General features: G+C 31.2%; 1 protein-coding gene across 2 annotated transcripts; it reads right to left on the bottom strand.

Moving 5' to 3' along the window:
* Positions 1-30,379: 30,379 nt before the first annotated feature.
* Positions 30,380-126,005, bottom strand: LOC112596945 (zinc finger protein 2 homolog). 2 transcript variants are annotated; one of them, XM_025342832.1, is made up of 8 exons: positions 125,259-126,005; positions 92,665-92,806; positions 92,231-92,386; positions 82,687-82,998; positions 81,761-81,930; positions 67,591-67,756; positions 35,965-36,048; positions 30,380-31,344 (listed from the first exon to the last, which is right to left on the bottom strand). In XM_025342832.1, exons 1-8 carry the CDS (start codon positions 125,469-125,471, stop codon positions 31,094-31,096), a joined length of 1,494 nt encoding a protein of 497 aa, XP_025198617.1. In that variant the 5' UTR covers positions 125,472-126,005; the 3' UTR covers positions 30,380-31,093. The 2 variants fall into 2 exon arrangements, with proteins under 2 accessions (XP_025198617.1, XP_025198618.1); XM_025342833.1 differs by having other exon boundaries at positions 31,255-31,344; positions 67,587-67,756.
* Positions 126,006-129,179: the final 3,174 nt, after the last annotated feature.

Here is a 129,179-nt window from a genome sequence, read left to right as displayed (position 1 = left end):
TCGATTAAAATGTTTTTTATGCCAAGTCCAATTCAGCGTAATATATTATTCGACCGACCATATTTATATTATTACATATTCATTTTATTTACGTAGATACTAATAATTACAATATTAGATAAACCATATTTATTTAGATTACCTATATTCGGCATAATAACATTTTGAATAGTTTTTTTATATTTTACTGATATACCAAACTCCCTTATTTTTTAAATTTATATTCGAGGCTATTTCATTTTTTTACTTACAAAAAAATTACTAGAAATCGGAATTAGTAATTGTAGCCTGCAGGTTTCCAATAAAAATTTTAAATGTTATAATTGTTTTACTTTCAGTAGATATCATAGAAAATTCGATTTTATGGGCGTTGTATGCGTAAAGTGTTACTAACGAGTAATGAGAAACAGCTTACATGGTAATACACTAATACATATCATAATTCATAATAATTATAAGTATATACGTTTTAAATATTTTCAAATTCGTTATTGTTTATTTGCAATAGAGTAATAAGCAAAAACCTGTACATAGCTAATAAAAAATGTTTTAGCGGAAGTAGAAGCATATTGAGTGATAAAGTTCAAAATTATTATTAATTCAATGAATATATAATCACACTGATGAGATTATTATTTTACTTACTACATTCAACATTTTTGTTAACAGTAATAGAATTTTAAAATCTATATCTAAACACATGATATACTATTTTTGTGTATATTAAGTATTAATAACAATAAAATAATATCGATCATTTCTTTATCGAGATGCATAAATAAAGTGAAATACTCGAATAACACGTTATTGTTAATTTGCCTATCCATATCGCCGTGTATTGAAAATTGTATCATCAAAAGTGAATTATATACAGTAAAACCTGTCCTGTGCGGATTTGCACGGGACCAATAAAAATTTCCATTTTAAGCAGGTTTCCATGTAACTGAATAAAAAGGATAATTCCGTACTATAGATTTACAATATTCTACATGATTAAGATTCAAGGTTATAACATTTTCCGGCCGATAATAAAAAATAAAATGTTGAAAATTAATAAATATCATAGGATACAATAAATTTTAATTTTTAGTAAATACTTACATGAAATGTATTAATTAGACATTTCAAAATAATGATAAATTTCAATTCGAAAATTTGAAGAACATAATATTTAGTAAGTATTAATCAAATAATAACATAATAAAATAAAGTAAGCAGATTAAAATACAATTAAAAATTCCAAAATTCGTGTAAAGTTTTTGTCCAGTTTTTTCTTTAACAATTGACACCTTTTTTCTATAACTTTCATTTTTTCATTTAAGCTCAAGCAAATCTTTGAAGACATTGTGAGAACGAGTAAGATGAGACAAATAAAGACAGAAAAACTACGACTATACGGTGTGACAATAATGAGCACTGGTGATATAGATTCAATATACAATTTAGTTATATTTATCGACGCGCATTAATATTGTATTAATATTAATAACCATTTTATGCCATACTCGCTATTATCGCGCATATTTCGCCCAATTATTGCTCAGGGCCTTCGGCGTTTTACACAATATATATATATATATATATAGTATATTATGTGCGCAGCTGGTGTTACAATTGTTTAATATAGTATATAATACACCGCTATGATATTATTCGTCTGCGCGGTGAACGATTTACGTTTTTTCTTTCAATTCAAACTGAATCGTGACGCGAGTCGTAAACGTTTCGGAAATGATATGCGTGCCGTTGCAGATGTGCCGATCAAGCAATAATAATATGTAAAACGCACGTTTATATACATTGTGATGGATATATTATGGATGTATATTATATAATGTCGTGTCCGTGGTGATTATATTATTATACGTATTATATCGTATCAAACTATTAAAGCTTTATACACTATTACTTTTCTTGCTATATATCGTAACCGAATTCTTCGATATTTAAATTGAATAAACGTCAACGGCTGCGACGAACGTGAAATATTGTTTTTACAAATGTCAATGTATTATGATTTGCGCATGGCATAATATGACACGTGTGTGGTGTACGATTTCACTATATATTCAGGATAATCAACTAAACACATAAGCCACCTCTAAACTTTATACGTTTGATAATAAAATATTATTCGAATTCTGATTTTTGGATTTTTTGCGCAGTATACGCAATTTAAGAAGTTTTCTGGGCTTATATTAAGTTCTTTTTACAATCGAGAACTGCACAAATAATAGCCCGTTTGGGCGACTATTATTTGACCAAATAATTTTATACTACCACAAGACACGCATTAACAGATAAAAAAATCTAAGTGATTCAAAATATAGTCTTTGTGTGTACTTAACCGAAAAATTGAAAAATCTATTATCAAAGAATAAATAGGATTGAGTATGATAGGTAGATCACCTTGTATATAAAATATAAATATACTGTATTGTATATTAGAGGGTTTAAAATGTTACGAACAATTGTTCATGAAAACTCAAAATCCTGTAGAAAACAATTAAAAGAGTATATGTACTAGATTAATTTTTAAGTTATAACATTGTATGCAGGATAACTAAAAATGTTAAACACCCAGAGATAATAATAAAATACGCTCAATTTTATTGCCATAAATGCAATGTAACTTAAATATTACACTATAATATTATATATAGTTACCTTTAAAAAACGAGTTTATATCGCATTTTATTTTTGCTTTAGCGATCATATTTTCATACCTACTTAGTAGTTAATATTAAAACTGAAAATATTATGAAAACAACAATTACAAATTCTTCACACGCACCGCGGAGTATCTATGTGTTAATATTTGTAAATTTCTATCATTTACATTGTGGTAATATTGTTTAGGTTTTTTAATCTAAATATTTATAAATAATTTAATTAATTAAAATTATCAACATCTAATTTTTTAAAAATTAAAATGCAAAATTTGATCCTCAATATATTTTTATTGTTTAAAATGTTTGACATGTCACTATAATCATTCTGTATATTCTCATTGTTAGGAATTTATTTTATAAACATTGAGTACATACATATCAAAATATACTTTTAAGATATAGATACTTCCTTTAAATATATATTTTATGTGTAGTGTGTATGATATATCATGTACACTATAAGTTTATAGAATGTAACATAACAATAAAATTTATACACATCAGTTCTTATGACGTTTTTTTAACAAAATATTATGTTATTGTTGTAAATGGTTCTTAATATAGACAATTCTTCAAATTTTTAATCAAATATTAAATAACTAATGATAAAGTCGCATTAAAATTTAAAATATTAAAATAGTAAAAACTACATTGCAATTTTATATTTTATGACATTATAGATTAGAATGGGGTTTTTAATGATTTGATTGAAGTGGTTGGATATAACATATATATTTTACGAATTGTTAAATCAAAATTTGGTTGTCATTTAATGTTTTTATTTGCTCATTAATTAACTTCTCTTTTTAGTTGGTTTTCTTGGATTTGGATTTTTGTTTTTTATATACGTTTCAAACAAGGTTTTTTATTTTATCAACAAAAATACATTTGGATTGACGGAATAAAATATACTAAATTAAGTTTTCCATTATATAGTTCGTAACAATTTTGTAGTTGATTCTGAAACAGATGAAAATCTCACCTAAACTTTTAGTTGAAAATTACTGTCGTCAGATTTTAATAATGTACTGTGACATTTACAACCCATGTGTAGGTATGAGAACCAATTTGAAATTTCGTACAGTTGTAGGTATACTTGTATGATGACAAATAATTTTTATCGCGAACCAATTCCATATTTCACCATATAACACAATGTAGGTAAGTGATTTCTAAGAGGCCCTTATACGCTTGCCTTGCCCATACGACTGTAACAATTTATACAAGCGGCATTTATCCTTTTTGCGTGTCTTCATCCTGTAGCTGCAGTATACGCGCACACTCCAATCTCGCAGAAGTACAAAATCAGACCTAACCATTTATTATAATGTAATATTTTAATACGAAAATAATATCGCACGTACATATTAATATGTTATACGACACGATACGAAACCATAATGCAGAAATTCACGGACTGGGTTTTGTTTCAAAGTTCCACGCTGCAGATAATTATATAATTATTTTAATACATACCATGGTCGTTTCTGCCACTACCGCGCGTATGTTACTGTTACTCTCGCAGTCAACTCATGTAGATACTTGTTTTACGATATTATACCTTTCGGGAACCGATAACTTTCGAGCAGAAATCGTAGTTTTCTAAAGCGCAATACGACGAAATCGAAGAATAATAATGTATACAATTATTATATACAGTGTTAGGAACAGATAAAAAAATAATCATCTGGATAAAGATAAAGATAACAACACTACATTTTATCTAAGATACAGATAAAAGATGAACAAATCAAATTCATCTGTCGAAAAGATAAAAGATAAATATATTTTAGCTAGATAAATAACAGATAATTATACAAATATTAAAATAACTAATTTTAAAAATTATATATACTGTCATATGAGTACATGCCTGTATAATATGTTTATTTTATTCTTAATCAATTACACGTTGTGTATTAGCAAATATTAACTTCAACACAACATAGGGGAGTAACAAAGATATAAATAAAAATTATTTGAAGAAATCAAGAAATAATAAATGACATTAAATAATATTAGAATGCTTCGTAAAATACACGCACAAAAATATATTAATAGCATCTTACATATTTCCTAATTCCTTGTCAGACTTATCAATATTATCGTGAATATCGTGTATATAAATAAATCAATGTGAATTATATATATATATAATTTATTACTTAATAATATTCTTTATTAAATATATTATATTAATTTCAGATGAACGCATAGCGAATACGGAAAAAATAGTCTGGTTTATCTTTATTTTTCAACAAATAATATTATATTCAATGGAATTTTGTTTGGTGGACGGCGGTGGTTATAACCATTGATATATAATATCGTATACATTATTATATGTATATTATATAATATATTATGTATAATCAATGTTATAACTTATCATCCGTTTCTATTATAATTTTGAAATATTTACAAAATTCTGGGAAATAACGCCGGTCGCGAGGCGCGACATACAAGTAACTACTACGGTAATATAGGATAATGGCCATGATAGATGTCGCGGATTCTTTTTTTTGAACTAATAAAAAAAAAAAATATATAGGATATTTATATAAATGGATTAGGTAGTATATTTTATATATATTTATAACCGTGAACACAATATTGATATTTGATTATTAATAAATAACTATATGATAAGTAATATTACTTTAATAAGTATTAAATAGGAATAATTTATAGTATTTTCAGAATAACATATTTTTAGCCCAGGATGTTATTTTACGTACAAATTGTGCCTGAGACAATGAGAAAAAATATAAAACTTTTTCAAAAAAATGTAGCTAATTTTCAAAAAAAAATTTATCTTATAAATTTATCCAGATAAGTGAAACTTTTAGCTAAAATAAATACTTAGATGACTTATAATTATTCATCTCGATAAGATAAAAGATAAAAAAATAATTATCTAAATAATTTATCTAGATAAATTTATCTAGATAAGTCCTAACACTGATTATATAGCGAAATTTGCGTACGTCACGGTGTATACTATTTCCGAGAAACCAAAAGATACTGTACAATCGCGCGTGACATTTCGTTTTATTCGAACGTAGAAATCAGATAGTCGGCGGATTGTATACAGCATAATATTATATGTTTTATTTTAGTTAATCAAACGAGAGGTGCAAAATTATTAGCTGCGCGACGACTGAACTATATATATATATAATATATATATATATGCGTACCTAATTTATATGCTTTTTTTATACACACACGCCTGTACACATGTATAGCTTAAAGGCACGCCCGTTTATGCACATCATTTGAAACTCGAGTGTTTTTGGCGGCCCATATAAAATAATACGATAGAACAGCATAAAATAATGACACTACGCGCGTGTGCACCGAATGCGTTATGATAATATGTACCTACCTACGTTATAAAGTAGCCGTTCTTTTATTTAAGTACTTATAGCTATGCGTGAAACCGATCGAAATCGAGGAAAATACCTAATCCGCGTTCGGACGCGCAGTCGTTCAATATACGCGCGTAAATTATTTTTACCATTTATTTTATCGTTTGAGTGGGCTTATTATTATTATTATTAATGCTATATTTCAGTTTATTGCACACCTAATGTTATCATCGCAGGACGTATCGAGATTCGGGTTTTATGCGTTGGACGGCAAAAAAAAAAATAAACGATTTTCTGTTTGCATTTTATATGCAGCGATCGGGGTTTTTCCTCTCACTCGCTCTTTTGTTTTATACATATATATTGTCTGTGTATAATGCAAGTAGGTACCTAAACTATATTATTATTATTATAGTCTCTGGCGGTTCCGCCGCGAGTTTGGTTCGCATCGTACATAATATACACCTAAATCGATTCATATGTACAATATAGGTAATGGCCAATGGGCAGTTATAATAAATAATAATATTATGTATAATTTTGCACGTTGCTGTAGAAAAACGGAAAACGACGGACAGCAGTGACCGTATGTACGTGTATTTGTGTGACACAAATTACAATGGCGGTTTTCCGAGAAACGGGGAAAATTCCATAAAACCGTTCGGCAGCACTAAGTGTTTATTTACACACAGCAGCAGCATCACCATTGTTATTGGAACTAGTCCATTACACATAATTATATAGATGAGCTATATTAATATGATATAGTTAGGTAGCTAAAATGCGAGCGTAGAACATAATTTTTCATTATATTATTTACATTATAAATGATTCAGTGGTCTGAAAGTGGAGAAGTAAGTATATAACAAATATCCCAGTACGTAAGAGTTATCCATTATCTACCTTTTTCCACCAAAAAAATAAATAAAAACACCTCCTAAAAGTATAAAATATTACCATACACGAGAGTTATTGTCTCTTTTCCATGTCAGCGTATAAGTGACAACTTACCACGCATTATTATTACTTACATTACTATGTTTAAACTAAACAAAATTATATCTTCAAGTTTTCTATTATTTCCCCCGTTTTTCTTCTTTTAATAACATCACTGCATAATATTATATCACTAATTCCTATTTCAATAGCTATAGTTAAATCAGCCGATGCTACATATCTATATAGACGTCTGTTTTCGGAACCAACTCGAGAGATAAATTTTTATATTTCGGTAAAATTGTCATTTGATCTGATCAGCCAAGTCAAACCTCTAAAATTTCAATTAAAAATAATTGAAAATACATACCTATAGTCCCAATATTTTTTATGAAACGCCAATTGATCATGAAAAAATTCATAAAATTTCAAAAGTTTTCAAATTATTATGTGATTTAAATTTCATAAACACTTTTTTTTTATATCTAAGAATTAAAAAATAAATATATGACCCCTCACAAGTTTTAATATCTATTTATAAATATACTACCGGAAACATATATATTAATATTTTAAAAGCGTTTTTTTATTTTTAAAGATATTGGATACTCACTAGAACAATACACTAAGACGGCTATTAACAGGTCTTATTAACGCTCAGCATATTTCTCGACAAGAAAAGTTTATTTATTTATTGGTAAAATTAACTTTTTTGAATATAAAGCATTCGCTTTTTTTAATAGGTAACTTTCAGAACAGGTTTTGAAATTCATATGAAACTTTTTCCACCGACAAATAAAAGTTACATCAAGCTGCCAGAAATATATTTTTCCGGCACTTTCATAGTAAAAATTATGATTTTCGAAATTTGTTTTTGCGGATTTAAAGCACTCGTTCAAATAGAACGGTAGTCCCACAAGCCCACCGCGTATACTGTTTAGGTATAATCATCGGGTTATGCGTATAACTATTTGCATTTTTTGACGGTCGGTAACTGTTTTTTATACCGATATATAAGGGCCTTTGCCAGGAGCGTTGGATTTATACGATCGATAAATCAGTGTAAATCTTTGATGGGCAATGATAATAATAATATTAAAACATAATAATATATAGGTGTGTGCGGCTCTCACGAAAAGGTACCCGAACATAAAATATGAAATGTGTATACGGATTTCGTTACATAATTTATGAATGGCTCCCGTCGATATTCTACATAATAGGTATATACATACAACATAAGTGTACACATAAGATATAAATATTATTATAATAATAAACCGACTTTAATTAAGTCCGCCTCGTAATAACGAACGAACGGGCGCGCGCGCGCGCACTGCAGACACACACGCACGCAGACTAATATATTTTATATCGTTGGCCCACACGATAAATTACACGGTTTGCTCGTATACATTATAATCGATACAATAATACTTAATAATATCATAAACTCGGTAGCAGCTATTATTATTATAATATAATATAATGGATACGACGCACGTAGGAACGCCGCCGCAAGAACACGAGCAAGTTTAGACGAAAATCGTGTGTGCGCGCTTGAACCGAGAACGGCGAGAGGAGAGGAGTAGGAGGAGAGTGGCAGGGAGGAGGAGACGACGATGACTACTCCGACGAAGAGTTACGCGCGAGCACCAGAAACCGCTCGACCCCCTCGGGGACGACGTGTGCTCGCGCGTGTGTGTGGTGCGCAGGCTGTCGGGCAGCGGATATACGCGGGAGAATCGTATACAGACGCGCGCGCGATTATTAAACAGTAGCCCGAAATCGTCGGGTCGCGCCGTCGGCGGAAACGTCGGCCACGTATAATAATAATAATAATAATAATAATGATATGAGTAATGTCTAATAAATATGCGGACGCGAGTGAATTATAATTTACGCACTCACGTCCGGTCGTAGTCGTCGTCGTAGTCGTCGTCGTCTTCGTCGTCGTCGTCGTTTGGGCGCTAATAATAATGTTTTTTAATAGAAATAACGTAAAAAAAAAAAATAAAAAAATGATAATAATAATATATTATAGGTGCGCATTATACAATATGTATATATATATATATATATGACCGCAGCTGGGTCGTTATACATGTATAATAATAATATATCATGTATACACATAATGTAGTCGCGGCCACAGATGTTCGTGTTTTGGACGAGTTTTCCAGCGTCCGCAGTACTGTCCGGTGCGCCGTAGCTATATAATATGTATACAACGAACGACGATATTATTATTACGAGCACCTATGTGCGTACTGTGTATCGACCCTCAGGTGTATATATATATATTATATAGATTATATTCATGATATTTTACTTATACTTACATGATAATATGATATACGCGTACAGAAATAATACGTCTACGATGATAGTAATATCGTGTAACACGCGCGCGAGGTCGTCCGCGGTCGGCCAATTTATATTATACATATTATTATTGGTATACCTACCTGGTATACTCGGTATATACACTTACAGACGACTGTATGATATTATCATACACGTGCACATATTATTTTATGTACAATATATAATATTATTAATGTTTCTACAACCCGAAGCGAAATCCGGTGGTGACTACTGACTTGGAATTTTTGGAGCCGGTAGGCTGTTTTTTTTTTATTCACTCCCTCAGCTCCCGCTTTTTCCTAACACTTACGGTTGTTCTTTCCACTGTATTGAATATTTGCACATATTTTATCATATTTTTATATTTTAATAAATTGTAAACACATAACAATAATAAGTGTTGGTATATATTTTCATTTGGTACTATTTTTAAATGAACAGTCTGCAAGAAATCCAAAATAAAAAGGTACCTACCTCTGAAAAATCACCTACTTATTGTTATTTCCTCATTACCTTAATTTAATAATATATTATAATTCTAATAACAATAATTAAAAATATCATAATGGGTGTATTGTCATTGTAATGATGGGTGTTTACTATTAAACATATCTCGAGACTATAGTTAATTCTAGTATAAAAACTTTTTAACACTTATAACTAATATATTTTTTAGGCAGTCTTGTGGAATATTATAGTTACCTAATATGTGTTTTTATAAAACTACGTTTACATTCGTCATTCGATTATTTAATAATAATAATTAAATATACTTATGGTGAATGAAAAATAAAATATAGTTAACTCAATAATATTATTTAGTAGTAAACGTGATTTCTATACAACTTAATTATTCTGTGGACACTTTTTGTGTTTCCATGTGACCATGTGTAATCAAAATAATTATATGTTTTGATAATATGATCACGTATGTATACCTAGTACCTACACATAATATAACATAAACTATGCGTACTTATACTTGTAAAAGAAACATATAGCGTATAAAAATTAAAATAGTAACATACGTATTACGTACGCATATATACTAAAAATATATATATATAATACATAATACATTAGTAGGTACCTACTATCTATTATATTGACCAGTGAGTGACTATATAATAATATTATAATATTATACTGCGTAATCAATATCGTTTTATTTATCATTTAATAATGTTGACCAAACCAAAGAAAAACATATTATACGTCTTGGTTTTACTGTATATATAACGTGCGTTCATAATGTTTAATATCATATTAAATTATATATATGTATACAATAATATATATTTTATATTAACTCTTTTAAATATTATGTCGTATGTGCTTAATAGTTTAACAGCTAAGTTAGGTCAAAAAAAGGTTTGCATATATATTTTATACACGAATTAAATAATTTAAATAGATTCACTCATAAAAATAAAATACCTCTAAGTGTGTTTATAGGTATGTACCTACCTATATTAATAGATAATATAGTAAAAAATATTTATTATAATACGGGTGCAACAATAAAATGTAATAATATGTGTATAATAGTATGGATATAGTATTAAAATTTATAGTGATTTGGTCTGGTCTCGTTCATTGAATTAACGTTGTGATTATGATAACGCTTATGAGCAAATCTTGGTTTATAAAAAGTAAATTAAAAACCACTTACCGGCTGGTTCCTTCTTACCATAATATCGCGATTTGGTCACTAGCGAGGACATATTATATTACGGGTTTCCGCACAGATTACCTATAGACTGTAACCAATAACATTTAAAGGTGCTGATATCAGTGATATCTGTTGTACTCATATATTACTGTTAAGTATGCTATAATTTAACGTTATAAAAAATACAAGTAGTAAAATATCGACAAAAATACACTGGCCGCGATAGTTGTAAAACAGGTTAATAGAATGCACATTAAAACTTTTAGAATTTTGGTATTCAATTCCGTTTAAAAATATGGTAATAATAAATTGAGTGAAAAACTTATCGAATTGTCATAGTTGTAAGATATTTTAAAATGGATACTGAAACTAAATACGATTTCGTTTCTAAAAAGTAAAAAAAAAAAAAATTATTTACCTTTCTATAAAATTGTCATCAAATGTTCTTCAATAGGCTGATCAGACCTATAACAATTTGGACAGTTTTTTTATGTATGATTAACAAATTTGGAATTCAGCAAAATTAATCAAATACATTTGCCCAATCTGAACTTTTCAAAACATATCGTTCTGTTTTATTATTAAATGGTACCTATATTATTCAATTAAAAACACCGCTAAGTCTACAATTTATGATTATTAATTATATCTTACCATAATAATTCATCATAAAAGTTTTTATTCATAATTAACTTCCAACACTAACCCTTTAATAATAATATGTCCTCTCTTTCTACTTTTATAATCCCCTTGTCTGGCTAAAATACTACTCGAATTTCGATTTATTAAGCTAATAAACAAACAATCAAGAGAAGTATTATTATAGGAATATGCTGTAATTCAATTAAAAGTATTTTAAATACATTTTGTGCTTAAAATGTATTCTGAAGATGCATTGCATTTTTGAAAATATATAAAATAAATAATAATTGATAACAACTGATAATTAAAATGATAACGTTTGCATTTTGTTAATCAACGAAATATTAACAATACACTAGAAATCGCTATTATTAGGAACACGGATAATTGATACAATCGCGTTATTGAAACAATGTCTCGGGACGGATCGGCCGTATACATTAGAACATTGAAAATAAATCGGATTATTGAAACATCACATCGTTTATTTGAAACAATTAGGCATAGGTCAGTTGACATATACACCGATTATCCGGCGATAACCAATGTATTTTTAATCTTATCTTTGCTGTCGTTACGTTTATTTTTACTGTACCTACTTTATCGTAAGAATGCTCTTTCTGTACGTACCGGTCGTACCATTTGTAGTTTAGCTTCGGCGTGCGTACGTAAAGGTGATTAGTGTATCGTTTTACTAAAAATCTAAAAACGTCTAAACGCTAAGATTTAAGCCGATTTTAGTGCGGCCAATCGTGGTTTGAAACTCATTGGACTGATTTTCTAGCCCAATACTCACCCCTTACCCTTTGATATTTTCAATGCGGACGAGACTGGGCTTTATTTTAGAGCTCTACCTGAATACACATACCCACTCAAAATAAGCGACAAAGCCAAAGGGGCAATACTACTCGTATGAAAATATGGTCATGACTCGTGGAGTTACTCGACGCAAAAAAACAAACTTCGATTGATCAATATTTTAAATAATATCGTAAAATATATACATTTGTACATACTTTTTTAAATTATATAATATAGGTACATACATACATATTTTTTTCGCGTATTATTTATTTTTTTTTTTAATCGCTTATTAAAAACAATCGGTTAATTAACACATTTCACCTTGGTCCCAAAGTGTTTCTAATAAGCGGCTTTTACTGTATTTGTATTCGATACGTTCCTACTTTCTAATTTAATACGTAATACAAGTATACGTTAAGTATTTTTATATATTATAAACTATGAAGTATTATCTACCATGTGCTGTTGTCAAACCAGATTTTGCATAGACATTTAATAGAAATTTTGATTTAGGAAAAAAAAATAGATACTTGTTTGCCAAAACGACTAAAACCACATAATAATAATAATATAATAATAATACAACATCTCTTCACACTTAAAAAAGCTTGGCTTAAAGCCTGAAGATTTGTTATCTCAAATACTAAATGATACGATCCATTTACAAAACATTGCGATTCTGTCGAAAAATTCATCATTTAAAACTGTGTATAAAATTTGGTGATTGTAAATTCCGCTGGTAACCTAACCTAACTTAAGCATCTACCATTGAATGAAATTGACTATATATAATCAAAATACTAAATGTTTTCAACTACCTGAACTACCTATGTCTTATCATAGTTGTCAAATTTAGAAAAAATATTTTTTATATCTAAACTAATTTTTATTTAATTGCCCGCATTAAAAATTTACAAATGTATTAGTTGTACAGTATATGGTTTTATTTTATCGGAGCGGAGTTACTTTGATTTTTTAGATCTTAACTTATTCATGGAATTTACATGTTATAAATGTAATTCTAAAATTCAACCACTTGAAGATTAAAATAAACAATAAAGAAAAAAATGTTTTAAATAAAATTTCAGTCTTGAGTATTAATAATTAATACTAGAGACTGCAATTTTAAATTATAAATTTTTTACAACTTAAGATTTAAAAGGCTTAGTAAATATGATATATAAATCGTGACTTATTATTTTTTATTACTATTTAAATAATTCAATATATTTAACTATTCTTTATAATTTAAGAGTATTAAATTTATACAATTTTGTAATTTTGTTTTAATTATAAATTTATGTTCTTTTTGTAGAAACTTTGAATTTTAGATTTTTTAAAAATAATTAGTTCATTTATTTTTATTTTTTTCCTCAGCACCACTTAACTTTATGCGCTTTCAATACATACTGATTGAAAAAGAAACGCTATAAGAAAGTATAAAGCCTATTTGATTTTTAGTCAATCGGATTTGAAGAGACTACGCGCGACTATGAGACAATAGCGTAATAAAAATAATTGATTGGTACTGTACAAATAAATTATTTAAAATTATTAATAAAACCACACTGGTAATATAAGTTACAATAAGCATGATTATGTTTGAGTGTGTACTACTATAAACAGTATAAACACATTGTGTACAATTGATACTCGAAAATAATACGAACGAAAATAGAAGTCTGTCGGTCTGAGTGCTATGATATGGTTTTTTCAACAATAAGCTGAAAACTCACTGTCGTATAACATTGCGAAAGGTGGTATGATATACTATATTATATTACTACTATTATTTGTTGTGACAACTTTTCAATAATTAATAAGTCTTCTTAAAAATTATTGTACATTAGAAAATTACAAATCTTTTATTTTTGTTGTTAAAAAATTTTTCCGTCCCTAAAAAATTACCACCTAAAGCAACTGCCTTCTTTTTTCTGTATAGACACCTGTATTTACAGATTGGGATTATTCATCGTTTGCGTTTGTGTCTTCTGTATTTAGAGGCTCAGGTTTAAAAATTTAAAATGCTTATGATAATAAGTAATAACGTGCATGACTTATTAAAAGTTGCAGATTACAATAATTTTTGCGAGACCATAAAAACATTGATTGATGACAGATGAGTGATGAAACAATTATTGATGATGCTGTGTATACATTACGAATTTATCATACTCATATGATACGAACACATTATTACATGAGTTAATGATATTAAAAAAGTTAGTTGGTTATGGGCTTTTATATTTAAATAACTAAAAATTGTGTAACTTGGACTATCTAGTGATATATATGTAGGTAGGTATTATTTTTTAAATAATTATTTATAGTATGATTATTGCACGAAACGGTGTGTATAAAATACACATATCAATCAAAATGACAGACAACCAGATAATAAAATATAAAATTATATTGTACAGACCGACGTGATTCATGTATTAAAATGACATATGTATAACATTCGTATATGCGAAATCATTTTTAATTTTTTGTTCAATTCCTATAGTTTTCGTGCAGCCATTCAATTGTTGAAACGTCCTTCCGTATCGCCTTCATCACACGTCATTTCAACAGTTAATAACATAATAGGTTTTTCATCGTTATTGTTTAATGGGACTGCGGACAGTTTGCCCGAAAAAAAAATTAATCATGAAAACTATCTAGCAAAACGAAACTGTTTTATTTTTTTTTTATTATTATTTAGTTTCAAGTGTCGGTGTTGGAAATTAGCTATTATTATAGTGGTCGTTACATTTAAGTACTATGAACTTATTCGTATTATCGTATTATATTGAAGGGCATGTATTACATTCGCGAAGACTCATAATCATGTAAAATATTGTATAATCATCGTGATGCACCCTATATATAATATTTTAATACATATTATACACGTAGGTATATAGTATGCAGCGTATACGCCCGATGGACATAATAATATTATAATATGCATAATGTAATAAAGTTTTTATAAGTTGTACACGAAACATATAGTAAACCAGTTTTAATACGCCGTTGCTGTGTATAATATTGTATATATTACTAGTTTAATAATATGGGTATAATATAATTATATTCGTTTCTTAGACCTTCGAGAGCAACTACTGCCTATAATCTATATTCTATATTAAAATAGAGAATCGCGGAGAAAAACACGTGCCTAATATTCTGCAGATGCAATACATGCATTATAATATAAAATTACCAGTCGTGTGGTACAATTACTTCGGTTCATAAAAAACGTTAAACAAAATTCACGGGGAAAACACTACCTAATAATTTACTGATGAATTTACTTAAGCCATGCACGTACGTTTTGTACATAGTATATCTACATAATATATACAGTGCATATATATTATTGTAATAATACACAGACAGATTCTTTTTACCACGAGCATATTTCAATTTGTTCAGTTTAGGCGATGCGTTTCGATGCAATTCTGATATTTTGTATTGCATTCATTTTTTTCAGAGTTATTGTTATACGATTCACGATGTAACCGAAAATTGTTACTCTATCAAGTTTTGAAGATAATTTTGAGTTTTTAACAATTCTAAAGCGAATTTTTTTAGTGAAAATATTGACGAGCTGTAACGATTGTCGTCTATCGACATCGTACATTATTCCTTAAGTAGGGCACACGTTATTAAAATGCTGAGTGTGAGGAATGGCAAGCGGGGCCGACTGCTGACCTAAGGCTTTTAGGCAGCAGTTTAAGGTATATAATGACGAATACGTGTAGTGTAGGAGAGGGTGTGCGAGGAGTGTGTGTGCGACACCAGGAGCAGACAAGACGACCAGAAGACTCCTCAACGATCCGTGCAGCCATCCACCATCCACACTCACGGCTTGTCAATCTACCCGGATCGGTAACCTTCATTCTATTATATAAATCTTAAATTATCTGTTAAATATACGTTACATTTTATACAATTGTGCTTTACTTAAATAAGGTAACCCTGATCTAGTATATTAATATTACACACCGAGGTCGAGTCCCCGAGACCTCGTTAATCAAAACATAACTTTATAGGCAAGACGCGAGAGCGTCGCGCAAACACCCATGTGAAGAGGGGACGTTACAGAGCTATAGTAAATATTGAATATTAATCGAATATTTTATTTTATTAATAACAGTGTAAAGTTTAGATGAATAAGAGACAAGAGTATAGAAAAGAAATATCCCGTAAAATATACGGTATTGACAGTAAAGTGACATGATCAAAACTTTATTTATGGGTGGGCTAAATTTTTTAATATAATAGTGATCCGATTTAAAACAGACTATATAGGCTCAGACAAAACTTAGTGGGTATAGCTCACATAGTTCGCCCTCTAATTGCGTCTTTGTAATGCACTACCCCGATCATTATATCTACAAATTTCTTATTAATTATAAAAAAAAAAAATAGAGTTTTCATAAAAACATGTGTTTCAGATTACTCGCTTCCATATTTGATGTATTATTGTCGATTAACACAAGATAAAAATAAATAACAACAAAAATATAAAATGTAAACATTGTGAGCACTTAATAGAAAATTTCATAAATAAAGAAAATACTTATAACAATAACATACGTATACTCCAATTGTTAAAAAAGTTTCTATAGGTATATTTTATTAATTATTTTTGCTTGTTTAATATCATGTTAAAATGATATGAGTAAAAACATTGTGTAGTAAAAAATAAATATAAATAAGATCATTTATTTTTTTATCATGAATATCAACAATGAATAACAGAATCGAAAATAAAGTTAAACAATTGATGTGATTTTATATAAAAAAAGATTTGACTATAAACTTATTATAATATTGCATTTAATATTTTGTATTTTACTTACTGTTATATCATAACAAACATAATATAACTGTTATAGTTTAAAATATTAGTGGGAGTTTTTTTTTAATTGAAATAAATTTAAAAACAATTTTAAAACATATAAAAACATTTGGATTATACATAAGAGAAAATTATTCCCCAAAATCGGAAATATTCTATTCAAGTCTTCGTGCATAAAAAAATAAAAGAATAGTTTATAAAATATCAATGATATAGTATCGTAAGTATAATTATTATATATTATCATACTGTGGAATAAATTCTCAAACTTGCATTACTTTCAAAAATTCAAAAGTGATATTAAAACATAATTAAATTGTCAACGACTATCAAAAATGATAAATTATGTTATAGTTTGAAGTATAACACGTCTAGATTTTATTAAAAGTATGTAAAATTTTTAAGCCCCTTAAAAATCATTTTTTTTTTTTGTCTAGGTACTAGTAACATAATTTTAATAACATAATTCAATTCAATACTAAAATCCAATAAATAATTTAACACATCATTAAATGAGTTTTTCGAAATTATAAAACATGAATATTAATTCACGCGTATATATATAAATATTTTTACAAAATATTTATTTTATTAAAAAGTAAATAGTTTTTGACGGAATATATATTTAGACGCTTACCTACTATTAATTAAATTATAATTATAGTAGGTGTACTATAAAATAGAATATTTTATTATTATTAGCTATTTTTCTAATGTTAGGACAAACAGAATTTTTATTTAAGTCTTGAACGAGACAACATATTAGATAAAATTTGTCTGATGGCATTTTTTATATTTAAAAAATAAAAAATAAAATATTGGTAACATTTAAATACTTAATAGTTAATATGTCTGTTTGTGATTATGCAATATTCAATACTTACCTATTATTACATATTTATGTTACAATGTGATTTTTCAATTGATATTCGTACGAATAAATTAATTTTACTGGTAGGTAGTATAATATTAATTATTTTGACATGATTTATAATTTATCAGTCTACTGATGCAACCAAACATGATTGTATGGAACTCTGTCCTATCACAGGTAGTTCGGCCATAAGGGGCAAAACATTGTTTTATTATACTATATTTTAGAACATATGGACGACCACTCAGTCGAATGATTCAAACTATTATAATGTATGAACTATTATGATTATTGAAGTTATTATCCTTAGAGTGATCAATAAAAAATTATTATGTCGTATATACTTATTCTAAAACATTAAAAATATTGTGATCGACTGTCAAAAGTCTACTATGTAGATTTTATTTTTTCAAGTACAACAATAATTATTATCATATTTCAAATTATAGAACTAAACATTGTAATTTTAAGTAATTTATTATGATTTTATAAATATCACTATTTTGTGCTTAAGCTTAAAAGCTTTAAGGTATAAAATATTGACTACATTTTTATCTAATTAAATCAATAGAGTTGTACTTATAGTATAAACATAAATCATCGATTTTAGAATTTACTCGTTTAAAAGTTAAAAATTAATATCGAATAATTTGTGTCAGGTGGTGGGGTGTTAAACGAAAAGATTCTGTTATTAATAATAGTGGAAATAATAATTTTAAATCGATTATCGAGTCATTTTACGCACAGTATGTAAAACCCAAATGTGATACTAGGAGGATGTCGAAACTAAAAGCATCATTGTTTTTTCATTCTGACCTATATACGGCGGAAAATGTGTGTTCAGTTGATTTTGATTCAATTTTGTGTAATTAGCTTTAATATTAAAGTGGAGATTTTTTGAAGATTATTTCATGAGTAAAATGCTTGTATAAACATACTATACATCAACTGTACCTAGAGTTATTTGATTTTCAGTCACAATAACAAAATAAAAATTGGTTTTGCGTAAAATTCTAGATTATTTTGAAAAGTCTTACCCAAAAATATATATAAGTTAAAAATCAAAATATTTCTTCAACTATAAAACGTATAAAAACAATCAAAAAAACAAAATTGTAATATCAACACATTCGTTGTTTCAGATTTTTAGAATCTAAAAAAAAAATGTTCAATTAAGTAAATTTAATTAACTAAGTATATACTCATATTGTAATATAGTAGTTGAGACTTTGTAGGTTTTGTCGTTTAAAGGTAAGAATATTATCAATGGAACCTAACAGGATTTTATTGAAATTTAATTTAAAAGTTAGTTATAACTGAGTAAAATATCACTACTTTAAAATGCTCTTGACTTGCTTAAAGATTAAAATATCAATAAATAAAGCATAGGTATGGAAATATATAGATAATATTATTTTTTGAAGTTTTATAAATTAGGTCAATTCACTATAATATTAAAACTAACAACACAAAATTAGATCAGCTGAACACATTTTTTTATATTGTGCAGTGGACCAAAAAAATATATAAATATGTTGATTTTCTCTTGAATATTATTTTACTTTATCAGTAGTCCTCTTTCTTATGGTATGGCACATACTATAATAATTTAATATATTGTTATACCAATTTAGCAATACCTTAGTATTATAAAATAAATATTAATTTGAATACGATTGAAGGCTTAACGGCACATGACTACACGAGTGCATACATTTAATAATGTATAATATTAACTTCCTTTATAAAGTTACTCTATACAGATAAAAGTATTAATATTAGCAATTGGTAAATCTAATCACCGTTACCCCCAATAATTTGGTCTAGTCATCTTAGTTCGATGCCACTAACTCTTTATTTATTAACTCAATTATTACTGTATAATTGATATAAATTATATGAAATATCAAAAATATACTGCAAAATTGATTTATTTGTTGCAAAAATTAAACGTGAAAAATATTAAATGAAAAATCAATGGTAATTATTTCGTTAACCGTATTTAATATAATTAATAAAAATACATTGGTTATACCTAATTATTGTGTGTTCCAATTTTTATTTTGAACATCTATAAATCATCAAATAATATTTATATATATACATAAATAGGGACTTGAGTATCACAATATTTATCACGTACCACAGTTTAGACAGGTGTTTACCGTTGTTTTAACAATGTAGATTTCATCACGTCGAACTGACGACTTCGGCTATGTGCTAATATATTATGTTATGTGTAAATGTTACAATAATATTATCACAATAGACGTATTTGGTCGTATTTTGAATTTAAACTCATAAATAGGTATATAATATAGCATACCTGTGCATTTAGTATAACTATTATGAACTGAATATTACATATTATATTAGCATAATAGCATAAATTAGGAAAAGTGACTCGGGAGTTTAGCTTTTTTCCCAAAAATAAAAGTAAAAAATTATGCCTTTTTACGGTCAAGCAAACATGGAAAATGAGACGATTTACTAGGTACTTAAATTTATTAAATTTACTTTTTATACGATTTATTAACGTATCCATATTATTAACGAGCAATATTTCCGCTGGGTCGTACATTTTAAAAAACGTTAATTATTTCTTTTTTAAAATGATTTTTTACGCGAAATCTGAATAATCATTTATACTTAACTGCGCGACCAATAAAACCACTTGTATACGTAAAACCAGGATTTCATTTATCACTTTTATTACTATAATTTGTTGTGTTAAAATTAAAAAAAAAACATTCCAATAAAAAATCAACGAGACACACATTAAACAAACAAGTTTGAAAATTAAATGAATTACTAACAACGATATAAATATCCATTATATTATTCAATTTTTGGCCGAAGATTTTAAAAGATTTCCCATGTATATAATATTATATAGGTATGTATTTATGCTTTTTAAATGTGTTTACGACTCTACGTTCGATTTATAATCTAAGGATTAAGATGGTGCGCTGCTTTATGGATATTATGTTATTATATCGTTTGTACATTATGCATTCGCCGATAGGTTTTTAAACGCTTTATTTGTCCTTAACTACTTGCTTGTTTAAATTCCTACCGTTTGAGACGTATTATATACATGATATTATAATATTTTGATAAGATGATTCTTTTAAAGGTAAACACTCGTTTTATAAGAAGGTATTAGGTAATGTTTATAATAATTTGAAATAATTATAAAATATAATATCTGAAAAAGTTTTTTCTTACTATATTTTTATAATATTATTATTATTTTTATATTTTTTAAAGCCAACATAAATTTTTACATCGTTTTCTGAAGTTAAATGTTTTTTTGAAAATATAAACATTTTTTTGAAAAAATTGTATTTTTGACGAGTAATTAATCATTGTTAGTATTAATAGGTATTTAAAATATAAATATGTTATGTGTAGTGGCTCAATAATTAGGAGTTAAGGGTAATCTGCAAAATATTAGTCCACTATACTTAATCCATCTAAACTCATAAGTCATTACATTAAGTACTCGTATAATTATCTACTTGTTCAAAATCCAATTTTCATTTATTTTATTTATTTAAAAGTATATATTCTGTCATTTAAAAAAAAAAAATAGAAAACTTAAATAATGATTTTTTTCATAAATGTCGGTTTGCTATGACCTTGAATAATGTAAAATTTTTTTTAAAAACGTTATTAATTTTTGAGAAAATTAGTATTTACTGTTTACCTTGAAAAAAATATCACCTTGTGTATATAATATGTACAGGATAATTCCCATGTGGGACGCTTACTGTCTATATTTCGTGCAGGATAGTGGCGATAAAAACTTGACTGTCACCCCGCTGGTAAAATAATGATCATATTACACGTAGAGGATCAATCACCTCCTAAATAGTACATATTTTATAATATCATATTATAGGATATAATATCAGTATGACACGATAGTAGCTGTATATAGGCGACACTCGTTATTTCAAAATATTTATTGCGTTCAAAAAGTTTTATTTTAAATCATTTTTTTCAGCATACGTTATCTGTGCATCAATAATTCGAAAATGTTTATGATTTTCAAATGAAGTACGCATTGCTAAATATTAATAATCAAGTCAAATATTTTAAACCAGAGGTAAAAATATCGGTTTGATTTTTTTCCAATTCACCTAATGCAGTGTTATAGCTTACAGCAGTTGAAAAACGTTAAAAAATTACAATTTCATACACCGATTAAACTTATTTTTATTCAGTGAAATATATCATGTCTATATGGATTGGATCTTAAACAGGTCATATTGCGTACATATAATATACTAAAAAGAGGTTGACTCGATGAGGTATTGAAAACGATTTATTATATTTTCGATAGGTATCATAAAAGTATTTTAAGAACCAATATTTTACATTTTTTTTTTTTATTAAACGACCACAGCAAATTATTAAAAAATAATCAAGTAGTTTATTCATTTTTTTTTTTCATTGGTCATTTCCCAGACGACGCACGGAATGACGGTACGCGGGACACAAATACGGTGACACACCCTAAATATTTATAGTCGAAGACGTATCAGTATTTATCTACTGCACAACAGTAAATTATAATTATTTATAATCATGATGTGTTTGGCGAGACTTTATAGTTTACAAATAAACAGTTCCAATAAGGCGATGAATAAGCCATACGCTTATGCCTATTACATAATATATATTGTAAATCGTAATATAGTTCTGTAAAATATAATAATGTATAACACCAATACGATGTCATCGACCGACTAATATATATATATATATATTATATATTAAATTAAGGCTATTTAAAAGTTCGTAAACCGGTTCGACAGGAATCGGTAAGCATAAGCTTTAAAATAAAAAAAAAAACAATATACATATTATATTATGTATAATATTTCATATTATACTTTTATAAACTGCATTTAATAAAAATTAACGGTCTTCACTGGGATATACATAATATAAACGGTGTATAGCATCTATAAAATTGGAATTATAAGAATTCCTCGTGTGTTTTATTTTATGCTAAGAGCACTGCAATTAATACCTTTATTCATAATGCGAATTGAGTAATATTGTTATTTATTACTATTTCGGATATTATTTTCATCGACTAAACTTTTCGTTTAAACAAACTAGGTAGTGGCTTAAAATGATATTTTATGATAGTGAAATAAAAAACAAAATACTAATCTGCTGATCTTGCCATAAATGAGTTGTCGATACTCCTTTTAATAGAGTCATAACACTTTGAGCCCTCTATAAAAATTTGTATAAAATAGCGCGTGTTTAGTAACGATAATAAATTATTATTATTATTTTTATATTTTTTAAACAATAACTGTTAATATGAAATAAATATGTAATATTATATATGTAATTTGAAAAATGTAATGTAATTGCTATGATTGTTAATTTCGAGATGATGAGTAAACAATGAAAACTGAAGTCTGAAGAGATGGTTATCCTATTATAATTTAATTAATTTATAAACTATATAATATTAAGAACAATAATAATTGCGTCAGTACTTTTAAAGATGTTTTTTTAACGTTTTGATTTTGAATAAAGTTATTACAAAAATACTGATTTGATTTAATTATACTATATTACCTACCTATGTAAAAAATCAAAAATTTAAATAACAGCTGTTTTTAGTAGTAGTTTCCATACTATATTAAGTTTTTAGGTATCAATAAGCATTTGAAAACGATAAGTAACTGTTTTTAATAAGATTATTAGTAGACTATAGACCTATACTGTATTAGAAAAATATCTTTGATTAATCGATGGTTAAAATGTATAAAGATTATAATTGAAATATAATATTGATGAATTTTAATATATATTCATTGAAGAAATCTAACCTAACTCATGATTGATGCTATAAGATAAATATAATTTTATTTAAACCATTATTCGTGATTTATTATTTATTATGATATATATATTTATATTATATTGACCAGTATTTTACAAGTAATAACAAATTTGATTAAAAAAATATTATTATTTGAAAATGTCAATGAATTTACATTAAATCATAGTTCTTAATGAAATAGTAAAGATGAATAATCTTAGATTGTAAACCATTGTTATCATTTAACTATAAGTAGTTTTTATTATTTTATCAATCTCAATTATTTTATTAATATACCTTATTTAGATAAAATGTAAAGAAATTAAATTTTTGATCTTTAATTTTTACTCATAAATCCCAAACACCTGTTAGAAGATCATAATTCCTCCCCACTACCAAATATAAATCCTTTCAAATCTAACCAAAGAGGCTTTGTTTTCCGTTAACACATATTTTTTCAAAAAGTACATTGAGGAACGTTGCATTTTATCTTGTAAAATATCGTCTCAACTGCACTTTTGGACGAAAAAAAGAGTACGATTTCATTCAACACATAATATTATCGTATAAATTATATTATATTATGTGTACGCACGCAATAAAAGCAGGTTAAACGTCAGTTGTAAAAATGCGAAATCGGAATACCATCGTCATTCCATTACCATTAAAATAATAATTATAATCGCGCCGATTAATAATTGATCGCATTAATTATTATTATAACAGTATAGGTACAGCATTCCGAAAACCGCTGCAGTAGACTATCGCATGGTCCGATTGCTTTAATAAAAACAAACCGTCCCACAAAATATACTATATTATAATTTACAACAATCATATCAAACATGACGTGTGGCGATTAGCACACATAATATTATAGAATGAGCATTGAGCTTAATAAATCGTAAAAAAAATGATTTTCGTCCGATCCAAACTACTGCGCCTTATCGATATAAAGTGTTATTTTATATGCACCACACGCTTTAAATATTGTTACGATCGGATTTGCGGATAATTAAGGCGTTATAAATTGCGTTTTATTTTATTATAATATTTAATATTATTTATCAGCGTTCACCGTTACATCGTTTCTTGATGAAATATGATTCGCTGTCGGCGTCCGGACCGGTACCTCAACACGTCGATTTTTTTAAACACATACGTATATGTATATCACGTACAGAATAATATACATAGAATGTTATATTTAGTTAGGTAACAATATAAAATACATGATTGGTATAATAAAAAATTAAAATATTTCAATTTTAACTCGCGCCAAATAATTATCCGTTTTAAAACCTATTGAGCTCAAGACAACTTACCATAGCTATAATCAATAGATATAGTTATAATAATATTAATACGTTTGTATATCCTGCAAAATTGTTGTACGTGACGTATACTAAATATAATTCATATTATTATAATTATAAAAATGCGTTACAGCAAAATAATATTAGATAGCATCAAAACGTATTCTATAATTTTAGTTAAAAATCACCAATAACGTACAATAACATAATATTATCTGTAATTATTTCTAAAAACAATGTTTTTGTAAGAATAGTTAACAAACACTATTATTAATTATTAATTATTTGACTAAACAAGGAATATTTATATATTTAGTCAAATAATTATGTTTAAAGACGAATTTGAATATCACCTAGAAACTATTTAGTATCGTAATATTAAATTGTTATAGTTATTCAACTAAAAGCATTTTTCAGGTAATCATATGACACAATTCTTTACTAACGAACATGGTCCACAATCTTATGGAAATAGATATGTTTAAATTTTAAGACGTATTATAAAATATCAAACGTCATATTTCATAACAATATAACAATGCTTTTATAAGGCATAATAATAATAAAAAAAAAGATAATAATAATAATATAAAACTTACTTGTTAGCAAGTACACGTTATATAATTATTGAAATTAAATACGCCGATAATTTTTGTTACACTTAATGTGTTATAAACAAGCATATTATATTTAAAATTAAGGACGTTGAATGTTAAAGGTTGATGACATGACAACCTTAGTCGCTGTCAGTCAATAACAGTCTATCTTTTTAAAATATATAAGACTGATTGTCTTGCATAAAAGTATTGAGTAGGTATATTGATTCAACATTCTACCACGATTTTAATACATACTAATATTGGTCATTAAAACGTTAATTATTAAAAAAAAAAAAAAAACTATTAAATGTTTGTTGGTATTATTTTTTTCGGGATGAGGGAGAAAAACCGGTGCCAGAAACAACGGGTTATTATAGTGTTCAAATAATACTGCATGTTTTGGCAGTATTAGATATGTAGTACCTACTTATTATTTATGTTATCAAAACTAATGTGTTTAAAAAATGGTCTGTCCAAATTAAAAAGCAGGTCATATAAATATTATCCACTCGAATGAAATGTGTTATTCGGACAAATTTTTATTTGATGGCATAATAAATTCAACAATTAATGATTACTGTAAAATAACTTACAAGCCAGAACCTACAATTTATATGAATATAAATTAAAAAATAAATGTACGATTCAAATTATAAGCTACAAATCACAGATTTCACAATGGTATTTTGAATTTTCGTACCTGATTTAAATCCACTTGCTTAATATGTTTTTCGTTTTATTTCGTGTAGATCGTTCAAGTTTGCTTTAGAAATCTGCGCAGACCTATAAAATATTATTATGAATTAGGTACTAACTGTTCAATTGTGCTTGGGTGATTTCGTTTTTATTCTTTATTGGAAATATAATATTTAATGTAACTTCTGTTAAAGATATTTTGTGTTCAGTATTAATACCTTAATAATTTGTTTTTTGCCACGTTAAAAATTTGTTGCAAACTTTTTTATAGCAGTTACAAATTAATTGCAAACAAATATATAATATTGTGATTATTTACAACAAACACATTATAACTATGTAGTAAAAATTATTTTCCTAAATTCTATATCAAAATCATGTTATATTAGATAAAATTCGCTGACGGGCCCGGTGTATAAGTGAGTTGATTTCCGAGACTTACTTTATGTATGAGTTGATTCCTAGGTCATTATTAGGTATGTATGAGTTGATTCCCGGATCATTTAGAGGTATGTACGAGTTGATTACTAATTGTTGTACATCAATGTAAAATGCAGGACCAATGGGATTATAAAATCTAAGAAAAACCAAGAAAAGCAATTTTTTTAAGAGAAGTATATATTGTCGCGGTATACCTAATGGTAATCAGTGGCGGATCTAGGATTTTTTATGGCGTGTGCTATTTTATTAATAATAGTTCTAAAGTACTTATTAAGTATAATTTGGGGAGGGGGAATTAATAATTTGGTATTTAAACAGTGAGAAAACGGAGTCTTGCGATGTGCATGTATTTTAGATTTATTACATAATTAAGCAATATAAAAATTACGTATAAACAATTTAACAAATATTGTTTTTTGATAATTAAGTACATAACAATGTAATGTGATGTAATGTAATTTTTTGTTCTGGTAATCCGTATCAAAAATTCGCCACTCGGCTAATTATTAATAATTTTTAATAAAAATACGCAGAACAGTAGATGTTTCTGCTACAAAGTACCCCCCCTCCCCTTAAATCCGCCACTGCTGGAAATCTCATAATCAGATACCAATTTTTAAAAACAATGTGTTATGAATTTTTACCAAATTACTAAATTTTTTTTAATAAATAATAAATATAATATGAAAAAACTAAAAATAACATTTTTGAAAAATTTGTTAGTTAACTTCTTCATGGTGTTTTTTGGCCCTCGGGTTACGCTAGAAGGCTGAATATTTGAATAAATATTGAAAAAAATATATAATGACCCTGGGAATCATCTTCCACAATTGTATTGTACATTATGGTTTTTAATATTTTCTTATTGACATTTGAAATTTACGTAATAAGAAGCGCGCGCGCGCACACACACATTCACTAATAAATTAATTTTATGGAAATCACATTTACGACAGAATGATATTAAAAATATTTTAATTTGATTTCAAAATATATTTAAAAAATAATCTTACTAAAAATAAAATAGAATAAAAAATAGAATCCTAAAATAAATAAAATTATACTTTCACACAAATGTGCGCTTAAATATTAATATATTATTGGTTATATTTTGTTATCGTTTTTATTATACTGTATATTGTAGTCTTGTCATTCGTCAGGCAATCGTATATATACGTGCGCACTTTTAAAATATTTGTTTTCTTTTTTTTCTGCGAATACGGATGCTAAAAGCTTTTTGACAGACGGTCAACAGAAAAACCAAGATTGTGAAATAACCTGTAAATTGTAGTAAAGTGTATTTTTTTAGCCTATTGCAAAACGTAGCTTTTTCATCAGAAGGTTTGAATCATATAAAAAATAATTCCAATTTTGAAACTTTTGTTTTGTAGTTTATATATATATATATATATATTTTTTTTTTTTTGGTAATTTTTTTTTTGATATTGTATAATACATCCAATTCACAGCCCTCGTATAACCATAATAATCACACACGTTCGCTAAAAATCATCTGTTCAGCCCGATGTAGCGCTACATTGTATGCGCAGAGAATTTAAAGCTCAAGATATAGAGAAAATTATATTAGTTTTAAATCGTTTTTATTTTATTTTTTAATGTTTTAATCGTACCCGTACGATCACAATTTGTGTTCTCCTCTGATCGAAATCCTTATTTCTTTTTTTTAAACGAATGCTCTTCTTCTTGGCGTTTTCCAAGGTGGTGTTTGTTTCAAAATATAATACAGAAATAATATGTTAAATTGAATAATTAGATTGTTTTACAATTATGTATTTTATAGTCAAAACAATATTTTATAGCAGACGATAATGTGCTGTAGTATCAAATTCAAAATTTGAAATAAATGGTAAATAAAAGTCGCATATTTCTCGATAAAATCCCCCCAGAACGCACGTAGAAGAAAACGTTATTTGTGTCGTCTCAAGAGGAAATTTATGTAAAATGTAATATATATATATATATATATATGTGTGTGTTATATTATACATGCTATTGATGAATCATAATAAGCTCTCAATAATATCATTATAATACTCTCCTAAGTATGCCGACATCATTGACGCGCACGCGCAGGTAATTCGACGACCGCGTAAAAAATATAATCAGCGACAGATCGGATTCAAATTTCAAAACTGATACGGAAACAAAACACGAAATCTGGTAATATTATTTATTATACGTTATAATGTAATACATAATATTATATGTATACGTGACGAGTATATTACATTAGTGTATACCTATAGGTACTTACTGTCGTATAGTCTGGTCGGTTGTGTATCTACCTGGTGGCTATAATATTGTCATAGGTATGGGTATATTATACATATTTATGATGATGTGCATGGATCGTCGCTCACATCTCGGGGTTTGGATACAATTTTGAAATATGACCTTTGCTGTATAAAAAATACATTTTGGTAAATTTAATTCGGTAGAATATCGGTTTGCCCGCTGAATTCCAACATCGACTTGATTTCATATATATTTATATATATTATATGATACATAATACATGTATGTAGGTGCGTTTTTTATTATTTTACTGACAACTGAAAACATAAAAATACTTAACAGGACGCAAGTGGATAATAGGTAAGTACCTAACGACTAAAAATCACGCAATGTTAAAAAATAAAAATGTATATAATATATTATATTATAAATGTATTGTAAGACATACACTTATTAAGTATAAAGATTTTACACGTGAATAATAAATATTATTTTCAATTTTTTTTTTCATTTAAAAACACAGATTCTTTATATGAATAATACTAAAAACTTAACTCAGTAGTATATATATATATATTATTATTATTATTAATATAATATATGATATGATATTTACAACAAATAAAATATACATTGTATATAATTATAGTGAATAATAATCATGAAAAAAAAAAAAAATTATAAATGATGATAATAATAAAGTGACTAGAATTAAAAATACTACAATATACATAATAATATAATATTTAATATTATACACACAAAGTGCGACTCCGCAGAAATACGCGTGCTTCGAACGTATTCGCTGCAACACTTATACAAATAATATACATCAATCGTTTAATATTATAACAATATAATACATAATGGATCGATCACGGTCAAAAGATCACCACCACACCTGTACCAGAGTAGTAAGAGTTTATTGTACGTATACCGCGATTGCGACAAGAGAAAAATAAAACGAAGACGTATTATAAACGTCAATTCTTTAAAATATACAAACCAATAATGAGATATTAACTATAGTAATAATATAATGACGATAAGTAATAATAGTAAATAGTAATAATCTTATTTTTTATTTTAATAATATAAACGCCCGCTCTGTTAGCCTGGCGTGTTATAACATTCAAATAATATTATATTATACAAAACACGCATACATACATATAAATATATAATATAATATGGATGCATAATACAAAAATACGCGATAGCAGATTAATTAACGACGAGTAAACGATACGAAAAATAAAAATACGCGCCGACACATTAATTACGTTTGTTTTACGACATTGTTACTCCGAAGACTCGTAAAATGTTTTTCTTTCTTATAATAATAATAATAATAATAATAATATTATGTTCGACTTGGTCGTAAAACCACGAAAATCGATAAAAGCCTAAGTGCTCTGTTGCGTATTGTACGTTTTGTTTGTTTTCCCGTCGTTGAGCGCACGCGTTATTTATGACGATATTATTGATATTATTTACCCATAATATGATTATATCGTCGTCGCCGTTGCCGCCGCTTTCGTCGTCGACGAAGGTGCGTTACACGCGTAAACAAGTATATATATATATATATATATATATATAAATATAGGTTTACCGTATCGGTATTTTTTTTAAAATTTTAATTAATAATATATTAACGTGTTTTAAGGGTGCGCGCGCTCATGGAGACGGTAGCCCGAGACCCGCACCTCCCACGTCGTAACGCCGGCACCGCAGCCGTTCACATGCCGCCCCTACTGCTACAGTCGTCAGCGGATCCCATCGACGAACAGTCTTCAGAATCGCCCCCGTATGACCGTTCCTCGTCCTGCGGTGAACTCCCCACGGCGGCCGATGTAGCGTCGACGGCGGCGTCGGCCGAGGACTGATGCGATGACGGAGCGCACTCGGGACACGCGCCGCCGTGACCCTTATCCGTTTCCGGTGCCATGTACACCTTACCGCATTTGTTGCATTCCTCTTGGGTTTCACCTGCGGAAAACGAACAAATTAAAAATATATTAATATACGGTCGAGATATTGTTAGGATAACGTCATTATTATATTACACGAGTATTATGCTGTCGTTATTAATAGTTGGTGTGGTATGAGCATGTTATATACTATTATCTTTATAAGCATAGTGGTTTATAGCAAGGAATTGGGGTTCGATAGGACTGAAACACTTAAAAACTTCGTAAAGCGTATGCATATTATAATATCACAAAATATAAGTACACATATTATTTTAACGTTATAAACGTTTTAACATGTCCATATTTATCTTAAAAGATTCGTTGCGAATCACGATTATGATGTATCATATTATATATGACTGGGATAAAAGTTGGATGATTAATAGATAACTTAAGCTATACGTGTCAACGGTTCTCAATCTTTTTAAATTTCATAGTATTATTCACAGGTTTTGAAAATTTTTAACGTACTGCTAGAAAGTATATATTATGTATAATAATAATAATAATAATATTCTAATTTTTTTTCCTTAAAATCGAATAACACATAAGAGCTTTTCACGTACCACTGGTTGAGAACTATTAATATATATATACACATATAATATGTGGTTGAGTATATGTTTATATACAAAGAAAGCTTATTTTAAAGTTTAAATTTATTATTTACGACGAATAACCAATTAATAATTTTGAATGACCGTATTAGGAATTATTGAAATTTTTGGGGTTTTGATGTACAATAAACTAAATATGTGATTTAAGTATTTAATTAAACAAATCAAATAAAATTAATTTTTGGCCTGAGAGCCATTATTGGTAACCCTTATTACATTATGTGTTGTTTTTAAACGGTATGTTATTTGTAGTGGTTATTGTTTGATGTATAAGGAAATAGTAAAACATCTTCAACTTTGATCTGCAAAAAAATTTTTAAAACAATAACTCGCAATTTTATTTTTCAGACTTATTAAGAAAACATATTTGAAATTTCAAGCTCCGATCATTAATGCGATATGATCATTGATCAAGGTACAATCTGAAATATTCAAATCTCGGGTAATCTGGTCTGTATAATAATAAATCATATAACGTATATAATATTTTCTGACCAATTTTACTTAGTCGATTTATGTAGGTATCAGAGATTTTTAGAAAACATTTTTAGATATCGTATACTGCAGTTTTACCAAACGACAGTCTAATGGTTATGTATAGGGCCTTTGTTGTGATCCTCGGCTATTATATAAAATAAATATATCATTATATGTATAGTGCATTATATATATTATATTATTATAAGGGTTTAAGTGTTTTTTATAGGTCGCCAATTATCCGTCGTCGTTTGTTCGCTTATATACCTAAAGGGGGTAATTCGGTGGGCGTAAGTGCGTGTATAATTGGACGACCAAATGTACGCCGGTGTCTATTAATTTGGGTAGTATTATTACTATTATTTTAGATGTAATAAAATATAGGCGCCACAGATAAATGCGAGGACAATTTTCGCGGCGAGCACATGAGACCGGTTCATGGAAAAGGTAATACCCTTAACACGGATTTCGCCAATAACGGTGTATAAATAAGCCTTGAAACACCCCGTTTGTAGGCAATAACGTGCGTGGTATATATCGTTTCGGCGGCGTTTCACGATAGCTCTTAGACTTAGCTGCACGTAAATGCGCGTAACGTGTGTTTACGTGAGGGCAAACGACGCCCACACGCTGTATATTATATAATAATAATAATATATCGTTTTCGTGAAAGTGTGTACACAGTATATGAATGGCGGCATCGTGACGGTGGGAAAAAATAGAAAAAAAAATTCGTTTTAAGAAAAATATTAAACGACATAATGGATTTGAGTTTCATGACGGTGACGCAGATAGTGCAGGCGGTTATCAAAAAATAAATAAATAAATAAGTCCTAAAAATATCAAAAACCTATATGAACAAAAACTAATAACTAACAATATCGATTATGACGCACATTTTCTTTAGTAGGTTGGACTAAATATACATTGTATACGAACTTCCTGTCTGACCTTTTTGTTATAACATTTTTCCTTCAGTTTTCTTATCCATTGATTGTTAAAAAAACAAAGTCATACTTTATACTTGTTAAAACATTTTATCTATTTTCACTCTAAAACACTCAAATTGTCCATGATTAATCTAATCAAATAAATCCCAATTCAACGAATATTGCACGTATTACTTAAAATCACGAATTTGTGGAAATCAAACGATAATTCATGTAATCACCTGTAAATTTGAATACTTAAATATGATATTATTTGACTGAAATTGCAGTATGAAGATTAAAATTATAACTATAGATATCCATTGTAATATTGATAAGTATAATATAAATTTTGATTAAATCATTGGCGGTAATGAATGATACGCGCACTATATAGTAATCATTTTATTGATACGGTGTATAATATTAGGTACATAACGTGTATAGAAAATTTTATGCGGTCGGTCTGATAATCTACATAAATCATAATAAATTGATATGCAGTGCGTATGTGTAAGCGACCCGGACCTGTGTATGTGTATATTTCCCGTCGGCTTTAATATTCCGTTTTAATAAATATATTTGCGTGCAATTGCCACTCGGATTTCTCGCCACATTCTATACGCGGATCGTTTCCCGTACTCGCCAGTAATGGGTGCGCGGGTATAATGATAATACTATCAACGCCGTCATCATACATCCTACTGTCCGCGCCCGTCTCTTCCGCTTTATCTTCGTCGATCGCGATCGTAAGTCGATTGAAAATCAAAAAGCAATTTTCGGTCGCTGCCAAGACTCGATCTCCCTAGTATATTATACCTACAGGTGTATGATAATAATTATATATTCTGCAGCCAATAAAAGTATAAATAGACACGAGAAAAAAAATCATAAAACTATTACACATAAGTCTTAGAACTTTCCTAACGCTCGTTTATTACAGTCGATATTCGTTGGAAACATCGTTGTTTCTATATAATATAAATATATAACATACACTATTATAGTTTCTATACTGACTGAAAAGATAAACGTGTATATTACGTACGATGTATATAATTATAGGCAGGTTGAGCTGGCGTAAAAACTTCATGCAGGCGCATGATACCGGGTTTTTAACTGCGTGAACGAGATACGAGTATAATATAATCATTTATAACACACAGGGTGATTTTTTTTTTTAAATTTAAAGAGATAGATTTCTCATTTTCTCAATGTGAAATAATAAAACCATATGCAATATAATAAATCATATCATCCGAGAATTCGTTACTTGAGATTTTTATGTAGAAACCATTGTATTTACATTATTGTATACAAACGGCGCAGCCCTTATAACGTAAATAGTGGCGTAAATTGTAAAAAACATTTTCTATTTAAAACCGAATCGACTACTGACGTCCTTGTTTAAAACTTATTGCATTTAACTTATATTACTTGGTCGACATTAATGTAATACATTTTTTCAAGTTGTTATAAAGTAGCTAAATCATTTAACTATTCTTGCCCCTTTATCGTTTTAAAAATATTCTAAGACTAATTATCGTTCACAGTTCACAACTTACTGTGTTAGTTGGTATCGTTAAGAACATTTTTAATGACTATTCATTATTAATAGAAAACCATTTTGAATATCATTCAGCCAGGTACTGAAGTATTGCTATATTTCCGATTAAAAATTCCTAATTTCGTCTTCAAGTCATGTGTATCACCGACAAATTATTTACTTAGTTGTACCTATTTAGTGATTAATATGAGAAAGTGACTTGTACGATAATTGCAATTGTTTATAGTAAAAAACTTGTCATACATATTTAATAAACAAATATAGGCTTTTAAAATAGAAATGATACATATTTTTATGATTTTTTAGTTAAGCAAGTACTACATTTATACCAATCGCACCACCGAATTTACGCCACTACGTACGAAAAAATAATAATTATAATAACATATCACACGACTATTCATTATATTATTGTGAGACGACGTTATAATAATAATTATAAAATAATAATACCATAACTATATAATAGGACTCACAGCTATACTTCTGCACTCAACTTTATTGTATAGCTGATAGTTATAATATAGGTACCGCGTATTTACGTTACACGCGTGTGGTTATTGGGTCGCGGAAATTACACGTTATATCCCGCGCGCGGCAGAAGACGGCGTCGATCCCTATTTCTATATTATTATATAATAAATATATATTGTTACCGGCTCTAATGAATCGGTCGATAATCTTGGTTGCAGATATGGGTACACGCGTGTATATATGGGTAAGTATACTATGAGTACCTCAGGGTTGATATGTGTATACACTATACAATATATAATAACAAATTTTGATTGTGTCGAGACACACATAGTGAGAAAAAATAGGTAATAAACAGAGAAATAAGTGGAGAAAGGACAATCACTTCTGTGCAACGGATCACGGACCCTGCTGAAACTCAAACCACTACCATTCCGTATAAAACTCGAATGTTATAACAAATTTAAAGAACACATACGTAACAGACTCACAAATGATGATGGCAACCGTAAATTATAAATCGACGAGCTCAAGTTATGATATGGTTATTATTACAAATAATATGTACTCACTCTCGTGGGTCTTCATGTGCGCTCTCAGGTTGCAGGCGAGAGCGAATTTCTTTTGGCATAGTTCGCAAGCATGCGGTTTGTCCCCTGAAACAAACAAAAAATACAATCGTTAATATACCTATAATTTTCAATATAATATTATATATTATTTACGGGTTCATATTTGTCTATGGTTAGCTAACTACTTTATGAATAATCTACAGACTGTACTTATCACCATGTCAATAAAAAATAATTGATAATATTACGTGATGAGTATTTTATGCTATATATATTACAGCTAGCGAAACTTTAATCCGGATTAAAATGTATTATAATATTATACCGTCGTCGATTCGTCTTATCCCGATCGGAATAATCACGATTCCATGTCGAGAGAAACCTACAGTGGTGAACCATAATAAGCACATGTAATAGACTTCTCTCTCTTTTGGTACATATACGTGCATATTATATTATAGTATATGTCGTAAATAAATAAAAAAAAAAAAACGTGTATTTGAATGAAGGTTATGGACTTGAGACTACTGAATTAATTGGTACCAAATTTAGCACAAAAATTCCTTAATTATCGGAGAATATTTATAATTTAATTTTTCAATTCATATAGATCGTTAAATGACAGCTCACTTATGAATATCGTTCTTGCTTACGAAAATCGAATATTTTTTTATTTTATTACATATAAAATATTGTCATTGATTATACTACTGTTCGAGCGCTTGACTCATAGACTCAAAAACTACTCTATTAATTTTAACAAGAATTTCAGACATTTTTCTTAGATATCTCAGGAAGATTTAGCGTATAGCTGTGAACTGCGTCAAATTAATTCATAAAGCTAACCGGTATGCTGATTCGCTTGTAATCTAAGGTATACATTAAAACTAAGATATACATAGATATAGCATGATATTTTATATTTCTAATTTTTGCTCAAACGAATTTTACTACTAGTATATAATATATATATAACACAAAGTTTTGTCGATGGGTGTCACGTTGCTAGAATACTTATATATGAAGCACAAAGAGATAGTGTGTATAAGCGAGAGAAAAATAAATCTGTTTTACAATTTTGTCATCGTGCTTGACTACGTGATCGTCTCAGTGAAAGGGTATATTACAATAATAATAACAATTAATAATATTATTATTTGCGATCGGGTTGGTTCGCTGTCACCGTCGCCACCGCTGCCGCCCGGGTCGTTTCAAGAGGATTTTAATTAGACATCGCATTGTTCAATTCAAACGTCACGCTGCCGCGTTGCCGTATAATAAGGCGAAGAAATTTCTGCGCTCCGCCCCCAGCAGTATATCGTCGTCGTTTTGAATGGCACTAGTCGCAGCCTCTACCGCTGTGTCATTACAAAGTGCCCACTACCAATACACATAATACAATATATACGCTCTTATACATATTGTCAGTGTATTTACGTATGGGTATTGGGTATAGACACAAACACCATCATATCTTACCCGCAAGACCGTCTGGCCGGTTGTCTCCTTTTTGCACACGTTAAATTCGATTTTTCAATAAACGTCCGTCGTCAACGGGTATTTATAACGTGGACTACCAGCGCAGTCGATTGCAGTATATTTTCTAACAACATTGCTACTGGTATATAGATACGTGCGTGTAATGATAATAACGATCGTCATCCGCTTGTGCGGTTGGTCACACATTGTCCGTCCAACAATATTACAGAATATAATACTATACAATATCATAATACAAAATATGATACCTGAAGTAGAGTATTCACGAGCGGTGTGGGTGATATGAAGATTTTCTGAACAGAACACCTTCGTGCGAAATTTATTTAAATAAGAAATTAAATTATTAATAAATAAATCACTCGGTTCATGTGAACACGCAGATCATCAGCCTTATACTCATATTCATAGCATAGAGAGGTGTATAATTAATGGTAATAATGAGCAATAATACGTATGTGTGCGTGAGTATTCTATATATCCGTTTTGTCTTCGTATATATTCGTCATCATTATGTATACATATCATATTATAGGCGTTATCCAGCGCGTCTACGTTGTAAGACTCATAACCGCATTACTGTCATCTGGTTGCAGCAAACGATCGTGTTTTCTTCATTTTGATTTTTCACCTATACTTTGTATGCTTTATTATAATGATTTATGTTCATCCGTCGATCACATCATCATCGTCATCGTACACATGACCAGTATATTTTTCGAGTGTCGACCGCTAACGCGGAAACCGTCGAAGCGCTAATATCAAGTTTTTTTTTTAATATCAATAATATTATTTCCACACGCGCAATATTATTTTAATAATAATAATAATATATGCATGTAATATAATATGTACGCTGCCGTTGTTTACCGGCTGATAGTAATAATAATAACGATAATAACCTGACGTTTCATTACGTGTACACGGCTACTATATTATATAGGTACATGTTAAAAAAAGAAGATAGACTATATTATATTATTATAATAAATATTATGCATATGTATGTGTGTGTGTGTGTTTGTGTGTGTAATAGCTATTGCCTATATGTATATATATATATTATATAAATGTATAAGGAATATAAACAAGAACAGGTCGGGTCGCTCGGGTCGGAGCGTATACGTATAGCTAAATTACGACGGTAATTATTATTCCGAGGGGAGAACGGGTTTGACCAACCTCCCACCACAACCCCTTCATCTCACCCATGGGTCCGACGACTTCGTCCAGCCCCTCGTGTGCCGCGGACGCCTTCGAATCACGCGCGTGCATAATTTGTAGCAGCAGTAGCCGCAGCAGTCAGCCCGCTACTATATTATCTTCTGCAGATATCAAGCGAGGTACCACGGTAGCCGCGCGTGGGACGTCTTCCGTTAAGGTGTGTGTGTGTGCGTGTGTGTGTGAGTGTGTGGTGTGGTAAGGCGCCGCTGCGTAAACAGGACGATAAATCCAAACAAAGAGCGTTTCTCCGTCTTAAAGGTTTTCCACGCTTAACATATTATTATGTTATATTAAAATAAAGTTAGTGTAGTCGACGGGCACAATTCCGACGACGGACATTGGTTTCGATTGGTAATGTCGATTTGCGCAAATTAATCGTATCGGTTTCGGTCGGGTTAAGCTCTTGGAAGTCGTACCCAATCAACAGACGTCAGACACATTCACCACACTAAGTTAATATATTATGATCGCACGACTGTGTACGTGTTTTTTGATATTCTGTTAGGTCTCCTCAGAGACTGAAGTACGCGCATGTTATACGTGGATTCGTAATTAACATTTAATCGGAACCTATAAAATTTATTAATAATAAACGGAATAGTGTAGAAAAAAAACATATGACGAGGTCAATACACGGGTAATGCCCATTACACGATATTAATTTAACAATAATAATAAGTCATCGGACGTTAGATCTTTGTCGGGACGCATGCGAGCGGCAGGTGTCACGAAAAGCGAAGAGACACCTGCTGCAACAGCAGTCGTCTTGGAGAGAAACGCGACTTTTTAGAAGCATTCGACAAAAAATCCCACTGTTTATTATAAGTTGCAGTGGCAGTTTATCGTACGCGTATTAGATTTTATAATACATGGCAATAGGTAAGAAAACGAACTTTTGAATCTCGCAAACAACAGATTTTTTCCAAAACTTTTATACGAACTGCTGGTGCGGCGTACCTATAAGTACGCGCTCACGAAGTGCATACAGGAGGATATCCACGCAAGTAGAGTTTGAATTACTTCGAACGACGAGGGAAAAATTCCGACGGGTGGCAGCATCAGCGGTGCAGGATGAACGATATTTAAATATATAATAATTACCCGGCGACGAGAACGGGTCGTGTGTCACGCGTAAATCAGCCCCGGCCAATAATAATCTACCGACTAGCGTGTACGACGGCGACGTTAAAATACACATACGTACCTATATTATTATGCCTCTCTCATCGCTATTTATCTTTCTCTCTCTCTCTCTCTCTCTTTCTTTCGCTGTATATAATATATTATATGGGACGCAGGGCAGATGTAAGCGGTAGATAAGTGAATGGTGCACGACCGTGTTTATGTTAATGAACCGACGGCAATTACAAGTTAATTTACTCGCGGGGCTCCTGCTCGATTGATAAATATATACATATAATAATAGCTCTGTATACGACGCGTCGCATATACATACGTCTATTATATTCTCTTCTATCCATTTTGTCCAAGCACCGCTGTTACGGTTACGCGACGAGACTACCGCGCAGTGTACACCCCGACCCGGACCGCGTGGACACGATGAGGAGAGACACATACCGCGCGCGCAGTAAGATATTATAATACATTATATGTTACTTTTCTATTATTATTATTCGCCCCCGTTTTTTGTTTAAATATATAATCATACGTATTATTTTACATAGCCGTTTAATAATATAATAATAATAATTATTATTATTATTATATGTTTCGTGCGCGAAAGATACTCGATACCGATACGCACACGTTATAAATTATGCACATGTACACATAATATTATTATATATAATTGTATAAATTTATTATAGGCACGCCATTGTTGTTGTTATTGTTATTATTTTGTCTCGGTGTAGTTATATGTATAGATTACGATTTTTTAAGTACGTACGTGTATAGGACCCATTTGGTTCTCCTAGCCCCTCATCTAATCAAGCAATACTAACCTAAATAGCATTAACAATTGTAATTATGTACGATATTTATGATCGGTAATTTTTTATAGTGTTCAAATTCAGGCTCAAAAAGCACTAGAAAAAAAAAAAAAAAAAACAGAATTTATATCATATAGTTACCCGCCAGTGTAATAATAAATAGTATCAATAATCTATATGCATTTTTTTCATGAGTACAAAAATATTTGAAAAATTTATTCATTATAATAAAAATATATTAAATAAAAAATAGGTGTCTCGTGTTTACGTATTATGTGGATGTGTCGGTTAGATGATAAGATTTTAGTATTTAATGTATTGGTCTGTATAAATAAGTGACTATTAACACAAAAGCAACATTTGCATGATTCGTGTAACATTATAATTGCATTAATATTAATATAGCATCGTCGTTGTAGTCTGTTGGTTAGGATGCTTCACAAGTCACAACATCCCCTAAAACACCTGTACGAGATAATATAATAGGATTTCGAAAACTCCGAAAATGATTATATAATACAAACATACTGTTTAGAAACAAACTGGTATATTATGCTTGTATTAAAATACAAGCCGGTACGCAGACGACGGCGATCAGTATCGACTACGAAGCAATTTTACGTGTATATACGGTTACGCGTCGGCGATGACGAATACCAAAATCGTTGTGACAAAGACGGAACACGTCGACCGCGTGCCCGGGACACATGACAAATGACTGTGGTCAATTCGGACGAAGGAGAGTATAAATTGAAAAAAAAATACCCGCCGCTATTTCTGTATAATACTTATAATGTTATATGGAGTTATACGCATTTCGAGACACAGAAACGAGAAGAATTAACCGGTCTAGACGTTGTAACGTTATATTATTATCGCGCGAGCGCGTGTGTGTTTGTGTTTTTTATATACTATACAGTCTCAAAATTAATTTGGACACACCGGGAAAGGTCACACGCGCGGCTTATGGAATTCTAAAGTGCCCTTGAGACGTTGTTTTTTGGGGCTGTACGACGCGTCTGCATCTTCTGTCTATATACGCACATACCTATTGGTATAACGACGACGAAATTAAGTGCATAGTGCATCACACACGAGAATTTGTTTTCAGCGATCGGCTTTTCGCAAAAATCACACAAAATTCTAATACTTTGGTATATTATTATAAGTGAGCTATGCTTTCTGTTATCTATTATTATAAAAATTTTCCTGATAAGAACTTCTTTACGATTCGTTTTATCGTAGTACAACGCGATACTTATTCATATGTTTATTATTTATTATTATTTTACTGCAGGTATAGTCTAAACGCGCGCACGCACACACACACATTTAAAATGCGTGTATATATGGAATGTTTATGCGATCACTGTTTGGTAGATCGAATATTGTACGTAATAATATAATATAATACATAATATATTATTATGCATTTTATACGAGGTGACAATTGTATCAGATAAAACTAACCTTTCTACATATATGTATACATATGGGCCTCCTGGAGGTCGCCTCAAGGTATCTATATATTATAATATACATATATATATTTAATTTCTCGCTGCCGCCAAGAGGTCTAAATAATGTCTCAGGTCCTAAACACGTCACCGTGAATTAATCACAATCGAGAAAATAATAATAATATATCATATTATTGTAATATTGTATAGTCGCAGAAATCATGGCTATAATATAATAGCTTGTTGCTCAGTCGCAAGTCGCAACCGTACGCGCGCGTACAATTTTATCAGATCTAATTTGTCACCCAGTGCAGCGACTCGGATGATGATAATAACACACTATATAATAAACACTATTACTTTATTATATACTTACCTATAATATACCAATACGTCGCCATTATGCACAGCAGCGAGTATATTGCATATTTATATATAATTTATAATTAAATACATTATGAATCATATAGTCAGTTTGTCACCAGTTTGTATATTATAGAGCTTATATAATATAAATAATATAAGTACATATTATACATTAAAATCATTATAAAAAGCTTTTTTAGACAAAAGTCGCTGCTGTACATCAGACTCGTCATAAATTATGTATCTTGTTTCCTTCTTATTTCGAGTTGTAATTATAATCGTTATCACTTATCATCATTATATTATTATTATTATTATTATTATTATACTGTAATTATATCGTGCATGCGTTCCTGAACATATTTCGATCTACTTTCGCATCTATCAAGAACGATTTTTTAGAATTTTATCATCGTCATTATTATTATTATTATATGAGTATTTGTAGGTATTCGCATAATTTAAATCATCGCGTTAGGGGTCGGCCAGCAGTAGGACGTCAATATAACAATAATACGTCCATCTGATAAGTCAACGATCTCGACGTCAATTATTGCACGGGGTGCGCGCTTGCGCAAGCTGCATATGACGTAGGTAAAATACAGAAATTGGCTTTTTGTTTGTCTCCTCTAATTGCGCGCGAAAACGGTATATTATTCGCGTAGTTCAATTGCGTTTCCCTGTATTCTGCGCGCCATCACCAGATTTTGATCGAAGTCTGTGGAAATCTCCTAGGAAAATAATTGACAGTCATCGATGCGTCAATCTTTGCCACTGCCCTATCAATCAACCAGCATACGACAGAAACGAAATCGCAACGGACCGCGAATGAAATTTATCGACACCGATATCTACTTTACGTAGTCCGAGTTTCCTGCTAGTTTTTCTACACCACATCGAACGTATGATACGTTATGCGCAGGTAGACGTAATAATATAGCGTAGGTAGTAGCGTACCCAAAAAAGCAAAGAATATATTTAATATTTTATTTAAATGCTGTAATATTGTATTTAAATATCATAGTAAATTATCATACCGACTTAACGATCGAAGTTGGATTGCCGGGCACGCGACGAAACCGTATCATGCGATATAATATTATGTTTATAATAAGCTCCCGGAAAAACTGGTTTCAACAGCATTCATACATACATAATAATAATAATAATAATAATAATAATACCTACAAAGGTGCGTTTTAATCGAATATCTCACTCGATATATGGTGTCGCGTGTACCTACTGACATCGCCAGGTTGTATCGGTTACTATCGCTCGTGTTCCACCTCATCACCATACTACCAACAAACCACTCGAAAATCGATTCCTCTAAGATCCATATAATATGTAAATTATATATCCGAATTCAAATCATATTACCTATTTTATAAAAATAAGTAGCGTGGTATATACCTATTACCTACTCATATTATCGTATTATTGTAACCCTGCACCTGCATCAACAGGTTTGGACTGTGTAGTGGTTTTTTTATCACTTATATAATAATATAATACGTTATTTATATGAAATGAATGATATACCTAAAAAATTATTATTTATTAGCTATTATCGATATTATTAACAAGAAAGAGTATTATGCAACATCTAACTTAAATAATAACAACAATTAATCGTGTTTCATATTAGAAAAGTAAAGTATGAGATGTCACAGGAAAAAAAATATAATGATTGAACAAAAAAACTTAAAACTATATGTAGTGATTATAATAATAGAAGTAAAGAAAATTATTTACGAGGGATTGTGCATAATTTTCAACTATAAGTTTGATTTTTTTATTAGGTACTATTATTTTAATTGAAAATAATCTACATGATACGAAATAATAAAATGTAATAGTGAGTTTATATACAGTTGGATCATGAATAATATTATTTGTATAAGATTATGATAGTTGTTAATCAAATGAAATATGACTCGTATAAGATTTCAAACAATTTTTTTTTTTACCAAATATAATGAAGACTTGCCTATCATGCGTTAGAATGATGTATTAACAAATAATTTTCTGAATACAACGCGTATTTTTTGAACGATTTTTACTATTTTCAAACTCAACAAAGACGATTAACGTGCTACAAACAAAAAATAAAATGTATACATAAATCACGCCTGACGATCATTATTTATGAACCGGATTTTTACCATCTCCGTTTAGCGTGGTATATGTAGGTACCTATTATAATAGCCATAGTAATATCGTAATACTCACCATCGTCAATAATTATTATCAGTCGCGTAGAGAGAGCGTTGTTGAAAACGAAAAATTAAAAATTACTTATTAGTTATATTGTCTTAAGAGTCGGCAACGATGATGTGTCGGCTGCAATTGACCACCCGCCGCCGACGACTTATTACAACTCGGTAATCGGTATATACTTTTGTGGGATCCCGTGGGTAACCAATCCAGCCATTTATCATCGGAACGTTGTAGTAATTGGGCCACAACGACAAGAAATATTGTGTTAATAATAATAATAATAATATTGTGCACCATACGCGGACACTTTAGACATGAAGCCAATTATTATAATACGCGGCAATGACAAATCACTCTCTGCAGATGTCTGCGCCCGCGTACGTGTACAGATTAATAAAAACATTGATTTGAAGAATAAAATGATGATCTATACGAAAATGATCGCCACGTCAAAATAAATATCATACCCGAAAAAGTTGTAGCTAATTCGTTTTTAAAAGTGATAATGTATACAATATGCCCGCGTATACGGCATAATATAATTTTCTGAGTTCTTTGTGTATCAGTCTGTCAAATATATTATAATATGTTAAAACGATTCGATGAGAAAATAATATATCGTTTTCAGTATGCGTTATGATATGGGTGTGTGAGTTTATTATTCTCTAAACACTAAACTGAAGCTGCCATTTATTATATAAAATATGTTATACTATGTAGATCGATTGCGATTTAAATATAAACTATTAGGTGGTTCGTGTAATTTAATTCCGAGCGCTGTATCTATGAAGTGTATTGGCCGGAAAACTACTGTTTATTATGTAGTAATGCATTAACAATACAGCAGCTATTTCCACCCCCAAAAAAGTAGCTTGATATTGCTAATATTTTTTTGTAGTACACTATTTTTAATGCTATTGTTTAAATGCAGTATTTTTTAATTTTCTTTACTAATTCACTTAATAAGCATTTATTCATTGTATGTAAAAGGTGATTTTTTGTCAGACGACAGTTTTTTTTTCATACTCTCATACGTACATGTCGTGTATTTTTGTAAACAAACTAAAAATGTTTTATTAAAAATTGGTAATAGGTACCTAACCTTATCATGGGGGGAGATGTGACTATAGTTAAGGAATTACAAACAATCATGGATGCAACTTAAAAAAAAAGTTGATTTCTGTATAAAAATTATATAACGAATAAATAAAACAGAAAAATCTTTTAATTTTTTAGTATTATATTTCTCATTTGTGACACAACACAAAAATACACTAGCCGGTAATAGTAAATATCTATAGCGTTCTATAATATTTCGTTATATCGTACATTGTGTATACACTATACAGTATACCTAATGAATAGCGATGCTATGTTAATCGCTACAATTAACATGTTACTTCCGATTGCTATGATAATATAATAAAAATATGTGCAATATTAAAATAACATGACAAACAGATCATTGTCGACCACAACAGCGTATAATATTTCTTGAATGTTTAACAATAAGTAATACGTGGATATGACAACCCGTAAGTACGTATATAGTGTAGAAAACGAAATATTATAAATTTAATGTAGAAACGTATCTGTATGGTTATTTGGTCTTTTAAAAATCTGTTTTTGCCATCTATGTACAGTTTCTTCAATCGATAAAATAATAATAATATTACTATTACAACATCAAAATAATATATACGCGTGCCGGAGTAAATAACGCACTCGGATGACCGACTTTTGCGCTGCCGCACCGTCGAAGTACAATTGCTATAAAATATAAAACAATACATGTGTATTACTATAGTTGTAACAATGACGTATGTACGGGTATCTCTGGTTGATGCGATAACAATCGACGTATGTCGTATGGCGAAATAATAATACCTGTAATTGCGTTGTTTATATTTCTGAATTAATTTCGATAACTAAAAAAAAAAAAAAAAAAAAAAATGAACCGAACGCGAACGATCTATATAATTCATTACCCATGTATTTATAATATATATATGTGTACGATTCGATCGTCATATATTGTTCCTGGGCATTCCGCAGGTGACGGTTGATCTGTGGCGGGTTGAAGAGGGGTGTGCGAGGGCGGTAAAACACACGGCTATAACATAATATATTACGTTGCTCATATATACCCGACACGACTATCGCGCACCGGTTCGACGGTTCATGAACCAAAAATTCGAATAATATTTCATTCGCAGTCGTCGATTGCATCTAGCTGTACCTATTATAATAATATACACGTATTAACGATAACTATACAACATTATACGGAGTGATTCATTTAACAAGCCACACATATTATTGTGGAAAAAAATAAATGTCTTTACAAAGTTATTAATGTGATTACCATAGTATTGTTTCAGACGGAAATATCTTGTTTTATTTAAAGAATTTTAATGGCAATGTATTGTGTTGGATTTTATAAACGTTATCATCAGAGTACTTTTTTCGGACGGTTTTTGGTTTAATGTTTAATAGAAGAATATGCATAAGTGTACTTCGATAAGCTGCAGTGGACAAATTATACTCTGTGGATAACAGACTAAACTTTAACTAGTGTCAGTTGAATAAGATCACTCCGTATACATGAGAAGAGAGAAAATCTTACCTACCAAATCACATATTATATAACAATTCCACTATATAACTATATATATAATTTTGTATGTGTGCGTGGGGTGTACACGCATCAGCGACATTGATGATAATTATAAAGATATCGCTGACGATCCTAACGTAGACAATAATCGAAAAAGAAATACGTTTCACCGCTGAGCTAATAAGCCACGTGCAGCAGCCCTGCGTTTATCTGGGATCGAGATCGAAACTACATTGCACCGCCAAACCCGCCAAATCCAAACGGCGCGCCGGTTGAATTTATTTTATCGGGCGCCCCCACAATATACTCCGCCACTGTCCGGTATCACGCGTGCATGGCGCCTCCCCGCGAGTACGCAGCCTTCTTCGGTATACCCAAATGCATAATCACGACTGTTCATAATAATATTATACAATATCATTACGCACGCGTTTTAACTCAGGTATACCGTACGTTAACATGGTATATTACTACTGGTCACGAACTCGTATTATTCTAATAGAGTAGGTATGAGTTGGTATATTTCGATCTTTGATTCTGCTGGTTTTCTACTACCACGTGTGCAGCGTATAATGTTTAGGTATTTATATACATAAGCCGTTCTTATTAATACGACGCTCTTCGTGAATGATGGCCACGGTAGCATCGGCGTTTAATATAGTAGGACAAGGGGGAAAGAATCTTTTGGGCCTATTTGGCTTGTATTATACACAGTGGTTTTCGAATTTTTTTTATTAATTACTCGATTTTAACCATGTTAGTATGGACAAAAAAAAAAAAACACTATACTATACATTAAAATTTTGCGAACTCTATAAAAATATTAAAAAAAGAAATTTGATATTATGGTTTTTCCATCAATTTATTTAAATTATGAATTATAATTTATAATACTTGCAATGATGTTTCCATAGAAAACGCTGCGTTTCTAAATTTTATATCACTATTTAATGGATTATGATTAGTCAACTACCCTCCTACCTAAAAAAAAACTTTAGAAAATTATAATACTACAGTAGTTTAAAAATATGATTTAAGTACAATAAAAAGGATGGAATGTAATTGTGTCACTAATTATTAGCTCACCTAGAAGTCGTAGTTATGAATAAAATATTTAATTTAGAGATCGCACTATAATTGTATATTTGATTTGGTACATTGTGCGTTTACACTCTTGTATTTGAACAGAATTTATAAATGATATAATTTTATTTTTCATTTTTTGTATGTCTATTTGAATTTGCTTTAACAGATTTTTTTTCCAGCTTATTTAATAACTATATAATTGATTTTTATTGATAATATTGTGTCCCCATCATACCATATTAACCGTAAATAAAATATAAGCCATCTACCCACTATATTAAACATTCAGTAGGAATATACAGTTAAACATTTATATAATTTATGGGTAGTTACAATATCATTGCAGAGTATACGCAATAATTTGAATTACAATATTTTTTGCATAATATTATACGCCACGATGAATGTATAGTATCGTTGCGCATACCTATGCATAAGAATATTAATATCCACCCTGTGAACTACTGCGAAGCTCGACAATTTCGTCATTGATGAAAACCATAATTGAAATATTACGACGACGGTATTAATGTAGTATGCGATAGTAATGACATATTATACATAATAATAATAACAACAATGAGGAGGCTAATACGTTATTATAATATATTGCCTATTCGGGAGAGTGTGATGTGTATAAATACGGCCACGCAGTTTTACGGTCATGATTTGCAGCCAGTTTAACGCATGCTTGTGTCGGTTATTATAATTAGCCAGGTTTGTTGTATTTTTAAAATAACGCGACCAATCTCGAAGCAAATTCTCTGCCATCAAAGCAATGTTTATCAACAGGTTTAAAAACAATATAACGATATAATTATTATATGAGTATAATCATATTACCAATACGTAATATTGTAATTTGTAACAATACTAGTTTATACTTATCGAGCGCCGAATTCTTTATACCTATGTAGTATATAAATACTACATACAATATTAATTATTATTATATACATACTGGCTCGTTAGTCATCTAGCATAACACACACTGCAATTATCTCAGTGGTGCAGTGTATGTGTATATGTACTACGGTACCTATATACTAAAACTCAATTATGATAATCTTGCAATGAGAAGAGGCGAGAGCAATCAAGATGATATTGTGTCATAATTTATTTTAAGAAAAATATCCACGATGGTTATACATTTAAAATTACGGATTTATTTTTTTTTAGCAGTATAATAGTAATAATAGTAATATCTTACTAAAAGTGTAATACTTTGTTTATTTGATATGATTAGAAATATCAGTAGTAATTCATTTTAAGTTAATCTTAAAATTTTAAATTTAGAGTAAAAATAAGTTTTTTATTTTTGATCATTGCCTCTTAATATGCTTCTAATCCAATCAAATTCGTATCTGTAAGCTTGTTTTAAATTTTGTTAATATTTTGATAATAAGTAAGGCTTAAATGCCGTAAACTTAAGTCGGTTTTAGAATGCACCTATGCAACAATACTCGAAAGTCGAAAGAATGATCCGTTTTTTGTTATGTTGTAGCAGACACACGTTTTAGTTAATTAATGATAATATTATAATGTGTGCATTAAGATAACTTCAGCGAAACGTTAGAAAAAGCAATGAGAGGCTTCAAACTTTTTATCAATGAAAATATAAACGTGTACACTATTTTTTTTTTTAGTGAAACCGAACATGTATATCTTATAAATAATAATTGTAATGTATATTATTGTTGGAATACGAGCACGCGCGTGTACAATAGTTACCTATTCACTCGATGCGATATTATTACGATTTGCTACAAGCGTACAGTTTTGTTTTTACAACCCGAGCAGGTGATATTGTTATTAAATATACGTATTATAAGATGTACGACCCGCGCTGTATTACGTATCTACGAGTATAGATCGTTAAAATGGGGAAAAAAATGTTAATCCATTCAACCGAGTACGCGTACCCACACTACCCATAAATAAATATATATATAATAATATTACACATAATATCTGAAACTGCATCGGATAGAGACTGAGATAGAGAGACGACACACCGGTGCTCCGGCGGCCGCCTATGTATAATAGCCAGCGGTGAACATGTAATATGTATATATATACGTCTGCATGTAAGTACCGAGAAAAACGAGATATAAATAATGGCGACGGTGGCGGAGTAAAAACTAATAATATCCAGGAGACGGGGCAAAAAAAGAAAAAAAAGAAGGACCGTATATAATTGTGGACGGACGCATTTTTAACTAGCGGTTCGGGGTCGCACAAGATACCGCATATGTACTGTATACTCGTATATATTGCAGCGGGGTGAGAGAGAGATACTAATCTAGGTTGCACTTGCCATCGCCAACCAGAGGCACCTGTCCCGGCGCGTCGCAATCGTCTTTACCTATACGATATATTATTATTATTATTCACCTGTCCCGGTCGATTTAAAATAAAAATGCTATTAAGACGGCGGCGGTGCGGCGGTTCAGGCACGCGACCGCTTCGCAGTTTGCAGCTGATACTACGGTAACGCGGCGAAGGAGCGCGACAAGGGCCATAATTTTCCAAATTTTAATGAGGCCAGTTCGCGCGTACATATTATATTATACAAGCGACTGTATACTATGCGTTTAACCGAGGGAACACAAATGTCTTCCAGCGAATTCGTTAAGTTAATCATGATAAATCGCCACTATTAAAATATTATCAAAGTAACTAACTTTTTTCTAATCTCATCTCTACTGACGTTATCATAAAACATAATATCAAATACTGATGGTACACTGGAAAAATCTCGATAACCCGTCTGCACATTATAAATTATAGTGTAGGTACCTACGTATTGTGGACGCCACCCCGGTGGTAGGGTTAGATACACACTGTCTTCTATTGTATACTATTCGGAGTTACGTATTGTTTATTTTGGATCCGAACGCCAATATTCATTGTTCATACAATATATTAAACCGTACCAGTAAAACCTATATAAAAACTGTCATAATGTCAAAATATTTCAAAATTCAATTTGTTTTTACTATTTATATTTATACCCCCCGCCTAGTGGTCTCTGCAAGGTTGAACGATAGTACCAACAATTTCAAATGGATTCCAATTTCGTATTAAATTTACTATAAGAGTTTTTAATACTTGAATGGTAAATATATAAAATTATAACATCGAATTTGTGTGTTTTATTTCAAATTTATGATTAAAATGTTATCAAAGATAGTTTAATGGGATTATTTCAATGTTTTAATAATGTAAATAAAATTTATTATTTAAAAACTCTAAAAATATACTTGAAATAATTTTTTTTTTTTTTGATAATATTATACAATACTCTTATTATATTTGGTAAATACCTATTTTGTAAAAAAAAAAAAATTGATTGGCCAACGTTAAATTTATTATTAATTAAATTTATGGGGAAAAAATCGTGTGATTTAATTTGATATAAAAATGTAAAAACAATATTTTTTTTATCATATTCCCAGAAATAAATGAAAAAAAAATGAAAAAGAAATGTTCTTAATATTTGGTTATCAGAATAATAAATGCGCATACAATATATTTGTAGCTTTGAAAGCATTATGTCAGGTATTTTCAAAAAAAAAAAATAATAATAATGCAAATGCGTTGATGAAATCCGAGCCCTAAATTTTATAGTCAAGTAACGCCTATACACAATATACAGTAGCCGGTCTCCGGGATCTCTCACACTCCCACCCCCTGCATATAGCGGTCGTTCGAAACCGCAGACAGAGTATAATATCGAAACATGATATCTGACCTAGAATGCGATTCGTTGACATTGCTGAACGATAATCGTATACGACTATCGCACAACTATAGTCAGTAATGCACGGCAGCCTGATTCGATTACTTGTGTCGGCAGCCACGAACTCACGACGAAAGCGTGCAGTGGAAGAGGAGACCGTATCGTTATAATATCTAATAATATCTGGTATCGACATGTCAACTGGTTTACCGGACCCGGAGGCTTTACGGTCAATCGTTGGCGCGCGTGTTAAAGTCGTTCTGAAATTCCTTACCGGACGACGCGAGCACCCGTGACTGTAATAATATGTACTTTGCCATTTAATGATCAGTATATTACAGTATTACACACGTATAGTATAATGTTTTATTATTAATATTATTCGTTTTAATCGAATGCATATTATAAGACAGTGATCTTACCCGGCAATGTTTGACGTTTACGACGCGGTTCCCATGAGCCGCTAGCTAGTATGGATCACATGCGATCGCGCAACAGTAATATTATAATATAACGTTCAAATATCAAAGACGGGCAGATAAAAAGAGAGAAATAGAGAAGGAGAGAGAGTGCGCCGACTGTCTAAAGGGTCGGTCAAAAAGACGGCGTGTATATACTATATAGCGACCGGTCCTGCATTGACGCATACCTATATATTATGATGGTTATGACCGGCGTAATGGCGGCCGTAAAATATTGAATTTATACTACCGATGAAAACATCAAGTCGTTTTATGGTCCGCGACCAGATCCTTGTTTCGACGCTATATTGTGACCTCTTCATCGGCGAAACGTTTTCCGAAATTTATGTATATATATATTATACCGTTACGTCAATGTATATTATATCCGTGTCCGAGAGGATAACGAATTATAATAGCTGGTATTATGACTGCCACGAAAAACTTAACATATAATATGTTTATATACAATATAGGTAGGTAACCATAAACGTTAATTTATCTGTGTTTATTATAATAGATGTGTGTACCTATATATAAGTTTATATAAATGTATATTGACCGGAACTATCGCCGTATTATTTCGACCGGAATAAAGACGGGCCATGAACCATTTTATCAACAGAAAATATTGATTTATATATATATATATATCCGGTTCGTTAAGTTAATTTATCTAAGTTCATCGAAATGAGTTATTTTGCAACACGCAAGGTGCAGTACGTGTGCAAGTATCTACCAATATAAATACATTTGATCCGAGATAGATAATATCTGGTAAATTATAATATGTTGTAATACAGTATTTGGGTATAATATATTTTTAAAAAAATTCTTCAATAAGCGAAGGCAAAAAAACGATCGTTTTATTTTTCGATAGAGAACGGGTCGTTGAATCTTGTCTGAACTAACACGAGTCTGAGTACACGATGTCTCTCGATGCGCGTAAAAATGTAATGTTACCGTGGTTACCTATGACAATATGATCAACCACAATATTATCACGTATCACAGACAAGCACTTGAACATAATATTATATTGCATTCCATAATGTGTCCTGCAGGACAACGAAGGAGTTCAGTGGCAAGTGACGATGACCGCGACGTTCCCACGTGAATCGCACACATACGCACTTGGACATAATGCAGGTGTACGCGAGTACCGCTGGCGTTAAAAAAAGATCAATCTATGATATTGGTTTTTTAAATTTTTTATACACTCGCGACAAACCGACGGTACAGCTTAATATCAATAATAATTACAACAAATAATAATACATATTATAATATATGGTTATAGCAATATGTATCTACGTATAACGTGATGGGAGTGAGACGAAGTACGATACGCGTCCTAAGGGCGTCTAGAGATGATCGCACAATAATAATATATTGTTGTTTTATAATTATTATTATATTATATTGTCGTCTTCAAACGTGTTTGTCTGCAGACGATATAGTATACAGTATATAATAACGATATATAATGACGATAATATTCGGATGATCCGCCGAGGCGACGACGTGCTACTAGTACAGTCAGTGTTTTTCATATACATTATTACTATTACTATTACTATTACTATTATTGTTATACAATCGTTCCGGTCTTGGCGCCGGCTAAAACGGTAAGCAACGTGCCGCTGGCGGCGGCGAAATAACGAAATATATACACATACATATATTATTATATACGCGCATAGAACGCTCACACGGAGGCAACACCGTCATATCAATGCCTCCGTCGTCGTAGTATAATAATGCTCGGGGGGGCACTAGTTGATATGTATGTGAGTGCGTGTGCGTATACACACACACACACACACACATAAACTCATCATAAGGTACAATACACACGGCACCGTGGTTTATTATTTTATTATAAAAAGGTGGCGGCGCGTTCAATTATTATTATATTATTACAAGACGCGGTCCGTATAGTCTTATGGCCGTGGCTAATACACATCATCACGTCATAGTGCTCGCATATATAAACCCGTGCACACGATATACAGGTATAAATAATATTATAGATCCACGATGATGATGATTACGACGATGATGATAATATAACAACGACAAAAAGAACTACTTACTACCCGAAGCGAAAAAATCCGGTTACTTATACCAATGCGCGTACATAATACATGTATACATCTCCCCTTAAGACACGACTGTCGATTATGTGATGAGTCTCCCACACGCGCATTAGTTGTGCGATGTATGTATAACATAAGTACATAATATTATACATAATATTATTATTATATACGACAGAGTCCGTGTAATAATAAAATAACAGGAGCGCCCAGCGTAGAAACGCGTTTTTTGACCTAGGCATAATGCGTATTGCAGCGGTGCACCTTACAGTGATTCCCCGACCAATATATAGATTTATCGTATCATATTATAACATTCACGCTGCACCGGTGCAGCGGGTACGGAACATCCATTAGCTACTGCTTTATATATATTATATATATATATACCACATTGTATAATATTATGATTATTATTAGATACACGCGATTTCACCCTCTACAGAGTCACTCGAGCTATATTATAAGATACTTATAACGAAAAAAAAAAAAATTATTACTACCTGTTGGTGGGTGTACCAGTACAAATTTCGTGAAAAATTTCTTAGTCTCAGTGGGTTATTATATATATTATATAATATATAATATAATTGTGTTTCGTGTCGGCAACATCTGCCACGGTGATCTGTTTGTTCCAGAAATTACGGTATTGTCGAAATGTCGGATTCTATACATAAAATAATACTATACGCAAGTATGTGTGTGTGTTTGGTGAAAAATAACATCCGACGTTTTATTTTTTGAATGAAATGTAGCGGACAGGCAGCCGCCGCCGCCGCCACCGCCACCGTGATCCACTAACACCCCGAAATAATAATGATTTCTTCTTTTCTTTATAGACGTTATAATTTGTTTTACCCGGACGAATAAAACAACAATGCGATGTGGCGGCCACCGTCGTCCCGTGACGATTGATTGGCGTGACGAATCAACCGCTTGCGTCGTCGTCGTCGATCAGTGTCAAAAGTGGTAAAATCATCTGATTTCCCAACAAATGATAACAAAACAACATGCAAGTAGGTCGCGTGCATGTAGCAGTATCGTGTTATTATCAAAATACCTACCATATAATAAAATTAAAGACAGAAATAAATAATACCTAAGGTCTAAAGCAGGACTATAGTTTTAATTATTACATTTATTTTTACACGGGCGCTTTGTATGATGATATACAATTTATATTATATGGAGCATTTATGGCGAATTTAACGAAAATGGCGCTGCGATGACGTTATTGTAATATTATAGATACATTAAAATATAATGTAGGACGGTCGATAACGATTATGAAAATAAACTTGGTAAATTTTATAACACAAACTCATACATGCGTATGTGTAAGAAAAAAATGAAAAAAAAAAAGTTATATAAAACGAGTTTTTTTCCTTGTCTTCATTTTTCCCCTTCGTAATTATTTATGCGCGTCTCACGGGAATAGTATATATGGTTTTATGTACCTGTATACGCGAGTAGTAGTAAAAAAAAATAAAAAAAAAATACTAAAACGAATAATAAAAAAAACTTGCACGGCGATGACACGACCAATAAAAAAAAATATGGATATTCGATTTGTATTTATTTAATTAATTTGGTGTGAAAATATGAAAGCGACGGCGCCTATACACGTTGATTTTCCCACGAAAACGTTTATTATATAATAATATTATATCTACTACGACTAAACACACATAAACTCGAAAAAAATATATCATATACACATAGTGATACGGAACTGCTAATGCGCGCGTATGTATCATATTATAATATTATGGAAATGTGTTCGGTACGATTTACGGTTGTGTTTGATGTATGTTACACTGTATTTACTAATACGTGTATTATATATAAGTACAATATTTAAAATTTAGTAGGAATATAAATAATTTATAAAATATATATAATATATAATTCATATATATACATATATATATATATATATATAATTATGTATGCATGTTGCATTTGCTTATAATATATTATTATTATACAGTATATTCGTATAAACTAATAATATTATTAATATATATTATATTATTATCATATAGAGTATATTCATATAAACATCCATACAGGCATGTACAGTGGCGAACGGACGAGTTTCAAGTTCAGTGATATTACGGAAGGTGACGGTTGGACTTGCACGCGTACGTAAGGTAGCAGCATGGTTCTGACTAGTGGGAAATAATAATATTATAACTTGCAAACCGGTTGTAAATCATCGTCACCACCAACTGGCTAATATCGCTTAGTATATTAAATATTAAAATGTATTGCTTGAGCTTTTGTTTATATCATTATTATAATTATAATAAAATTGCTGTGCACTGTAGTTATTATTATTATTATTATTATTATAAATATTATGTAATATACATATTTATATTTATATAAAATGCGCGTACGGTATGAGGTAATATGAATGGTAAGAAATAATAATGTTAAATTATAAATTATTTTATTTTATTATTATAATGCTAAGGGGAGAAAAAGATTTTGTTCATACCAGTGGACCAATTTTTGGAAATCGCTCAAATGCCAATTAAATATATGATTACAAAATAAGTTATAATCAATTATAAGCAACATATTTATAATACTTTTTTCATAGTGTTATGTTATAAATACTTTTTTAAATGTTTATAAAATATCTGATTTAAATTAATAGTTATGATTTTTGGCACTCTACATGCTATGCATACTAGTATACCTACTAATGATGCTACGACAAAAGTTTATATATATTATTATATAAGGTATTATATAATAATATATGTATTATAGACACATAAGTTAATTGTATTTTTACATCTTACACGTCTTGAATATTTTTGATGTGTACAACTTTTTAAGAATCTATCGTTCTGTGTATTATATACTTGATAACTTTATCACAAGCATAAAATTATTACAGGTATATTTACATGTTCTAAATCACTATAAAGATAAAGATTCTGTGAAAAAGTTCCTATTTTCCGAAATAGGTTATACACTATATGAAAAAAATCCTGAAATGTTCAGAGAGGAAATTCAAGCTTTCTCCATTACCACTTTGTAGAATATATAAGAATACATATTATAATATAGAAAATATGCGTAACAAGCCTTCGGTCTGTTACCAACTGTTTTTTTCTTCTCATACTTCGTTCAATGAAACGATAATTTTTTAATGGTATGCTCGTTTTTAATCATCTTATTCGTATACATTCATATTCCGATTTAAGATTACGAGAAATTCGTGGGATATTACACATAGACTCTCTCACACGTCACATACGCGGTTTCGTTTTTAATTGAGACGTTTATACGATATATTTTAATATGCGTGTGTGTATAACAAGAATTGGTCATTCTAAAGGGTAAAAAGACCGATCGAAACCTAAATCTGTTCATCTAGAAAGCATACAAATCGGTTTAAATAAATACATATAGCTCGCATATGGACGCATAATTTAAGCATATTAAATATAGTATGGTCTTTTCTAGATTGTGGGCTACTTATAATATTATCATTTATAATGCTACGTGATTAGAATTAAATATTTAGTAAAATAATAAATTTGCGCTTATGATGCGAGTCGTTAAAAAGATAATTTATTTTTTGGCATTTATGGATTGTATTGGGGTTTAATAATTTTATTTAAGTACTATTGTAGTTGCCGTCATCATAATCTACGCAAACGGCATTATCGTAGACTTTATACGAAAATAATAATATCGTCTTACGATAATTTATTTTATTTTTGCTTGGATCCTTATTGGTTTAAGTAAATCTTTCTAATTATTACAGACAAACTTGCCTGGTAAGCATGTACCTCATATACCTAGGTTGGCCAATATTATTATTTCATACAATCGTGTATGTTCACGCTAAATATACATATATTATAAATTACTATTATCTATGAACAATAAAATACCGAAGTAATAAAAAACTACAAATTTTTAGAAAAAAGCTTAAAAACTATACGTTAAAAAAACATTGTGTAAAAAAAAATATGACGTTACATATTGGTTATTGACTTACTACATGTATACACTTGATTAAATTAATATTTTAAATTACGTATAATATACATATACTCACGTCGTATTTAAAATTTAAATATATAATAGGTACCTACGTCGACAATGCATGCAAAAATGATAAATAAAGATTAATTTTGTGTTTAAAAATTAATGGAGTAAAAATATGATATCATTGTTTTCTACATTCGTACGCATAAACCTGCAGTAATATAGCTCGTACGACGATGGATTAACTATAATATAATATAACATAATACATAATATTGTGATACAGGCACTGGGTTGCAGTGCGGTGTTTAGAGTCGCGGAGGTGTTGGCGAGATTAATGATCTTGTAGACACCTTTTTGCTCGGTGTTTTTATTATTCTTTTTTCTTACATTACTTCAAGGAACGTTTAGAAGAAATTACACGATTTACGGTAGGAGTGGCACCTCTGCAGGGGGGATCAAGTACATTGTTGACGGCGGCGGGATGCGGTCGCGTTCTCGTCAAATATAAGCGCATTGCAACCGACAACGGTTGTGTTTTTCTTCTTCATGTTTTTTTTTTAATCAAAGAACATCATTAAGTAAATTGAAACAGAAAACTTGGTATAATAATATAATATTAAGTGCATATATATATCGTTATATTTAGGGTGGCGCAATCGAATCGAAAGTCACGGACGAAATATAATATTTATAATAAATTATATAATAATATAACATGTATATGATACGGTTATTTGTCCCGACTAGTAAGAATTGTATATCATTGACGGTCTTATCCACAGGGGGCGAAGAATACTAAATAACGTTTGAGATTAAAACAAAATTGAAGTCCTACTCACATTTACTCAAACGCATCGTTTGCCATAATCGGTTGTAAAAAACTAAAAATATTACTAACGTAAGATCTAATGATCGCCGTAGTTATACCTATAAAATAATATGTGTATAATATATTAGATATACGCTTATAATAATTATTAGTCGCATATATTTTTATTTAACTGTACTCTATAACGGATAAACTACAGAATGGTAAAACACGTCATATAAAAAGTATATTTTAATAAAATAATATTATGTATATATAGTATTTGAAGATTGAAATAATATTTGTCAAATCATGAAAACTGTATTTTGAATTACTTTGATTTCACTGTGAATTTTAATATTTTGATAAACATATCATTGGCTAGCGAAATCAAGTATTAAAATTTTGTAGTAATGTTATATACTATATAATATATATATATATATATATAATTATTATAATTTAATAAAATTAATTTCATATTAATGATTATTGATTACAGTATAATTTTATTATTACATGAATGCGCGTGCAGGCAAATTTCGTCACTTATCATATACTATAATAGTCGTAGACAATATAAATATACTCATATATTTATATACCTACGTAGTTGTATGGCATAGAAATTATTTAGTATCAATATAATTAAACAGTAATAAAAGCCAATCGATTCCATTAAAATATCTAACATAAATATTATAATTGTTCTAGTAACAACGTTCTACTTTTCAAATAGGTCTCCGAGGAATTAAGAGGACAATAAATTTAATTAAATTGTCGTTTTAACTATTAAAACAATATATTATAGTGTTTTTAGTGAGTATTTTACATTTTTGTTTTATTAATTACGAAACTGGTTGGGTTTTATAGCCTTGTTGCAGTAATACTCGTAAGCAAATAAATTGTTTTATCCAAGAAAACGGGTAAAATACAACAGTTAACAGCTTAATTTATTTAGTACGGATATAAATGCGCGCGTCTCGCAAACGGTTGTGGAAGTCTTCATTTTATGAGATGAATCAGTGAGACTGGTTATATAATATATATACGTACTATGACGTGTATTCTCGTAGAACAAATAAGTAGAATAAGTAAGCACGGCATAAAAATCGGCCGGTTATTCGCATAATAGATAACCGTTGTGGAAATTTTACGACAAGCCTAAAGCCTATTCACGAATACTTCGATAAATTAAAGAAGAAAATACCAGAAATATATACAAAATATAAACGGGAGTGTGAGTATTTGCAGTAATATTAATAATCAAATTATTAAAGAAATAAAAAAAAAAAATTCAAATAATAAACATTCATCAACTCTAATAGGCTTAAGCTTCATAGTTCATCATCAAGAAAAATAGCAGTGGTAAAGGCTCCAATATAACACAACCATATTATGACGTATAGTATATAATAATATATTAATATATATATAAAGCATATTGAAATTCGATTTCAAAATGTAAACGAGACCGAACGAGATAAAAATATATTCTTCGTCCAAGTTCAAGAACGGGTTTGAACGCAAAACGCCAAAGCTATTACGTGCACTTTGTATAGCGTGCAGCAATCGAGTAATATACGTATGTTTATACACACTACACAAGTATAAACGTTACCGGCGTGCCCTCGAAAGCTGACACGCGCCTGTTTGCACTACGCCAGTGTCAAGGTCTAAATTTCCGCATATAAAATATAGGTAGGTAAGTGGTACGCAACGCTTGTACCTACAGTAACAGTATAACTATACGTATAGTTATATAAACAATGTGTTTATAACGTCGGCGGTGGTAGCCGGAGGGCAGTTATGTTATAGAAAAAAAAAAAATTGCGTTGGTTGAAAAAAAATATCAATACAATTAAAGATATAAACGTAAACGTAAGCGCATCAAGTGTTACAATACCTACCTAAGTAACTTACCTGTTAGCAATTATTATATTTATATACAGATATCGAATGAAGTGATGTTGAGTTTATAAGCACATTTATGTATTTAATAATACAACACGCGTATATTACTTACGTAACATTTATAAGTTATACTTATGAATTATGTAGATCTAATAATAATATACAATATAATTGTTGGCGCACTACGTTGCATTCCGACTTGCTTGTCAACCACACGGGCTGCAGGCACGCGCCCATAATATGATAATAATAATATAACGTAATCCAATAAATAATAAGAAGAAATAAAAACAATAACACCTGTTGTAAAAAGGTCGCAATGTTTCAAACCAATCGGACGTATTTTATTATTGTACATGCGTATAATGAATACATAAATTATTTAGGTAATTTATACTACGTGCAGAAAACGCGCCTATTATTCTATAAAGCCTACGTATATGGATTATTTTATTTATCGAATCTATTATGATGTGATATATATATTCTATATACATAATTTATAAGCCACACATTTTTTTTTTATATCAATACTGCTGTGATTAAGAAATAATAATATGAAGTAATAACCTAATAGCATTTAAAGCAGCAGCTATCTTAGATAACAGTAGGTACAAGCTTGTCTGTTTATTATAAAAACAAATAGTATAACTTATATAAATAAGTACAACGAAACCGATTTGAGACGGGTGTTAACTCTATTAAAACATATAGTAATGGTAATTTAACTTAATTTAATTAATACCACAGGTTTATGATAAACCACAATGTTTGTTCAAAAAAAATTTTTAATTTTCTATGGGGATGGATGTAACAGTTGTGTAAATTTAATCATGATAGTATACTAATATAAACATAATATAATATTATAATTTGAAAAATATAAAAATTAATTAGATTGTGAATTTTTAATGATCATATTGAAATGAAAAAATTTTTTCCGCTACCAACAATATTATTGAAGTTTATAATATATTTTCCAACTTGGAAACGTAACATAATATGTGATATGTTATGATTAAATACAGTTTAAAAACGTTGTTCTTATTTATGGGTGTATGAATAACTCATATAATACTTATTATAAAAGCTTTATAGTCATCAGTCTCAAGGGCATCAGAATAATTTTTAATAAATCGCGTTCAATTATAAACAGTTGATTATTTACGTACATATTTTAATATACGTTCATAAATTTATATATATTTGCTGCAATACCTATTACATGAATAGTTTTATCTGACAATAGTGCATCGTTGCAAAATCATCATTGATTATTTATTAACGTTTAACTAGTTTTCTTAAAAAAAATGTCCCGCTTGCCTCGAGATTACTTAACAAGTGAATATACTATAAAATATAACACACATGAAACTTTTTGCCTGGTGATTTAATGGTATGATGTCATTTACGATTGAAAATGACACAGCACATCACTGTGGTCTATACCAGTGGCGCAACCAAGGGGGGGGGTCCCCGGGTCCGGACCCCCCCCTTGAACCATGTCGTATCTTTCTAAAATAATAAAAATGTTTGACAAAATTGAATAATTGATCCGATTCAGTACCGAGTACAGCTGCTGTGATATTGTGATAATAAAAACGCCTTATAGTTGATAAGAACAAATTACGTGTAAGCTCGTATCGAGAAGTCACCGTTGCAAAAGATTACCATATAACTTTTCTGAGTATTACCATACAGTCACGCACGGATAATAGATATCTATTATCCGTGACAGTCACGCGCTTGCATTGATAATAATTGGTGTTATCGTGTACTATTTGTTTTTACTGTTAACAAATCGTTTGTCGTTTTTCGTAGTTTTCAGTTTTTTTTTTGGCATTTACATAGGTATAGTTACTTTTACTAATATTATAAAATACTTATAAATTTAATATGAGTAAACGGAGCATAATTGATTATTTTAAAACATCAAATGTACCGGCTAAAGTCTGTAGGGGAGAAGAACCACTAGAAGTCCAAACTTCAGAAATACATTCGGATCTAGACACTTCAAATGTACATAGTATTTTTGACATACAGCTAATGGTTGGTAAAAAATTTACTGATGCTGAAAAACTTCAACATCTAGAAAATCTATGGACACCAGGTAAGAACTCAGTATTTCCTTCTACGCAGCATGGCAAAAAACAATTAAAATTTCAATTTGTATGGTTAGAAAATTGGAAATGGCTAGCTTATAGTAAAATTGAAGACGGTGCTTACTGCAAATATTGTGTGCTTTTTTCCAAATATAGAGGTGGAAAGGGTAGTCAGCTATTAGGCCAGCTTTGCACCGAAGCATTTAACAAATGGAAACACGCTTTAGAAAAATTTTCTACGCACGAAAAAACTAACTACCATCAAAATAGTGTAATAGATTTTCAACAAATTTCGTCAATTGTTACAGGAAAAACAGATTCTGTTTACCATCAATTAAACAAAACTGAAAAAATCCAGAAAGAAAATAATCGAAAAATAATAATCCCTGTTATTAATTCGGTAATATTGTGTGGTAGGCAAGGCATAGCTCTAAGAGGTCACCGCGATTCTGGACCACTTAATATAGATGAACCATTAATAAATGAAGGCAATTTTAGGTCATTATTAAGATTTTTTCTTAAGGCTACTACTTTATCTGGTGATGAAAGTTTTAAGTTAGCTAGAGAAAATTGCAGTAAAAATGCTCAATATATCAGCTGGAAAATTCAAAATGAAATAGTTCATATTTGTTTTGATATTATTACATCGAAAATTGTAAAAAAAATAAATGATAGTACGTTTTTTTCAATAATAGCCGATGAAACGGCTGATATATCAGGTGTTGAACAATTCGCTTTATGTGCTCGTTATTATGACGTGAACGAAAAAAAAATGTGTGAGAGTTTTTTAAAATTTGTTCCAGTGGATGATGTTAGTGGTCAAAGCTTAGCAAATCATATTATTACTGAGTTAAAAGGCTTAAATATTGAAATCAAAAATCTACGGGGTCAAGGTTATGACGGTGCCGCAAGTATGAGTGGGAAATTAAATGGTGTCGCAGCTTTAATTAGAAAAGAATATCCGAGTGCATTGTATATACATTGTAGTGCTCATAATCTCAATCTGTCAGTATCATATGCTTGCAATATTCAAGGAATAAGAAACACTATGGGTACTGTAGAAGCATGTTATAACTTCTTAAATACTCCGAAACGACAAAATTTTTTTAATATACATCTGGCTGAGTTGAAAAAAAAAGAAACTTCTTTAAATAAACAAAAACTTAAAAGGCTTTGCCCAACTAGGTGGGTTGAACGTTATAATTCAATAGAAACGTTCAATGAATTTTTCCCTGCAATTATTTATTGCTTGGAAGAAATGATTACATGGAAAGATATTGATACATCGAGTAAAGCTAATCAACTGCTTTTAGCATTGCAATCTTCTGAATTTAATGTAGCTCTCAGTATTCTCAACCACATTTTTCAGTATACGCAGTCTCTTTGCAAATATTTACAAAGTAAAAATATTGATTTGGTGGTAGCTGTTAATCATATTAATCTAGTAAAAAATCAATTAAGTTGTATAAGGGAAAACGCCACTACTGAATTTAACAAATTATTTATTGATATTAATAAAAGATTAAACGATTTTGAACTTACTATTGAAATGCCTAGATTAGCTAAGCGTCAAAAATACCGAAATAATATTCCGACAAAAGATCCCGAAGAATATTTTAGAATCATTTTATTTTTACCGTTTCTTGATTCGTTTGTACAACAATTAAACGATCGTTTTGTTAATCATCAAAACATAATATCTGGATTTCAAATGTTAGTTAAAAGCTCAGAGTTTGATGAAGAAAAACTAAAAGAGCTTGTTGAGTTTTATGCTAACGATGTTGATGATTTTGATCGAGTGAAATCAGAAACTATTTTATGGAATCGTTATTTGACTGACAGTAATATACAATATAATAGTATAATTCAAATACTTAATGAATGCAATCCAGATTTATTCCCAAATATATATAAACTATTACAAATACTTATCACACTTCCTATTACTTCATGTGAGGCGGAGAGATCATTTTCCACGCTTAAAAGGATCAAGAGTTACTTAAGAAATTCCACATCGGAAAGAAGACTTAATGGATTAGCTGCCCTCAATATCCACTACGAAGTCAGTGTAACACCAGAGGAAGTAATAAGTCATTTAAGCTCTACAAAACATCGTTTAGATTTCATCTTATAATTATAAATATTATACTTATATTATACTTTTATTATTATACTTCATTTTATACCGTAATTTTATTGTTACAGAAGTATAGGTACACATTGTACATAACTTTATTTTTTATGTTTATAATAATTAAATTTGCATGCTACTTTAAAATAATTATATTTTTGGACCCCCCCCTTAAAAAAATCCTGGTTGCGCCACTGGTCTATACAATACCTATTAAAGCCAAACCACCCCAAACTACTAACCTTATATTTTAAGTGACAACGCAAGTAAGGTACGCAGCTAGATTGAGCGTATTATAATTATTACTGTAGTGATGCAAAAATCGTACGTCGCAATGCGGTAGATAGTAAACCCTTCAAACCGGTAGAGTCAATAATAAATTAATAATAATAATAATAATAATAATATAAATATGACCAACATACGTGTTATAATACCATCCAAGTCCGTTAGCCGATACCATGCACATTTGAAAGTGTATCTCTCGCACACTCTTTTACTCTTTCCCTCTCTCTCACCCTTTACCTCTTTTATCTCTACCCCTGGTATCTAGGGAAACTCCGCGTCAATGGTTCATATTTTAAGTACCTATAGTGTATATAATATATATATTTATTATATGAACAGGTACTGTAGTTCGAGCTACTGTTGCCGTCGCCGTAATAATAATATAAAAACGACGGTGGTGGCGGCGTGGACCAGGTCTCGTATCACTTCGGGGCAGCCCTGAAGCACAAACACACTCATACATACACATACACACACACACACATATATATATATATATATATATATATATTTATACACATGTACAAAATATCTATCTACCTACCGTCTATACCTGTCTACCTAATACCTTCCCACTTCGACGTTATATTTGTATATATAGTGTTATATACATATGGAGAAGTCTTTACTTTTGTCGAGGCCGCGCGTGTGTGTATGTGCGATGGGAGGCGAAAACACGAATTCCATTAACGCGCGGGATTAAAGAGATATAAAAATAAAAAACATTGGATCCCCGAAATCCCGTCCATCCGGCGACGACGACGGAGACGATCACCTACCTGGACAACGTAGAATGGTATATATAGTTACGTTATAAGTATATACTATATATGCGTGTAGCGACCGTCAGTCGACGAGAAGTAAAAAAAAAAAAAAATAATAATGATCGTAATAAAAATACCAATTGCCCTCGGCATACGATCCTCTGGGCTCTGACATAATGAAAATATTCTATACAACTAGTATGTACAGGGGGCAATATTCGTCCTAATGTTAGTATAGGTGCATATTATTAATATATTATACCTGACGACGATGACGACTATCTCATAAAAGCGTTAGGTTAAATAAAGGCATAATATTACAAGTTTGCTTTATATTTTCAGGATCACAACAAATGCATTACAATAATAGCGGTTTTAACTCTTCAAGAGTATAGTGTTATAATCTCATTTTGTTAAAAGTCAATAATAAGAATAAAAAAAAAAGGACAATCTAATATTTTAACGAATCAATATGCAATGTATAATATTTAAGATGATTGTCTTAATGAATTTAAATGAATAGTCTGTACAAATTAAAATAGTTTTTTTTTTTTTTAATTATTGAAATATTTACCAAGAAATCATTGAATGGCTCGCATTAAAGTATTATCTCCTTATAAAACCTGGGTGCGCCAAAACGCTTTTTTATGCAGATAGTATAGATATTATATTTATGAGTTTTATATTAATATTTAATTCTGTTATAGGTCAATTAAGTATCATTATTATTGATTTCAATAATCACTTCGGTGAATAATATATGTGGGAAATGAAATGTTTATACTTTTTACGCATAAAATAAACATATAATTACCACTAGATAATAATATATAAAATATATTAAAACGTGTAATAAAATCAAACTACAACTCACTTACCGGTGTGCAGGAACAAGTGATTTTTCAGATTTGTGTGTTTGCTGAAACCTCTGTTACAAATGTGACATTTGAAAGGCCACGATCCGTTGTGAACGTACATGTGAGATTTCAGATCGCCAGGCGTCGGGAACGATTTGGCACATAATGTGCATTTGTGTGGTTTCTCCTGCAAACAAATACACAACGTTAAAATAATAATATTAATATTATATGATAACATATCGATTTAACTTGTCACATGACGTATACACAATTATTATCTATTTTTCTCCTTCAAAGGTTATATTATTATATAGCTTAGATATGTAGTCCGTTGGACAGTGTTGCGGTATCTTTTACGAATGATATTAATTGAGTTTTCAACGAAGACGTTAAATAAAAAATAACCGTTTTTACCGTTTAGGTCATAAAACCAATCGCCGCCACTGCGACGACTACTACCTATATATATTATTATTATTATACTGGTATATATATATATATTGCGCGATTCATTATTTTAACATAGACGTCGATTTCGAATCGTAAACACCAGCCACCGGACTTTGGGTTGGTTATATTATAATAATAATGTCTTGGGTGTACCTAATTGTAATTGACCCGTAAAAAAAACACGACGATAAAAAATTAAAACGATTAACGATATAGTATTTTAATACAAATATGTGATTCACGAGGAAAGATTACTATACGTATAGTAATACGACTTGAATGCGTCCACGGGCGCTGGTCATTTCAGAGTTTGGACAATAATAATAAATAATATAATATTACTTTTACACACACCTATCGTATAAAAACAATAACGGCGGTCGCGGTTTATCTGCGGCGTCATAACGTTCGTTATAATATAGTATTATATTTTACACAGGTAGGTACGGTTTGTTCCGAAATGATTTATTTTACTGTCTCACAAGTAAAATAATTTTTTTAAATATGTGAAGGTACTATAATACAGTTGGGTATACATCGTTCTGCACTTTTGTATGTCTCATATAGAGTCATATTATTACAGTCAATCGCGCTTAAAACGTACACCACTATAATATTGCCGCAACGTTATATTATCATAATATTACACGATTCGCGACGTCTATTGGTCTATTGATATAAATAATTATGCTAGATTAAACTCTCAAACAGTCATGAGGAGGTTTCGTTTACCCACGAGCTGTAAAAATTTAAAAAAAGTGGTAGTTTTATATACACTCTAATTATTATTTAAAGACATCTATTCACTAAAGTAATTATTATATTTTTTTATTAAATATAATGATCGAATTTAAGTGTTTACGAAAATAATGGACTCATCTGTAAAATGTAACAACATACGCGCACTTATTTTAAATAATGCTTAGGACTGTGAATCGATCGCTTCTAGTATATACATTTAAGGGTTAAGCAATGTGAAAACAGGGTTAAGCAATGTGAAAACAGTTCGGCCCTCATGTAATGATTTTCAATGAAAAAAAAAAAAAAAAGTATATACATTTAATACGTAATGAACGCGATTCAAAAGAAAAGTAAGGGCTTCTAGATTAATAATTACAAACTATTTTAGAAGATTCAGTTTTCAATGAATAATGACACGATGGACACACGAGGTGTGATTCTAGTGCGTCTTTGTCCGTATATTATATCCTGGATACTAACGATCTTTTTATAGTAGCTCGCGCGAACCGTTGCGTACACAAAACACGCGCGCGTGCACACACCACGATGCGAAATTATTGCTGTATAATTATTTATGTGTTCTCTCAAACTACTGGCCATTAGGTACGTAATACATAATTGTTGAACAAATGTATTTAATTTTTTCTTCCACCGGGCACCTGTTCACTGGTCGTTGTATTGATATTATGTATAGGTACTAGTTATAATATCATAAACACACGGCTGGAGGATAAAATGAAATTTCGATCATAGCCTGCAGCATAAAATCCGTACTTATAATAGATTTAAGCACACGCGTGATTCCTGCGATTATTACAATATTAAATTATACCATGCATAGACAGTTTTCGATGATAAGCATAAAACAAACGAACATAAACAGACGAAAACTCCAATATAATTTAAATGGCGTATTATTATTTACATATTATATGCACACAGCTTGGAAGACGGCAAATATATAATAAATTGTCCTCGTAATAATCTTGTATATTACTACTATTATATTAGGTACCAATTTCGCTGATTGTCGGGAAGTGCTCGCGTATACGAAGGCGAGGAAAAATTCATTTTAGTTGTCGAAGCTTGTGGGGGGGAGAAGTATAGCTAAGTCGGCACCTGTTCGGCGCACGCCAAGGTCGCGCGAGAGGTCCGCACGACACGGACCCGATGGCTGTAACAGCTACAGCAGCAGCAGAAGCAACCGCCACTATTGCTGCACCGGTCATCCGGCCTAGGGGAGTCTGGAGCGCGAAACGTTATAGGCACTTGCGTGTTTCCATCACCGTGTACCGGTTTCCGTGCACGTCACGCAGAGCGTATATTATATTATATTTATATTACACTGACGCCCGTGTTATTATACATAATATATATTTACAAATATACGTATATGCATGCGTTGTACACACTTAATATAATAATCATAACGAGAAAACGAAAAGAAAATAATATAATTATTATTGTTTTTTATAATTTTCTTATGTGTTTTATTATTATTTCGATGTCACTGCGATTACGGTACATCTGTTACCCAGGAAAATCGCTCTGAACGTGATTTTAACAACAGATTTATTATATAACGTATTATAATATTATAGATATATATATATTATTCGTCAAACGGAAGTTATTCATATTTTATCTATCACTGTTTCATTTTAACTTGCGCGCTCACGTCAGCCAAGTCCAATCTCAAATAATCGGACGTTTCGATCACTATACCAATACCAATATATAGGTATATTTATTAAATTACTGCATACACGTTTCCCCACTATTTCGTGCAGCACGCGATCTACGTTTGTATATTAAGAATGTATATACGACGAATAAAACACGACTGTGTGTTTATATCCTATACAGTTCGCGTGAACCACCCGACCAAACCGGCTGCCGCCCATTGACGACGACGATGGGTATCGTCAGGCTACCGGAGGTTTAAGTAAATTATACATCATATATGTATGTATACAGGAGGTACCTATATATATATGGCTTGATGTTATATTATACGTATTATACGAATGAGGGAAAAAAAACAATCTTTCGATTGATTCGGGGTCTGAATGGTACACGGCGAGGTATATACCGTGCAATAAATTATATAAATTACCCATGTATAACATATATATATATTCATGAACATACTACGCAGAGAGACAGAACCGTGCATGCAAAGATATTGTAGCTACAGCCATCGTTAAAGTCTCCGGGTCTAGTTTTTTGATATTTTTTTACCCAACAAAACAATGACGCGTTTTTTTCCTCTTTTTTATTAATGAGGAATACCCAATACCAAGTATAGGTACCACTAATATCGATTGTTTTGCAACGATACGAGTCATCGAGTCGATGGTCCAATATAACCAGGATTTTATCATTGCTGAGAAAAATAACGTAATCAAGTCTTTATATTATAGATATATAAATTTATGACTACATATATACATTATATACACAAATATATTTCGGTACTCTTTGTACGTAGATATGTGTACATGATAACGATGTAGCTGCCTGCTACTTGTTTAATTAATATATAAAATAACGACGCACGTGTTATACTTTCCATGTTATATTATCGGCGATCGTTCACGTTGTATTTGTAACGAACAATTTCAATGATTGTACAGTTTAACGTCCTGCTTAAATAGGTAAATAATATTAACAATCGCGTCTTTTTGCTGCCAAGTTATTACCTATATAATATATAGGTACACTATACAGTCAAAAACGACACCAATTATTTTTTACACGAAACTATATACAATAGCAACAAAATATGTGCGTTTTATTGTTGTATACTCTTATATTATATACGCGTATAACTGCAATATTGTTTAATTATATTGTAAACATTTTAATAACAGTATTTCATCGCACCACAGTGACGACGTAGGGAAATAATTTACTATGCTATCATAGATATATTTATAATATTATACACAGCTTCTGTGTGTTTGCTGCATTGGTGCGCGTGTATGATACGCACGTAGTTATTTAAAAGCATTTTTAATACATTCGGATAGACATGCATCGTCTTCGTCATTATTATCATTATCATTATCCATATGGGACGCATGTAATTTTATTGAAACAGACGTAACTTGAGGAAATTGGGTGTGGAGTGATGGCTGGGCACATTTGGTCCTAATGGATGTCTGACCCAAATACTGTATGACGGGACTCCGCGTGTATTATATTATTATTGTACGTATAGGTATATATTGTAGCAATCCCGGTCGCCTTCAAGCATAACGAACTACCGCTAGTTAATGAAGAAAACGCGCGGGGACGAAACGTTATAGCTGAATATAATACGTTCGTACAACAATATATATATATATATATAATTATTATTATATAAGAGGTAAACACGACGTTCATATCAATAAAGTACTATACCGACGACGACTGTCGGAACGAATCGTAAGGGTACGCCACCTGTCCGCCGCCACCGACTCTCCCGTCCGCGGAACACAAGGTGAATACCTGAATTACTATATATATATATGCATATGTAGGCACTGTAATAATAATTTAATAATTGTGACTTGCCCGGTAATTATTCGATCAATATAATATATATGTAGGTAGTACTGTATAACCATATGTATATATTTGTGAGTTTGATGGTATATATATATATAAGGGTGTGAGCTGCGCACAAAAGGCGAACAATGCATGCATATTATATAGTAATAATAATGTTTTCTTTTCATATATGGGGTGGACGGGGAACTAGGAGGGAGTTACAAAGAAACCGTACAGACCGCGCGTCTTTCTCAAATAATAATAATAATCATAATCATATTGAAAACGACTTCTGCGAGAACCCTTCGCGAGACCATTGTTCCCATTGTAAAACGATCAATACGACGACGGGCACTGCAACACCAAATGGGAGCTGATCCGACATGTTTTCACTATTAGGCCGCTGTACAATAATGATCATAATAATAATCAATTCTGATCGGCCGCGCGAGTCTTCGTGGCGTATCTATATATGGTGAACGTGTAATGTATAATATTATATAATATTATTGTAATAACAATATAATGTAATATGTACACAGCAGATTCCTTCCGCCGCCGCAAAAATATGATACTTTTAACACAGCACAGATTATGACGTGTAAATGACACGATGTCCGTGGACAAATTCTTAATTGTCCAAATAATAATTTTACCTGTTAGGTATCAATATACTGATTATTAAATGTACAATTTTATTACACGACACGATAATAAAATAATGTGGATGAACTGTAGCGTCTGAACACGTCCCGCGTCGTTTCTTGAATCTTTGTGGACACCATTATGTATAATATTATTATTTATTTTTACGTTTTTATATGCATATTTATTATATTTTTTGTATATTATATTGATCACTGCTGCGTCGATTTGTTTTATCAAACGCATTTTACGATAGCATAATTTTTATTTTATCGGGTGGCGGATATTTTTAATTCGAATTTGTGGTAAATCTCGTGTTACAAAATCTTCGATGAGGGTAGGAAAAGAGAGGAGAAAAAAAACTGGTCGCTTGCTGTTTTCACAGCAAAATAATATATTATACTCATGCGTTTACTATGTACAGTCTCTAATCGTTGTCGTCGTCGCCGTCAGCCACGCGTTTGATTAAAAATATCAAACGCCGCGTAAACGATTCGAAGTGGCTGGGAAAAAAATGTAAATTATTTTAAACCGTGATCGGTCATTCCTGTCGTGCGAACAAGATTACATGAGAATATATTATTATTTAATTTGATAAATATGGTAGGTGGGTGTCTACTGTATAATATATAGGCAGATATATATAATATATTAAGTATAATAATGTATATTAGGATGGAACGATAATGTTTTCATGTGATATTGGCAAAATAATATACACATTGCGCACAACAGACGAATACTGAACGATTTAGAGGAATAAAAATGCGCTGTATACTGGATTTTATTCATCGGCTGCAAACGGGTTTTTTTTTATTTTTAACGAGATCGAAACATCGCAGCCGGTGTTTTTTTCTCGAATACATTATTATTTGGAAGAATATAATTATATTCTTCTTAATATATATATATATGTGTATACAAATATAACGATATATTAGGCATGATGAAATGTGTCTAATGTTCATAGGTTTCCAATATTATATTATATTATACTACACACCATGCTATGTTTTCTGTATCTACTACCTATAACTATATTATTATACTCATATAAATCGGCAATCCGTTTGCGTGCGCATCTAGTCGTCGCCACCGTCGATCGCCGCGCCTGCAGAGGGTGGGGGTGTTGTGAGAATTGTTTCTCGGACCGTGTCCAAGAAGTATGTGTTTTTTTCACGGGGTTCCGGTCTGTCAGAAACCCTTTTTTATTGTTGGAGGGAAGTAGAAGAATAAGATAATAACGATTGTTACGATCCGCCGCCAGCGCCCCGACCAAGACGTATACGCACACACACACATACAGACACGTATACACAAGAGAACACCATATGGTTTTGTGAAATAGGAAATTGCTCTTCAAACGCCCAGCACATATACATAGGAGTGCACACGATACACAGTCATTTCCTTAAAAAAATAACACGCACGTGATGTAATTGCTTTTTTTCTCTGGTATTGTTGCGCGACAGTTGGCCGACAAAAAAATAAAGAAATAATAATACGAACTTACAACAATATTGCTCCGAGGTGCACCTGACAAAAATATGCGTGTCAGCTAGGTATGATATTATGTTTAATATATATATATAATACTGGCAGCTACGTTATAATATAGTATTGTCGGTTAAAATTGTTCGATTTCAGATATACCACTCTTGGAGTAGTATGAAAAGACAGTAATATTTAATGTTTAATCAAATTTTATTGCCGTAGGTACGAGACATCTGCTGCTATATGTAAACATGTCTAAATTCGCAAAATTGATATTTTTTATTAAACAGTTTGTTTATAAAGTAATAAAGTAATAAAAACCACAATAGAACTAATAGAATATCGGAAGGAATAAAAAAATGCACATTGTTTTAATATACTGTTAATAAATATAATAAATTTATAATATATTGATCTGGTTTCCGGGAATGTATTTTTATTGTTAATACTGCGCGTATATGACCTATCTACCTATATTTTAAAGAATCGGGAGCCCAGACGTTTTAATCTGAATTTGATAGTGATAACGTTTCAAGTTTGATAAATTTAACTAAGAGTTTAATAAATTATAAGAATTTGTTTTAATATTAATATATATTATGTACTGTATAGTTATAAATTATAATAAAATTACGTATAAATGTATAATAATGATATATATATATAAATTATACACATACATATATTGATTATATAAAGACGGTTCGACTATCAATTGTTGTGTTTATAATTAATTATTATAATATTTATTCAACTAATAAATAATATAAATTCTTTTATAATATTTTATATTTACTTAATTGATATATGCGATATTTAATATAAAGATTCGGGTGAACTACCGTGGAGAGACATTAAACTGTGACTTGTGAGACTTTAAACGGTAGCCAAATAGTTGCTTTGTTGTGTGTTCGCACAATGCAATTTATTGTAAAAAGTAATGTGTGTTATCAGTAGATATATAAATACGAATATTTAGTACGTTCAACGTTGGGAATAGAGACGAATGACGAGAATTTAACAATTTCAATTTCGTACTTTTCGACGACGTCGCATTGTGTTTCCTACAGTACCGTCAACGGACATACTATATTATAAAGATCGTATTATATTATTATACAAATATAATAAAGATATAACCGTATATTATTTTTATTATTATCAGCGAATATATTATTAGAAATTATAGAGCCCCATAGAGATGCTACTACATCAACGCCGGAAACGTTTTGTTACTACGTCTTATTCCTACCTCCACCGCCACCATCGTAAGCATATGCGTATTAAGTACCTACCTAGTACCTACATATAGTTTTATACGCACACAACCGCAGTCCGACGCAGCAGCCGACGATTGTTGTTCGAATAGAATAAATAATATAATAATAATAATAATATAATCGTTTTCAATTCAATCGGTTTCGTCTGTCGAGCGCGCGCGCCCGCGTTTAAGTGGCACGCGCTCCGCCCGCCGCCGCGCCGTCAAATTACGATTTCCTCCGGACCGCAAGCCGGTCATTAGTGTTTTTTTTCTGACGGCCTCCGCACGTATCTATTGTACATGTATAAATATATATATATATATATATATTATACATGAATACTTTAGTTATACACTTCTTCCTCTTTCTTAATGGACCCGTCTGCAACACTCGACACGATGACGACACTGCACACACGATAAACGACGATGATTTTGCAACTTTTTGTCTCTCAAAAACGCCTCTTGTTTAGGCCTTCTTGCTGCCTCTGTTCAGGCGTCGTTCGGGCACCAAGTCGGACGAGGGTAGATTTACTACAATGCGTTTTTACAGCGCGCACTGATGGCTACCGTGTGCAGAGTATTCTCATATCTATATATACAGGAAGTCATATGGTCTTGTTTTCTTTTTCCGTGCATCTTACGTACAAGTTGTATATATATATTGCTATGTGTGTTATGCATGTATATTATGTATTTCGGTTCGCTGGTTTTCGATAACGACCTCTACATTGTATCTACAATTGTACGTGTGTTGTACACATTAATTATATATGTAGGTATACGAGTATGTACACTATGGATAGGCAACCACGGGGGTCAGGAAAACGTATAGTTATTACTTATTATTATCTGATCGTCGGTGGTGCACAGAATGATGTCGTTCTTCAGTTAGCTATATAATGTGGAGGACGTACTATATTATAAAATACACAACCCTTCAGCCGTCACGGATGTCGACTTGGAACTCTTGAATCGTACATCCTTCACCCACGCCCGCAATATTAGCGCCAGAAAGACGTCCGGTTATAGTTTCCGGAAATTAAATCGATTATTACCGCTATAAACCTTTATGATAATCACACGATAAGACAATACACACAAATAATACGAGCGTATTTGTAGTCACGGTCAAATTTAATAAATTCTACAGCTTTGACAACGACCCCGCGGTTACGATATAGTAATATTTTTTTCTTGTTATATGCTATTTCGCTCCGTTTCAAACGAATAGTGTTTTGAAATGATTGTTTACCATAGATACCGCTGTACTGAGAATTTCCTCGGCCCCTCCGGTCACACTGAATTTCCGCGCCGTCGATCTTGTCGTACGATTGTATAATATACGATCGCCTGACTCGTATTATATAGGTACATACGTTTTCCATAATGCACCTGTATATGACATTTACCGTGATCGTATTACTCGTGGTTCAATTTTTTTCTTCTTTGCGCCGATTGTCGCTTATCCGCATCTGGCTATAATGTACGCGGTTATGTGTACAACGTGCAATAGCAGTAATAACGGTTATAGTAGATGTGGTGCTTCGTACATAATATTACCTATTTATTATTACTATTATTATTATTATTGATATTTATTGTTATTGAATCGGTGGATAGTGACCACGGTATTGCGTTTTAGACTGAAGGAGATGGTTGCACACATAATATAATATACGCATACAGTGTATAGCCAATATATAGCTCATAAATACCGAAGAAACGGTCGTGTGCTGGTCATCAGCTGCCCTCCCCGCCATGAGCGAAATACAACCGTAGTTTGCACCTGAATATAATATACGATGGAGATACGTGACGACGATAAGACGCGATACGGTCCGGATAACATCGTACGCGTATATATGCGTGTATATTGTATATGTACATGTAAATGTGTATGTGTATAAAACTATAAATATAAATACCCGCGAAGTTCCCACGGCGAATAACAGTCATCGCTGCCGGGCGAGTGCGGTGTAGTAGATACCTGTTGTGGCTGGAGAAGAAACGCCACAGCTGCACTGTACACCACACGGGATGATCATATTTTTATAGCTGCGATTAAGGTGCGCACGCTGAACGACCGTCCGGTGCTCTGACCATGAGCGACACGAATGTACAACACGTCGCGACAATCGATTTTCATAAAGCGCATTACAACATAATAACAACACATCAATCGCGATTCGTCTATCCATGCCATCCATGGTATAAATTTACTGTTATTTTGGTTTCTTTAAGCAAGCCCAACACAGTTTTATGCTTTGGACTTAATTAATTATCTTGATTTTTTAAATTTCTATGTCAAAAATTTATTTTTAAGTACTTATTGCTTTATTGCCCTTATTGGCTAGTTGTGACATTCGAAAACTGTTCTATGACAACACATAATATTAAATTTTTACTAACTTTCTTCTATAGAAGATTTATTATAAGCAGTTAGTTTTTTTTTGTTATTTGAAGTATTGCAGTGATATGCTGAAGTTGGAAGTTGAACAATTGAATTTGGCTTCTACAAAATTGCTCTACTTCATTGTAGATACTAAACTTAACCAGACGTATGTCTTTGTTAACTACGTATTGGGTCTGTAATGATTTATTATTGCAAATTTATACCCTATCATCACTGTGACAGTCTAGCGCAATGTCCTTCGACGGTTTTTTTTTCATGCGTATACAGACTTACCCATCGCGCAATCATTGCGGCGATTTCAATAATATCATAATAATTAACACAATTTTTTCACAGCACCAATTGCAATAATAATACATCGTCGTGTCATAGTTATTATTGTTGACGTAGAGTCGTGTGGCGTGCCGTTCGCATTATATTTTATCGCTGCGTGTTGCGTGTCGAAGGCGCATTTATATATTATATAATATATTGTGTACAATAATATAATGTACCGATTCCGTCGACACATCTGCCGCCGTCGTCTTCGAGTCCGATGTTTTTTCCCGACTTATACATATTGTAAGTTGATTTTAACAATAATAATTTATGGACCATGAGACCGGAATTTTTGGAGTCGTTTTAGCTAGTAACCATTACTACAGTATAATAATATACAGATTTATGGAATTTTACGTTTTCGATTGTCACGTTATAGCCTATAGTTAGTTTGACGCGTACAATATCATATAAATGCTCTGTTCGATTTTCAACAATTCTAAATCGAGACTCATTTTTACATCACTCTCCGGGATAATATTATTATATATTGCACATGTAAAACGTGACGATGAGCTGGAGACATGGCGCACTACATTTAAAAAAAATAATATGTTTTGCCAAAAAATTATTTTGATTTATTTTTTTCTAATATTTTTATTAATCCTATAATAGTTATTAATTTGTTTATTGCAGTTTTTTATTGAACGATTTTTATAGCCCATGTTTTCTTGTTAGCGTGAATGGATTAGAGATGAACGATGGTGGTATCTGTTTGACGGATTTTACATGTTTTAATTATTCCAATCGATCCGTCTTTATTTTATTTTGTTTTTTTTTCACTTTGGTTGATGCATAATAAATAGCCAATGAGATGTTTATTCGTTCTGCCTGAAAGTTTGAGAATATGTGTTTCTGAAGAATACATATGTTCGTTGTTTCTTTAAACAAGTTAAAATATAGTGGGTAATTGTGTTGAGTTGATAATATTTTTATTTAAGAGGATTGAGGATATGATAAGGAGTGTTATATTGTTTCAATCATTTTTATGTTTGATAAAAATTATATTATTAAAAATAAATTATCTTTTCAACGTTCCTACTTTTAGTGTTTTTATGTAGTGTAATACTTCGATAATTAAACATATAAGTATTGCATCGAAGCGTATATCACCACTATTATAACTGTAACAACTGTGCTTTAGTTGTAAATCGATCTTGCGGTTTATTCATTCCTAAATTAGGTAGCTTCACGGAATGAATGTAAGCTTAAACTATGTATACTATCCAAATACAATTAATGTTTACGGAGCTCTTAAGTTAGATAGTAATTATTTGAATTAATACATGTATATGTGTAGAACTTATTTCAATTAAGGTTGTAGAGCATGCATATCCTTTCTTCTACTTTTATTCTCTTAGTTTAGAGATCTTCGTTATTTTCAAATAAATAATTAAAAATAAATAACGATTTCATTCCACAATAACGATTTAACACGTAAAACTATAAACCATAAATGTGACGATGTCGTCACTTTATATCTATATTACATTCTATCATACTTATATTATACCAACAATTTCAAAAAAAATAATCACACATCAGGCGATCTTACGCGTGGTCATGTTTAATGATTAAATTTATATATATACCTACATTGTACATAGTATAATATACAGTATACACACATGAAGAGAATTGCAACCGATCCCGCGATGAGCGGTTGTGTGTATGAGTGCAGCAACTAAATAATATACGTCCTATCGACGTCAACCGGTTATACGAGATGAATTTTGGTTCCAAATCTTAACTATAATATAACTAAATGCACAGTATAATAATATATATCTAATAATATAAAGGTTCGAGTCACGTTGAAACCACTTTTTCCTTCGTGTTTACGACAAAATTGATCGAAATATTAAAAACCATTCTGGTTTATTATACTAATATATACTATTTTTTTTTAAATTGCGAGCACATAATAATAATAATAATAATAATAGTAATAATAATAAAAAGAAAAACATGAAATTAAACCACCAGTATCCGGACACCATCTCGACGCGCGGAGATCTGGGCACAAATAAGTAGCTCGGTGTTACGTGTTCCACACGATTTTAATTTTAATTCCGTGTATAATAATTATTTGAGTTTGAAAAAAATCTATATAAACTAACCAATCCGCCGCGCGCAGAGATAATAATAATCTGTATGCCCCATAGACTGGTTCAGACGTATTATTAAAGACCCATAATCTTGCGTGAGTCTTAGAACATTAAAACCGTCGTATATGTATAAAATACAGTATACACACACACATATATATATATACGTATGGCCAACCGAAGCGGTGTGGATCCTGTCTTTAGCCCTCTCTTGTATTACAGTCACGATGGTTTAGTTGTTAACCGGCCGACGGTTTATGGGTATGTTAATAATATTAATAATACGATTATTATTATACGTGTACCCGAAGAGACTCTTAAAAACGTAGTAGTGTAACTCGATTCTACCGTGAGCCACTGTTCGAGTATAATGATTGATTATCGCATTTTTATCAATATTTTTATTCGTGTTAGTAACAGGTATATAATAATACATAAAAATATATAATATTCTATGATATGTAAAAAAAATGATCACATAATTATACTGTTATACGTGTTTAAAATGTATACATATACATATTAATTGTATCTACACGTTGTTTCGTACATTTATTCATTCGGAAGCATATCTTGTATTATAATATTGAAATGTATAATAAACAATATAAATACAATATTTTGATTGAAAGATATCAAAATTGCTTGCATTTTAAAATTAAATTTTTTGTTATGGGAATTTGTATAATTTATACAAGAATTCAATACATAATATTTAATTTGTTAATCAAATATTCATATTTGAAGGAAGAGGGGAGAAGAAAATTGTTATCAATTACAGCTAAAAGTCAAATTAAAATAAAATATGTACTGGAAATAATGACTATATGCTGTAATAAACGATTTCAATAGGTGTATAATATTTGAAGAAAAAATCTGTCGTGAACAATTTCGTGTGTTGGATCGTATATGAGACGTCATTATAATAAGAGGTCAACGGTCTGGTTTTATTGGCCTTCTATAGTGACCGAACTGGGTAATTTATGCTCTACTGCAGACTATACATACATACGTATAATATGCATATAATATTACTATTTAATATCATTCGTACCTAATAAACATCGTTAAGCGAACATTGAAAAAGAAATGTTGTATTTCAATGAACAATTTGTTTTATTATTATTTTCCGCGGATTCCGATAATTTTATGTGGATAAAATATAAATAAATAAATATTTTTTAATTAAAATTAAAAAAAAACACTTAATTGGTTTACCTTGATATGAGTCATTCGATGATAATAGAGATTAGAACTAGCAGTGAATCGTTTTCCACAGACTCCGCACTGGTGTGGTTTTTCGCCGCTGTGGATTCGCCGGTGAGTGTTTAAAGAGCTCGATGTTGAGAAACCTTTGTTGCACACTGCACACACATGCGGCTTTTCACCTGCGTGAGAAAATTTTGGTTATAAAACGACGGTATTATTATGTTATAGGAAATGATTTTTATACTATATTTAGGTATAATATTTTATACGGGGTGTTATTTCAGCGCGTAAATGTCGGTCAACAGGATCCGCGTGATGGTAGATTTTTATCCGAGTGGCGGCCCATGGGAATTAAATATGAGAGTGGGATGAGTGTAATAATAAAAAAAATTGAAATAATAAGAAGAAAAACACCGTCATCCGGTCTCAAGAAATAGCCACTCAGAGAGTCTGTAGTGCGACCGTTTATTATCATAATAGTCGATGTTAATGAACCAGTCGTACCATATTATTGTATATACGGGCGTAGCTGCTGCAATAAGCTTTTGGTGGCAGCCTTTTGCTTTTTTGCAATCGAAAGCGAAATTATCATCAAATCACATTTTATCATATGCGTTAGGACGTTAAATGCACATTAATAATGATATGTTCATGTAATATACTTTGTTTATATTGTCTTTAGAAAATAATATGAATGTCATATCTCCCTACAACAGTGATCAAATATACGTTTAATATAATAATACGTATAAATATATGTATTATTTAAAATACAAAGAAATCCAAGTAATATAGAATTAAATTTAGCAGCTGAAAGATTTTTCGGAGCGTCATAGTCAGAACATGAAACCTTAGTAAATAATTAAAAAATTACAAAAATCGTATTTAGATTAATTAAATCCAACGGCGGTACATAATGATTTCTATAAACGTACCAGTGTGCGTACGCATGTGCCTCTTGAGCAATGACGGTCGGTCAAAAGCTTTGCGGCAGACTTCACACGGAAGAAGAGTGCGCTCGCCGCGGAATGGTCTCGGTTTTACTGGAGTTGTGTTACACACAATCATGTTCACGTTGTGGTCCAGCGATGCTGTGTCACCAGACAAAGAGTTGGCCGAAGATGATTCGCCGGATAATGATTTGCGTTCGTCCGTGTCCAGTCCGCTGGGTGGGGAAGATGCTGATGACGCGGAAGACGTGCCGAACGCCCGAGAGAGTAACGACATGGATAGATCCAACGGTGAATCTGGAAAAATTGAATGGTATAATATTATATTTTACATTAATAATCTAAAAACGTTGATGATATATTGAAAATATTATACAGGAATTGGTATTATAAGTATTTCAAGTGACTAGTATGTATTGTAAAAGGCACAAATAAGAGAAAAGTTGAGTTTTTAAAATTTCAGTTTTTGATTGCTTATGAAAGTATAATATTGTTTTTATGACTGCACAATTCATTTATGGATAGGTTACACGTGGATGACTCATAAACACCTTAAACTTTTATCAACAGATCTAAACCTGATCAATTTCAAACTTGCGGTAAAACTATCACGGTTGAACACCTAATATACCTATGCCGTAAATTCACCGACATCAGATATAAGCTCAGTATAGAAGATAACCTGGAAGAAGCTCTAAGTCCACAGCAAATCAACATAGAAAAAATAATTAATTTTTTAAAATTAATTAAACTTTACCTACTAATATAAACTAGATATATGTCAATCTCATTATTCTGTATCATTATTATTATATTATATATATATTATTATTAATTCTTAATACTTGTGTTAAAAAATATTAATGTTTGTAGCCAATAACCATTGTTTTTGCGGCTTTCTTCTAATAAAAAAAAATCATGCTTACACATGAATCGCCTATATTTTAAGACAGAGAAATAAACGTCAATATATTATATAAAAAAGCGTGTACCTACATTTTTTAAATGTTGGTTTTACTTTCTCCAGCAATAAAATCTTTAAAAATACACTTTGTGCTTGAATTTATTAGATCAGATTCGATGTGCATCATTATTAAAATATATTATTATAGGCGCGATACGATTGTACGCAGTCCTTATCAGTGGTACCTTTTTAGGCATACGATTGCGCACATTTTAATATTTTTACTTTTAAGAACGTTGCTAAGTATATAGACTCATAGTAAATCCGTACACGATATTTAAGTCGATTATAGTAAATTATTTTTACTTATTATTGTCGATACCAGACAAACTTTCTATCACTAAGAGTACTTTATTGGTTACATTTTAAATCATACTAAAAAAATCATACTGTTAAATTTTATATTTATTTTTAAATTATATTATAGTATTTGTATCTGTATTTTAATATTAAAAATAATTATGATATAACTTAATTTTTGTTTATTAAAAAATTTGGCAACTTCGCGCCCAATTCACGCGCAATCGTACGCCTTAGAAAATTTAAAATCATGTTCTTTGATATTCTGGCGCTGCGCGCAATTGTATACCCAAAAAGGTAAATCGCAAGCAATCGTACTTCACGGATTATTATTATAGGTATGTATCTATAAGCAATATAGATTATAATTTATAAATATAGTATAGGTACATTGTCTGTAATTGCGGCGATGTGAATATTATTGTACTACGGTCGGTCGATTATATTATTATTATACTGTGTGGATCAGAGCAAAAACTACCGTCGCCTTGTCTGTCGTTATAGTTCCAATTAAAACAATAATCTTGCCAAGTCGATCTTCTATATTCTGTTGCTTACTATTATTAATCTATACACATTATATAGGTACGTACAGCGTACGAGAGTCAATTTATATTCGTATTTGGTTGGAAACGATTCGTGTCGCGTCTTGTACGAGTAGATACGCGATTCGATATATGCGCTTTCACGTCGTCGTTGAATTTACGTCCGCGTCGGTCGGAGGAGTATATTTTTCCGATATATATATAGATGGGTTAGTTCTCCATGACAAAATCAGACCATAGATTCAGAAGACAATTTGTCGGTTATTTCCCGTTTTGAATATAGGCGCGTACGTTATTCCACCTTATGATACAATAAAATTATGTAAGGCAACTGTTGCATCCAACGATCGTAATGTGAGTATATTATATAGAAGAGATTAGGTTAAATATCCGCACTCTATCAAATCATCTGTTGTTCCCGAAAACTATATTTATACTGCTACGATAACGGACCTGTCCAGTGTCCATCACGAATTGCGTATACACGTTCATCGAATTAATGACATTTCCAGTCCACTTCCCACAAAACATACCTTCGTATGCACAGTTACCAGATTTGCAGTGGTCTAAGAGATGGACTCACGACTGTCGTCGAACAATGTATTTATAGAAGCATTGGATACAACTACAAATATTTCAGTTCAATACATATTATTTAACATGATCGACCGTCGATTATTGTACTAGCCTATCAATATTTAATAGTACCTACCTATATATGAAAGTAACGATAAAATGTATATTATATTATAATAATGACACATCGTTGTACTCGAACAATCTTGCCATATAGTGATTTATATGCACATCGTACATGACGCATTTATTCGTGTGCGATTATATTATATTATTATTTTTTTATAATATTTCATTTTTCACGTTATTTTATATTTTTCCGAATCACTCGTGGAAAATGCACGTAATGTAGCAGCAGAGCACCCATAAAAAAGTAGAACAAAAAAAACCCCGTCCATGCTCCTAGATCAGGAAGTGGGTACTATAATATTAATATATATGAATATTTATAACTACATCGTATATATATATATATATATATACTACAATATTAATATTATCATCTTATGATGGGCGTGCGTAGATTGAATGGTTCATTGGAGATGCATTCTTTCCACACAATCTCTTACAAAACCTTACCAACAACAAATAAAAATTGATATTTTTTTTCTCAAAAGACAACTTACACAAAAATGTATTTTTGTCTTTTTAAGATTTTGTTCTCTCATAGCATGATGAGAAAAAAACATTTTTAGTAAATCTTCATTTATTCTTCAGAAATTTAGTAAGTGATGGCAATTTAGGCGATTCGTTGATTTTCTTAGATGAAATGTAGCACTCTTATGTATCCCGTAAAATATATTATATTTTATAAGAAAATACGCAGCGCGATTTTCCTCCGTCTCGGCTCGCGTGACGACCACTGCACATATAATACACCTGTAGGTACATGTGCATATATCTATATCCCCGCTCACATACACACACACACATATATAAATGCAAGTATATTGAAGAGACGGACGCAAATCAAGTCCGTGTCACCATCAAAAGGAAACGCGGGGTTCGGGGGATGAGAAGAGCCGAGGACAATACCCGCGCCCGATGACGATCGGGCGGTGGCAACCAAACAATAGAAGGACGTGCCGCTACCGTTTGGAAGTGAGTACCGCCTCAGCCACGAAGTAAAGGTACGTAGGTACGCAAGTACGCGTATACAGGTATATACGTATAATAGTGTCTACCACACACACATACATATATATATATATATAATATAACACTCGCGTATATATATTGTCACCGCCGTACAATCACCAATAGCCACCAGAACAATGGACAAACTGTACGCATTATTATACAACGATATTGGTCTTTGGACATGTACGTATATGTGTTCGAGTGTAAGCGTGTGTGTGCGTTCGGACGTATTCAGACTTGGTTTTTTTCCTACTTCATAATATAATATTATATACTATGCCTACGCTCTCACGATGTATACGTGTATATCATTCGGGATTCCGCGTAGTTACATGTATTTTTGATTTTGATTTTTCACTCTGTCTCTGTCATCTCGCTCACACGTTTTACGAGCGCCGGAGTCCTGATAGTAATGTAATAATTGTATTTTGATTTATGCAGTGTATGGACTGTACATGCCAATGACTAGATGCAGAGGCCAGTCGTTATCGTTGTATAGTCGTATAGGTACCATTTTACACTGTTGTAAGTACACCTATTGGCTATTGCTAATTACGAACAATATTATAATATTTATGCACATGACATTATCAAGAAATCCTGACGTAACAGGTATTGCGCTGTCCGGAGAATTATATTTAAATTATTTAATTTGTATAATATAATTATTAATATATAATTTAATGGTAATAAAATATAATAGCATGTATCGAGCTGATAAATGCATTATTATACTACAATAACGTTGCAATATCGCATTTATTTTTTTTTTTATTCACACGCAGCTCGAGGCCGTTTTACGTGGTATTAATTTATTCAAGTAGCCGTAAACAGGACGACGAACATATTGACGTATCGTTGTAATATTATAATACAACATATTGTATGGTACCGACGTATAAGGCTAGGGACAAGGTCACTCCGTGTCAATCTCTGGGCCCACGCCGCACCGCCTCGAAAATGTCCCCGAGTGACCTCGCTTATTTAAAACAATTGTTTTATTATTGTCGCATCACATTACGCGAAATCATCTGGATTATTTAATACTTAAAAATTTATATTAAACCAAAATCGAAAATTGAAAATTTACGAGAAACTTTCGGTGATTGCTCTCATTTTAATATTGTGTGCAGAGGTATTCACAAAGATAGAATAATGATCTTTTCAAACAATTAAAGCAAACAAAGATGTAAATTGATTTAAAAAAAGTAGTAGTATTCATTGTTACTATGGTGATTTACCTATCTAATAAAAAACGTACGTGGAACGCCAACCTCATTAAATTTTATACAAATAATTAAACGATGTAATAAGCTTTTTTCGAAGATGAGTAACAGTCATAATAATATATTTGTTAATATCACAGAGATATCGACGATATAAATAAAAAAAAAGAAAGTGAGAGAGGTATAATACTATAATACAGTATATACATAAAATCAATAAAGAATTTAGAATAGTACCTATTACATAATATAAGTAACCCAAGTAAAAAAAATTATTAAAAAAACAATAACAAGAATAATCAAAAATAGATAACGTAATATAGTGGACAGAACAAATAATCATAGACTTGTATAAATTTCCAAAAATAGCTGTTCTGGAAAGACTCAAAGACCTATGTATAATAAACAAAGTAGGAATAATTTAATATAATATTTTGATTAAGACGATCAAAACTATATAATTATTGAGGTTCGTTTTAACTTTTAAATCATACAATTTTCGTTAGATAGGAAAAAAAATCGCTCAAAACCGTTGATATAATGAACCGAGTATAATATGTTGCATATTTATTAATTATTTCATCAACCACAGTATACGGATAGACGTAATTAACGAAATTATTTCATAACATTGTAAGCGCGTATCATCGACATACCATAATAGACATGGAGGCGTATGCATAGACATGTGTTTATTATACAATTTTATAATATGGTATATCGCGTCAAATAATGTGATATATATTATCCATTATAACATGTTATACAGGATAGTCGATCTAAAAACGGTTTCTTATAATATTGACGATCGCCGAAGGCGATTCGCCGCGGCTGTATATAATATACTACTATTATTTCGTGTGTTTGTCGACGTATATATATATATATATATATGTAGTATTTCACAACTTCTCGCATCTCGAGTTAGCTATTATAATATTATAGTTTGTCGGCCGTTTTTCCGCCAGTCTCGCGGACACGAGCATGAACCCCTCTCCGCCCGTCACCAAATGTAATTAGCCGGTCGAACCGTTCGGGAGCCAAGACGGCCGTCGATGTAGTGTGTGAATGAGGGGAATGCTGGATGAGTAGGTGTTGGGAGGAAAATCGTAATGCATTGTTGATGCGAACGCGGCTCGTGCGTGCCTAATGTATACGCTTGTTAGATTCGGCTCTGAGAGAGGAGATATAAATAAAAAAAAAATAGGTACACACGTATAGCGCACACGGTTGAAGGCGCACACCACTCTTGTTTACAATAGTTGATACTATAGCCGCGTTGTGTGTGTGTGTGTGTAATATGGGTATAATATTATACCGAGTAGAGGTTTAGTTCTTCCCGTCGTTGAGCACAGTTACCGAGTGATGAAGGAAGAGGAGAATGAATGAGGAGATTAACCCGCGAGTCCTGTGATGGCAAACGATCGCGCGCGGATCTAGTGGGGAGGTGCGGTGGCATGAGGAGCGCGGTGCCACTGATTTCGTGTCGAGATTTAGAGATTGACGAAACGAGGTGTTATCCCGAGACAATGGCCGGCCGACGAAGTGTGCCCCGCGCATTTGTGGGTCATTATTGCAGACGTCACGTTTTGAAATTGAAAGGAGAACTCAACTCCTTATTGCAGTGACTTTTTGGACGGGACCGTTCTTCTTTTGTGCGGCGGTCAACCCGATTCCTTTCAGCAAGAAAAAAAAACACAGTCGGACCGACACGCTGCGGACGTTCGCGCATAGATCTCCGGAACGCGCGTGCGTTTCTTCGATTTTTTTCACTCTGCGTATATTATATTATATATTATATATGTTGAGCGTATAATAATATTATTGTTGCATACAATATTCACGTGGACTCGATTCACGACGACCGTCACAATAGCTGCCTGCCGTGTCAGCCGGCCTCTCGGGACACAGGAAGCTGCAGAGTGAATAAAGTTATAATTTTTCTCTCTCAATACTCGCATATATATATAAATTTTCAGTTTCAAATACAGTAGCTAGTAGCTACGTAACATTATATTGAACTGACTATTGGTTCACGACTTTCCTACACAAGAAATTATCGTTACGACTCAATATCCGCATGGTATTGAATAGTTTAATTATCATTATTATTATAAAATTTTGATTTGTTTGGTTGTTTATGCTTAATTCTGTGTCTACTGCTATTTTACATTAAATTGTCATATTTTGTATTATTATTATTATTTTTATCAAGAAGATTATTTTACAGCGGCGACAATAAATAATTTCTACCAAACGAGAATATTATAATATATAGAAACATCATTGACGTCCGGATACTTGCAGTAACTTGTACAAGGTGAAACGTTTTTTGAATAACAACTATTGGAAATAGATGAAAAATAATAAATATATATAATAGTGTTTATTTGAAGAACTGTCATTTCGTCTTTATAAGTGCTCTGAAATTTTAATTGGACCGACACGTTCAACGCCTAAAATCGCGTACATTTAATATACGTACTACGCGTATTTGAATAATATATATATATATATATATATATGGGTATAATAATATAGCTGTTAATATAAATTATATATTCACAAACGACGCGCTTTGTATATATGTATAGTGGTATCTACATGACTTTCTATCGCAGACAGATAATCGCACAGCAGGTGGCGTTGTGTAGGTACGAGTATTATTGACGGCTCCAAATAATATATAGGAATCGTATAAAATACACCGCTGACGATTTGTATGTCATTATTAATATTATTATTATACAAGTATGACGAAATGTGCCTCGGATTACATGCATAATGATCACGACGTGCGGTGGAGACAAGTTTAATATATTGCAAGAACGAATACACAGTACTTGTAGCGAGCGATCCTTTCAATCGAAAAATTAAATCGTAACCCGGTCGCGCGTAACACGGTAAGCGCAAAGTCCTCGATCGGCTATTATACATACATACTTTGGTTTAGGTAACGATAAATCACGCTATATATCGAAGATCGTCCCATCGGCGTGTATATAAACACTCGACGACGTCCGGTCGTTGTTTGCGGGTAGTGGCGATAGTATAGGTGGTGGTGGGGTGTAATGGCGCGGACGACGACCATTGTGGCGGACTACGACGAGCAACGAGACAATTGCATTTAATGTACGAATAAAATGCAAAAATGCATCGCGTGCATCAATCGGACCGCTCCGCTGGGGCTGCTGCCGGCTGGTTATAATGGCGGAGTCGTGTCACCGGACGGAATGCTCCGAATTGTCGGCCCCGTCGCCGCCGCGTCACCTTGGCGATATTATATATTGTGGCGGCCGCCAGAGATAAATATGGCATTCCGGCGGGGTCCCCCTCGGGTCTCAAAGGCGCCGACGATCCCATTGTTTTCCGCCGCCGCCGGTGTTCGTTTATTCGTCTATATGTGCGCGTACACATAATATAAAGCTATGCGTATCTCCGTAGTTATAAGTATAGAGGTACCTAACTATACGCATTTATATTTATATATATATAAATATATATGTGTGTATATGTATATCGCGATCCCGATGTAATTATTGTCGTCGACGTCGTTGCCGCCGCCGTCGCCGCCGTTCACATATAATATATTATCATAATAATACTTCCGACCGGCTTCTGTTTATCCGCGTGCGCGTAAAACCACCGACGGGCGCGATCCCGCGCAAAGGACCGCCGCGGTTCAATTAGTCGGCCATTTGCATATATTACATTACTTTTATTATACATGGTATATACCGACTTCAATTACCAGCAACCGCAATTCGCTCGTTCCCGCCACCGTCGCCATAAGAACACTCGTACTCAGCCCACATAATTTTTATCTAGATCGGTCTGACGCCGGACCCAGATCAATTCAAGTACGTGTGCATGTGCGCGGACGACGTCAATTTCAAAAATCAAAAATTTCCGCTACAATATTGAGATCGTATCTCCACACGCGTGCGCGCACGGAATCGCCTCCTGACGGTGGATCGTCGTTTTTATGTATAATACCGATCCGCACGTTATGATAGCTGGTGATACATACGTGTAATAATAATATATCGCATTAAAATATCGAACAGCCCGTCGTGCTCTCTATCGCGTGACGCCCCAACACACCAGTTACTCGTTCGTGGTCGTAAAAATTCTGGAAACGTGATAGTATCGCAGCAGTCGTATTATTTCGCGTAATAGATGTCATTGAAACATCGATAATTTTAAAGCAACGATTTAATATATAGTATAGGAGATACCTATACACAAAAATGGCGTGAAACAATAATAAGTTACGAATACTTAAACAGATATTCCGAATTATATAGATAAAATGATGTACCTATTCTATAATCAAAATTCTCACCGATTAGGTAAACAAACTAAATAACTATTAATTGATTAGTAAAGCATTGAATGTTATATATATATACACACATACGAATGCACGAACAATTTCGATGTAGGTACGAGAAAAACTAACAGAAAAAATACGATTGATTAAACATTACAAATACCATCAGCCTTATTGGAAGGTCAAGAATTCACGTCTCGATTTTTACGGCTTTCGGAACGTTTACCTTGTTGGTATCGACTTGAAGTCGGCAATCGCGTTAAAATAACAATTATATAAACACAGTTGGCGTTATCGACCATCATCGGCATGCGTATGACCCGCGAGACACGCGCGATCACGTATATACTATCTATAGCTTGCCGAGAATTCAATCTACGACAGGGATATTATAGGCAACGACGATGGTAATGTTTAAAACAATAATTATAATCTAGAAACATACCTTCCAGAATTGTGTCCATCGTGCGTCTGTACAGCGTGTTTCTCAAATAGTGGACGGCAGGCATGAAGAATATCTCTTCTGGCCGTTCCGGCAAGTAATGCACGATTAACTCTGTGTTGGCAGGTATGTTTTTGATTACTTCGTACATAGGTTCGCCTGTTTAAGAAAAACAAAATAATAATCATAAAAAAATAACTGCAATGAAATTCACGACGGTTCTCGGTCTCGGTTCACATACACGCGCAAGCTCTTGATCCGACCATAAATCCACACACGGTGATAAATCCCGAACAGGTTCGGCAAGATACCCGAATATAATCGCGTAATCGTCGTGAATAAAAATAAATAATAATAAAAACGTATTTCGGTGAAATAAAAACATATATATATATATATATATATATATATATTGAACCGGTTGTTGATGTGTGTACCTTTTATTTTGGTTCCCAATACGTTGACATGTTGTTCGGAATGGTGCTGCGTTATTTTCAAAAACCGGACCCAATTACAATAACGCACTCGGAGTCTGTTCACCTCGGTCACCTGGTCGTAGCAACCGAATCTGTGCCTTATCTGAAACAATCGAAACACACGAATATGGTTAGGTTCGTGAACGAAATACATATTATAAGAAGCTGGTTCGGTCGAATTTATTCGTTAGGATAACGATTATATGTATATTGTATATATATATTATATACAAAGTATATGTACGTTGTACATGGTTTAGAGATGAGACCTTCTAACAGCTATTATAACACGTTTACATTATACTATATCGAGTTGGTTGGAAATGAAAACCTTTTAAAAGATTCATTAATTTATAAATGAATTAATATTAAAAGAGCAAAAAAACAATACTATTGCAGTAGTAAACCAAAAAAAAAAAAAAAAATAATAGTAATAATAATATATAATCGATTCTGCAGGTTAAATCGTTCTTATGTTTATATAATGGAAATACGCATAATAAGAAATTTGTTAACGAGTTTCAAATGCATTTTCAATCGATTATTAGACGCAGTTCGACGCTTATCGAAAACTTAGTTGATCGCGTTGTGGTTTGAACCAGTAAATATATACAAGTATACATTATATATGTATAAATTTATTAGTGTAGAAATTAATATTGCATTTATCTCGTAATTGTTTTTCTTGATAAATCTTCCATTAAACATGCGAGGTAAAAACGTATAACGACGATATGACGGTGAACAATTTCTTTTAAAAAATACGTTTAACAAATCTTGCTCGAATCAGCGGCTAGTGATTTTTTTTTATAGTTGGCTAACTAATAATTTACAACGACCGACCACTTGATTAAACGATACGTTTGCCGATAGTGCTCACCCCATGTACGCGCTAGTTCGTTTATGTGTTGGGTGTGAATGTGCAATTATAACGGACTAGCGACAAATATGCAATGCGGTGTACTTGAAGCGACGGGGCGTTATATGTATACGGAAAGAAAAAACATATTATATAGGATTTATTGAAAATATTTTTCTTGTTTGTTAGTATACGTTTGGTTTTTTCCTTGCAACAATGTCTAAACGGTAATTACAAAACGATTTTAAGCTTGCACTGCAACTCGACGGACTAAATGTGCAACGCATGCTAACAATTAATAGCCAATTAATTAACACGTATGCTGCGCACAATGATCATTATCTACGATGAGATAATAAATTGATAATTTATAACTCAGAACCATTGATACGTCGTTAAACTTACGGTTATCCTAGCTTGGTGGATTTTTAAATAGGACGGGTAGTTAGGTGTACGTGAATAATACTAAACATGTATACACACAAACATACAGTATAAATTTATATAATATTGTATGTCTCATATCGTATGCATTAAAATCATCCAGTTAAAATATTAGTGAGCGTTAAGCAAATCATCGTGTAACTATATAACATAGTGGCCGATAATAATATTATGAGATATGAAAATGCATATGAAGAAACCATAAAAAAGTAACACGAGATTAAATTGTAATTAAAAAAATAATAATAATAAATTAAATAATTCCTAATAAACCACACGAACAGATGACGATGACGATATCATTCTATGACGCATATAAATATTATACCATTTCACCGAACAATATTCAATCGTTACTGCGTATTACTAGTATGTATCCTAGTGCACCCAATAATAATATTATGGTACAATACACCTAACACCCAGCAGCAGTCGACGAATCATTGTACATTTAGGAAATGTACGATGACTATATTATTTGAAATGGTATAATATTACAATATACTTATAATATTATGTTTTATTATTATTACAAATTTGAATAAATTAGTCGAAATGAGTTTTTTTTTAATGTTTCTGTGGATAAATTTGGACTCTTTTGCTCTATGAAGCAATAGAACAAAAGAGCAAATTTTTATGAAAATGGGAGTCTTCTTAATTATTTTTATTTTTAACAATCGTATTTTTCATCTGTATTTATCTACATACAGAGTATAATATAATATACATTCAATTATTTTTTGATAAGTTGATACCTAAAAAATTATTCAGTTATCTGATCACAGATTATAAGATTAAATAATAATATTATTAGGTATCTCAGTCGCTTAGCTTAAAAAATAAAGATTGGATAACATCCGCAGTTATGATTTTGAGATTTAATTTTAAAAATGTGTAACTAATAATCACGTTAAGTCAATAACCATAAGGGTTAGATTGATAATTTACCTCAGTTTATCACTATTTTAACCAGTGTTGGATAAAGGAGGTGAGTGAAAAGGGTGCACGTTTCTTAAGAATATATAATTTTACAGTATAGGTATATTAAAAATACTTGCTCAGGGTGCAAAATATTTAAATTTTGAATTTATTTGAATCTTAGAGACTTTTTTTCGTTCCTTTAATTTTTATGATTTAGATATCATATATATCTATAAAATATTTAAGCTAATTCTGAATACTAGATTTATGTGTTTCGTGATATCGTCATTAGTGTAAATAATTTTCTCGCAAGCAAAACCTAATTACACAATACAGGATGTTTTCTTGTCATGATTTACGACATGGGGGTTCATCTGTCATATAGATACGAGCAAAGTATAATAAATAAATAAAAATATGTAACAGGTGTCGGAAAACTGAGCGGTAGTGACTATGTGCTTATACAAATCTCTTTCTCTGATACTTATATAATAATAGTTTGACGGGTCAATAGAGAAATAAATATTCACGAACCTGCTCTTGGCGGTTATACGTATTGATGTTTACTCGCCTTATGACCTATCATGAGCCACCCTACATGGCCGACTGTTTCACTGTTAATAATATCATTATTGTGTTCGAGTATAGAGCCGTCCTGATATTATATTATTCTTCACGCGTCTCATGGATGGTATTGCTCTATGGTGCGATCGTCTTAACTAGTAGGTAAGCGTTAAATTAATTTTAACGAAAAAAAATGCATATTAATTGATTCAACTAAAATTCATAGAATCAACTGACTAAATAATATACTAGTGTATGTACCACAAGTAGCAAATCGAAAATTGCGAAAAAAATTCTTGAATTACCGTCATAGGTAAATATTATTATACGCAGTATAACTTGTTGACCATTAAACCTGTTGTGTATCCGGACCGTTCGCGTGTTCCGTGTTAATTAGACCAGTGTAACATATTCATGCATAATATATTTATATGTATGTGTTCGCAGAAGTTTATCATAATTGATATTTACGTATTTATTTTAATTTTTTTCCTGCCTCGATATACCGAAATGTATACGAATACAACTAGGCATGTATAATTTACACAGTGCGCGTTTGCATGACGTTAAATCTGTATTTTGTATAGGTACACTATACGGTTACGATTATCTCGATACGGATAAATAAATTATAAACTTCCTTAACATGATTTAATCAAACACTTACCTAAGCAAATTTTACAAGTCATCACCCCGTGGATAAGATACATCCACAGTATTTACAGACTTTTATGGGTGTAATTCATTATAGCGCCCATTTCACGTTTGTTGTGAAAACGCGTCATCGTACTATACACTGACGCGTTTGTCACTAAACCATGCATCGTTCGTTTATTGGCTGATATAAAATATTGTTTTTCGATCGGACACGACAAGAACGCATTTGTGAAATAATAATAATGATAAAAAAAAATTAAAATAACAGCTACAGTCTACTGTAGTAGGCTGCTGCTGCGGTGTAATATACTGCGGCGAAGGAGACACGATGTCCCAATTATTAAGAACAATGCAACAACAAAAGAAAGAAAATAAAGTAGAAAAAAAATTTAAAACATATATGCAAACGCTCACACGACATAGGTACCTATACCTATATACATTAATCGCCGTGAGAAACCCGCATTGTTCCAAACTTCGGATTCGATGCTGTAACGTCGTTACCAACTACGGTCGGCTTGTTAAAAATATACCAATATATTATATAGTATTTACCTGTATGATCGTTATATAATGTGGCGTACTCGGGTGCAAAATATTTATGGTATAAATTTAATGTCAGTCTTAACTCTTAAGCATAATGGGGTAATACATTATGTACATAGAAATGATGATAAGACCTATGGCGGGCTTCATAACGATTGAAGAAAAAATTTGGGATGTCGACTACTGTAGCTATGATATTACGTAGATATCTTGATAATATTGCAGCTTAGTGATATTATTGAAAATCTTTCGGTAAAAAATTGTTTCATAATAAAAATTATAATATTATAATAGTATACAATATTATTATGCTAGATATATTTAAGTTTCTATAAGCGTTGAAAATAAATATAAAAACTGATATTCAAATGAGTTTATTTGAATAACGCTGTGAGAATATTATAAAATTTTTAAGTAAATATTACTTACTCGAATATAACTGTCTTTACAATTTCATACACCAGGCGATATGACAAATTACTGTAAATTTGACTTCTTTTTACATCAGTACTAACTCACGATACGGTCAATAATAATTTATATCTAATAAACCGGTATCTCAGCTTATGCATTAAATTTGTTGAAATTAAAAAAATATTTCAAATACTTATATACATATGGGCACCATCAGAAAAAGACACCGTTTAATTTTTAAAAAAGATGCAAGAGAATTTTATAATATATTTAAAAAATATCTTATAAATTTACAAGTTCTAGTGAATATATAAATCAAATTTATATTTGCTGAAAACAAATAATTGTATACCATCATGTATATATTATATAATGTATACTGTTGTAACCTTATATGTTATAATAATTTGGTTTAAATTAGTTCTAGTTAGACACTTATTTAATTCATACAGACGTTTAGATGTAATTACAATATCATACAGAATTAAAAACCAAAACGGCATAAGAAATTTTCCAAATGATTTGCTCAAGTAGATACCTACAGGTAGTAAATATAGATAATATTATTATGTAAAAATATCTGACATATTTATGTTTTTATATTCCAAAGTAACGTATTGAAATACTATTTACGTTTATTGTACTGACACAAGGGTGTACATGGTAGATTATATGGTCAACAAATTAATAATATACCTAACTATATCTATATCTATATATATCAACAATAACATACGTTGCAGTAGATTGCATAACTACTCGGGCGTGTAGGTTTTTTATAAACATTATTTGTCAGAAAAAAAGAAATTAATTAACTTTTAAACTATTATTTACAAACAGAAATATAAGACGTATACAAATATATACAAATATAATGATGTCAATCAGTATTGATTGACATAAATTAAGTGAATAATAATATATTTTCCTACTAATTCAAAGAAAACAAATCAAGCTTGAAATAATATTTAACCGTGGAAATAATTACATTCAACCCGTAATACGTGCATCTGTATATATATATATTATAATACCGTTTAAATGTTTACATTCAATTTGAAAACTGAGAAAAACCTAATGCGTTTGGATCTTCGCGCAGTTCCGGTCGTTGAAGTCTCCGCCGTCATGAAATAAAGCGTTTTATATACCTACACCCCATCGCACACAATCACTGTTTAAATAAACATATAAAAATACCGCTTAAAAATAATCTAGCTATATACGCGAGCACGATTCATCATTTTTTTTCACCCAAGATTTCTAGTGATTTCACGCACGTACTTATCACCTCCCGATGTTTGTTCTACGATAATGGTTAAACACTTCTGCGAGGTATGTAATATAATTTACATCCCGCAATTTCCGATTTGAGAACGGTTTTTTTGTATTCTTCTTTTATTATTATGTACGCCTTCGCGGCATTCATTTCACTCCCCGATCGTGGCACCTAACGTATATATATATATATATATATATATATATATATAGCATATACCTGTACCAAATTATACATGGCTATACGTTATTATAATATTAAATTGTGTATATGTTTATAAATATATATAATAACGCACTCACTCGCGATTCCAAGCAGAACGCTTTTATTATTTATTCGTTTGTTATTTTTATTTTATTTTTTTATGCGGCTTATCTCAATTTCCGTTGTTTATTTTTTAACACACGAATAAAATTTGCATATTTCTTCTATTTTTTAACGCACACGTATTGACTGTGTCGTTGTAGTCCGTGCGAGGCTCTCGTTAGAAGAACGCGCGCGTTTAGGACGTGGTTACGCGCTATTTGACGAGCGCGCGTGATCCACCGGATGACTGAGTACAACAAAACCATCTCATTTAATCGCGATCGCTTTCAGACCCTGCATTCATTTGGGACGGTCAACCATAAATACATTACAACTGTATTATATACAACAAAACCATCACAGGTAGCATCAATCGGATACATTAATGATTTTTGCACCGTGAAAATAATATCACGTGCGAACATAAACTATGTAACTGTACAATATTATATCTAATAAGAGTATAGGAAGAACTCAATTCAAATAATAATCGTTAATGATTATTTAAATTTACCCTGTTGTTTGTACTGTATAAGAATTTTACTATAAGATATCACATTGCAAACTATAAAGGTAAATACCTATACTGTAAACTGTAAATACCTATCTATGGTAAAATATTATTAATGTTATATACGTATTTTAACCAACTTAGGTTCATAATAAGCATTATGCTTTCAAAAAAAAAAAAATGTTAAACTAGCATTTGTGTTAATATTGAGTTTGAAAGTGTTTATAAAGCTGAAAATGTTATTGACTATCCGAGGAATGATAAAAACGTAATTTGTATTATTTTAATATTATGTGCATCATTTCATAGTATAAGTATATTATATTAAATATTTGTATAATAATTTATATTCTTATTTCGTATATGCTAAATAGGTACATTTTAATGACGCATATTGACTATTTGGAAATTTAATATAATTTTCAAATAACGAATTATTATCTGTGAATAATGTAAAATGAAACTTAATACTAGAGTCTAGAACCATTGTTGATGAGTATAAATGGTTTTTGACATTAAATATGTTGATAATATTACAAATGTCATAATTTTATTTGACAATCGTGTTGAAAAAAATATAGGTAAGTACTAAGGTACTAAATAATAAACATTTCCATGGTAAAATTTAAATCTGATCCAACAAAAACTTTATTTGTTAATGTTAGGATCTTATTATTAGCATTGAATTTATAAATTATATAGTTATATCACAAAATAAAAATATTAAAAATATCTATTTTGTTATGAAATGAGCTTAAAAATGTTCACAGGTATTAAAACTTGTATATCTATTTAAAAATGTAAATTTTTAAATGTATTATAAAAATAATTCAATTTATGCGAGATTTGATTAAATCAAGTTTGTAAATACTAATTAAACCTAAATTATAAAACAAAACTGCTTAATTTAAATAGAAAACATACCAGCCAATAAAGTTTAAAGTGTTTAAACAATTTAAAATTTATTTCACATTTTATTTTTTATTATGTAAAATTATGTTTTACAAGAAAAAAATGAATATGATGTGATTAGTATTCATAAAAAAAAAAAAAAAAAAAATCATGAATTTGATTTGAATGATGATATATAAAACAAATTAAAATAAACAAATCAATTCAAATCAATAAATATTGTATAGGTACACGACTTTTTCTAATAATTTATTTATATTTGAAAATTATTCAAAACAGTCAAACATTATTTATTTATCAGGAATTTATTGCATTATCCATCTCTACACTGCATTATTAACACATGATTAGTTTTAGTTCTTAATTTGGGTTTTGCGTCACTATAGAACTTCCTACTTAGATATTATTATATGTCTACCTATACTCTAGGCCCACGGGCCATGATAATTAGTTAGGTATCAAATTTAGTTCAGTGTGTATTTTATACTTCAATAACATGCGCATATACTAAAATACATTTAAAAATTTCACTTACCTACTCTACAGCTAGAGGCACAATATTTATAATCCTCAGAGAGAGTTAATTTATATATGTTCATCGACAATAAGCACAAATATTGACGATTTAATCAGTGAGTAAATAACCATAAGTAATATTATTATTGAGTTGCGATCTTAATAGTCTATTTAATAAATATCTACTAAATATAGGCACATTATAAACATACGTATTTTTTTATTTTAAGTATACTCCTAACTAGCATATCGAAACCGTTTCAAACGCCTTCAGGTAAGAAATATAAGTTCATCGTACATTTTTTTTCAGTATATCAATATATTTTGATATCCATAGGTACCTATATTATAATATTATATTTTTAACATGAATATCAAATTCGATGAATAACTATAATATAAATATATACACTCTACATTATTTTTACATGTTTATAATTTCCTTTAATACCAATAAATAAAACCTAATGATATAAAAATGTTCACCATTTACACATTTACATACATTTAACTTAACAAATATGTATTATAACTTGATTTTGTATTTTATTTTATTTTTGTTTTAATTTAGTTACAGTTTTGTAAACAAATAATAAAAGTATAAAAGTTACTTTTACCTATATAGACTATAGAGCCTTTAGTTTAAATACAATTTTAGTAAATCTGTACATATATATGATCTATAATAGTATAAAAATTGCAATGATTACTCTAATTTTCAAATCCTAAATAAGCTATAGAGTGATCGACTGTTTGAAATTCAAACGTAACGCGTATGATCTATACATTGTTGCGTAAATATTTGACAACTGTTTATTACAATAACAAATTGTGAAAATAACATATAATACTTAGTATGTCATATTATTATACGCAGATTATTAACGATGTCTGATAGAATAATCAATAACAGCAATAAGTACATAAAATATACGAAGGGATGGATACCGGCGTCGAAGTTTATATACATAATAAATAATAAAATAAACACATTATTGTGAACAAATATACCTACCGAAGCCAGAAAAATAATGATCGTAAAAATATTACAAGTAGCGGTTCTATCGAAACCTTCCGCGCCAGTTAGGTTAGGTAGTTAACCGTGCCGGCGAACACTGGCCTGCGGTCAGAGATGTGTGTGTGTAGCGTTTTGTACGTGACGCTCATTTCTCGGCTCTTGCGTTGCACACGTACACGAAATTAAGTGCTTTTTATTTTTTCCTTCTTCGTTCCATGATTACGGTTTAAAATAGAAATATAAAAAATAAAAACCAATTTCATAAAACCACCTTTTCGTTATCAGAATATGACACAACGAGAGTAATGCGGTGAGCGAGAATGGAATTACGTACGTGAATTTATATATATTATGACGATATTATTATTATATGCTATTATATATTGTAAATATATATATATATATATATATATATGTATCACGCATCGAACTATATTATAAAGAGTGGCCAGGATATGGGCGGAGAATAAAAAGAAGAAAAATACATGTGAAATACACATTATACACCTAAACATAATATAAATACATTATACATATATATACATATATAATAAGTATATTATACATCGCACAGTGAGCACGCGGCGAAGAGATGAGGTGCTCGAAATTGCATACAACTCTCTGTCCGGAGGGCAATTTGTGAGCAATTTAAACAAGTTCAGCGGATGAACGGCTCTCTCACGCGCATTTGTTTGTGTGTGTGTGTGGTGTGTATACGCGTGCATGTATAAATGTATAATATACATAAATACAGGCGCGCAGTAGTAGCTGCTGGGTATTATAATGGTAATAATAGCGGCGACCAGACGATAGAGGCAATTTCAATTTATCGGCGGCGGCAGTTGATAATTAACAGACGACGTCAGTCGTTCGCCGCCTAGTAGTGGTTACCTAGTGCCTATACCGACCGACCGACCAACCGACAAACGGATAGATGGACAGACGAACCTTCGCAGCATAATAATACAAAACATCATTACTCATTTTACACATCGTGCGAACATAATACGACGACAATTTTATTATTATTATATACGTATGTATATTTTTCAATATACTTAATATACACACCCGTCTAGGGTCGTTGTATATTACGTATGTGTATTAGTACATAAATATCATAGAATACTTAAATAAAATATGTATCAGATGAGCAATAGGCGTTTCGTTATAGATGGATGTAGACGGAAGATCTTCGCGATTACAGATTTGAAATATTCTGTAGGGTTTGTTTTAATTTTTCACACTACAAATCCGATATTTTTAATGAGACAGAAAAAATTTAAATTATTATTATTACTATTCACCACTGTATGCTGCTATGGTATCGATGATATAATTTTTTGTGAATATATGCCTCCGCTACGATCTAGAGGATCGATAATTGCCGCAGTGGCTCAGGGCTCTGCAACAGCATCCAGTTTCGACCCGTCGACTACTGGCGGTAATAACTATCTTCCTATTGAAATATACGACTATATAGTACAACTACATACAGAATATTATTGTATGATTGATGGACCATGATGGTAAAATGCACACGCGCTTCGTTACGAAAACGTCTGCCGAAAGCTATTAAGCAAAACCCATCGCGAGCGCTCGCGTCAATCATGTTAAAAGGTTCTCCGCGCAATCGTTATTCATAGTTTTTATCAGACTGATCGACGAGATGTGGCCTGCACGTAACATAATATTATAAAAGTATAATATACATTATACATATTATATTATGATATTGTGTGCATTTCGTGTTAACGTTTCGTAAATGCTTAATTTTGATCAGGATCATAAGTCATCATTATCACATTCGTATATTATAATATTATTAGTATACAAGGCACTAGGAATTTGTTTAAATAGATATTTTTTCATTGAAATGATAAAGAATATTACAATTCAGCTGGGATCTATTATACCAAATTACCGATCAAAAAACGATATATCAATAGATCAATAGAGCTTCTATAACAAATAGAAATACTCGTATCTTAGTACTCCCATAAAAATTTTATATTATATTAAAATGTTTTGATGCGATTATCGCACAGTCTGGATAAGGCGTTATTTTTGCTAAATTGAATAAAAAAATGTCGGGAATTTATCTAAACATATACCGTTATGTGCATAAGTTTCGATAAATTAAATAATGGATGAATACGTCTTATATTGTATACAAGAATACCTAAACGACTTTATCCGGATCCATGTTCTAAACTTTTAACAAAAACGTTTAACGCCCGTTTAACATTAGTTCTATTTAGTTATAATCTTGCTAAATTTCTTGAAAACATCAAAAAACCAAATCTTTAATAAGTACTCTGTAATGGTATTTTAACCACGCGACAAACGACCGGATATAACATTATTATGTTATCCTACTACAAAGACTGAATTCAGTATCGAACACTGCGTGCACATAATATTATATATTATATTATTCATAGCAGTTATATTTTATAATATTATCGTATGGGTACCTATTCTTCGTACGCGCGGATTACACGCGATAGTAATTTATAATATATTATAGTTAAGGTCACGCCCAATGATCTCGCGGGCTATTTAATTAAGCGTCGTGTGCATAGGCCACGCAACGGAATTTTAACAGGCAGTTAAAAACGTTCGGCATGCATATATAGGTATACATTTTTTCGTTCATATTTATTATTTTTTTTCCACATTCAATTTATCATAACGTACTCGTCGTGTATAGCATTATATACGCGATCAGCGGCGAGCGGCGTGCGGCGTGGGTTTGAAAATGTAACCCGGGAGCGATACATCCGATGGTCCGGTTCTACCCGCTGCTAGCTGCTGCCGTTGCTGATTCGACAAACACGTTTATCGAGACTTATCAGTATATATAAGGAGCATATGTACATACATACATACACGTATACTGAATTTTATATTATTATTATTATTATTATTATACGCAGCCGCTGGCACAATCGGCACCTGACAAGAGCTTAGCGTAAAAAAAACATATATTATAATATAAACTCATGTGCATATATCGCGTTCAAAATATATGTTTAAACCTAAATGCAACCGTTTGTATTAAACTTTAGAACGCGAATTTAGGTATATACAATGTAGTATATAAAATACGTTTTGATATGTCGTCTTCTGCTGCTACAATTATTAGATATGGGCGCGGGGAGGCATGATAGATATATCGTATACGAACAGATTTTTAATGTTGAAAAAAAAAATGAAAATAATGGAAAAAACTATTTCGTCTGCATTTGTGTTTTTTTTTTTTTATATATATATACAATAATTATAATAATAATACGGTTTAATAGACATATAGCGAAATAAATACTATACGGAAAAATGGTGTATTTTGTACATGATATTTCTTACACCTATTGCGCTTATAATTCATTATTATTATAAAACACTACTTGAGTTAGTAATAACTTATAAAACAAAATATCTTATATGACACCTCCAATAATTTCAAATGAAAAGTTAAACAAAACAGATTTTTTTTTAATTCATCATAATTTATTACTTCGTTTCAATATATTAAACTAAGAAATTGTAAATATAATATAATACGATTTGTTATGTAAAATTAATTTCAAGGTCGGTATTACAGTTGTGCTAACATACAGTTGAACTTATGCTATAATCTCCATATAGCAGTTTTACCAAATACCAAATCTAATATATACCTTGTTTAATTTGACAATTTATTTTCATTTTTTATATTGAGATTATAGAATCATGTCTTTCAAAAAAAAATATTTGAGTATAACAATAGAATTATATAGTAAATAATACTCTGCGTATTATTTGAAATATAAAATTTCAATATTATCATATTATGCAATACGCCAATACGCATAAAGTGTATAAAATACAACGAAGATAAATTTCAAAATCATATTTATTAGGAAACACTAAACCACAAATAAAGTGTTAAATTTTTCTCTAAGCTATGGACTTTTACATTATATATAACAATCAATATATATGTAGACCAGCAAAGCTGCAAGTAGATTTAAATATTTTTATATTGCGAAAATCTATTTGAAAACTAATGTTTATATAAAAGAGATTAAAAAAAAAAATCAGCAGTTTCAGCATAATACTACGAGTATATTCGTAAAACTCAGTATCGAAATGTTTGATATTATATTTAGGTAATACATTTACGATATTATATGTTAGATATAGAGACTAACGATAATATTTTTTTATCTGTTGTAAATATCTATATAACACACGGTCTGTACGTATAAAGGTAGTTTAAGTATTAAGTGTATTTTTTTACAATATGTTCATATTTTTGGCAAAGTGCGTTGGTGTCTACTGCATATAACACAGGTATTATAATAATAATGCACGACCGATCAAAACATTTTTGGACTTGAGTAAAACAAAAAAAAAAAAAATTATAAAATATAACGCAAAAACATAATACATGTAACGGACTCAATCCTTCCGTACTGCTAGTGCACAATATAATAATATTATGTGTTTGTGTACGCGAGTGCAATAACTGTTGCACGGGACCTATAGTGGTTATTTGTCAGCAACCGCCACACCGCCGTCGTCGCCGGCCGGTCATGAGTATAAAAAAATGCAAACATTATCTGCGGTAGCCAATCGGTATTTTATTAAAACAATTTATAAACGCAATAATATACAATATTTACACGTTTTATTTGTGCGCCCTGTATGTACCGGTCGCCGCCGCAACCGAGTCGACTCCCACGGCGGCAGCTATCGGTGTTTATTACACACACACGCGCGCGCGCGCAAACGCAAACGCCAATACCTATATATTATATACCTATAAGCAGAGGGTTCTCCACTGATAATCCATCGGCCGAAGAAATAACTTTGGCCGTGTCTTGTAAACGGTCGGATAACGCATCTAAGCATCTCTGTGTGTGTTTGTGCAGATGGACCCGGTAGATATTATATAGGCGGCGTTCAACGATCGTGCGGGATAAGAACGGAATATAATAATATATTTTATTATTTTATAGGCATTTATTATTATTATTATTATTTCACGATGATCTTTATCTCGATCGCAGTATTACGTATTTTCGGACTCCTAAAATGAGAACTGCCATTCGCAACTCAAGACGTGTCAAATATCTACCGCTAAACTGTGAGATCTATCGTAGAATAAAAGATCAACAAAATATGTAACTATTTTTCCTTTTATATTTATTAGGTACTCCATTATACACACCATTTTTTAATATTATTATTATATTTTTACTTCAAGACCTTACCGAAATAAACGAAGCACTAATGAATTTATAATATTAATCTTATAGTGTATATTCGTTAAATATGCATTACTCCTCCTACATTGTAGTTAGGTAATTTCCAAACCTATAAATGATTTATACGATAATCATCGCCATGCCGTGGCCATTCTATTCCTCGAGATTTTTTCTCGCATTACTTTATGTACATCAACTATTGGAAATGATTTTATTTGTATCCCTATCACTACTAATAATTAGTAGGACGTACCGCACAACGGTTCGAATGATTTTGATTAGAAAAAGAACAACAGCGAGGTTACGGTTTGATTTATGTTTATTAAAATATTTCGGTGTGGTGCGTTTATATAAACCACTTGTACGAACGCAATATACACGTATAAAGATAAACTGAACGCGGTAAGTGGAAAATAATAGCTGGAAGTCATATAATATGATGGAATATATCGGGCTACTATAAAAATTGATCGCATCTATATACAACAATATTATTAATGAACAGGTGAAACGTGTTTTACCAACTACGCACTGCACGTTTCTCTGTGTAATATTAAAGTCTGTGTTCACATTGAAACACAATTTATATTTTTATTAATGACAATAATATAGTGTATTATACTGCTGATTCGTTTATTATTAAACTCGGCGTTACGACTAGCAATCTGCATCCAACAATTTGGTTTCTGACCGTGTAATATTACATATGTACTATGTATAATGTTTTAAATATACCTCTATGGAAAGATTATTATTGTTATCTGATTATACGTTAGACGAGGAGCGCCTATTCGTAGATAGTTATATATATATATTATATGTATAATCAAAACTCACGGATACGTCAATGATGCGATGTATAGTATGCATTGAATGGAATGAGAAAAAATCAATGATCAAAGTTCACACACACACGCACAGAAGCCGTCGGAAATTTGTATATGAGACAAAAAAAAGTAATGAATATAAAATGAACGGAATATTTTTTTTTTACTCGGACGGGCGCGTCTGTCGTGCTATTAAAAGCAACAGCCTCTGGGCGAAATGTTAATATGAGCCTGAGAGTACTACCGGTTTGAGACGCATATAAATCCTGATGTTTTTCTTTTTCTCTCTATCTTTATACACACACACACACACGCGCGCGCGTATATATATATTACATATTATATTATGCCTTCTCTAACCCGATAATTAGTAGACCACTTTCCAGATTTCGTCTTCTCGGCACAGGTAGGTATATAATATGTTTAGACGATGTTGCTGCTGCTGTTATTTCTATTCCGTTTTCGTATAGTTGCTGACGACTGAGACAAGACCACGTTCGGACACTACAGCAGCAGCATATTATAGTATGGTACAATAATTACGGTTATTACCGGTGGCGGTCGTACATCGTGGACTGATAAGTTTCGCTACCGATTCACCGCGGGTGTCTTATCAGATATATAATATTCTTGACGTGTTGGATTTATTATATATATATATATATGTTTATATACGAGACCATATCGAATACGCATAATATATAGGTACAGACATATAATAAAAAAAAAAGTAGATTTGCCGAGTTTCATCTAACTCGCGACAGGTGAGAGGCTCGCAGGTAATTTTACATTTTTATTATTATTATTTTTTTTTTTTTTACCATAACGTTCAGTGGCCAAGCAGCCCCGCCGAAGGGGTCTGCAGGCAGAATAATAATAATAATAACACTTAATAACACAACAACGGCGGTTGACTTATGAGCGAGAGGACGGAGAAGTAGGAGTGCTACTATACCAGCACTACGCCACGCGTTGTAGAATAACGTGCCCGGGGCGTGTTATACATACATATCTATACCGATGGACCTATCTTCATGTCATGAATGACCTGGCCGGACCACTTTACTTGAATAATAATAACGTATACCTTTTTTCTCTTCTCTTCCTCCATACGTGTCTTCTATATTATACTCCTATTCTCATTTTTAATGTATTCCTGATGTGCATAAGGCACCTGGCAGCAAAGTGGATTACACAGATATACAAGAGTATATGACAGCGGCCAGTGGGTAATTTCGCTTTTCCAAGTTTTTTTCCCTTTACTCTCAACGAATACGACGACGGCGGTGGCGGCGGCAGCAGTGTAATTACCAGGTAAGCGGTCGAAACTTATTCCTGAGTCCTCAGTATAATTAGTCGTACGTACATCTCGGAGGTCATTTTTCACGTGACCAACTATGCACACCAGTTATACATATTATGTGTAATGCAACCAGACACGCTTTTCTGATGGCTAAAAACGGCTATTTTACCTTACATTATTACATATATATATTAATCCACAAACAGTAGACGAAAAAAAATAATAATAATTATAATATGTATTTTAGACTAGAGTGTACTTCTACTAATAGCTTTCAGTTTAATCGATCCGTAATACCTCGGTTTACAAGTGAAACACAAAATAAAAAATTGCCAAGGTTAAATTATTTTGTGTAAAAATAATATTTTATGATTTCTTGTATATCTGTTAGTGCGTTTAACACTGTAACGTCACAAATTCTACGAAATATTGAGAAATAATGAAAAGATATCATCACAAACATAGAATTTAAAACATCGATACATGGAAATGACATAAAATATGTGTTAATATACATCTTTTTTTATTTCTCATCGAGTATAAAAGTAGTGTCTACTATTAAATTATTCAATAAAAAATTAAAATACCTATAATATGTTTTAATATCAGGGTTTTCTAAATTGTGTGTAAGATTCGGTGAACGAGTTATGATTAACAATATAATTATTAATTATTAGATTAAATACTTTTGTAAATAAAAAAAAAATTAAGTAATCAATTGTTTTTAACATAATTTAAGATTATCATATAGCTTACAGAACAAGTCGTTCAATTTACCCGTATTTTTAAAGTTTAATCAATTAAGCCGCAAATCAGTAAGATATATATATAAAAAAAAATGTAATCTGAGTTACTTCATTCTCGATGACCTTTCTTCAAACAGAACAATGGAAGATACAATACATTAACATATTGGCCACATACTTATATAAACATATTGCGTAATGAACGACTGCAATGCTGAATGGACTTTTGCATAGGTAATAATAATAATAATGACAATAAAACTGAAAAATAAACTTTAGCAATAAACGTATAACCACCGACAGTTGGTATGTGATTAAAATATGATATATATGTTATTTGATATTTCGTAAGTATATAGATGCCTATATAAGGCTATAAACATTAAGATGACACACGTAATGTGTGTATAATGGATTATGTGGTATTAAAAAAAAATTAAATATTCTATTATTTTGGGTAATTAGTTGAAAAGTAAATATCAGAATCCATTTCATCAGTGGTAACAGATAATGCAGAATAAACAAATATATATTTGTACTTATAACCCGAAACAACGCGTTGGCTGTATTAGGAAATATTTATATAAAAAAAAAAAACCAGTAGGACGCGGATAAACCTCATATGCGTATACTAGTATATTATACCTATTATATTATTGATAAGTATAATATGTACTACACGTGCAGACACGATATTAAATTATATTAATATTATAGAAATGTTTTGGTTTGGTTAAGGCACGCGCCGATCGACCACTTGAGCAGTGATTTCGCTTCCGACATTCTTTGTGTCTTCTTCTCGGCTTATGTCTCGGACCGCGAGAATAGGAATGACAGCGTTTATAAATATATTAAACTACCAATACTATATGGTATATATATCATCATATGATACACACAGACGCAAACAGCAATCGGCTACTTCCTTCGGTAGTTTAAGTTGATATCCGGCCGCGTGCAGACGACAATAATCATTCGATCCAGTTTCCATAACCTACGTACATGTATACATGGATAAACGTTCTAATCATCTATATACACATACGCACACTGATGGCGACGGCGAACAAGAGAAAGCCGATACAGTAGCGACGACGATAATGTACCGATGATGCTACAGCGTCTACGATGAAACACGGTGTTTTACGGCTCAAACACATATAGTCTACTCACGTCGCTGCAGAACTAGTTAGGTATATATTATATATATAGCAAATTATATACTCTTAGTTTTTATACAATGTTTTTTACAATCGTCTTTCCGTAAGCATCTTCCACCCGTCCTATTCACGGTGCAATAATAGGTCATCGGGACAATGTGCCATACTCCAGTTTTAAGCGATATAATATATAAGTACTCGTGTATATTATATACGACGTGATTACGATTTCTACTGGAATGGTCAATTAGATTTTTACTTTTCTTTATTTATCTCGGCTAATAGTTGTCGAGTTTAAAAAAGTTATTTTACAATGCTATAGTTCTATTAACTATTATACATGTTTACATTTTTGCATAATATTTTAAGGTTAATATCGATCAAACTTCACCGGCAAACAAAACAAAATGTATATTATTAGAATAATTATATTTTATACAGATCAAATATCTTGATGCACCTACTTAAACAATTAGAAAAAACGACTTAAGCGAATTTTGAAATTCATCTAGAATATCTAACAAATAACAGTATTATCAAACAGATAATATATTTATAATCACAAACGTCGATGACTGAATCTCCCATAGCGTTTATCTCGTAGTATAGACACAGCAGCGACATATATGAGCGTAGTAAACCGGATACAATAATCAGACTATTAAGTATTATATAGATTGGATATTGCAATCGGGCGGAGGCTTTGGTAATTGATGAGGTTACGAGAAAAGAAAATCAACCGCCGTTGTTTTCATTATTATTATTAGGTATATGCGGCGACTGCTGTTGCAACTTACAGAGGTCGCCGTCCGCTGTTATACGTTGTACACCGTATAAAATACATGCAAACGGCACCGAACATACGAACATATTGTATATACAGTATATACATATATTAGGTACCTATAGGTAGTAATAATACTATGTATAATTCTTATATTATACATATGTATAGCATATAGATAATATAATATATGATGCTAATGGGGTCTGCAGTTAAATAATTAAGAACGCGATCGGCACCGCCGTGTGTATATGTATTATTATTATAGGCATATACGATGTTTTTATAGGTATCTACCAATTAACGTGGCTGTTACACGCCATTTTATATGTGTACACTATAGAAATATTTGCATATTCGACCACGACGATGACGTAGCCGCAATAATAAAGTGTACCTATATAATAAGCGTACGGAAGGAGAGCCCGACGATGATCGATGGTCGACGGCGAGCGGCATTGGCATTGGCATTGGCAACGGTGGCGGCGGTCCACGACGGAGCCCCTTTGACCAGACGCGAGTGCGCGCGTTCGGCTGCTGATGCAGGTTCCCGTCGAGGCCATGACATAGCATTGATCGATCCCGATAATGAGCAAATCGACTCGTCGTCGTACGGATTTACAATAATATTTATTTTTATTAAATTATTAAAATGTATATTATATACACCGTAACTTGATACTATAGCATAGATACATATTGCGCATGAAACGCCATGATTGTATTGACGCATGAAAATATTCGAAAATTTTCGCTTTATTACATAATATGCAATGATATAATATAAAAAAACATAATATTTTATCCCCTATAAGACATGAAGTCTAGATATTAAGCAGCTAAAAACTTCTTAAAATAGCCTAAAAAAAAAGGATGTCATGAAATGACTGTGTCATAGAAAGTCCTATGCATAACTGTAGTCAGTATGTCGTTACCGATGTTCGAAGAATACATTACCAATAAATTGGCTTCTTTATGAATTATGATGCAAAAAAATCTATGTATCAAGTTTAATATCTGCATTGTTAAATTGCCATTCATAATTAATTGTTTATTTAATTTTTGCTGTTCTAACTTATACTTTTGAATTTTTGTTTTATTACTTGTATTAATTAAAAACATGTTGTGAACAAGATAATTCCTGGGCTTTTACGTGAGTTTTAAACTCAGTGAGGCCCAGTAATTTTTTCTAATTTTAAAATAAATAAATATTATACGTTATTAACTATTGGTTATGAAATTCTATCAGACGGAATCAGAATACACATGTAGGTACATAAAATTATAGGTTTATATAGTTGAGAAACGCGAGTTTTCAACGATCATTTGACAAACAAAAATATACATTTATTTGTCTTAGAAGAAAAACCGGCGGTTGTTTTACGTTAAAATAATGTATTAAGTATGCTTAACATTTATTATAGCTGGTAGTTATTATAGATGATATATTGTTATGTACGTCCGTTTACTTATAAGTTATCTATAGTCAACGCGAATTGTCAATAAAAACACCGTTGAATGTATTATAGAGTATTTGCAATATCATAATTATTATTTATTACCATAAAAATGTACTAGAATACTTGAATTATACTATGAATTATATTTATATTATTGTTTATAGGGCTTACCTGTACTGCCATTGACCGCCATTAAATAGCACTACAGTTAGTACAGTTGCTATTTGAAAAAAACATTCTTTTCAAAGATTCTTTTGAAACCTTGACAGCATGACGTATTTACTTATTACAGTTCGATGAAACGATTATAAATACATTTTATTAATCAACTCAAGATATTTTTACAGAAAGATCGTTCACGAACAAAGCTATTTTTGCCAAAAATTAAATGCCGACTAACCAGAATCGATTGGAAAATAATAATATTATTGCCAACTGCAAATTCGAGCAAACGAAAAGAATATGACATACATATTATATCAAAGATAATAAATATTTTTATTATACGCAGCGACAGTGATGTAATCTGTAATTTGTTTACCTATTACCTAGGTATATAATTGTTTCGAATTATTATTTTTTACCGCCTACATAATACTGGTAATCGGTTAAGTAACCTTACCGAGTATTTGAATTTTTAAATACAGCTCCTAATGGGATTACCTGTCAGATATCCTAAGATTACGAAAGAAAAGAAATCAGATTATCAATTTTCAAGCTATGACCAATACATTGAAGTATAAACAAATTAAAAACTCTAAAAATAGTTAAATATAATTATTAAAAATATTGAACTAAATATTTCAACTAACATCGCATTTGATTTTTGCATATTGATATTCACGTACAAATACCAACAAAATAATGCCGCACAACGTATGCATAATATTATTATATTTATGTAAATGGTACGTATAAGCTGTTAAGCGGTTAAGCCCTTGTCAATAATATTCGAGTCCGTATTTGTTTTTAAGTGGTCTTAGGAACGACATAATTTATTACCGAAAACGTAAGAGTTAGGTTATAAACGATGATATACCTCAATCGCGGTACCTATACATTATTATTGGACAACTTGTCAGTGTCCGATTAGATATAATATTGTACCTATGGCATTACGCAATGGATATTTGACACCTTGGTGAGAACTTTTTTTCGGCTATACGCGTCGGTGTCGATTGAATTCCTTTTTCGTCGGAAACGTGTCCGTATAAAATATTTTAAGTATATATCATATACTTTACTTTGTTGTATTATTTTCCACAAACTGAGTACTGCATAATATTATAAGATAGTGCTACGAATAGAAATACGTCATCGGCTGATCGAGCTGTATGGGTTAGGGTATCGCATTTTATCTTGGATAATCCCGCCAGACCGCGATTCGACGTACTGGATTCAATGGCAGTTCTGGGTAATCATCATGTGTCTTAACACTAATATTATGACAACGTTCAAGTACTGGTATGAGAATAATATTATTGATTGCAGGTCATACAGATGTGTGACTGACGCGATAACGAAACGAAAAAACACCCAGGGAGTTATAAGTTATAACATTATCATTGTTGTGTCGAAGCCTGTTTTTCCGCTATAAGCATGCGGACCGACTAGTGTGGTGTCTTTCGTAAGTATTTATTATAATATTATGATGGGTATTCAATGAGATAATAATATATATACCTCAGTATACCGATGGACTGCTAAGTATGGGTTACCGACTATAACTATATTATACTATGGTAACCGCGCATGTCCACCGAACCGAATACGAATAAATCCGATTTAATTAAAACAAAAAGGAGTAGAAGAAAAACCGTTCTTGTTGAGCGGCAGTACCGACTGTGTGTGTACGGGGGCGAGGGTTCTCGCGGGAACGACACGGTGTTTTAATTATACCAGAACAAAATAAATCGACTACATGTAGTGGCGGTAGTGACGTTTAATGAGGTCCAATCGACCAAAAACAACGGTCTGTTTGTGTTTATATAGGTACTATGTTATTTTATTATGGTGCAATTTATAAATAAATACAATAAAAAAAAAAAAAAACAAAAACAAAAAAAGATCACGGATACGAATCGATTATAATGGGGGTAGGTATATATAATGTGCTGTGTAAAGCTGTTGACAGTCTGCGGCTTTCCATTTATTTTTTACTATGTAGTATGTACATTAAACGGTATTTATATATAAACAAATATACACCATATATATATATACAAAATAATACGTTCTTTTATTTATTTATTTATTTATATATTACTTTATATGTGCGTGGTTCTACGCGCGGCGGCTTTTGTTCGGTAGCCGTTATTTTATTTTATTTTTTTCATTTTCTTTGTAGATAATTTACATAACGCGCAGCAGCTCATCTCAAACTACTACCTTATATATATAAATGCCTATGTAATACACGAGAGCATGATCATTTCAACGAAATGAAAAAAAAATCCCGCCACTCCCTTGGCCATTGAATCGAATCCTCTCATGAATCGAACGCCATAGGTGCACACGTACCAGTATTATATTATTATAATATATTATAGGTGCACTACGCTCTATTTGTTCTTGTTCGTCGGGCGTATCTGCCGCCACTACTGAGTATAGATCATTTTATACTGTTTTTCAACTTTTTTTTTCTTTTTTATAAATTCCGTTTTTTGTCCAATCGGAATAGGTCAAGTTTTGACTCCGTTGGATTTTTCTAAAGGTGGTGAAATTTTTATAGCTGTTTAGTTCAAACGTATACCGTATACTGCATTCGCCATTCGGAAAACCCTAGTGCACGATTTCAAATTATGACTGTAAAAACTGCGCGACAATATGCATTAGTATTGATCGCGCTTTACCGATGCTATTTGCGCACTACCTACAACTAATAATATAAAATTTATATATAAAATTGTACTGTTGCTGCAACACTGCACTTGCTACATCCTTGTTAGATACATCAAGTAAATAAAATTATAAGATATAAATAATGTGAACGGTTTGAAATGCCTAGTGGTAAATCCTATATATTATAAAGAAAATGTTTTTCATACCGCGATTGAATTTCATCGTATATATTTAATATATCTGCATTTATTATGAATTTAATTTACCTCCAGCGGCAACAGCACGACAAGTGCATAATATATATTATTGTAATAACGGCGCAACGGCTGCAGAGATCAAAAGCGGTTAGGCGGTATTTTCATGTCATATCATTATATTTTTCGGTCTTGCAATGCGTGAGCAGCACTTTTGAACGAGGCGTATAATGTTGTGATTTTGACACTGTGGCGGTCTTTTACATACCATGAATATGACATAAATACTTTATAGGTAGGTACTATATATATTTTTTGACAAGTCTACGTATATTTATACACGCGTTACAACTTTTCTCGGCGGAATGGAATAGTTTCATAAAAACTTATACCGTGCCAAAGTCGTCACTCGTCACATCATATATATAATATTTATAACATATAGCTTTACAGCAGCACTGCCGGATGCATTTAAAATAATAATTAATATTCTCACTCTAATTTTTATCTCTCTCGCTCTTATCTGGTTTTATCTAGCCTGATTGAATCCATCGTTCATAAATGCGTATATACTCATAATCATCGTGATACATAAATAATAAATATATTACAACGATTTTTTAGCGTTCCGAAATAGAACCAAAACCCGTGTGTCTACTGAAGCCTACGTATAAGTAAAAGTAGGTATACATAAGTATATATTTTATATATGTATATATATTGATTTATATTGAAAGAGTATAAACGGAGGCAAGTAGACAACTGTGAGGCTGCGACGTGTATGATGACACACATGCATGCGCTAAGATCGTATAGGAATGTCTCTCTTCTTGGTGTGGTCTGATGGAAGGCGACTATTTATGATTTGTTCTGTGCACAGGCTGTTTTCCACAGCATCGCACGCGTCATATATATATATATACGTGCAAACACACGTTGACCACACTTTATATCAAGTCTCCTCTTTCTTACTCAGTTTCTCGATCTATATAATAAATATGTGTGTATGTGTGTGTGCGTATGCGTTTACATGAGCATGTGTACGTGTATTTCATAACACGCCGAAGCTTCGCTTTGTATACAATATTATCACATGCCATTGTGTGTATGAACGCACCGTGTCTCCATGCATCACTTGGCCCGGTTCTCCCTTGCTCGCACACACGCAGAGTTAGTTGTCATCGTCTCCTCGTATGTATATACTACATATAATGCATATATGATTTATTTGCTACAGCGCAGTGTCCGCCGAGGGATTTCACAGCGATCATACAATAACACGCGTACCTATAGTATGCGCACACGAGTCGGTGGTTAAGTGCAAGCGGTGACCGCTATCGTGACGACCAGAGCACTGTAGCTACATGTAATATTATATGATCATAATATACTTATATTATACACGCATTGTATAGGCAAATACACTGTGTACCTACACATAGACTACGACACGGCTGTGACAGAGAAGATAAATGGTCCAGCGAGCAGAGACCGACTCCAAGTAGTGGTCACATCGTTGTCTTCGCAAGGGCTAGGCGGTCGCGAGAAAGGCGCAAACACAGTGGAATTTCGGGTGATAGCGGTGGCAGTTGAAGAACCCATCAACACCAAGGTGAGCTCGAAAAGAAATGGAGACGACAAAAAAAAAAAAAAAAAAACATTATCGGTCTATGAAATGCTCCGCCGCCCTTTGTATACATAATACAAACATGTATTCGTATAAATATAATAATATTATACCGTGTGAGATACGTATTACGCGCAGCCCGGTCCGATAAACGTTTTTTGAATTCCGCACATGGACGCATCCGCGAAAGAATGTCCGTGTGACAAAAACATGTTCGCCGCGCTCTACGAAAGGGTGTAGGATGTAGGTGTATGTATATAATATGTACATATAGGTAGATAGTTATAAGCAGTTATATTGGATTATAAAGATACCTATACCTCATATAAGCAATATAAATATACGTATATTGGTGTGTGTTTTTGGAAGCGGCGAAAAAACGCATTCCGCAGCGGCGACGGCGGCAATTTTTTTTGTTTTCACTTGTGTCCACTCAGCATTTAAAACTCACACCGGCGTGCAATCACAAAGCAAACAATTTGGCCCGTTTTAATTAGACATATAAAAAACAAATAAATAAAATACCATATGAAACCAGAGTAAAAAATTAAATCGGTTTATACATATATATATGTATGTGTGTGTATGAAAAAGGTATGTGTATTATATGAAAACTATACGGTATCAGAGTAACGCAGTATATTTATTTATTTTCATTTCATCCAAGCTTATTAATTATTATTGTATTTGTAAGCATCAGTTTTTACGTGGTCTTGTTCGTCGTTCGATGTCATTCGTCAAATAATATTTACTTAACCTATGTAGACATGAAAAATCTATACGAATCGCGAGCGCATCGATTTATAACAACAAAATAAATGTATTTATTTTTTTTTTGTTTTTGGTCGTCACAAATACACAATCACTCATCAATCACCTAAAAAAACTTGCGCACCCAATATAGAAACCACTGTAGTTATATGGTCTGGATCAAAATTATATTTTTCATAAAAGACAGACTGTATGAATATATTTTAGAAATAAAGAAAAATTATTAAAAACATTTTATTTTTTTTTAAATTTATTTTGTTTATTTTCTTGTTAAAAGTGCTTACTTGTGAAATGCACATCTTATAAATATAAATGGCTATTACAGTATTTTTGATTTGATTTTTCATCATAATAACCATGTGATTACTTTATAAATACATTTTGTTATGATAATATTATTGATACGACTTCAACAAGTACATTTAAAATTATTAAATATTGTAAGCATTTAAATGTGTATTTATACTCTTATAGCATCTATTCATTATTAATGTAAGTTTAATATTATTTTTAAAATTCCCTACTAACTTAACCGAAAGAAAATAAATAAATTATGAATTTTTACACAATATAAAAACATAACTTATAATATTATACAACATCAACGGTTTTTTTGTTTAATACATTTATTTTCTTTATTGACTTTCAAGGCTTCAAGCGTATTATTTTTTTATCGACAGTTTTTGGTTTAAACATTAAAATAAATTCTAAATAAATGAGTACAATAACCAGTTATACTAATTCACTACTAATTTGGTTTAATTTTTATCAATAGATTCCTTCATAATGGTTCATTTTCGAGTAAATCATCAAAATGCTTAGATTTTTTTATTTTTACCTATTCAAAGAGAAATCCAATGATTAATGACAATCAGTCGTTCAATCCAATAAACAAATCGCCGGACTGGTTTTTTTTAATGAGAACGAATCACATGTGTTCTTAGAGATCCGAATCGAGATCATCTGGTTTTCTCCTTGTTATGCGTCCACAGAATAAGTAACACTGACAAATGATATACTGGGTGTCCCTCTAATATATTATACTAAATGTAATACGTATAGTTGGATATTTATTAAAAGTTCTTTTTTTAATTTTTTACTTTGCGTATCTAGGGCTAAATTTAAGATATATTATTAATTCTTTATTTCATATTTTAGGTTAAAATAAAGGAAAAAGATAGTATTAAAAGTGTTCACAATGTATCTTTAATATGTATAGTAACTTATTTAAGCATTTAGTACATACTGTACCTATATTATATTAAATCATTTAGATAATTACTATAAAAAATGGTCATATATTAAATATATTATATAGGTTTGTAAAAATAGTTTATGTCCAAATAATATACCTACATTTAACTTATATATGTTAAAGATGATTATAAAAATATTTTTCTTATACATTCATAATAGCTATTAAGCTAGGTATATATAGATAGGTTTATGTATTAAACGATTATACTACAAGATTAACAGTATGAAAAATGTTCAGTCACAACGAGTTTATCAGCGTCTTATAATTTACATATTCATTCATACATATTAAGTTGATTAATTTTGCTCTTTATTTTTTGCATGTATCGAACTATACGTTACTATAAAATAGCAGTTAGTAGAATATATTATATTATTATCTATCACTAAAGAAATATCACTCGTATAGTTTTTTGTCTGAGTGTAGTGCGGATGCACAGTATTTTATACACGATACCAGATATATTTAAAACGTATATCGATATTAAGCAAAAAAGTTAAACGTTTCGGAAAATACCGATATTTTTATTCACTTTTTTCATCTTTATTTTCAATGAAGAAAATCAAAACTATTATGGAAACGGTAAAGTCTTTTTTCTTATTTTGTGTTATTTTATTTTTTTTTTTTTTTTTTTTTGTTAGTGATGATTTCTATTCACTGGTCAGTCGCGTTCTTATCAACAACGCAGGTATATTGGGAGATCGTCGCGCGAGTAAACGTGGCGTGTCGGTACGTGCCAACAGTGTACACGAACCGACCGTGAAAAATCGAACCTCTCTCATACACACACATACATTCGAGTCTATGCGGCTTTTTTGTTGTGTTTTGTATTTTATCATTGTCCGCGTGCGCAGGGAAGACACACTATATTTAGAACACGGGGATCATCGACAAAAAATAATAATAATAATAATAATAATAACGATAAAAAAATCCGATATGTTATATAGCCATGAACATATAATATAACGTGCCATACCGAGGTAATTGGACCATTTTTGATCTATGAGATGTATTTTAATGGCTGCCGGAACCGATGATAATCACCACGAACTGCACCTCCACTACACTTTGCCACTGCACCACAATGTATATAATATTTATACGATTTGTGCGACGGTCAATAAGAAATAGGCTTTTTTGTCCAACACTTAATAATCTGAATATTATAATATTGTGAGTGATATTTGGATGTAATACAGCAGAATTAAATTAAAAAAATTTAAAACTGTGATTTACAGGATCACAAACAATTCAAAGAAATAACATAATAATACATATGACAAAGAACATGTTACTATTTATAAGAGACTCATACATGTTTCTCATCGTGAAAGACATCAAATAAATCTTGATGTATATAGTTTATATCTATAGACAGATAATAATTTACGAAATGTTAAACATTTGAAAAAAGTGTAGCTAAATGAACGTAGAATAACCACCAAATACGTCTATTATACGTCCTAATACGTGAGTATACATTTTACCCCATTCGCCATTCGCTATTGATTTGGTGACGAAATATTTAGTTAACATGAGACCGAAATGATGTAGATAGTTATAATAAAGTTGAAGTTCTACAAAAACACTGAAAGATTAGTATATAGGTACCTATCGGAGTGTAATTTTTAGCATTAAATCTATATTATATTATGCTAGTCGCAAAACAATGTCTGACAACCTGCGCAAATTAACAACACACGCAGCCGTGTAATTGTAATTATTTTATGATTCATGATATTATATGTATACACATACATACACACATATATGTATGTGTTTAATATGATTACAATGAAGAAGACAAAAATATAACATTCCGCCGTGGGAACGTAATATACGGGAAGTATAATAACAACGCAGCAGTGATGGGGCCACACATGAGTCGAAAGCCGTACACATATAATAATAATAATAATAATTCACAGTGCAGTCTCATAATAAACCTCGCGGGGAGCAATTAATATCTATGCAACTTGTGTGTGAAAACTAGATAAAAGAATTAAACACTTTCAGTAATGATCTTCCCCTAATGTGCACATGTACCTGTTACAGTAGGCACTATAGCTGATATACACCTACCTGTTATATATTATTATGTATAACGTGAACTGAAGCGAAACCGACATACACATATACATGCACACACACATGGAAACACAAGACATAAACGTGGTAAGTTGAGTATAATTACGTGTATTTCTGGTGGAAAAAATACACCGGTACTGCTCGTTCGCGTTTACAATGACCGCCGCGGTTTCACCGGAGTGTGTACACACGTGAAAACAGAAATCATGTGTGAGAATTATGAGAAACTAGTAAGATTTCGCTAGTTAACTATACATATAACTATAACACGCGCATCTAGACCCTTGATTACTATATTGTTTTCGGAAAAATTAATTTTGGCTTTCTTTCCCATTTTTGTTTTGACGTACACGTCAATTATAATAGGCTACATGCATATATGGGCTTTATTCAAATTGCTCATCACACAATTATTTAACGGATTAAATTTTTTGATACACAAACGTGCAAGCAACTTGTTATAATATAATATATTTTATGAAACAAAAAAATATTATAGTGTGAAAACTTTTTTTTTTTTGATACATTCACAGGCCAAGTTTATTAATAACTCTATATTATACTCAACACTTTTAAGATGACATAAAAATACCCATGCCATAAGTAATACATCGAAATATGAATTTCTCTTTTTACTATAAAATAACAATATGCTTAAATTAAAAGGTACCTATTAATTAAAATTAGAATACTATTGCAAAATTATATACATTAACCAAACACAACTTATTTTCAGTAACTAATTTCTTTGTAAATTTATACAACTTGACTAAACTATAATAAAGAATTTTACCGTTTATTAGAATAATATTTTATATGTTATAATTATCGGTATGAGAATATGCACAATCATATTGCGTTAAATTTTCAAACTTATTATTAAGAATTTTACTTATTTTTTTTTTTTTGGGGGGGGGGGGCAATCAAAATAATTGTAAATAATAATAACAATATACCTAGTTATTTTAAATTAATGTGAACTATTTTCATTTTTACTCAAATATAAACGAAATTGAGTATAAATATAAAAAATAATTAAATGATTCAAAAAAAAAATGTATTAATTTTTATTAGTATTTCAAATATAGGTAAAACGAGTTTTATTCATAAATCACAAACACTTGAATATAAAATATTCTAAAAAAAAAAATATACATACTATAAATAATTAGTAATATCTAATAATCTAAAATGTATAACTTGTGTTGAATTAACGATTATAGATTTTAAATATTTCGTTTACTGATATTATGCGTATATTTTATTAAAACAAGCATTATTAACGAGAGTATCTCAATTCGGAAAAAAACGGGATTATTTTAATTACATTTTGTGTAATAACTATAGATGTACAAGATATATTTTAAATATAGTAATAAATTGTATTTTACATCATTATATTGCTATGATACTATTTGAAGACTCGTTAGTAATGCTAGTGCGCCACAGTTTAAGTCTCCGGTGAACGGGTAATAACGTGTTTTCCTTTTTAAATGGGAGCGCCTCTAACCACAACAATGCCATTGCGCGGTTGTTTCCTTATGAATCAATCAATGGATATATATATTATCTAACTAAAAAACACATGTTTATTTTTTCATATTTCTTTTAATATGAGAAAAAACTGTAGGTAAGCGATAACACAATAAGATAACATTGCGTCATAATATGGTCGATGACAATAAATTCCAATAAAGATTCATCAAGGAAATTTCCTCAGTCATCTTTTATCAATAATTGCACCCATATGCGATAAAATGTAATATGAGCGTATAAAAAATTATAAAATAGTGAAAATACATAACAATACCTATATATATATCAAGATCAAAAATAGACAACTACGTAACAATATATATTTTTAATAACAGCCTACAGTTGCCAGCCCCGCGAGAAAATCGCTCAAAAATTATTCTAAACCTATAAATGTGTATATAAATAGTTTATTCGTGTATCTGTTGCGTATTATGAATAAAATTAATTTCATTGTTCTATCCATCATCAACCATCGTCAGTATCAACATCGCATATCCCACGGCCAATTAATCACGGAGTTTGCGCGTATGTACAACACCATGACCGCGTAATCAAATAGGAGAACGATACAATATAAATATGTATTATTTAATAGCTGTTGTAACTTGTAATGCATTAAGTGTAAGGTGATAATTTTTAAATTATAGGATAAACTATATTGTAGCTAAACGCACTGAACCGTTTTGGAGATGACACCGCAAATAATGTACGCGCGACCGATCATATCGATGGACGGCCAATAGATATTCGTATTTAAAGACCATAGTAATACGCAATTAAGTAATATTGAATTCATAATAAATTATGTACAATATAAATATTAGGACATCTAATAAATAGCAATAACTATATTGATTTCGTTTGTTATATTTTTGTATTACTATCATAAAATCTCGTACCATACGTGGGGGTTTGGTTACAGTCATCGACTGACATATTCCTATACGATATAAATATTTATCATTAATACCAATATTAATTTATAATAATATTACGGACTCGATAATTAAATGAACTTACGCAAAAATTATATAAGTATATTATCATATTATATGCCTTCTAGGAGGTCATGGGAGAACAAGATGCAAGTAGGTACCTATCAATTTGCAATTCATGAATACAGATATACAATATTTTTTTAATGAAATACAATTATATAATATAATTTTCATTAATTTTTTTTCTGTATAATATGTTATTAGATATTGATTGGTGTTTAAATGAAAAAATACAATTTTAGATTGGTCATGAAATTTTCTACACTAAATTTAATTATAGATTATTATTTTTATATTTTATAATTGACTTGTAAATGTATAATATAGGTAAAACCATATCTACAATAGCTGCTGGTTTACAGCTAAATCATTTTCATTCATTAGATAAAATGATAAAAGTTTAAAAATTTAAAATAAATATATTTTTGATTTTTATTTTAATTTTTTACTCTTAACCGTGTATATCTTTAATCTGAAAGTTGACGAATAACCCCGACGTCGTTAAAACCCAAACGGTTAATAATAATTGATTAACAAAAAACATAAAAAGCTGAAACGATAAGTAGGTAACGCCTTTGGAAATAATAATATATTAAATGTCCTCTAAAATGTCTGTACAGTGTCGTTGGTCGCGTCTATCGGTACGCGTTTTCAGTCGCCGCACGAGCCCGCGCAATGACATCATAACGGGACGTCGATACGCCAGTAATAATAAGTTGCGTAGGTAGGTATATAAAGGATCGCAAAGGGCGGCACTTACGTCTGTGTCTTCCAGGAACGAGAAAACGTCCAACTTGTCCATGCGCACCGTGCCCTGGAACGGGTAGATGAGCGTGCCCCTGGGCACGTTGACGTTTGTCATGACCGTGATTTCCGGTTCCACGTGGTGCCTGTTGTTGTTGGACCGCTGCACGTTGGCCACGGGCACCGCCTGCAAGGACAGCTCTTTCGGTATGAGCACGCACGTTTCCATGTCGTCGGCGTGCGGCGGCGATCCGAAAACCGAAACGTACAGTCTGTGTTGTCGCGAGATCGATCGCACGAGGCGCGGTTTATCGGCCGGTGTTGACGCGCTGTCAAACGGACGACGGGCGGAAGGGCCGGGGAACGTTGTTATCGGTCAATCGGACGTTTGTCCCATGTCCGCGCGCGATGGCACGTCGCGTCCCGTTATATAGCGAATGCGATTCAATATCCGTCAACAATAAAATGATATACTTTTCGGATGATGTGGAGTGCTATTATATATTGTGCGTATAATATGAACAAACCAAAACCGAAAAATCAAAACAAACGACGGTGACACGAACCCGTAAGCAATAATAATATTGTACTTTACTGGAGCGGCGGCGGCGGCAACGACTGCTGGCGAACACGCACACGAACGCATACACACACGCACACCGATACTAGTACTGCGACAGCAACAATAACAACAACAATAACAACAGCTTCACAAGAACAGTGGCAACTGGAGGAGGTTACGCGCGCGCAAGACGTCGGTCGACCGGCTATCGGACTACTGAAGAAGTGCAAGGCCGCGGTGGCGTCCGTCGAACGAGCACGTGGGCATTACCCTCCCTCCCCACCACCGGAGGGCAAGACGGCGAAAATGTGGGCGCGGACACCGGTGGCCAATCGACTGTCCCCGACCGGTTGCCGGCGTCTGGGCCAACCGCGCACCGCGGTCGAGTTCTCCCGCCGCCCGAGGTGGCGTGCATACCTATAATATTATGATATTAAAACACCCGTGCGGGTGCCAATGCGTAAGATATTGTTAATATTATTATTATAATATTAATTGGGTTTGATTAATACACGAAGTTTCCATGACTGTGACCCATAAGCGCAAAATATGACCCAACGCAACCTAAAAGCCCAAAAAAAATATTCCATAAGTGCAAATCAATTTTACAAAAAAAAAAGTGTATTTTATAAGTTAGATATATAATAGTTTATACTCTATATATATAAATTATATTGTATAGTTATCTTAAATGATTATCAACCTTCACCGCAATTCGTTACGATAATACTAAACTTCAACTGAACTTGATCACTGTTGATGTACCTACTTTTGAATTATAAAAATACTAGGTATTTAACCAAAATGAATAATTTAATTTAATAATTAATTATTTTAAAATTAAACTTATAGTGTAACGGGTACAATATTAATTATTTCTGCGTTTTTATTCCACAACTATATAGTACAAATGCGCAAAATCGATTTGCTCTTTTAGTCAATCAAAAAAATCGACGATTTGCACTTTTAGGTTTCACCGAGTATTCATACCTATACCCGAAGTGTTATAAAAAGTCATACGCTTCGTATGCGATATCCTGAAAAGATTTCGGCGGACATGAATGTTGCCGGTCTTCCGCCATTTGGTAAGCATACAATAAAAAGTATTATAATATACTATAAAGCAATTTAACATCGGAAAATTTTCAATTCCGGACGATACAAGTATAGACTAGATACGCGGAACCAGTGCCGTGCCTATAGGGGGGTGCGAGAAGTGCGTATGCACTGGGCACCTGCATGACTAGTGACTACCAAGGTGCCAAAATCTTTTAATAATCTAAATAATATTACTGATAGATAAAAGTTAACCCTATTAATTTATAATTTTTAACGGTTTCAATATAATAATATCATCCTGATCGGCGGCGTCGATTCATTATTTTGACTGGCGATGAGATAACGTTTTGAAATGTATTGTAGGCAATTAAATAAAAATACCTATTAATGTATGGATATAATTGGTTTTTATTTTTATCCCGAAATAATGACGTCGTTGATTAACAATAATATACTAAAAATATATGCATAGGTACTGCATTATTATTGTTATTTTATATAATTAATAAATTAACAGAATTTCGACTGGAACAAGTTGTACGATTTTATTTTGAACCCATCTATGATAATGTTCACATCATTCGTTGCAGAAATATAGGTACAAAATTATTTTTTATTAGCATTCATTTGAAGATAAGTTGTTTTTTATGCAATCGAACAAATTTGATTCGTAAATAAATGATACCGGTTTAGTATGAACTACCTTTCAATTAATATTTTTTATTCTACTACGTATACAGTTTAAATATTATATTACTATAATCTATTAAGTTAGAAATGTGCAAAAAATGGTAAATCTAACGATTTCTCTCCCCTATTCTTATGTCTTTCTTTATAGGTATAAACATACACGGTAGAGGTGATAAGGGCGCTAAAAATAATTTTTGGCACCGGGTATTAATAATGCTAGGCACGACACTGCGCAGAATTAAGTTATACGGGTTATACTTGCAAAGTTTTTGGCCCAATCTTATTGGTCCCGTATAAATATATATAAGTATGGTATAGTATGTACCTGTATATTATATATTTTTATTTTATATTTAATTACTAAATTAGTTTATCAATTGTATAAAAAAATAATTCACTGATCGAGTATCTATAGCATAATGATATACCTTTCTCGTATATATTAAATTATTGTATCAATTTTTTTTTTTAATTTTAAGTATACCTTTATGAATATGTTATAAATTTTAATAAAAAACAACATAAAAATAAAATATAAATATAAAATTAAGCTATGGAATCAATAATATCCCGATAATCATAAGTATTATATTTCGATATGGGGTAATAATCCGGACGAAATATAACGTATACATTCATACCGATATTCTAGACTCTATAGAGTTAGTAATTATAAGGGCTCGGAACTTTTAGTAAATGCATATTTTTCTTGGTTCGTCCTAACTAGAACATCCAAAGTAAGATAAGTACAAATATGTTTAACACTTCTCTGATGTAATACACGAAATTTTATTTTACTATTTTTTGCATATATTTACGGTTTTTACTGCTATTTTACTAATTTAAGGTTTTTAGAGTTATTTTTAGGTATATTTTCACATAAATACATATCATAGGAGCTATATTTTGCTAATTAGGAGTTATAGGTAAATGCTGTTGATGTGCATATTTTTAAAAACGCGGTCTGTCATATTATACGATATTATGGCCCGTCACAACAGACCATCGTTCTGTGTACTCGGGCCTTTAGACTACAGTTGTCATCGTCGATCAAATCGGACAATTCCGTTCGTTTCCAATAAATTGTTTGTTTTTAAAATTGTGTCAGTCACATCGTAATATTGCACTATCATCAAATTCGTTGTATTATCGTGCTGTCGTATTAACCTGCATGTATACTATTGTATACTAATGACTGAACACGGTAATTTTATTTTAGTGTTTCGTCGTTGTTTAGATGTGTCGCGTGTTCGATTGATCGTAAACTGTTGTACATATTCTCGTGCTTTTAGTGATTTTATATTGGTTTAAAAATGCCTAAAGTAAAATCAAATAATTCATATTTTAAAAAAAAATCAGTAAAATTAAATATATCTTATATTTCATGTTTAATAAAAATTTGCTGAAAATTTTATTTTGCATATTTTCCAATTTTTAGTGCTATTTAAATCGCTTATATTAATGTTTTTATGTGCATATTTAAGCGCTAAAAATTAATTTTTTTAGTACTATAACTTTCGAGCCTTGGTAATTATATAGAGTTTATATTTAACACTTATGAATGCGTTTAACTGTATATAAGCATATAAGAATATCATATACCTATAGGTACTATAGGTATTACAG

Source organism: Melanaphis sacchari, unplaced genomic scaffold (assembly GCF_002803265.2).
Source record: "Melanaphis sacchari strain LSU unplaced genomic scaffold, SCAv2.0 Contig36_pilon_pilon, whole genome shotgun sequence".
In the NCBI taxonomy this organism is placed as follows: domain Eukaryota; kingdom Metazoa; phylum Arthropoda; class Insecta; order Hemiptera; family Aphididae; genus Melanaphis; species Melanaphis sacchari.
This window is presented reverse-complemented; position numbering and strand designations above follow the sequence as displayed.

Coding starts and splice junctions, on each gene's coding strand:
- LOC112596945 (XM_025342832.1), bottom strand. CDS start 125,471: ATGGAAACGTGCGTGCTCATACCGAAAGAGCTGTCCTTGCAGGCGGTG. Junction 81,931..82,686: donor GCACATGCGTACGCACACTG/GTACGTTTATAG, acceptor TTTCTCACGCAG/GTGAAAAGCCGCATGTGTGT. Junction 36,049..67,590: donor TCACTTGTTCCTGCACACCG/GTAAGTGAGTTG, acceptor TGTTTGTTTCAG/GGGACAAACCGCATGCTTGC.